The sequence below is a fragment of the Lygodium microphyllum genome, chromosome 28 (assembly GCF_053477565.2).
Source record: "Lygodium microphyllum isolate KBCC chromosome 28, Lygodium_microphyllum_v1.1.10, whole genome shotgun sequence".
Classification (NCBI taxonomy): domain Eukaryota; kingdom Viridiplantae; phylum Streptophyta; class Polypodiopsida; order Schizaeales; family Lygodiaceae; genus Lygodium; species Lygodium microphyllum.
The window spans coordinates 110,277,898-110,404,428 of NC_141162.1; the positions used below are offsets into that span (position 1 = coordinate 110,277,898).

The window sequence follows — 126,531 nt, forward strand, 5'->3', positions numbered from 1 at the left end:
ATTAACTTAACTTTATTTATATTTAATCATACAAGGTATTATTAATGTATACATCTTAACATGAGTTAATATATTAGCTTAGGGTAATACTTTAATAATATTAATAGCTTGTTAGAAATCTAATTGTATATCACTTCTATCATTGTTGATTCTAACTTATGTTATTGTCAATATGAATATTTTATTAAAATCAATGTGGTAATGTTATTATCATGGAAAAAAGACTTTACTTATCATTTTGTGAGTTTTCTAAATAGGTTATAAGGCTAAGGATGTGATAGTAATCAGCTTATATCGTGGGATCATAAAATGGATATTATGAAAATACTATAATTAAGAGAGTTTTAGATTTATTTATTTGCAGATTCTCATTGTCTATTTGCCACATAATCATGACTTGTTATACATAAGTATTGCATGTGACACTAGTTGCATTGTGCTTGGTATATAGATGGTAGGGAACTAATATGTTTAATGTTACAATGAGTAAATTACTAGGCCAAAATTAGATAAATTAATATTCTTAAAGAATTATTGAGTTAAATAATCTTAAGGTGAATCTACGTAGTAAGCATAATATATAGTAATAAGTATTTACATGATATTATTATTAGTTTAGTTGTGAACTACAAGTTTAAACATCTTTAGTGATAATTTTAACTAAATCGTTAGGATTCCATACTATTAATTTATTTAATTTAATCTATTTAATATAAATAATATTAAAGTATAATATTTAAGATATACTATTTTTAAAATAAGCTTTTTTAATGGAATGCTTTGCTATTTTCTTTATATAATTCAAGCTTTTCTAGTTTTCTTAACAAAAGCGGAAGGATTGTGCACAAAAAGGGAGAACATTGGAAAAACTTAGTTTCATTGTTTCTTTCTTATCCGAAGTCGAAATTCAAAGCTTTCAGAGTCATTTTAAGGGTTTTGGCTCATGATGAATATGATGGTGATGTCAATATGTCATGATTTGGTAGACAATTGTTTTGCATCAACTATAGCAAGCTATAAGAAAAATGTTCATATCTAAAACTCTATGACTTGATTGTTATTTGTATTTTATTTACAATTAAATGTATGATATGAATGTAAATAGCTATGTAATTAATATTTTATGATAGAGGATGGCAAATAATGACTTTTGTTATAGGGAGATTGGGCCCTATTGTGTGTCTTTCTCTTACTCTTTGTGAATTTCGTAACTTATTCAATTCTTTTGTATTTCATAATGTTATTTATATTTAACATTTGAGGGGTTGGATTTACCACATTGTTTGCTTCACAATAGTTATCACAAATTAATGTTATTATATTTCTATTAATACACAACATTATTAATGCATATCAACGAGAAGTAACATATACATTAATATTAATACTCATAAATATTTATAAGTATGCATTAATAATAAAAACTATAATTAAAAAAGTAATATTAAGACATGGCCAATCAAGTAATTTGTTAAAAATGATTGTGTGTTGTGAGAGCTTGTGTATCACCTCAATTTAAATAGTTTCCATTTTGAATATCATGCTTTGATCATTCAAAATATTCATTCACAATGCACAACATGAGTTACTGCATGCTTCCAAAGGGTAGGTCAAAATTAGTTCCACCTCTCAAAGTGGAGGATGCACCCTTATATTTACTCCTTAATTCTCTCCACATTCTTTAAACGCAAACTATAGTTTTGTTCCAATGGAACTTCATGATTAATTATATTGCTACTTGCTTTTTTTGCTTGGCAATCTACCATGCTAAGGTCCTAATAAACCCTAAATAGATTTAGTAAAGTCTAACATGCCCTTGCATTATCAATAAGAAATGGACCAAACAATGCAAATATGACATGCATTTTCTCCTCAAAAGACAATAGCCCAAGCACATTAACTCTTTGTAAGTTGTCACTTCATCACATGCACACTTTTCCTTTTGCAACTAAACATTGGGTGAGGTTCAAGTGATATTAGGCACTCTATATTCAAAAACAAGAAAGTCACTTAAGATCCCTACAACACACACACGCGCGCACGCATGCATGCACGCACACACACACACATAAACACACATACATATCCCCCCATTCAGATACTCTTTAATCCTAATTTAGGCCTTATTATAACTTTCAAGGTTTATAGCAAAAAGGATATGACATGAAAAGCTCCCCCATCAATTGTAAAAGGTTACTCAACTTCATTTATATAGAACTAAGATTTTCCCGTTAAATGACCATAACCCAACTCACATCCATGTATTACACTTGTAACTTACATATATATAAACAAGATGTTGTGCAAAGTAAACTTATTCACAAGTCCAAAAGAAATAATTGGAGTTAAATAGGAACGAAAATTTCAAAGATATCATCATGTTTGCATAAGAATTGTAAGGACACCCCCTTGAATAAAAATCGAATCAAGCATGAATAATACCATAATCACATTTGAATAAGAATTGAACTAAGTTGATGAAAAAATAGTTAAGATATAAGAGGACTTGAATACATCAAAAACTTTTGTCTTGCAAAATCTTCATGACACCCAATCTCATTGTCCAAACATCTTGGCATAGAAACTTTCTTTTTCTTTATTGGAATCAGGAAGTCATGTATATTGGATGAATGTAGTTGTCACCTAGTAGTTGAAAGCATATTTTCAACAAAGGGATTTGAACACTTCAAGGGATTAGAAACCCATCATTTATTGGCACCCAGTCATTACATGGATGTGGCCATGTCTCTTGCAAGCTTCCTTTGATTTATTTCAAGGTTGCAAGTAATGGAGGTTGCAATCATTCAAGATGAGGTTTTAAAGTAGGTCTCCCTCTACACAAGTTGCAAAAAATCTTCTTAGTTTGAAATAATGAACATATATGCCAAGTATTCACACTTGCATGTGAGATGTACTTGCCAATAGCACAACCTCTTGAAATCTCTCATGTATAACTTACATAGTATTTCCTAAAATCAAATGAGCACATGATGGATCATTAGAAAAAGTAAAAACCATGTGCTCATTTCAAACGTTGTTCAATATTTGTGTGGGTATATTATTCAAAGCTTACAGGCAATAAAGTGTCACCATTTGATTGTGGGGCATCAACATTATGGCCTGCAAGAGGTGAATGTCCTCCTCTTCTATGATGTCATTCTCCATAGATGCCACATGTAGGAGAGGGATGAAGGTGGAAGTATGACCATGATGCAATGTGCAAGTTGCCTAGAGGGAGACACCATGGTATGCTTCAATATAGCCATTGGCATCTTGATTTGCATGGTGCACTGTGTGAGTTTCATAGATCCACATACCTATGTGCAAGCAATTTGATATCACAAAACATAAACTAAATAACCCACTTTATCTTTATTTAATTGTAAAGGAGTTACAAAGTAGAATGTGAAAGTACCTAGTTTGGTAAGGTAATTATCTTTGAAGTATGACTTGAAGGTTTTTTTAGCATATATGCCTCTTTCAATCTTCTTAACTTAGTGTGGATAAACCTTGACAATGCATGTTTATGAGATGACCCAACCCCCTAAACATATCAGCTCTTATTTGGGGATCTACAACTTTATTTATCCAATGCTTTAACCAACATCTTAGTACATGCCATATACAAAAATATATTGGGAGATCAAAGGTTTCCCTAGAGTATGAAAAGTTATAATATTAACGATTATATAATTTGTAATCCATGGAAGTATGTATAGAAATATAAGCAAATGAGAGAGAAACTTACTATAGTGCATTAATTTCCATTTGTGCATCATCTATCATCCATGCATTTGCATACCAAGAATGATTGAAATCTAGAATGTGATTTTTGAAGGCAATAAGCTAAGCTTTTGTGCAAGTAGAATTCAGACAAGAAGTGATTATCCAAGCAATGGGTAATCCATTTCAATGGCCATCAAGTACTACAATGGAGTATAGTGTGAACTGCATTATTGCGTTGATCAATTATATTACTAGATATAGTCCTATTCGATTTATGTATAAAGTAGGTAACCTATGAAGGTGCAAAGGAAATAACTATACCTTGTATATGTTAGCTTTGAAGGTTGCATCCATCGTTAAGATGCTATTATTTCCATACTTGTTAAGCATTTTCAATCACCACTATGTTTGGATTCCCAAAATGGAGGATTGAGATGAAGATTCTCCCTTTCATTCATATATAAAAGCCTAATCTCCATTTTCTAGAACCCAATTAGGACACTAGTAGCATCATTTGTGTTAGTTTGATATGTGGCATACTTCGACTTGGAAGCTATATTGAAGATATCCCTCATGGTCATAAAACCATCCCTTGCAAGCTTTTGCTTGGGGTTTGACATTAGCTAACTCTCTACAAATGCTACGTGCTAATGAAACACATGTTGAGGTGTGAACCCTTTATGGAGAAGATTGGCTATCCATGTCCTTACAACATTTGACAACCAAGATGTGATGGTCAACCTTCAATTCAATAGCCCCTCGCCCATGAAAAATATGCCCATCCAAATCTATGTGTTTATGCTCAATGTAGTTTAAGCATGCAATTGTGGGCCATAAATATAGCGTACAAATGTAGAAATGATAACTACAACCCATAAAGTTCTTGCAACGTCTTACATTGGGATGTTTAGCATGAAGGGGTTGGCATGCTTCGAACTTGTTGCACATGTCTTTAGGACCATAGGTGCACCAATAACTAAAAGGTGAAAAGAACTAAACTAGTTGACTTTATGACTAGTATCTATCAATGAAAAATGGATTTACAACACAATAATAAATCATTGCTTCGCAAAGATTAGGTAAATAAACTAAGTACCAAGTTTCCTTCACTGAAGATTGCTCAATTGGATTAGAAATGTGGCCATATTGGTTTTGGTTGCTAAATTGAATCTTGAAATTTGTAGGAGTGGTTGAGATCTTACTCTCGCTAGAAATGAAATCAAGCACACGTTCCCATGGTATGTATGCATATGTAAGGAGTGTGGTATAATCGACAAAGGATCAACCTTTACTATTCATATGAAAATTGAAGCATCAAATGGACCTACATTTGGGCATTGTCCTTGGAAGCTTGAATCCATATGAGATAATTTTTATTCACAAAAGAAAAGAAAAATGTTGATATAGCAAGCATAACATATGACCCAATCACTTTGTACATTTTTGTGTTAAAGTCATACAAAGATACAACATTCTATTCTATCCATCATAGGTTGAAGCTAAGTGACATCTCATCTTTGAAATAGAGAAATGTTTTTATGTTAAAGTCATGAAAAGTTACAACATTCTATTATATCCATCATAGGTTAAGCTAAATTCCATTTTATCTTTGGAACAGAGGCAGCTTCAAGCTCATATGACTCAACAAGCCATGGATATTTAATATCCATACTGGACCATATCTATAATAGAAGCATACCTATAGTAGCATCAAGAGTCTCTTGACTATTCACTTCTCTATTTTATCGAAAATCACAATTCTTTTTATCACATTTTGCAATACTATATTGTTTGTGTATTCTACTTCTATAAGTTTTTTAACCCTAGTGCACTTACATTATGATACTCTCAACCTTTTGCAAGAAGATATATGTTTATCGTCAGCATATGCTTAACATCTACCATGCTATTATACACTCTATAACATTGCTGAGTCTTTTTCTCAAGCAGGATAGATTCCATGTCTATCCTTCACTAACTCTAAATATGTTTTCATTATAGTTCTTTTGTTTAATTTGTTATATACATATCATACATTAGTATGTTTGCCTCTTCTACATAATTTTTTGTCAAAGTGTTTACATATTGGTACATACTTTTTCATATTGTAAACTACTTGTATGAGTATATCTCATACAATAGCCTCATTAAATCATGTATTGAAGTTGGTGGATGAAATCCTTGTATGAAGACCAGTGCTGCTCTTCAAGCCTAGTTTTGCTACTCATACCCAGCCAAGTGCTATTCAGATGGGAGTGGAAGCTGCAAAATGTGAAGGGCATCAACTGCAACAACTCCTCCTAAGAGTCATGATCAGGTAGAGGCCACAATAGATGTGACCATCATTGCCATAATTGCCCGAACGGTCAGAGCATCATTAGCTACGCCTGGGGGGGTCCACTAGGTATTACCGTATGGTACCACGTGAGTGTAAGGGAGGGGGTTATTCAAGGGAAGGAAGGTACATTTTTGGCAAGGAAAACTGGGGGATCCATATGTATATCTATCCCCAGTCATAGTTTCGTGGTGCCATGTACATATGGTATAGTGAAATTGATCTCTTCGAATAGTCTTATGGATCTTAGGACGAGTACCAGTTACATCTCAAATTGGACTTACATGCATTGTTTTTCATTCACTTCCACCATTAGTTTGGAATCCAAATTGCACCAATCAATACATCTCACATCAAATCCAAGGAATGATTGTACTGCAACCCACAATGTATACATTATTATGACCATTGTACTATGGCTACTATTCATGCTACATACTAGGTGTGTGAAAGTAGACCAAGACTAGAGCCATAATTGCGATAGTTTGTGTAGATAACACAAGATCATAACATGTTGTAACGAAGATCATAACCATGACCATAATATGATGGTAGATGATGAGCATTATCAAATAGTGATTGACAATGAATTAGAAGGCATTAGAAGGCAAAGTTAAATTGCTCAGTCATTGTGACTATCCTAGCACCAATAGCAACTATGTCTATATGCACAATGATGGCTAAGCATTATCCTTCGACACCACAAAGTGTAGTTAAGTTACTCAAACAAGCATGGTACAAGAGTGTAATACACGACACAGAGTACCTTAGTGTATCGTCAAGGCTACCCTTCGTTGTTCTAATGTTCAACGCTCATACATATTGCTTGTCACATATGGACCCGATTTCATGTTGCTATGCTATTAGAAATTTCTTTTTCTTTTTAATAATCAAATATGATTTCACATTTCTATTCTATTGCTTTGAAGTCGCTAGTTTAAGAGGGTATAATATGATAGTCATTCCATGCTCAAAGAAGTCATTGAAGAAGCACAAACCTTCATAGGAGCTCACTACTAGTGAATGTGACCATGAGGTTGCGTTTTATTGGTAGGAAACATTCATGAAACTAGAGATATTCCTACCATACCACCTTCAATTTGATAAGCTAGATATCTCTATATTCTTGAAGCAGTGCTATCCTTGAAAGCATGAAATTTTCCTATATTTGCTCTTATAAGACCACAACTATATTAAGTAGTAGTTCCAAAGCGGGCCTAGATTAGGTGGTGTATGCAACCATGATATTTACAAGAGAGCTTGTGTATATGTTCTTATAAAAAAGAAGGTGCCCTATGGATGTTTATATCTTAGCCTTAGTATTTATCTCTTTAAAGATACCCAGTCTCGAAGATGCATATTTGTGTGTAAGGTATAGTAATGCCTACATGGAGGTCTCCATTGCATGAGAAAGGTTTTAAAAAACGAAAGAAATTATATGTATAGTCTGCATAGAAAATGAGTAAGAGATGGAAACAAAGAAAGAAAGAGAGGAGTACATTCGTGTGTGTGTGTGTGTGTGTGTGTGTGTGTGTGTGTGTGTGTGTGTGTGTGTGTGTGTGTGTGTGTGTGTGTGTGTGTGTGTGTGTGTGTGTGTGTGTGTGTGTGTGTGTGTGTGTGTGTGTGTGTGTGTGTGTGTGTGTGTGTGTGTGTGTGTGTGTGTGTGTGTGTGTGTGTGTGTGTGTGTGTGTGTGTGTGTGTGTGTGTGTGTGTGTGTGTGTGTGTGCACGCGCGTGTGCGTGTGTGCATGTGTGCTTGCACTCACGCATGTGCACACATACAAATCATGGACCCAGACTCTACAATCATGTATACATAGATTTATGTGTTGTCTTGTTTGAACATGAGCAAATGTCTAGACCTTATAAAGATAAAGCATTAAGACATCAAGCTTTCAATGCATACATAGCTATATTTTTTTCTTGCCCCCATCTTGCCTCTAAGCATGGATGAAGTAGGTTTTCAGACCTCAATACATATAGGAGGAGCAAGGAGAAGTTGTGTATGTGTGTGTGCACGTGCACATCTCAATCATGTAGTATGTAAGTGCGTATAAAAGAGGCAATGATTTGTGTATGCGTGTGTGTCCCATCCCATACCCAATGGTAGGATCCACATGGTGGGGAGCAAGGTCCACCAACTGGAAACTTATCCCCCACTAGAAAATGCTACATAACCTTGTTAGGATTTGTGCAATGTGTTGATAAGTACAAGGTATGTTTGAATGAGATATGTAAATGTGTGTCCATGTGTTTGATCAATTGTATAGAGATTGAAAGGGCGAAAAGATGTGCCTTTTGTCATGCCATAATAATTTGCTTTGATGAAAAAATTTATGGCATGCTTTCTTTGCTTGGTAAAATCACTTCATATGTCAAAGATTGCTATTGCGATATGCCTATCAAATATGACAAGGGGACCATTGTTAAATAAAAATGCTATTCTTAGAGTTTTATCATAAATATTTCAATGAAAAAACATTTTTTATGCTTAAAACAAGTTGCATGAGTTTTAACCAGAAATACTAGGAAAATTTTAACAAGTAATGACCCTTCAAAACATTAGGATTCAAAGATCCATAGCACCATATTAAGAACCACTTGGTTAATGTGGAGCTAGAATGTAGGGCTACTTATGTAAACATAATAGTAAGCCTCACAAAAACTTAGATCTAGAGGATTCATAGCTTTTGAAAAGACCACTTAGTTAATGTAAAAGCTAGATTAGGAGTTACAAGTGTTGATATAATTTTTCAATTTTCAATTATCTATATGACACTAACCTCACCAAGGGTTAGTAGGCATAGAGGGAGCATGTGTGTTTAGGTAATATTTTCCTTCAACAATATTTGAGTAATATAAACTATTTTAAATTCATAGATTATCTTAAATTTGATCAATAAATGAATTTAAAAATTCCATGATTGCTTCAAAGGAAGCCATATGATAAACAAAACATCTTAAATTCTTATGGAAAAATATCCTAACAAAAAGAATCTAAAACTTACAATCAAGCTAACCATGAAAATTTTAATAATTAGATATCGATGTATAATTCTAGAGTTTGAACACAAAAACCCCCAAAAAATCTTGGAGATAAAATAAATAAATCAAAATAGCAAATAAAAAGCACATCTTATTTTACTAAGTAGTCCCTAGGAGTAGTCTTTTAAGGCTTGAGTAAGCAAATGTTCCACCTATTATGTACATCCATATAAAATATGAAGGTAAGAACCTTACCACCTAATGCATATTGCAAGTGTCATCACATGACCCAATTGTTATCCTAATCTCAACTACAAAGAGGCTAGACATAATGAAACCCTAGTAATGACTTATTCCAATTTTATCATTTTAAAATAGTTGGTTATATAATTGAGATAGAAAATATATACTTGATTATTTTAGAAAAAAATGTTAAATGTCTTTCAAGAAGAACTAAGATATTGAGTATTCTTGATAGGCAGCACATATAAACTTCATGAAATTGCATTCTATATTCCAAAAACATCATCCAACTATGTATTTTAAGTTACCACCAAACCTTTACACCATTTTTAATAAAGAGGTATAAGCAAATTAAACATTGGTGCTATTACAAACCCAAATTAATTCTTCAAAGTATGTATTTAAACATGTACTAATCATAATAAGTGCTACAAAATCATCATATAAAATCAATTGTTCTTAGAAAGGCACTAATCATATCATAAAACAAATATATGTTATTAGGTAAAGAATTAACTCCTTTGTAAATAAATTCTCCACAAAGGAAATGACTTAGAAAAGAAGGCTACATTAAGCAATAACCATGTATGTATGGTACTTGTTGGGGGTAAAGGCGCCTCTGCCTAGTCACCCATATATTACTAGACTGACAGTACCCGCCACTGCACACTGCAAGTGGCGGGCGCCCGTCTCACAGTCACTTATTCTTTATTCTTTTAGTGACAGTTTGAATAAAGGAAGGCCCGGCCACACATTGTGGTTGTTGGAGTTCCCACTTTTAACTCTCTCTCTCTCTCTCTCTCTTGGCTCTTGCTCTCCATCCGCCATCGCTCTCATCGCCAAGCTTCTTCCTCCTGGGTTCCACTTCCCTTTCAATTGGTATCAGAGCAAAGGCATTGGAGCTTCCTCGGCATTCTCTTCAGCCTAGATTTGAAGAGCTTCCACCCAAGCTTCAATGGCAACCGTGGCACCTTCATTTGCAAGTGTGTTTTGATCTCCCGTCTCCTCCTCGAGCTTCCAGACATTCATCGGCTTCTTCTCGGGCTGTGTAGGAGCCCCCTTGACATTGCCAAGTGGCCCCGAGAGTTGTTAAAGACCCCCCAGCCCCCTGCTCCTCCTTGGCTTCTCGGCACTCTTGGCAACCTTCCTCAGCATTGCTTGACTCCCCGGCATTAGTACTTCACTCCCGGTGATCGATTCGAGTGCTTCCTCCTTCAGCATTTTGCTGTATACACAATCCTAAGATTGTCAAAACAAGGCAGCACTTGACATTTACTGTTTGATGCTTCTTGGCATTGTCTGTTTGATGCTTGTTGATGCCCAGATGTTATGGAATGCTATGTCTATGTTTTTGGATTGATTTGGAGCAAATTTGAGCACCGTTTAGCTTCATTTAATAGTAAATTATGTGATGTAACACAATGGCCTGAAACTCATTTACTTGGTGTATGCATTAGTTCATGGATACAGGGTGCTTCCTAGAGGTTTGAATGATCATACCAATGTATTTGGAGGTTGTCAAATGCTTCTTCTTGGTTCTGGAATGCTGTTGAGCTTGGATTAGGCTCCGACTTGGTCGTTCTTCACTGGCATTTGGCTTCAGTTGGCATGCTTTGGATCGGTCTATGCCTATTGTCATTACTTGACATTTAGGCTTCTTGCATTTATTCCTTGGTCAGATATGGATGCCACTTGGTTTGCCCATGTTTGACAGTTACTTGGAGCTTCATCTTCATATATATTTGAGCATTTTGGATCCACAAGGCATTACATTTGGTTGTTCGTTACATGCTCTTTGAATGCTTTCAGGCTTATGTTTTACGAGTCTGAGATAGCTTGGGATTTATGCTCCAAATGTACCCTACTGGGATTTGGCATGTTTGATGCTATGTACTTGATGTATTAGAGTGTTTCTTGCTCTTTTTGCATCTAACTTCACTTCCAATGGGAGCCTCCTGGTATATTCGGATGTACACAGAGTCTTATTTACAGATGAGCTCTAGCTTGTGTGACAGTTACATGCATTTCCTCTCTTGAGAGCTTTATGTCTGCAGTTTGTCTGTAGTGGGCTGATTTGATACACCTATTGGGGCAGGCCCCTCTCTCTGTCACAAGTTTGTCAGTTTTGTATGTATCTTGGATGGTTATGTATTGAGCTTCTTGCTCTATCAGTTGTGCTTGTGCTTGGTCTCTTCTCTTAGCCCGAGACCCATTACATACATGACTTCTAGACCTATGAGATATCTCTTGCCTGACGGGTTATTGGTTTGGCAGTTCTTGGTATCTTCTTGCCCTTGGGAACTCACTATTGGATGTATCTTGCTACCTGGCAATTGTAGTGCCATATGTATTAGTGATTGCTTCATTTTGGGACAGTTTTACATACTGATGTCATTTATTACAGCAACCTAAAATCTGCAGATTTTAAGCACTTCTATGAGGCTAATGCTTACTATTTGATGTTATCTTGGTCATATTCCGTGGACAGATTCTTCTCTTGTTGAAATCCACCCTTTCAGCCAGTTTTAGTAGTGGTTTTAGTGCATTTTTTGCTAATTACAGCAACCTGCAATTTTTATTTTTTGCTTTGATTTGGGACAATATGGCTAGTCATCTGAAAGATACAGCTCTCTTTAACATTGCCAAGTTGGATGGTACCAACTATGGGTATTGGAAGTCCCAAATATGGTAGGTTTTGGTGCAGAAGTTGCAGATTAAACCCTTGCATTTCAAGGGTGTTAAACCTGAGGATATGGATAATGATGTTTGGATGGAAGTTGATGACCTATGCAAGTCTACTATTATTTTGTCACTCTCAGAAGAAGTCCATCATAATGTTGTTGAAAATGAAAATCAGAGTGCATGGGATTTATGGGAGAAGATTCAGGAGCTCCACATAGCAGAGTCCCGCGTCACAGATGTATTGGCTGAAGCAGTTACTGGACCTTCGCATGAAGGAGGGGACCTCCCTTTCATCTCATTTCAGTCAGTTTCATGCTATCATGAAGAGTTTGTTGTCACAGGGTATTGAGTTCAAAGACAACTTACACACGTTGTTTCTGCTTGGCACCTTGCCTAAATCATGGGATGTATTCCGTACTGCCATATGCACGAACAAGCTTGATGGGCTGAAAATCAAAGATGTTGAGAGTGCTTTATTGATTGAGGAAATCAACATGAGAAACAATTATGCTTCCTGCTCTTCACATGCATTCACAGTTACAAATGTCAGAAATGGCAGGCATGATAATTATCATCAGGACAGGGACTCTCACAAATTCCAAGTCTAAGTCAAGTGGTCGCAGTAAGCCCCATGGTGGACGAAAGTCTGAACTTACCTGTCATTATTGTGGAAAAGTAGGACATATTAGGCCGCAGTGCCATAAAATGTGTGATGATAAGCACAAGGAAAAGGGAAAAGAAAAAGTGCAGGAAAAGTCTTCTGAGCGCAGTCTTGTACTTGCAAAGTCCAGTGTGAATATAGAAGAGGTTAATGTCATGCAAGCCACTGATTTAGATGATGATTACATACTTGTAGCTTCTTCATGTGATGTCTTACAGACTTCTGAGATACATTCTATGTATGCGCAGTGCTAGCTCTTGGATTCGGGTGTGTCCTTTCATGTGACACCCTGTAGAGATTGGTTTCATACCTATCATACCATGTCTGGTTCTATGCATCTTGGTGATGATAGGTCTCTTGACATTGTGGGCATCGGAGATGTTAGGTTGGAGTTTCCATCTGGCAACTCTTTTGTTTTGCATGATGTACGCCATGTATCTGGGTTGACTCGCAGCCTTATGTCAACTCGACAACTTGATGATACAGGGTATTTTGTGTCTTTTGGAGACTCTACATGGAAGATTACTCGTGGTAGCTTGTACTTGCAAGAGGTGCCAATTCTGGCAACCTCTATCCCTTACTTGTATCTAGAGCTACATTGGATCATGTTTTGTCTATGGGTTCTATTCACCATGTATCCCTTTGGCATGCTCGTTTGGGGCATATGTCTCTTAAAGGAATGAAAATGCTCCGTGCTTTGCAGTATCTTCCCCATTTTGACTCTTCGCATTTTGATTCTTATGATCATTGTTTTATGGCGGGCAGACTAGAAATATGCATAAAAATTCTGGTAAGCAATGCATGGGTGGGTCCTTGGCTCTTGTGCACTCAGATGTATGTGGGCCCATGCCCTGTCAGTCACTTGGTGGGCCCATGCCCTGTCAGTCACTTGGTGGGGCAAAGTACTTTTTTACTTTCATAGATGATTACTCACATAAGGTTTGGGCTTCTCCCATAAAGAGAAAATCCGATGTCTTAGACACATTTCAGTGTTGGCTTGCATTGGAAGAGAACCAGTCTGGGAAAATGCGCAAATGCCTAAGGTCAGATAATGGGAGTGAGTATGTATCACGTGCTTTTGAGCAGTTTTGTGATGAGTGGGGTATTAAGCGTCAGTTTACCACCCCTCACACCCCACCCCAGAATCGTATGACCTAACGCATGAATAGGACCATTCAGGAAAGGGTCCGTAGCATGCTTAGCCAGACTGAGTTACCGCAGCACTTTTGGGCTGAGGCAGTTACTACTGTAGTGCATCTCATTAACAAGTCGCCTAACAGTGGCATTAACTTTCAAGTTACAGAGGAGGTATGGGCAAGCAAGTCCCCCCTCTTATGATCATTTGCATGTCTTTGGATGTGAGGCATTCTGCCATGTGCCCACGGACAAATGCAATAAGCTCAATCCTAAAAGTGTCAAATGCATTTTCATTGGCTATGAAGATGCAAGGGAGATGGGTTACTATCTATGGGATCCGCAGGCGTGGAGAGTTCTCCACAGCCATGATGTTATCTTTCATGAGGACAAAATGCATATGCAGCCTGAAAAAGTAGTTACAGTACGCAAAGTTATCTTTCAAGAGGAGCCACTTGCTCTCATTCAGCCTACTCCACCGCCAACTAGACAGCAGCGACATCACCTGATGATCATGGCCCAAATGCTAGACATGTTGATGTTAGACAGGATGTCGGTCATGCAACAGAGCCTTTGGCTTGAGACGTTCTACTAGAGATAGATGACCTCTTGATCGTTTTGCACCCTCTATGGATTATGTACTAGTTACAGATGTAGGAGAGTCTCTTATTTATGATGAGGCTATGCGCAGGGGTGATTGTCACTCTTGGGAGAGGGCTATGCAATCTGAGCTTGACTCATTGCATAAGAATTGGACTTGGGATTTGGTTTCCTTGCCTCAGGGTAAGAAGGCTTGGCCATGCAAGTGGGTGTACAAGCTATAAAGTACCCTTGGACACCCCAAGCTGGCATACAAGGCTCGATTGGTTGCTAAGGGTTTTAAGCAAAAGCATGGTGTTGACTGGAGAGGATGATGATGGTGAAGAAGATGATGATGATGATGATGATGATGATGATGATGATGATGATGTTGATGATGATGGTGATGATGATGAAGCCAAGATGGCTTCTTTACATGGGGACTTGCATGATGAGATTTACATAGAGCAACCTAAGGGCTTTGTAGACCTTGGCAGGGAACACCTAGTGTGCAAGCTAAAGAAGAGTCTATATGGCTTGAAGTAGACACATAGGGAATGGTACCATAAGTTTGATGCATTCATGCAGTCACAGGGCTATAGCTGCAATGCTATGGATCCATGCTTGTACACGAAGAAAGTCCATTACAGTTCTTTACTGACTTTGGTACTCTATGTGGATGACATGCTTTTAGCAGGGACAGCTCATGAGGAGCTAGATGCTCTTAAGGCTCAGGTCAAGAAGAGCTTTGAGATGAAAGATCTGGGATAGGTCTCTCATATACTTGGTATGTGCATTATGCGCGATCAATCTCAAGGACTACTCTATCTATCTAAGAGGGAGTACATTCATAAAGTCCTTGAGCGCTTCCACATGCAGGATGTTAAGCCTATTGGTTGTCCATTGCCTTCTCATGTGAAGGTTTCACAAGTCGATTGTCCACAGATGGATGAGCAAAGGGCCGAGATGGCTAAGATTCCCTATGCATCAGCCGTGGGCAATCTTATGTATGCCATGATAGCCACCCGTCTAGATATAGCTTTTGCAATTGGGATTGTGGCACGTTATATGGCTACACCTGGCAAGAAACATTGGGATGCAATAAAGGGTATCATGAGGTACCTGAAGGGCACAACAGATATGTGCCTTTGCTAGGGCATCCAGGATACAAGAGTCGTGGGTTACACTGACTCTGATTATGCAGGACATGCATATAGTAGGAAGTCCACTTCTCGCTATGTGTTCACTTATGCTAGAGGGGCTATCTCTTGGATGTCCAGGGTGCAGAAGTGTATGGCTCTTTCTACTATAGAGGCCGAGTATATTGAAGTCACAGAGACTTGCAAGGAGGCTATCTAGTTAGGACGTTCAATTACAGACCCTGGTATGACAGATGCTATGCCTACACTGCATTTGAATTTGATGAGTGCCATTCAGTTGGCCAAGAATCTGGTCTTCTATGTGAAGACGAAACATATTGAGGTGAGGTATCACTTCATTCATGAGGTTGTCGAGGACAGGTTTGTTGACCTTGTCAAGATTCCGACTGAGTAGAATCCTACAGACTTGCTCACGAAAAGCCTCACTACCGAGTGCTTTGCCTTCCTCAGGAGATTGATGGGCATTGGATGAAATGACGTCTTTTTCCTCATCCTATTGTACATGTGTACATGTTGTACTATCTTTTCTTTTTTCTCTCTCTTACTGGGCAGATTCGCCTTTAAGTGGGAGGTTGTTGGGGGTAAAGGCACCTTCGCCTAGCCACCCATGTATTACGACATTGACAGTACATGCCACTGCACACTACAGGTGGTGGGCGCCCGTCACAATCACTTATTCTTTATTCTTTGTGACAGTTTGAATAAAGGAAGGCCCAGCCACACATTGTCGTATGCAAACTTGGCCAAATGGAGCCACATATCCCAATTGTGTTGTACATCATAACAAAAGTCCCTCAAATAGGTCTCAAGCCATTTATCGGCCCTCTCGATCTAACCATTAGTTTAGGGGTAATATGCTATGGATGGAGTAAGCTTGGTATTCATAGATGTGAAAATCACTTGTCAAAAGTTGCTCATAAACTTAATTTCCATGTCATGCACTATGACATGTGGTAACACATGCAATTTGAACACGTGCTCCATAAACTAAGTGGCCACCTAAGACACAATATATTGAGTCTTAGAGGGAATAAAGTGGGTAGCTTTAGTGAGCCTATCTACTACCACATATATAATGTTCCATCCTTTCTTAGTTATGGATAGCCCTATAATAAATAGTGATATTTGTTCGTTTTCCTTCAGGAATAGGCAAGGGTTGTAATAAACTAGCTAGTCTAAGGGTGCTCTAATTGTTCTGTTGGCATAGAACATGCCTGGACACAAAATCATTGACATCCCTCCATAGACTCTTCTAGTGAAATTTCTTGGCAATCCTATCATATGTTTTGAAGACACCCAAGTGACCAACAATGGGGCAAGAATGCATCTCTTCAATGATCTTCTGTGTGAAGGGAGAAGTGTGGGGAATGACAATCTTGCCATGGGACCATATGAGTCCATTCTTAAGCTCATATTGGGAGTTTTCTTCCATTACCCCATGTTGTAATTTTTTAAATATGTGGCTGAGTTCATCATCCGGCAAGTAGGCTTCTCGAAGCCCCTCAACCCAATCACTATGCAACTTCAATATGGATGATACTTTACATGCCCACATCTGTGAAAATGAATTAACTACTACATTGTCTTTGCCCCTAGTGTGAGAGATGTCAAATCATAATTCTACAAAGTTGCCACCCATCTCCTCTACTTAGGAGTCAAAGTAGACTGAGTCATGAAGTATTACAAGACTTCATGGTCACTCTTCACTCTAAACCAACTTCCATAGAGAAAATGGCACTATTTCTTAATATCATGAAGGATGGCTAACATCAATTGTTTTGAGAAGTCAAGGTATACAAGGATAAGGACTGAAGTAAGAATTTCCTTTAGTTGATTAAAGTTATGATTAGCTATAGTATCCCAAGAAAATGACTCCTTCTTTGGTCGATATGTCAAGGGTACTACAATTGTGGCATAATCCTTGACGAGTCTCCTATAAAATGAGGACGAACTAAGAAACCACATAAGGAAGTGGCATTGGAGGGTGTGATCCAATCCTTTACACATTGCACCTTTTTGGGGTCATCATGTATGCCATTTTCACTCATGATGCGCCCGAAGTACTCCATTGATATCTGCATGAATGTGCACTTTCTTTAGCAAATCACCAATGCTCTCTCAAGGTATCAAACACCCTTTGGACATGTGCCAAGTGCTCAACCCACGATCTAATGTAAATAAGAATTTCATTAGAAAATATAAGCACAAACTTGAAAAGGACGGAGTATAAGATTTTATTCATGAAGCTCTAGAATGTGGCAGTGGCATTCGTCAAACCAAAATGCATCATTAGGAAATGGTAAAGCCCATGATCAGTTTCAAAAGCCGTTTTTACCTCGTCACCCTTTCTCATACATATCTGGTAATAGCCAGATCCCTTATCAATCTTAGTCAAGTACCATGCCCCTTTCAACTCATCAAGTAAGTCATCAATCTTGGGGATAGAATATCAATTCTTTACGGTAATTTTCTTCAAGTCTTTGTAGTCAATTCACATGTGGAAAGAGCCATTTTTCTTCTTGACTAACAAGATTGGGGATGCATAAGGGGAATAACTCAGCTCAATAAGCCCCATCTCAATTAACTTCTTGACTTGCTTTACAACTTCTTCGTGCTCACAGTCGAAGAGTCTGTATGGTGGCTTGTTTACTGGCCTAGAATGGGGCTCTAGATCAATCGAGTGATCCACCTACCTCTTAAGGGGGAGGGATGTAGGCATCTAAAATAAATCCTCATACTCTTCTAGTAGTAAGGCTTTCAATGTTGAATTCTTAGCCACTTTTGAGGACTAATCTATGTTCTTCTCATTCAAGTGCAAAACAAATATATATGATCATTTCTTAAATTCTCAATTGAGTTGCTTTGCTGTAATTAGCCAAAAATCAATACTATCTTAAACTCCCTCTAAACGAATGAGCTATCCGTGCATAACAAACTCTATGTAAAGATGAGAGAAGTCCATAGCAATTTGGCCCAGTATTTCAACTAGTCACAGCACAAGATAACATCAATGAGACCCATCTCTAGTGCAATTAGATCAATTGATGCCACGTAGTTTTCAGCTAAGCAACATAGCAAAACCTTTAATCATACAGGTGTGCTAATTTATTCATTACCATTTTTCATTTGAACTTTGAGGGGGTATTGTTATTCTGTAGGAGAACATTGCAACTTATCAATGACTGATTTATTGACACAACTATGTGTGCTACCACTTTCCACCAGAATGAATACATGCTTTCCGTTAATTTTTCCTTGAATGCATAGTGTGCTAAGACTCCTAGAGTTTGTCCATGTGTCCATGGAAATGGATCAAATGAAAATGGCAACCTGGGGGGGTTCAGCTTTTTTAAAAAAGTATTATATTTAGTAAAATTTACAAGAATATATTTACAAAAGGGATTTTTAATTACAATTTTTAAAAAAAATCCGTAAGTTAAGTAAAAGGGGCCACTTTAAGGCCTTATAGCATGTAAAGAAAGGATATTTCTTAATATCTTTTGAACGCACGTTATAGATGGTTTCTTATAGGTGGACCCCCCGAGAGTGGCAGCAGAAGGGGGTGTAGTAGGAGCAATTAAACCAATGTCATTAGGCAAGTAACCTGATCATAGAACTATTCTTGGTCTGAGTCCTCTTCATAGTCCTCATTTGTAACATATGCTAAGTTCTTTGCAATGCTTAAAGCATTTGATTTCACATCTACATTTTACAAATTCTCCATAACATATATATTATGAACTTTAATATGGATTTCCTTTATAAACACCACCATATCATACCTTGCCTCGTTGGAGTTCTTACCTACCATTAACATGGGAGGGCTCATCAACCTCATAAGTGCTAGATGGGATATCCTTAGCTCCAAGGATGCCTTGTGGCCCATGTATTAGCTCCAACAGTGGAGACCATCGTGTGCCACGCATGGACTCATTTGCCTTTTCTTGCACCAAAGTAGTGGCTAACTAGGCAACAAGAGTGATGAGCTGCTCCAATGTTTGCTAAGTCCTAAAGTTTGAGAGGGCTATTTTTTCAATTGCTAGGTCAATCTTAGAGAACATTTGATGATGCTTGGAAACCATGTCATTGTGTGTCTCCATATAATGAAGATCATGGTGACATAAAGTGTGATTGAGCATGTTGTAGTAGGGATCCTTATCTAGTACTTCTTCTTGCATTTCACTATTATAATCTTGATTGAGCTAGTTTCATCATTCATTGATGCTCAAGAGTCTCTAATCTCCCTTTGGACTTCATCCTAGACCTTTTATTTGCCTCTATGCCCTGCCATTTTAGTGCATTTCACAAGACCCACTATCAGTAAAATGAGCATAACTTTTGATAGGTGACTCTGATTGGAGTACTCTTTGGTTCAAATCAAAGAGAGGAATTCCCTCTACAAAAGTATGTTAAAATTTTTATGTCACAAAATATTCAAATTTTTCGTAGCTCACTTTTTATGACTATATAACAGATGTCTACACCCTATCCCATTAGACCACTATATGGCATGATTTGTATGAAAAAGCCTTTCTATTGATGTCTGCTTATTTGGTCACAAACATAAAAATAATGTTGAATTTAGGAATTGATCCTTCTTTTAAGAGAGAACCTATATTTGACGAAAATGGTTTATGGATAGATATCTTACCAAAAAAGATTGTAAAACTATAATATCTTTTTATCCATAGCTCCGATCAGGGAGATTTTTTGTTTCAAATGAGGGAAATTTTACCCTCTTTGAAAGAAGCTATAAGGTTTTATCTCAATTATAATACTCGTTTTTTTGTAAATAGATTACTATAGCAATTCTAAAATTCCTGCACCTAGTGTATAGCCTGTCTTGACCCAAATTTGCATTGTTTGTGCAATCTTAGCAAAGATTCTGGGTGACACACGCCTCCATTCACTACATACATCCCATAAGCATAGCATATGTGACTTGCTAATGCATTCCACACTTAAGCACATTTCCCTTTAAGTGGGAGGTTTTCGGGGTTAAAGGTCACTTATGCCTAGCCACCTACATTTACTTATACATACTGCCCGCACACATGTACATTGCAAGTGTAGCTGCCTCTCACTATCACTTTATTCTTGATTCTTTACATGACAGTAAAATAAGGTAGGTCACACATTGTGATTGTTGGAGCTCCCGCATATCGTCTTGCTCTCTCTTTCTTGAACCTCCATAGCTCTCGCTTCTCTCTTACTTTTGCTTGTGGTTTCACTCCTGATCCACCTTTCATTATAATGATGATCTACCTTATGTCCATATACTTGTTTATGCAAAGAATCCCTTATAGTTGGTGAAGTGTCAAAATCCAACACTTTGTACTCTTTGCATGTATGTAATGTAAAAGACCACATTGTAGTTATCACTAGACAACCATCTATATCACTTTAACATCACTAATTATGCCACATGTCTATAACTAGAATCAAAGTTCCTTCATGTTTGTATAATACTTTTCATCTTTCAACTTTTTTTATATTGGAATATACGAGTGTTACACATATCACAAACAAACTAATGTCACATAAAAAGGGTGTTGATAATACAAGATCACAACCTTTGAAATTGGTACATAGTAATATATGCGAACCCATGCCTACAATTTCTTTCAACCATGCATCTTAGTTTGTTACTTTCATTGACGATGCCAATAGGATAGCATGGAAATTTATTGTTCATAAGAAGAGTAATGTCTTTAAGGCATTCAAGCCTATGTAGAAAATCAACAACAAAAGAAACTAAAATAATTGAAGATTGATAATGGTCAAGAGTAAACCACTCGTGCATTTCAGAGATTTTGTTACATGCATGGCATCAAAAGAGACTAAATTGCTTCAAAAAACCAAGATCAAAAATGGTGTGCTAAAACGATAATTGAAACCATCTAAGAAAAGATTCATGGGGTATGATCTAATGTGAGTTTTGCTTATAGTTTTTGAGCTGAAGCTATTAAGATCATTGTTCATTTGATTAATCAATCACCTCACAAGCCATTGGATGGCAAGATATTAGAGGAGGTGAGGTTTGGTTTTAAAAAACCTTCTTAAGATTACCTAGAGGTGTTTGCTATGAGGCTTACACGCATATATCTAAGAATAATCAAAACAAGCTTGATCCTAAATCCAACAAGTTCATTTTCCTCGTACATGCCATGAAGACAATTGAGATACTATGATGGAATTTCAAGAGAATGAACAACCACCATATGAGAAAAGTGTATGAGCTATCACACATAATGTAGGGCTTAGACAACCAAGAGCTTAAGTTGAGCTAGTGTTGAGATGCTCTACAAGAGTCTCTTATCCACTAGAGTGGCACATTGTCTCTTGACTATATCTAGCTATAGATTGTAGTGAGCCTTCATGTTATGTTAATACTATGACTAGGGATTATAGTTATATATGGAAGCTTTGGTCAAAAATGATACTTGAAGTTGGTCCCTTTGCCTAAGTGCAAGCATGCCTTACCATGCAAATGGATTTACAAGCTAAGAATAAATCCACCTTATGCATTGCCTCAATAAAATGCAAGATTAGTAAGCGAAAGGCTTCAAGCAAGACAAGGATAGAGTTTGATAAGATCTCACCACCAGTAGTTAAGAGGGCAACCCTTTGTGTGGTAATTGAATTGCTTACCTAAAAAGATATGAACCTTATGTAGATGGATATAAAAATAACTTTCTTGCATGGGGAATTGCATTAGGGTATTTATATGCAATGACAAAAGGATTTGTTGTGGAAGGCAAGAAAAAGGTTGTGTATAAACTTCCCAATTGCCTATACAGATTGAAGCAAGGTCTCGAGAAATGGTATTATAAGTTCTACGCATGCCGCGTTGTCAAGCTCACCATGCCTGACATACAAAATATGTGACGTGTAGTACACGTGGAAAGTCATGAGATCTCTAGGATACACTAGAAGTGAGATTGATTACTACTTATACACACAAAGTGAGTCTAATTTATGTTAATGACATACATTGCTAGAAAGTCACTTATGTATATGCATGCATTGAAGAAGGGGTACACGAAACCCCAATAACATTGCATTGCAAGTCAATGTGCTAGGTTCAAGAGATATCTTTATATGTCTTGCAAGCCTATTGGTTTGAATAGTCTATAAAATAGTTGTACCACTAGACAAAGCTTTAAGTCAAATTGCAATAGTGGTCTATGTGCCCCTAACATCAATCGTTAAGAGTAATTGTGATCAAGCCATTGATTTCCCCTCTAGTTTTTTTTGTTCGTATGGTGTCTGTGTTTAGTAAAGCTTGCTAAGTACGAAAAATCACATAAGCCCTTCCTATGTAGTTTTTGTAATTAGCAATGGGACCAATATATCATGGACCCAAGATAATTAACCAAACATAAAAGGGTCATTGGTTTGCCCAATTTGCAAGTTTAAATCCAAGTTCTTTTGTTGTCCTTATCAAGGGATTGAATTCTAAACAACCATGGGGATACTCATGAGACATTAGATTACTTCAAAGCTTACCAAAGTTGGTAATATTTGACTGCACAAATTTAACCCTATTGTCAGTAAATAGTGACTTGTCTCTAAGTTGAAGTCACACCATTAGCGATGTGGATGGAAAATGATTCTAAAATAGTAAGATTGCAATCAAAAAGAGAAGAAACAACTCCTCTTTAACTCAAGTCACCTAAATTTAAAGGGTTGCTTTCAATAATTGCTCCAAATGCTTTGTTTAACCTAGGCTTTCATGACAATCATATACCAAAGATATACAATGATGGAATGATATATGAAACTCTAAAACCTTCGAAATCAAAGATGATAACTCCCTTAAAGATACCTTTTGTTTATTAGCCAAGAGCTTGATTGCCTGCATGTTATCATAGAAAAAGAAAAGGAAAACTAGCCATCCTCTTTTGTCCTTGCCATTCATCAACTCGAAGATTGGTGCAACTCTCAAGCTAAAACTCTAGGGCAAATAGGCTAATGTACAAGCTTTGCACACTAGAAGGATGCCCAAATTGACAAGCATAGCCTGAAGTAGACAACAATGCCCTCCCATGGATTATGTTGAAAAATCCTTCCTAGCTTTGCAATCAAAGATAGAGGATAAGAAGCATGGATTCCTGGGGCACGTAAATTGCCATGAAACATAAACATCTAGTCATTGCAGATGGCTATTTTCAAGCTTGGTGAAAGTAGGTCAAAGAAGCATTACATTGTAGTTTGTTAATTGAAGATACGGAGACAAATGGAATTGCTAAAGAATGATCTATGTTGTAGGGTTGTTAGCCTTGTGAATCTAAGTGTGTTGCAAGGAGGTAATTCGGTTCGATAGATAAAGAGTTGGCGTGGTTATAGTCTCTTTACAATCAAACCAGCTTTCTCAAAGCAAAAACACGATGAGCTAAAATTCAGCTCCACACTGTCATTCCTTTACGCCTGTCACCTCACATGCGGGAGAGGTCTTCCATCCACATCACAAGGTTGTGATCATACTCAAATGCCCAAGTCTCTCTTCGCTTCTTATATACTCACATATTCATGCATTACACTTTGATTATGGGATTTCTCTACACTCATGCTTGCATCTCATGAACCCATCTCTGATCCACCTCAAAACGTTATGGTCACTTGGATGCTTATGGCCTCTCTCCAATCATTGTGTACTCATATATTTATGCATTACACTCGCAGGATTTCTCCACTCTCCTGCTTGCACCTCATTCACTCTTCATGAATGTACATTTCAACAGGCCTTGTAGTCTACTGATCATCAAGCTGAAGAAGTGGCAAAGAGCTCTAGTGGAGCCTCAAGAAAAGTAATGGTAAACATTGCTGAAGACCACCCCATGCTTGGCATATTCACATAACCTTATAATGCCAAGTTTTTTACACCCATAAAAAGGTTTTTTTCTTGCATGTTGAGATATATCTTTGCTTTCAAGATACAGCAGGGGGGTTAAAGATGAGAACAGGGCTGGAAGTCATTCATAAGCTGGTTGTGTTCCATATGATGCTCATGCATGCACAATTTGGATCTTGATGAAGGATGCCAAAAATGTCCCTCTCACTAAAAGTTGGGCGTAGAAAGAGGCAGGCTGATTCTGAAGCCCCCTTCACAAATGAATTCCCCAAAAAATCACATTCCACTTATCATGCCAATACCCTCTGCCATATAGGTTTTATTCCCCTTCAATAAGGGTCCCAGTCTTGCCAATTTCTCACTGCATCATTTTTATAAACCATCTGCCACAAGCTAATGTGGAAAATCAACAAATGGTTACTGCCATTTACGTGTGTGAAGCACTACTAATCTTCTCCATTTCATTGGATATTTCGGTAAATAAACTATCAGCATCATATTCTCGTCCAAAAACTTTAACAAAGTTGCCATTTGGATCTAGAAGATATCTGTCAAAACAAGTGCGTTCAGACCAATTCAGAAGGATGTCACACTAAAGTCAGCCTTGCAAAACAGTACAAATATCAAGCCAAAATAGCTTCTGTATGTGTTTGCCAACTATTTCTACACCTGCCTTGACTAAAAAGATTCCCTGAACTTTTAAATTTCCCTGATGCTGAGAGTTAAAAAAATTCTGCTTGACTCCTCACTTGTGATTGACGCATTGTTAGCACCCTAAACTTTCCCTTTATAAGGTACGCAGAGCTCTAATTAGAATGACAGAGACAGCATAACTAGGTTGATAGTCAACCAATTAGCAGACTTACATAAAATTTGAGTGGTCTATAAGGTAGTCAGTTCCTTCGTCTTCAACCTTTCTAAAGAACACCCTGTATTCACGGGCAACTCTACGAATTTCGTCAACGGACCCAGTCAGACCTACCATTTTTGGATGGAACTCTGCAAATAAAGCAAATATAAGCAGCAACAATGGAATGTGGAACAATACATACTTGCATCTTAATCCAAGAATGCAACCACAGCAGAAAGAATGAATTGTTGAACAGAAGACACTTGCATTTTAACTTGGTTCTCAATCCAGAAAGGCAGCTGCAAAGTTTGCTTGCTGTTGCGAATGACTGTTTGTTGCAAGATCAACTGCCTACTGTACATCAAAGGATAGAACGTGTTCGAGGCATAGAAGAGGATAAAGAGGAGTAAGGACTCTCTCTCAAAACTGAAGCCTCTAGACGGGGATCCAGTACAAAAAATGATAGGCCTTTTATGTTTCCAGATCGGAGCACCGTAAGCAGATGAGTGGACACGATGGAAGGCTATGGAAGGATAGCTGACTGAGTAAAACAAAGATGCACTCAAAGAGCTCTCAGCAAGATACAAGACAGTGAGGGTCTGCTTTTGTGCTGGGCCCAAATAATGTACAAACAAGGAGTCTAATAGCAAAGATAAATACCCTAACTATTTGTTTGTGTTTTTGCAGTAAGTCTAGAATTATTGGGTCTGTCTTGAGGTTGTAAAAGTAAATCTTTTAGTATATATGATCTAGTAGAATATCTGCAAGCCAATAGAAATCCCATGGCACACAAACATTGTCGAAATTATTATATGTATTTTAAATTTAGTACAAGAAAGGTCACTCTGGAATCATTGTTTGCCTCATTCTCCGCATGGATCTGTTGCCTGTACAAGTTTACCCAGACCATGGAGTCTTCAAGTCTGCCAGAAAGTCATCACCATGCCTTGTGGAGTGAGAACTCGTACATCTGGCCATGTGAAGACGCTAATATTGCTTTCTTTTCAGCACACTGCACAGGACAAGAAGCCACACTGAACTCTGCTCCCTGTTGCAATCTAAGCCCCTAGTCTTCCCAGCCATTTGCCTGTACTTCCCCCCTGCCGCCTTCAGCTCTCCCCCACCTCTCTGTCCCCACCCCACACAGGGCCATCCTCCAGCTCATCCCTTTTGTCATTCCGCAGCCTGCCTCCGCTTGTCCCACCATCCTTCAGCTCCCCCTGCCTTCCTGCAATTAACCTTCCATTGTTCTGCTCCACACAGCCTTCCCAAAGCTCACCCCTGCCTTCACCCTCCCTTTTTTGAGCCTTCTCTCCCTAGATGGCAACACAAGTTCCATAGGTAAATTTGGACACTCCTACAACAAGTACACTAGTGAGAGTGCTTCCACTAGCTTCCCTTAGGAGCAGCTGGAAATCGAGAGCCTCATACTGCCTATGCATCTGGTTCCCAATCAACTAAAGAAGGATTCAGAGTAGCCTCCACCTGGACTCCAGCTAGACATCCCCACATGTGAGATTGTTCTCCAAGACAACTACTTCTTACGGACATGGATTCCTGTCTGAAAGAGTCCTTAACTTGCATGGTAGGTGGATACTCAGTAAGAATTCTATCAGCCATATCCCCCCTCCCAATGTCTACCCACCCAAGGAAAGCTGGTTTCCAGAGTTCAATTTCATGATGGTGTCCAATAGCCTCGAGATCCTGAGGCGCCACCCCAGACAATTCAATGGCTTATGTACCTATAAAGAGGGCACAAGCATTCATCACTCTATGCTTACTCTCTCATTCATCCATCATCATTCCCCCCTACAACTTCAGCCTAAGCCCTCTTACCACTGCTGTCCACACCCCTTACCCTGGTGGATATCTTGGTTCGTGGTGCTGTCCAGCTGATCGTGACACCTTCCTAGTAGGCAATGGCTCTAGACACTCTAGATTGCTGCATTTTGAGTCCACATAGCCTAGCCACCTGTTATTCATCATTTCCATTGCTGCGTTTACTGCTTTTACTCCTCCCTGGACTGGTGCAGCAGATTATCTTCATCATTATTGTGTATTTCCGACTCCTGCTACCATCCCAGCACCTAGGTGACACTATCCAGCAATTAGCCATTTTATGGAGGCTGCGTTTGCAGCTGATTCAAAGCATCTATAGCAGGTTACACCCTCTTTATAATCCCTACATCAGATACCTGCGTTTTTGTGCTTTCTCCACTACTGAAAGGCTGCCCAGTAGTTGCCTGTTTGCACCCACTTACCAGGAGAGATCTTCACCGACATACTTGTGTTTTCTTCTCTACTTGGTTGCCCAGCAGTCGTCTTGATAGAAGCCATCATTATGGAGAGATTTCAGTATATCCTTCATCTCTGACAGCTCCAAGGATTGTGTTTCACTCCCTTCACTGCTGTCCATCTCTTGGTGCATACTTCAACATTCCACTGTCCGGAGGACTGTGTTTCACTCCCTCCATAGAGGAGCTTCTTTTCTCATCATCAACACCTCTGACCGAAGGATTGCATTTTACTCCCTTGAGAGTGCCAATTCCTTCTAGGTGGTGCTCTTTCATCAGCCAGGATAGTGCAATTACCTCCGAGCTCTGTTGCATTGTATTAGCATGATTCAATGTTCATCATTCTTGATTCATCTTCTTCTTCAGTGTTTCTAAGTTTATTTATCTCAGTGTTTACCATACACTCTGTGCTTCTCCCCGCAAACCCTACTATTTCTTGACACCCTTAGCATAGTGACATGGAACAGGGCAAACAGGGACCAGGAATGCCAAAATGTTGTTTCAAAACAAGCAGGAACATGGAACTGTGAACATACCCATTGTAAGGAGTTAGTGGCACCTTATTCTCTATTCATCATGATTGTATTTGTATACCATGGTAGATGGGGACTAGATATGGGAAGCATTTGACTAGTTTCATTTCTTTTCAGATTCTAAATGATACTCTAGACATGAACTTCTACCATAGCCCGATTTGCCCCCTAATAGATGTTAATATATATTTCTTGTAGCAAGGAATCTCCGCCTCCTTCAACCTAGCTACAGAAGCCCTTCCCCTAAACCTTCAAAAATCCAGGATTCACAGCTCCAAAAGATCCAGCAACCAAGGGCTAGCAAATTATACCATGAGAGACAGAGAGAGTAGAGCAAATACCCAATCAGCCAAATAGACTGGGAGAGTTTAGAGTTCCCGTTCCCTTTTTTTTCTTGGTTGGAGAGGTAGACAAGAAAGAAAGAAAAAGGTATATTAAAATCTACCAGAAGACAAATGAACCTATGAGATAGATCAATATACAACAACAATCCTTGCCCTCTAGCATCATGTAAAACTGAAAAGACTCTGATTCTAGCTGAATGCATCCTAGCATGTTAGACAAAACAATCATGATGAGAAGTTAGAAACCTATTACTAGCTCCATCCAATGGGTATGACGGGATGTAATATATTATAATCGAGCAAGGGGCAAGGATGGCTCCCATAACTATTCCACCTTGTAGTAGTCTCTACCATATCTCCTCCACGGTTCTACAATATCGTGCCATGATTTTATTAGTTTGAGCCTAAGAAGGCCATGGTCACTTGTATCGAAGTAGTTTGGGGCTTCTAGCTGCCTTGATATCCAAGGCTCTAATTGTAAGCCCCTTTTCATGATATGGGTTGGAGTGTATTTATATGGTATGTTGGTGGGCCTTAAAAGTGCTGGTAATCTTTGGCTTTGTATTTAGAAGACCCTCTGGATGTCTTTGTAGCTCCAGAAGGAAAAGAGCTAGACATCTTAGGTCAAGGTAGTCTACCACTAGACCAAGTGGGCCAATATTGTAACAAAACATGGATTTTGAGCATGGCTCTAGCTATGGAGGTTGAAATGTAGTAACTAGAACCATGACAATATGGGCAAATGATACTAATTGTTACTCGGTTGAATTAGGTTCCAAGATAGAATGCTTCGACTCATAAACACAATCCCCAATAGGACATGACAGAGACTCACATTGACGTACAAAGTACAATAGTATATCATTGAAAAGTGAAACAAGTACATACATGTCTTTATAGCTTTCCAGCTTCTCCACTCTCCTCACTATGCTTATGGGATACAAGTCTCCTCATCCTGCAGCATACATCATTTGACCTATTTTCCAACACCCCTCCCCTCAAATGATGAATTCCTACACTTGCTCGCATTTGCCCCCCTACATGATGACATGGCCCGAGAGACTAGCTCATGGGCAACTTAGTCAAGTCAAGCTTGAAATTTTACATTTTTGGCAAGGGTTTTTTTTTTAATACAAATCCACTATGGGAAAAACATGATTCATTATGGAAAAGATGCAATGAAAATTTCTTTAGAATGATCTGTCAGAGTTTTTGATGGTAGCAAAAGCATCTTCTTCTTCTTCTTCATTCATAAACTGACCTTGATGGTGATCATCTTGCACCTATTGTACTTTCTTCTTGTGGAAACATTCACTGGCTACATGGCCAGTCTTGCCATAGTAATGGCAAATAATTCAGTCCTTGTTGCTATTGGTGGTGAATCCTCGACCACGTCCTTTTGCTGCATAAGTACCCTTGGTTTACAAGAGGTTATCCCTTGAGCTGGTTTCTTTTATATCCTTGCTTTTAAATTTACTTTCTCCATCAAGTAATGAGTGTTCAATGTCTTTGAGTGAGAGACTGGGAACATTACTTAGTGTTGAAACAAGGTTCTCATATGGTTCATGATTAACACTGGCAAGTAGTACTACTATTGCCTTATCCTCATCAATGTTCTTTTTAAGAGTTGCTAGCTAAGTAAGGCTCTTGAACTTATTGATATGTACAGTCATAGATGAACTGTCTTTTACATCCAACTTGTAAAACTGCATAAGTAATTTTACCTTGGAGTTATTTGTTTGTGTATCAAAGATCTTGTCAAGTTCTTCCCATGCTTTCTTTGCATCCCTGATGCCAAAGATGTGGTGTAATACATCATTTGATAGACCCCAGGCAATAATACCTAGAGCTTTGTTATTCATCTTCTTCCATGCCTTTGTTTTAGGCTGGTCTTCCACAGCATCTTCTTTCTTATCATCTGCATCATCTTCTTCAAAGAGATCCCAGAGATCTTTCCTCATGAGATGGTGCATGGTTTTCTCCTTCCAGGCGTGAAAGTCTTCACTATTAAACTTTGCTATCTACTCCAATTCAACCATCTTAGAAGAAGGCCTTACCACGAGAACACTCTGACAGTGTCTATCCTTTTACAGAGAAAGATGGAGTGAATCACAGGCTAGGCTAGCCAGCAGAGACTTACAAATGGATTTGATCAATAGTTCTTTAAATCATTACAAGCGCTCAAAATGAGCTTTTGAGCAGTTGAGGTAAAATCAGTGAATAGCTTATTTATGAGTGAGCTAAATACACAATTGCCAAGAGACACTGATTGAGTATCAATAGATACTATGTCTTGAAAAACTTGATATTGGGCTTGATGTTGCTCGGTAATTTTTTAGCTTCCTTGGGCACTTCCAGATCTACAATAGACTTCAGAGGTAATTTTTGAGCTTCCTTGGGCACTTCCAGATCTGCAATAGACTTCAGAGGTAATGTCAGAGCGATCAAAATCACTATTGATGATAGCAATGAGAAAAGAACAAGGATGCCAAGCTTTCAAGTTTCTGGCTATGGCTTCCTCTGCTAGGGTTCCAGACAGCCCTGGTTTTTTCGTCACCACAAGAGATAGGTGCAACCATTCGGGCCAAGACTTGGGTGGAAGATAGCCTATATCAAGGCCTTTGACAGCCCTATAGGCGCAAGCTAAATGATGCAACATACTGGTGGATCCGGCTAAACGACCATCACAGGGCACAACAGAGACAGCAAGTCACTTTTTTTATAATGTCGCCCTGCATACTCCACAATATTGAGATCTCAAGTAGTAGGATGTTGTGCTCTGAGTTGCTGAGCAACTTTCCTGAAGAAACCTCAATGAGACATGCCTTGTATGAATAGATCCAAAGGCTCCAAGGTAAGTGGGTGCATGTTGGCTATGGTGGCTAAGAAGAGATGTGTGAGAATGAAGTAGGTGATGAACTCAAATGCTTGCACTGAGTTGACCAAAGAGTGTGAGGGGCTCAAGGAGTAGTGAGGAAAGCTAGACCACGCCCACCATGGCTTTGATACCATGTAACAAAACATGGATCTTGAGCATGGCTATAGCTATGGAGGTTGGAATGTAGTAACTAGAACCATGACAACATAGGCAAATGATACTAACTGCTACTCGGTTGAATTAGGTTCCAAGATAGAATGCTTGGACTCATAAACACAATCTCGAGTAGGACATGACAGAGACTCACAGTGAAGTACAAAATACGATAGTATATCATTGAAAAGTGAACCAAGTACATGTCTTTATAGCTTTCCAGCTTCTCCACTCTCCTCACTGTGCTTATGGGATACACAAGTCTTCTCATCCTGCAGCATACATCATTTGACCTATTTCCCAACAAATATCTCTATAAACAAACATCTCCCCTAATCTCATAGTATAGTAAGCATCTAAAGTTGTGATGTTCCTCTGACTATACCTCTCCATGGCAAAGCTGGTATAGGGTAAGGAGGCAATTAGAGTGATAGAAAAACTTATCCTTGTCGAAAATGCAACAAGGCCACCAATTCCATAATCTTGCGTGAAAATAAAACTTTTCCATACATAAGGATGCTCAGAAATTCCTATCAGTACAAATCATGGTCATTTGCAAGAGGAGATGTTTCGTAAAAAATTTAAGCAACATTCAAGGATGGAAAGAGGGACAAAATATAGACACAAATAAACCGACTAGAATCCAAATTTTAAATTTTCAACCAATTGTATTTGCAAGAAGTCTAGAGATAGTGTGACTCTAGGGGGCCACCTATACCATCAAGGGGGGCCATCACCTTATCAGTCCCCCTTACCCTATCCTGTTTTCCTTGGCCACCAATACTGGTCTACATTCAAGTTGTTGCCATTCTGATCTGAGTTCAAGCTCAGTCCACAATACTCCGAGTCAATAAGGGGAGGAGATCATTGAGCAACATCTAGCTAAACAAGGAGATTCAACATCAATAGTATCTCTTGATACTCAATCAGTGTCTCTTAACACTTGTGTATTTAGCTCACTCATGAACAAGACAGACATTGATTTTACCTCAGCTACTCAAAAGCCTATTCTCAGCACTTGTAATGATTTCAAGCCCCGTTGATCAAATCCATTTGTAAGTCTCGATTTATGTGTAAAAGGATAGACACCACCCGAGTGTTCTCGTAGTAAGACCTCCTTTTAAGATGACTGAATTGGAGCAGAGAGCAAAGTTTAATGGTAAAGGCTTTCACGCCTGGAAAGAGAAAACCATATATCATCTCATGAGGAAAGACCTGTGGGATCTCTTTGAAGAAGATGATGCAGAAGATGCTAAAGAGGAAGATGCTGCAAAAGACCAGCCTAAAACAAAGACATGGAAAAAGATGAACAACAAAGCTCTGGGTATTATTGCCTAGGGTCTATCAGATGATGTATTACACCATATCTCTAGTATCAGAGGTGCAAAGAAGGCATGGGAAGAACTTGACAAAATCTTTGGTACACAAGCAAAGAACTCAAAGGCAAAATTACTTATGCAGTTTTATAAGTTGAATGTAAAAGACAACTCATCTATGACTATACACATCAATAAGTTCAAGAGCCTTAAAACTCAACTAGCAACACTTAAAAAGACCATTGATGAGGATGAGGCAATAGCAGTGCTACTTGCCAGTGTTAATCATGAACCATATGAGAACCTTGTTTCAATACTAAGCAATGTTCCCAGTGTCTTACTTAAAGATATTGAGCACTCTCTTCTTGATGAAGAGAACAAACAAAATAACAAGAATGTAAGAGATGGTATTCCATCATCTAAGAAAAATCTCTTATACACCAAAGGAGCTGTTGGACCCAAAGGAAGAGGTCGAGGATTCAACACCGATAACAAAAGTCGGATGACATGTCATTATTGTGGTAAGACGCATTATTGCCAGTGAATGTTTCCACAAGACAATAGCACAGCAAATGCACTATGACCACCACCAAAGTCAATTCATGAATGAAGAAGAAGAAGAAGATGCTTCCGCTACCATCAACAACTCTGACAGATTGTTCTAAGGAATTTGTTCCCATAGTGGATCTCTATGTTTCCCTTAGTGGATTTGCTTTGTAAAAATCCTTGCCAAAGATGTAAAGTCTCAAGCTTTAACTTGACTAGGCTGCCTATGAGCTAATCTCCTGGGCTATGTTATCATGTAGGGGGAACAAATGCCGGCAAGTGTAGGGACTCATCATTTGAGGAGGGTGTTTGAGAAATAACAAATGATGTATGCTCCAAGAAGAGATGTCCCGAATCCCATATGCACAATGAGAAGAGTGGAGAAGCTGAAAAGCTATAAAGACATGTACTTGGTTCACTTTTCAATATATGCTATTTTGTACTAGTACTTCATTCTGTGTCTCTGTCATGGTCAGCTCAAGATTGTGTTTATGAGTCCAAGCCTATATCTTGGAACCTAATTCACTTGAGTAATAGTTTGTCTTCTTGTCTGTGTCACTATGAGTCTTGTTACCGACTTCCATCCTCCATAGTCAGTGCTTTGCTCTAGATCCATGTTTTCTCACATGAGTGCCATAAAATGCCTTGAAGGGAGTCTTTCTAGGGACTGCTACAGTGGGGCTACTGTTCAGAATGTACCCCATAAGAAAAGATGCAGACAAAGGCAAACTTAGGATGACTTGCTGTGCTAGAGGGGAAGATTAGAGAGTTGCTACCTTGTCAAGTTACCTTGTCAATTGCACAAGAGTTAAATCAAAACATTCCAATAAGCAGCAACGTGGTCATCTGCGGACACCACGTACCACATCTTGTGGATATTAAGCACACTGTAACACAACTTGGACAGACTCCAAGGCCCATCTCCCTGTGCTAATCTTAGGTAACTCCTCATTTCTCCTCTACCTAGAGATCTGTGCCCATCTCCCTGTGCTTTAGTTAGGTGTGTCCTCATTCCTCCTCCTCTACCTAGAAATCTGGGCCCTTTTTCATTCAGCATGCCTCCCACATACAGTGCAAATATCCTCCCACTAAGTAGTTTCCCCGATCTCCACTTATAAATTTTTTTCATTCCTTCTACCTAGAGACCTGGGCCCTCTTTCATTCAGCATGCCTCCCACATACCAGGAATACCCCCGCGGCCAAGTGGTGGCTTACACTACCTCCACTTATCCTGCCATTTTTGTTCCTATAGAGCAGTCAATCTCTTTACTTCCATCCCATGTTGCTTATGCAGTGTTTTTATCAAGCAATGGGAGAAATTTTCTCAGGTGAAAGAAAGACATAAAAAATGCATGTAGCCTTTTGCAGGGAATGTCCATTCACATGACATACACACTGATACCACTTCCCACAGCTCTTCCCACCTAAAAGGGATACATAGCATAACACTTGGTTGTTCACACAAGCATAAATGTAATGCTACATTTAAACCTAATCATATTCCAATATACACACGCATACTCCTTTTACATCGATACAACCCAAGAGATTTATGCTGTAACTCTGGTGTAAACCACTTCATATAAACAAAAGGTGACCACTTCATGCAAATATAATATAAACCCCCTTAAAATATTCCCTGCATGTCCCTTATTTAATTTTAATTGAGGCTGCTGCTGTTCTAAAGTGAATTTAAGAAATTTTCAGTGTCTATGGCATTGAGGGAAACTACGATGTTGAGAACCAGACAAACAATGCATCCAATGTATACCGCTTGTACATATTATTATAGCGGTACAAATGCAACCTCTATGTCAACATCTTAGCACACAAATAAATCCTAATCACAAACTATATTATGAACAAAGTTAATCACAACACCTATCATGAACAAAAATCAAAACAAGTAGATATAAGCAGCATCCCATTCTGTGAAAAAACTGTACTGATGAAGGGTTAATACATAACCAAAACTCCTCACTTTTGCTCCTGCAGTCATCAAGGCCTTCCAAGCAGTAAACATGATTTCATGCTACAATCGAACAATTCATATATTAACAACCACTATATACAGGATAAACTCAGAACCTGAAATGTAGGCTGCAAGCTGTGCCACAGAGTCACGTTCAGGGTCAAGGGTGATAAAAACTGGCACCACTTCCTGTTTCTTTTTCTTTTCTGCATATTGCAAAATACTCAATGAAAAAGTAAGTTGTACCAATGTTCCTACCACCTTACCAGCTGTTAAAAAGAAGTATAAGTGGTAAGCTACAAATTGCACATGGCTGACAAATGCCCACATTTGGTGCGAAAATGACTTCAGGTTTCCTGCATGTGGCTCCGTCGCATTAGGAACACTATTGACTACTTGATGTGTGCATCAGAGACTTCAGTGAAATCACATACACCTGTCTTAAGTGGCCTAGCAGGTTGAAGAACTAGGTTTTGGTGCTGAAAAGAATAGAGTCTCTTGCAGTTCAGCAGTGTGTTTAGCCTCCCTCCAATCTAGCTATGATCAGAGGTCGACGCAAAATTTACTCAGCTTGGGCCAACCAATTAAAGATTAGGTCAGTCAGATCCATCTCCTCTGAAGCAACTACAATATTCAGTAAGAACATGAACTTACAGATGAATTTCAAGCTATCTGTCCTAATATGACACAACCTGCATGGTTAAACAGTAATGTCAATTAACACACCATACTCATCTGCAAGAAAGAATGAAGACTCAAGAACAAACATAAAGACTTGGGTCATGGCGTCACCAGATCTGAGAATGGGAGTGATGGTGTACATACTCCATCTATAGTGAAAGCCATCTACTTGAAGAGGGGTGGTAGAAATGGAGCCGTAATAGTAGAGGCTAAGAACAGTTCTACCCTCCGAATCCGGATGCCTGAAGTAGTGGTCTGAACAGCTGCAGGGTGCTTTTTTTTTGGACAGGAGGACATGGTAGAGGAACTCTACATATGATGGTGCCAAGATGGGTGTAAATGATCTTGGCTCGCAAATCTGCCTCCAAGTCTCCTCAAATTCATGTGCAGGAATAGTTGGCACAAATCCTAGTATTGCTAGATCTCATGTTGTTGTCTTTCTTATCCAGATAAAGCAGGCCGCTAGGTCCTGACTCCTTGCTCACAATACTGACACTCAGTTGAAGCTCTATCATCGATAGAATGGCCATCCCGCCCTCAGGAGATCATCTAGCCCTGCTTGTTCTCTGTATCCTTACCATAAGACCCTGCTATGCGTGGTAGTCTCCTATCTAGACTCAAGTTTGTTTTTGAAAGAACGATCATGAACCTGCATCTAATTGCCACCTCCATCCATCCAAGATTTGACCAAAGTGCTCTACTGCAGTTCCAAACTACAAGCTGTATCTGTCTCATTGACCACATGTCCATATGCAACCACGTTGCATCAATGATGACATGGCCATATCTATGAACTCCTTCCTGCCCCATATCCTCATCTAAGTAAATGGATCTGCCTCCAGCCCCCACAAGCTAATTCTCTTCTCGAGGACATTAACTCTTCTTTGCTTGTCATCCAAAAACTGTAATATAAGGGCTCTGTGAGAGTGCGCAACAAAAGGGGAACTGAACACGTAGTAAATAGAAAAGAAGGAGACGAGAAACGCAATGGAATTAAGGAATAAAACTCACAAAAGACTGAATGCTACAAGGTTGCAATAGTCAGCCCCAATATCCCATCATGAGGCTACTCATCAGCAATGGAGAGCAAACTACTCATAGCATCCAAAGCCAATGAATCAAGATACTTGAGATGATGAGCATTGCTTCTACCAAAGTTTCTTGCCACATCTATTGACCTTCGTATTTTCTTATCCCAACATTCAATCGAGCTGTCTGAACAAGAAGTATCAATCCAAGCATCTAAAATCTGGTATCTAAATTACACGCTCTTTCCCACAGATCTACTACCATGCCTATGTTTTAACACAATGGTGTAACGTGTTTGGGCGTCCATAGGCTTACAGCTCTCAAATGCAACAAGTCAGCCATCAAATTAAAGGATAGCACCATAGCATAATTACTCGCATCCATTTGAACCTCGAAAGGTTTATTCAGATCAATAATCTACAACATTGGTGCAGTAGTAACCAGCCATTTCAATGTTTAAGAACACTGATCGAGCTCACTAGCCCAAACAACTAACAAACTAACACGTTTTTTCTTGCTTCTGATAACCTTAGGCAAAAGTGTTAAGGTTTCAACAATATGAGCATAGTCATTACTGAACTTCCAAAAGAAACCAATAAAACCCAAGAAAGATTTCACTTGCCTTATAGTCCTTGGAATGGGTCAATCGAGCAGAACCTTTTTGGGATCAATATAGATGCCATCAATTGAGATAACATGTCTGAGATATAAAAGATTTGTGCAAAAAAATTCACACTTGGATAGTTCTGCAAATAATTGCTCTCATCTTAAGAGATAACGATACACAAGTGATTCATATGCTCCTCCAATGAGTTACTATAAATAAGTATGTCATCAGGGAAAATGACTTGTGACTTTCCAACATATGGACAAAATTACTCGTTCATCATTTGCTTGAAAGTTGCAGGAGCATTAGTTAATCCAAAAGATAGGACCAAAAATTGAGTGTCCATACCGTGTTTGAAACACAATTTTCAAGACATTCTCCAAAGCTATCCGTATCTGATAGTAGCCAAACCTAAGATCAATATTAGTGAAATAGCGTGTACCACAGAGTATAAGATCATCCATCCTAGACAACGCATATTTGTTTTTAACAGTCACATTATTGAGACTTTTGTAATCTACACCCAAGCACATCATGTCATCCTTCTTTCTGGCGAGAAGGACAAGGACACCCCATGGAGACTTACTAGGTTCAATAAACCCTTAGCTAGGTAATCGTGAAGTTGCCTAGTTATCTTGTTCTCCTCTTTCACAACTAGTACAATTGCCAAGAGAGGAGTCACGAGATGGCTACCAAGCCACAATATCTCGATCCTATGATCTAATGTACCATGAGACAACAAAAGTCCATCAAGTAATTCAAATGGAAAAACATCAATATATTCATGTAGAATAGGATCCAAACTCATCCAACTTGCACACAAGATATAACACATGCAATATCCACGAATATAAAGAGACTAGACATCAGACTCACCTCCCAGCCATAGAGCCAAACAAACTCACCCACACACCTAGAAGCTAGTAACACTCCAAGTCACAACCACGTCCCAAGGACTAGTGTCCCATACCACCAATCCATATCATTCCAGTGTATGGACACGTCGGCCTATGGACAAAGAGTCTAAGAGTAGTAATCACACAAAATGATATGCACAATAGGGCCTTGAGTTCTATAAATAAAAGTGAGCTGCCCTAACCCCAAAGTGTTCTTAGTGCATTCACACTAAGTTACTTCATAACCACTATGACCAATGCTACTAGTCCCCATCCAAATGTCCAAGGATGTAACAATCACGGCTTATTATTTGCAATCATGGCAGTTTTTTCAAACGTGAGCACTTTTAGGGGGGCCTTGATCAACTTGGGAGGTCTTTTTAGCTTTTAGTAACAAACATTAAATTTGTAAATCATCTCCTAAATCCCCAAGGTCTTTTTGCTCTAAGATGAGATATTTCAACTTGTTGGTTTGATTTGTAAATTAGGATTCTAGCAACTGAAGAGAGAAGAAAAGAGATAGAAAAGTATGTGTAAGTTGCACGATTCATCTCCCTCTCAACACGACCTTCATTTATTAATTAATGATCTTAATCCTAGTAAGTATATGCATGGCTACCACATCATCCGCTCCGCTCTAGTACTCATGCCCACACCTTAATTGGCCAAAGACCTATATTTTAAATGGACTAAGCCCATGGTCACACGTGTCCTCTATATGTGCTATTAGTTATATACCCATACTACATGCACTATCACAACTTCTTAAGATGTTCTCCATAGATGTCACATAAATTAATTAACACTTTAATTTACATGACAGTGCTAAATGGGTTTGTTTCATCTTTAGACATCTAGATGGACGCTAGCTACATTGGGTACAATGGTCATAAAGTAACCTAGTGCAAATGCACGAGGGTTAGGGAAGTCTAGTGCTATTTATAGGACTCAAGGCCCCATTGTACACGTGATTTTGTGATCACCACTCTTGGACTTTAGGCCCATTGACCGATAGGTCCTCGCACCAAGAGAGTGTGGGTTGGTGTTATGGAATGCCAACTCTTGGACTTCGCGACCCGATACATGGCTAGTTCCCAAGCTCGAGGTGAGCCTATTTGGCTCTATGGTTCAATCTAATGTCTATTTCCCTCACGTTTTATGTCACACCACGTAGATATGGCTTGTGTCATGTCTTATATACAGGTTGGATATGAGGGGACGTGTTATTGGAATGGATCCTAGAGGCATTGGTCACAATCATCATGAAGTGTCCCTAATATAAACAAGTGTCGTGCCCCAAATGCACTAGCATTAGGGACACTTTATTGCCACTGTGACCAATGCTGCTAGCGCTCGTCCGAATGTCCAATGATGTAACAAGGTTACCTTTATATAGGTTATAAGTAAAATGAGACTCACAAGAGTCATATGGACAACCACAAAGTGGGCTTACCATGAGAGCCTCATAAGAGGAATCCCAATAGCAAATTATCCAATAGTATGCATATGCCTTACAATCAATCGTTTCCAAGACTACTACCCTAGTATCATAGAAGCTTTACTACACATCATTTTTCTTTTGGTTATATCTTGTATTCTATGTGTAGACCCTTGTCCAAGAGTTTATTAAGCAGCAATATTGTTCAGGGTAGCACCTACAATGTCACAGTTGTCATTGTCCAAGATCACCTAGCCATCAAAATAAATACATGATCACCATTTTTCCAAGATAGAGAGAGGCTAAAAACAATATCTTTAATGGTTCATTCTATGATGATGAAATCATTTAATTCACCACAATGCACACATTCATATATATTTTTCTTGTGAAACCATTGTTCATTAGCTCTTTATACACACACAAATATGCATATGGCTTATCGAGTAATAAGATGTGACACCTCTACAAGTTAACACTTGAATCCAAACAAAAAGTAGAGAGTCGGCCAAAAACAACTCTAGAAAATCAATCAGGAACTTTAAATCCATACTACAAAACAAACTTTGCACAATAGTCCTTCACACCCCTTTGCTCAAACATAGTCCTACTTACATGTACCTATGCAGCATTTACATATGAGAGAGAGAGAGAGAGAGAACTAACTCATTTGATTGCCTCTTGGAAAGAGATTCTTCACTTTAGAGTTTGGTGTCCTCTTTATCTCCAAAGGGAGGCGAATTCATTACAAGCAGAAGTGTTGGCCACATCAAGGCTGCTCCATTGGCTAGGCAAAGAATCGCAGTGAGACAAATTTAATCAAATGGCTTGATTGGGGCTCCAAGCAGTACATGATACTGTCATTCTTGGGTAGTCCCATCTTTATTCTTTGTGTCACATACTACAACACTTTCAAGTACCTAGAGGCTATAGCCAGATCTAGTCAACCCTGCAAGAGCAACTTTTCAGCCTGCTTCACCTAGGCAAGTTTGGATGTTTGTGAAACCTAATGATTTTCAGAAAAGGTCAGCTAATTAGATCTATCATAAGATGGTAGAAGACAAGCAATGGATCACTGAGAACGCAAATAAAGTCTAGCGTGCCTAAGATAGCCAAGAGAAGTGGTGGGATAGATTTCTTCAATTGTGGAGGCCCAAGATTCCTTATCATGAGAAAGTTTTTGTGTGGAGATTGCTTATCGGTGGTCTTTCTACTGGGGATATCCTACGTGCTCAATTGGGGTTGTGCAAGGATACATGATGCTGTCATTTTTGGGTAGTCCCATCTTTATTCTTTGTGTCACATACAACAACACTTTCAGGTGCCTAGAGGCTATAGCCAAATTTGGTCGACCCTGCAAGAGCAGCTTCTGCAGTATAATCCATTGCCTCCTTTTCAACCTTATTCACCTTGGCAAGGTTGGATGTCTGTGAAACCTGATGATTTTTAGAAAAGGTCGGCTAATTAGATCTACCACAAGATGGTAGAGGACAAGCAATGGGTTACTGAGAAAGAAAATAAAGTCCAACATACCCAAGATAGCACAGAGAAGTGGCAGGATAGATTTCTTCAATTGTGGAGGTCCAAGATTCCTTATCAAGGAAAAGTTTGTGTGGAGGCTGCTTATCGGTGGTCTTCCTACTTGGGATGTCCTACGTGCCTACAAGATCTGGTGGGGCCGTTGTATCTTTTGCACTACTTGTGATGAGACACCAATTCATCTCTTCATATCTTGCCTTCTCGCAAGACAAATTTGAATCTTTGTTTTCCGTGTGCAACTTGGTGACTCGGTAGTAGACGCCCATGGGTCCCGGGCAAGATACCTTCTTTGTCCTCTTTGCACCCAAATCACCCCTGGCCTTTCCACTTTCTCAGATGGACAGCTCTCTAGCACATTTGGCGTACCCGTAATGCCTTTATTTTTTATTCTGCCTTGGGTATTCATGGTCATGAGGCCCGTGTTCGAGGATTACTCTTATGGTAAATATTTTCCATGATTTCAGCAAACCTGGTCCTCCCTAATGTGGCTTGTCCTTGGCCAGATATTGTTTACTCTACTCTAATTGTACTACCTGCATGATATTTCTGTGTTATGTTTTAATAGCCTTTTGGCTTTAACTTCTCCTTGACTGGATTTTCAAGGCTGGCCAAAAGGCCAGATATGAGAGTTATCATTCTGTTTGGTTGGCCTGAAGGCCTGATGTAAATATTTGCATACATTAATTAATATACACCTATTCATGAGAGAGAGAGAGAGAGAGAGTTCATCTTTATGAAAAAAAGGAAAAAGAGAGAGAACATCTTCAAACTGAGTAAATAACAATAATGTTCATAGCATACCATCAAGGAGAACAAACCAACAAATAAAATAAAAACATGAAGCACAACCCTACCGATCTTATTTACAAGCTCTGCAATTTTTTGAAGTTCCTCTGGACAGTTATCAGGACATGATGTAAAGCCAAAATACAACAGTGTCCACTTGCCAACAAAATCACGATCTGTAACCACCTCGCCTTTGTGATTTATTAGTTTGAAAGGTCCTCCAATTGTTGATTTATGATGGGCAGAAGCTATTCCAACTGGCTCATGCTTTCTGGCTGTTTGTTAAAATATTCCCAAATGAATTAGTATCTGGCTTTATAACCACAAACAGGAACTCATCAAACTTCTACACTAAGTTGTAGAACATCATAGAAGCATCATAAGTTCATATTTTATGAAAGTCCTTTACATTGACCAGTTCAATGCATTCTAGATTATTCAACCATTACTCTCTAATCTAAGGCAACACCCATCAGCCAAGTATAGTCTGAATCTTAGAAATTCTTCTGTCTGGATCTTCTACTCCTCTTCTGGCAAGGGCCTTTTTTGAGCAAGTTCAAAAGGCTAAAAACCTATTCATAAGTGGAAAGAACTGTTGTAATGAATTCTCAAAACACCCATGTGTAGAGCCAGATCTATTTCGTCTGCCCTCACATACTTGCAAATACTCTCATGAGACAGGTAAAGGTACAAACCACATGTGATGATAACTTTGGGCATCAATTTCCAAATGGAATCGTTGGTATGTCATCCAACTTCTGGGCTGGGAACATCACGACATGGATGGCTTGTGCCTGAAGAGGTAGGCAGGAACACCTTTCCTCTCAAGAAAAGGAGACTAGGAGGCAGATGTAGGAGGAAAACAGAACATGCACTATACTTTCTAGGATGTTGCAGCTACCTCGTCCCTGAAAAAGATTATGTTGGCTGCTCCTCTGGATGCAAAGGCAAGGGTTTCACTGCACACCAGAGAATTAGCAATGCCAGGAGTGAAATGCAACTTTTGGGACAGCAGCAGATGGAACCTTCTTTGAAATACAAGACAAGGTTAATTATAGTGAAGGCACAGATGAGGCTCACCTTACAAACCACAATCATGGCATTTTTGTTGTTAGTCCTTTACAGGTTTTATGTCTTGCAAGTATAAATAGAAATTTTGATCCTAACTAATAGGAGGATATTTGAAGAGAATGCTCTGTTGACAGGAAAGCTGCAGAGCAAAAGGAGAAAGCCAAAATGGACGAGGGACACAATGAAATACATGTATACATGTATCTAGACACAAGTGCAGTCAGTCACTTAGTTGGAAGATTGAATGACTAGAGATAACAACTTGAACAGCTACATAATTCAAATCAAGTAAAAGGACTAATGCGCATGAGTAAACCAACCTGCTATTGGAGCTTTTCTTTCACTGCCATGATACAGAAGGTAACCACCCACTGTCATCACCACAACTCCAATTCCAAAAGTTGCAAGCTGCACAGTAAATGTAGGTTTGATTCAAAATTTCTAGATCTTACAACACATATATTGCACATGTGACATGCTTTAAAAAATGCAAAATCTAAGTTATGTGAGCAGACATGTTTTCATGTGTCTTTCTCCAAGTTCATCTCCTACTTGTGAGCCTTCGTTTGTGTTAGACAAGGTTTTTGATGGGGGTAAAAGCGCCTCCGCCTAGCCGCCCGTGTATTACTACACATACAGTACCCACCACTGCACACTGCAGGTGGCAAGCACCCGTCACAGTCACTTATTCTTTATTCTTTTAGTGATAGTTTGAATAAAGGAAGGCCCGGCCACACATTGTGGTTGTTGGAGTTCCCACTTTTGAGTCTCTCTCTCTCTTGGCTCTTGCTCTCCATCCGCCATAGCTCTCACCGCCAAGCTTCTTCCTCCTGGGTTCCACTTCCCTTTCAACTGGTATCAAAGCAAAGGCATTGGAGCTTGCCCGGCATTCTCTTCAGCCCGAATTTGAAGAGCTTCAACCCGAGCTTCAATGGCAGCCATGGCACCTTCATTTCCAGGTACGTTTTGATCTCCCGCCTCCTCCCCGAGCTTCCGAACCTTCATCGGCTTCTTCTTGGGCTGCATAGGAGCCCCCCTGACCTTGCCAAGTGCCCCCGAGGGCTGTTGTAGATTCCCCAGCCCCCAGGAACAGCCAGTGCAATTTTCGGCGCATTTTTAGGGGGCTGGGCTGATCTGCTCCAGGGCATTTTCCAGCTCCTCCTCGGCTTCCTGGCACTCTTGGCAACCTTCCCAAGCATTGCTTGACTCCCCGACATTGGTGCTTGACTCCCGGTGATCGATTCGCGTGCTTTCCCCTTCAGCCCTTAGCTACATACACAGTCCCAAGACTGTCAAAACAGAGCAGCAGTTGACATTTACTGTTTAACGCTTCTTGGCATTATCCATTTCATGCCTATTGATGCCCGGTGATGCCCGAATGTTACGGGATGCTATGTCTATGCTTAGGGACTGATTTGGAGCAAATTTGAGCACCGTTTATGCTTCATATAACAGTAAATTGCTTGCCATAATACAATGGGCTGAAGCTCATTTACTTGGTGTATGCATTGGTTCATGGATACGGGGTGCTTCCTGGAGGTTTGAATGATCACACCGATGTATCTAGAGGTTGTCAAATGCTTCTTCTTAGTTCCGAAATGCTTTTGAGCTTGTATTAAGCTCCGACTTGGTTGTTCTTCACTGGCATTTGGCTTCAGTTGGCATGCTTTGGACCGATCTATGCCTAGTGTCACTGCTTGACATTTAGGCTTCTTGCATTTACGCTTTGGTCAGATATGGATGCCACTTGGTTTGCCCATGCTTGACAGTTACTTGGAGCTTCATCTTCAAATGTATTTGAGCATTTTGGATCTACTCAGCATTACATTTGGTTATCAGTTACATGCTCTTTGAATGCTTTCAAGCTTATGCTTTACGGATCTGAGATAGCTTGGGATTTATGCTCCGGATGTACCCTACTGGGATTTGGCATGTTTGATGCTATGTATTCGATGTATTAGAGCATTGCTTGCTCTCTCTACATCTAACTTTCACTTCTAGTGGAAAACTCTTGGTATATTCAGATATACACAGTCTTATTTAAAAATGAGCTTGAGCTTGTGTGACAGTTACATGCATTTGCTCTCTTGAGAGCTTTATGTCTGCAATTTGTCTGTAGTGGGTTGATTTGATATGCCTATTGGGACAGGCACCTATCTCTATCACAGGTTTGTCAGTTTTGTATGCATCTTGGATGGTTATGCATTGAGCTTCTTGCTCTATCAATTGTGCTTGTGCTTGGTCTCTTCTCTTAGCTCGAGACCCATTACATGCATGACTTCTAGACCTATGAGATGTCTCTTGCCTGACACGTTATTAATTTGATAGTTCTTGGTACCTTCTTGCCCCTGGATCTCACTGTTGGAGGCATCTTGTTACCTAGCAGTTGGAGTGACATATGTATCAGTGATTGCTTCATTTTGGGACAGTTTTACATACTGCTGTCATTTATTACAGCAAGCTGAAATCTGCAGATTTTGAGCACTTCTATGAGGGTAATGCTTACTATTTGATGTTATCTTGGTCATATTTGGTGGACAAGTGCTTCTCTTGGTGAAATCCACCCTTTCAGCCAGTTTTAGCAGTGGTTTTAATGTATTTTCTGCTAATTACAGCAACCTGCAATCTTGCTTTTTTGCTTTGACTTGGGACATTATGGCTGGTCATCTGAAAGATACAACCCTCTTTAACATTGCCAAGTTGGATGGTACCAACTATGGGTATTGGAAGTCCCAAATATGGCAGGTTTTGGTGCAGAAGTTGCAGATTAAACCCTTGCATTTCAAGGGTGTTAAACCTGAGGATATGGATGATGATGTTTGGATGGAAGTTGATGAGCTATGCAAGTCTACCATTAGTTTGTCACTCTCAGAAGAAGTCCGTCATAACGTTGTTGAAGATGAAAATCAGAGTGCATGGGATTTATGGGAGAAGATTTAAGAGCTTTGCGCAGCAGAGTCCCGCGTCACAGATGTATTGGCTGAAGCAGTTAATGGACCTTTGCATAAAGGAGGGGACTTCCCTTTCATCTCATTTCAGTCAGTTTCATGCTATCATGAAAAGTCTATTGTCACAGGGTATTGAGTTCAAAGACAACTTGCACCCGTTGTTTCTGCTTGGCACCTTGCCTGAATCATGGGATATATTCCTCCGTACTGCCATGTGCACGAACAAGCTTGATGGGCTGAAAATCAAAGATGTTGAGAGTGCTTTATTGACTGAGGAAATTAACAGGAGAAACAATGATGCTTTCCGCTCTTCACATGCATTGACTGTTAGAGGTGGCAGAAATGGCAGGCATGATAATGATCATAAGGGCAGGGACTCTCAGAAGTCCAGGTCCAAGTCACGTGGTCGCAGTAAGTCCCGTGGACGGAAGTCTGATCTTACATGTCATTATTGTGGAAAAGCACGACATATTAGGCCGCAGTGCCATAAAATGTGCGATGATAAGCGCAACGAAAAGGGAAAAGAAAAAGTGCAAGAAAAGTCTTCTAAGCAGAGTCTTGTATCTGCAAAGTCCTGTGTGAAGATAGAAGAGGTTAATGTCATGCAAGCCACTGATTTAGATGATAATTACATACTTGCAGCTTCTTCATGCGATGCCTTACAGACTTCTGAGATACACTATATATGCGCAATGCTGGCTCTTGGATTCGGGTGCGTCCTTTCATGTGACACCTTGTAAAGATTGGTTTCATACCTATCGTACCATGTCTGGTTCTGTGCGTCTTGGTGATGACAGGTCTCTTGGCATTGTGGGCATTGGAGATCTTAGGCTACAATTTTCTTCTGGCAGTTCTTTTGTTTTGCATGATGTACGCCATGTACCTGTGTTGACTCGCAACCTTATGTCAGTTGGACAGCTTGATGATGCAGGGTATTTTGTGTCTCTTGGAAACTCTACATGGAAGATTACTCGTGGCAGGCTGGTACTTGCAAGAGGTGCCAAGTCTCGCTGCCTCTATCCCTTACTTGTATCTGGAGCTACATTAGATCATGTTTTGTATGTGGGTTCTATTCCCCATGTATCCCTTTGGCATACTTATTTGGGGCATATGTCTCTTAAAGGAATGAAAATGCTTCGTGCTTTGCAATATCATCTGCCTTCCGACTCTTCGCATTTTGATTCTTGTGATCATTGTTTGTATGGCAAACAGACTAGAAATACGCATAAAAAATCTGGTTAGAAACGCATAGGTGAGCCCTTTGCTCTTGTGCACTCAAATGTATGTGGACCCATGCCCTGTCAGTCACTTGGTGGGGCAAAGTACTTTGTTACTTTCTTAGATGATTACTCACGTAAGGTTTGGGCTTATCCCATAAAGAGAAAGTCTGATGTCTTAGACACATTTCAGCGTTGGCTTGTATTGGCAGAGAACCACTCTGGAAAAATGCTAAAATGCCTAAGGTCAGATAATGGGGGGTGAGTATGTATCACATACTTTTGAGCAAATTTGTGATCAGCGGGGTATTAAGCGTCAATTGACCGCTCCTTACACCCCTTCCCAAAATGGTATGGCTAAATGCATAAATAGGACCATTCAGGAAAGGGTCCGTAGCATGCTTAGCCAAGCTGGCTTACTGCAACACTTTTGGGTTGAGGCAGTTACTACTGCAGTGCATCTCATTAACAAGTCGCCTAGCAGTAATATTGACTTTCAGGTTGCAGAGGAGGTATGGGCAGGCAAGCCCCCCTCTTATGATCAGTTACATGTCTTTGGATGTGAGACATTCTGCCATGTGCTCAAGTATAAACGCAATAAGCTGGATCCTAAAAGTATCAAATGCATTTTCATTGGCTATGGAGATGCAGGAGAGATAGGTTAACGTCTATGGGATCCGCAGGTGCGGAAAGTGATCTGTAGCCATGATGTTATCTCTCATGAGGACAAAATGCATATGCAGCGTGAGAAAGTGGTTGAGATATGCAAAGTTATCTTTCAGAAGGAGCCACCTGCTTCCGTTTAGCCCGCTCTACGGCCAGCTAGACAGCGTGCAGCATCACCTGATGCTCATGGCCCAGATGTTAGACATGCTTATGTTAGACAGGATGTCAGTCAGGCAGTAGAGCCTGGCTTGAGGCATTCTACTAGAGATAGACGACCTCCTAACTGTTTTGCACCCTCTATGGATTATGTACTGGTTACAGATGCAGGAGAGCCTTTCACTTATGATGAGGCTATGCGCAGGGGTGATTGTCACTCTTGGAAGAGGGCTATGCAGTCTGAGCTTGACTCATTGCATAATAATCAAACTTGGAATTTGGTTTCCTTGCCTCAGGGCAAGAGGGCTTTGCTATGCAAGTGGGTGTACAAGCTAAAAAGTATCCCTGGACACCCCAAGCCGGCATACAAGGCTCGATTGGTTGCTAAGGGTTTTAAGTAGGAGCATGGTGTTGACTTTGATGAAGTCTTTTCTCCTGTGGTCAAGATGACCACCCTGCGCTTAGTCTTGGCCTTGGTTGCATAGCTTGACCTGGACTTGTACCAGATGGATGTCAAGATGACTTTTTTACATAGGGACTTGTATGATGAGATTTACATAGAGCAACCTAAGGGCTTTACAAACCCTAGCAGGGAACTCCTAGTGTGCAAGCTAAAGAAGAGTCTATATGGCTTGAAGCAGGCACATAGGGAATGGTACCATAAGTTTGATGCATTCATCAAGTCACATGGCTACAGCCGCAGTGCTATGGATCCGTGCTTGTACACAAAGAAAGCCCGTGACAATTCTTTACTAATTTTGGTACTCTATATGGATGGCATGCTTTTAGCGGGGACAGCTCATAAGGAGCTAGATGCTCTTAAGGCTCAGCTCAAAAAGAGCTTTGAGATGAAAGATCTAGGACAAGCCTCTCATATACTTGGTATGCGCATTACGTGTGATAGATCTTAGGGACTCCTCTATCTATCATAGAGGGAGTACATTTATAAAGTCCTTGAGCGCTTCCGCATGCAAGATGTTAAGCCTATTGGTTGTCCATTACCTTCTCATGTGAAGGTTTCACAAGCCGATTATCCGCAGACAAATGAGCATAGGGCCGAGATGGCCAAGATTCCCTATGCATCCGCTGTGGGTGGGGTTGTGACACGTTATATGGCTACACCTGGCAAGAAACATTGGGATGCCGTAAAGGGTATCATGAGGTACTTGAAGGGCACAGCAGATATGTGAATTAACTATGGCAGCCAGGATACAGGAGTCGTGGGGTACACTGACTCTGATTATGTAGGATATGCAGATAGTAGGAAGTCCACTTCTGGCTATGTGTTCACTTATGCTAGAGGGGCTATCTCATGGATGTCTAGGGCGCAGAAGTGTACGGCTCTTTCTACTACAGAGGCCGAGTATATTGCAGCCAAAGAGGCTTGCAAGGAGGCTATCTGGTTAGGCCGTTTGATTGCAGACCTTGGTATGACAAACGCTATGCCTACACTGCATTCGGATTCTATGAGTGCCATTCACTTGGCCAAAAATTCGGTCTTCCATGCGAAGACGAAACGTATTGAGGTGAGGTATCACTTCATTTGCGAGGTTGTTGAGGATAGGTCTATTGACCTTGTCAAGATTCTAACTGAGCACAATCCTACAAACTTCCTCATGAAAAGCCTCACTACCAAGCGCTTTGCCTTCCTCAAGAGATTGATGGACATTGGATGAGATGACATCTTTTTCCTCATCCTGTTGTACATGTGTACATGTTGTACTATCTTTTCTTTTTTCTATCTCACTGGGCCAGATTCGCCTTTAAGTGAGAGATTGTTGGGAGTAAAGGCACCTCCACCTAGCCGCCTGTGTATTACTACACTGATAGTACCCGCCACTGCATACTGCAGGTGGCGGACGCCCGTCACAGTCACTTATTCTTTATTCTTTTAGTGACAATTTGAATAAAGGAAGGCCCGGCCACACATTGTGGTTGTTGGAGTTCCCACTTTTAAGTCTCTCTCTCTCTCTCTTGGCTCTTGCTCTCTATCCGCCATACCTCTCACCGCCAAGCTTATTCCTCCTGGGTTCCACTTCCCTTTCAGTTTCTCATGTGACAGTAGCTTTCATCACATGCACATCAGGCGGTCAGGCAAACAATTTCTGGCCTCTCTTCATAGTCTACAGTAGGCAACATGTCTCTACTATTGTTCATGGCCATTTCTAGGCTAGGCAGACATCCCTGCATGTTGGGCCACACTTTACTTGCTAGACATGTTGTGCTAAGAAATGCACTTAGCCACTTAATCAGTCCCAAAACATGCTTATTTTAGGCTTATTTTAGCCAAAACCCTAAAACGGGGAGCAGATTGAGAAAGTTAAGTGGGAGAGGATCTAGAACCCTAATTTTCTATAAATTGGCAGCCAGCCCTCCACTCTTTCACAATCTCATTTTTGTAGGTTTCATGTGTTGCTAGCTTGCTGCCCACACCCCGGCCACGAAGGACATCTCAGCCCTTGCTGTTCATCACTGTTCCCTATAGTCTAGCGCCTGTTTCCAGCCCTCCACAAGCTGATTGTTGTTGTTTCTGCCTGGCGACTGATTGCTGTTCATCTACACTGCTGTCGTACAACCTGCCACGCCAGCAAACTACTGCGTTTGCATGCTCCAGCTGCCGCCCTAACAGTTTTCTCTCTCCTGTCTGCAATCGTTGCAGTCTTTCTCTCTCCTATAGGCTGTCCTACCTGCGTTTTCAGTCTTTCTCTCTCCTGCAGGCTCCATTTTTAGTCTCTCTCTCCTCACTGCTGTCTGCATCAGATCCAACTTCTCACTGCTGCATTTGCTGGTGTTCGACATCCGGAGGCTGTCTTGCTGCAATTTGGGATCCGTTCGGAGTACCACACACTCTCCAGCTCATTACACCTGCCCTGATCCTAGAGATACAGGAGTTTGAGGTTCAATATTCATTCACTGCATAGTGTGTTTGCTGCATAAGCATCGTATTATTAGTAGTCATATCATTTCATTTATTCATTGTGTTCATTGTCTCTGAGTTACTCTAATCCTAACCCTAACTGTGTTCTTTTTATCAGTCTGTGCTTTGTCGTATGGTTTCTATTAATGTTTCTGTGTTAGGGTATACATAAGCACATCCTTTAGGACCTCATCCTTCCCTCAACTGGGTGGTGTTCCACCCACCTCATACACACTTTCGGGATCATTGCAGCCTGGCTATCCCACTCAGTCTCTCCCAAGTGTGGATCAGTTGCCTCCATAGTTTGCCTCCATAGCATTGCCTAGTGGACCTTCTGGTCATAATGCTGTGTCCAAGTCTTACTTTGAACGAGGCTACTGTGTCCCAGTGCCTCCACCTACATCGGCACCTTATGGAAACATTCGTGTTCCAGTGCTTCCGCATCAATCGGCACTCATTGGACACTCACAACCTACTTCTGCCTACCCACCTCTTCCCTCTCCTTCTTACTCTTATCAGATACTCTCACCTCCACAATCTTTCCCACCATCATCTTACTCCACCCACCCGACACCTCATGGTTCTAGCTCATCTTCTGCCAAGAATGCATTTAATGACAAGACTCGTTTTAACGGATCAAACTTTACTACTTGGTCGAATTGGATGAGACATGTCCTTGATTCACAGAACCTATGGGATCTAGTGCAAGGGTTGAAACCCCAACCCGATCCCTCGTTTGTTACATACAAGGTCGTCCGCTTGTGGAAGGCTAGGAATGCCTCCGCTATTGTCAAGCTGATGTAGGGCTTATTGCCAGAGTTTCATTCTCAGCTTCAGCATTTTGACTTGTGTCAAAGCGATGGGCAAACTTGGTTGACCGCTATGCGGCTCGAGATAGGACCCATTGTATTAATCTTGACCGTGAGCTCCAACTTTTCAAAATCACTAACTAGGATGACTTGAAAGTCAAGTTGGCTAAGTATCGGCGTCTCCTCGCTGAATTCTCCACTACGGAGACTCCCAAGTCCTCTGACAATCAGGTCACATTGTTCCTAAATAAACTCCCCAAGGAATACTTCAATTTTGTGGAAGGAATAGTTTCAAAGCCTACCATGCCTACATTCTATGAATTTGAGTGTCGGTTGTTGCGTTACGCACGGTTGTTCGATCAATTTCATATGAATTCCTCTTCAGAGGGGGCTCTTCTTGCTCATTCTCAGAAAGGGCAACAAGGGAAGGGCAAACCAAACCAAACCTCCACTTAAAATCAAAATCAAACTCAAAAGCTAAATCAATCTAGGGATTCTCAAGGAAACTCCCAATCACAACTCAAACCTGGGTAGTAGAATGTACCTAAAAAAATAGGTATTATCAACATTGTCAAAAAGCCGGCCATTTTGACGACGAGTGTCGATCAAAGGCACGAGGCACAGCACCAAAACCTAAGTCTCAGACCCCAGCCCCTCAGTCGAGCAACCCCCAATAGGGGAGGCAAGGTGATGGCAAGGGACAGTTTAAAGATCAGACTCACACTGCCACCGCACAATCATCTCAGTCGACAACGTTCTCAACTCCAGAGGGCTTGTCTGACTGGTCTGCAGAGGCCATATCGTCTCCATAGAGACATCAGATATGAGTCTCGTCCACATCTGTGAGTTTCCTCCCGACGAGGTTACTGCAGAGACCCACTCGTCACAGCCGAGCACTTCAGCTCCAGCTTGGATTGTGGACAATGGAGCTACACATCACATGACTCCTATAGAGGACATTTTCCGTACCCGAGCCCCTGCGGCCGGGTGGGTCCGTGTAGGAAACAACTCCTCGGTCAAGATTTAGGCTCAAGGTTGCGTCAATTTTATCAATGACAAGGGTCCAGATATATCATGTCCCTCAGCTTGGGGTGAACTTGTTATTTGTTCAGTAGCTTTGCCGGTTGGGACGAGCAGTTTTCTTTACAGCGACCACAGTCGAGGTCCTTGACTATCTGATTGGTTTAGTGATTGCTCATGATGAGGCACAGCCTAATGGCCTATACCATATGACACAATTTCTGATTGAGCCGACTGCCGAAGGCTCCGTGTTCCATAGCTTCCAGGCCTTAGCCACATCTCAGGAGTCTACGCACAATGAGCGTCTTTGGCATTTTCGCTTAGGGCATCTTGGTTATGACTCACTTTATGAGTTGTCACGCCGTGAGCTGGTTGAGGGCCTTCAATGCCTGAAGCTAGCTCGAGATGTCTGTAAAGCCTGTCAGCTCGGGAAGCAGCACCATACCCCATTTCCTCAGCAGTCTACACATAGAGCTGAGGAACCTCTTAGATTGATTCACGTTGATCTTTGTGGGCCGACATCCACTGCCGCTTTGAACAACGCGTTGTACTTCTTTTTTATAGTGGATGATCATTCTCGATACATGTGGATATACTTCCTCAAGGATAAGTCAAATGCTTTCACATATTTTTCTGCTTGGGTGCTGTTGGTTCATAACCAGATTGGTCGTCATGTTGGGTGCATGAGGAGTGATAATGGTAGTGAGTTTATCTCCCACGAGTTTTCCGAGTTTCTACAGAAGCATGGCATTTCTCGCCAGCTACCCTCTACCAACTCCCCCTTTCAAAATGGAGTCGTAGAGCATAGAAACTGCACAGTCATGAAAATGGCATACTCTATGCTGTTCGCAACAGAGCTTCCTGAGCGCCTTTGGGTCGAGGCTGTTAACACTTCGGTGTACATCCTCAACCGGTGCCCGACTGCAGCTCTTCCTCAGAAGACCCCGTATGAGGTATTTTTTGGCTCTCGGCCTCTTATTTCCCATTTCAGAGTCTTCAGGTGTCGTGCGTACACACACACGCCTGATGACAAGATAGGAAAGCTTACTCCCCGAGCTGATCTTCTTATTTTTATGGGATATTCCTTTGAAGCGAAAGCCTATGGTTCTGTTGTAGGAAAACTCCTTTGGTTAATTCACACTAGGCCAGATTTAGCTTACTTAGTTAGCATACTCGATCAGTATTTCACAGCACCTAGGATGTCACATTGGATTGCATGTCTTCGTATGTTGCATTATTTGCGGTGTACTTTTTCTTATGGCTTGATATATGGTTCTGGTTTTTTATATTTGCAGGGGTACATTGATTCTAATTGGGCAAGAGAACCTGACACCCAGTGTTCCCATGGCGGCTACCTCTTTACCTTGGGCATGGCTCCCATTTCTTGGTCCAGCCGTAAGCAAGAGACGATGGCGGCTTCCACAGCCGAGGCTGAGTACCGAGCTCTCTTCGATGGCACCACCGAGGCCATCTATCTGAGGAGTTTACTGGCGGCACTTCATTTTCCATGTGACTCTCCCACAGTTGTCTACTGCAACAACCAGAGTACCATTGCCCTTGCGGGCAATCCGATCATCACACCACAGACATAGCATGTGGGAGTCCCCTTCCACTTCTCCAGAGAGCAGGTTGAGCCAGGCACTATTCGCCTAGAGTTTGTACCTTCATCGGAGAATTTTGCAGATATCTTAACCAAAGCAGTCAACGGGCCGGTTCTTCAGTACCTACTACCCAGGATCGGCTTGGGTACACCCTCCCCTACTTCTTCAGCTTGACAGGGAGAGGGTGTTTTCCTCTTGCTTTCCCTTCCAGTTTGAGAGGGGGCGGCTCCTACTCTTGATCGTGACAGTGATGATGCTTACAATTTTTTAGACATTACATTCACTTATTCTTTTGTATTGTATTATGGGCATTTGTAACTTCATCCGCACTATCAGGATGACCTGATTGTAAAAGGGCACTTGGACAAGTGAACACTTTCCCTGCAAGGACACTATCCCAGAGACACCATTGCATAGCATATTGCATGAGCATGACATCTTGCATCTCCCTTTGCATTACCCTATGCATTGGCATTCTGTTCATATCAACATGCATCTGTGCGCATTTATCCCTTTTCGGTTTTTTGGAGTAGTCGACTCTAGGATCCACCATATTCGTAGCATAATACATGGTAGTTCTCCTAAAGGCAATTTCCCTACCCTTGCTTGGTTGCTTGCTTTGCTTGTCTTGCTAAGCCCACCGTTTTTTTTGCCTCTCACATATTCAACACATGATTAGCACATACACTCACTTTTATCATCCTTAGGCACTTATCCTCGTCAATGCGAGGGATTGGCTTGCTAGTTTTGTGAATAACTTGGGTTTAAAACTCTCTTTATCTTTTCCTATCTGTCACATAATCGACCGCTGCCCCTATATTACTTATGTATTTTCAAAACACTTTTCGGAAAAAAAAAAACAAAACAAAACAAACAAGTCCATTGTTGATTCCATCCGCCTTTGTAAGCCTTGGTAGGCCCTTAGGCAACCGACGAGCACCCTTGGTCCGATGCCTTGACCTCTCTAGGATCATCACTTGGGTTCCCTTGGTAAGATATCCATCGCCTCTGTAGTCTTGGTAGGCCACTGGGCAGCCGACATGCACCTTTTGTCCGATGCCCTGGCTGCTTTGGGATGGGACACCTTGGGGTAAATCAAAATTTAGGCTGGCCTACTTTTCTCGCCCTATTTTGGGCTTGAGAGGGGGTGTTGTGCTAAGAAATGCACTTAGCCACTTAAACAACCGCAAAACATGCTTATTTTAGGCTTATTTTAGCCAAAACCCTAAAACGGGGAGCGGATCGAGAAAGTTAAGTGGGAGAGGATCTAGAACCCTAATTTTCTATAAATTGGTAGCCAGCCCTCCACTCTTTCACAATCTCGTTTTTGTAGGTTTCAAGTGTTACTAGTTTGCTGCCCACACCCCGGTCACCGAGGACATCTCAGCCCTTGCTGTCCATCATTGTTCCCTACAGTCTGGCACCTATTTCCAGCCCTCCACACGCTGATTGCTGCTACTTCTGCCTTGCGACTGATTGTTGTTCATCTGCACTGCTGTCGTACAACCTGCCATGCCAGCAAACTGCTGCGTTTGTAGGCTCCAGCTGCCGCCCTAACAGTTTTCCCTCTCTTGTCTACAGTCGCTACAGTCTTTCTCTCTCCTGCAGGCTGTCCTGCCTACGTTTTCAGTCTTTCTCTCTCCTACAGGCTCCGTTTTTAGTATTTCTCTCTACTCATTGCTGTCTACATCAAATCCAGCTTCTCACTGCTGCGTTTGCTGGTGTTTGACATCCGGAGGCTGCCTTGCTGCGATTCGGGATCCGTTTGGAGTACGACACACTCTCCAACTCATTAACCCTGCCCTGATCCTAGAGATACAGGAGTTCGAGGTTCAGTATTCATTCACTGCATAGTGTGTTTACTGCATGAGCATCGTATTATTAGTAGTCATATCATTTCATTTATTCACTGTGTTCATTGTCTCTAAGTTACTCTAACCCTAACCCTAACTATGTTCTTTTTATCAATCTGAGCTTTGTCGTACGGTTTCTGTTTATGTTTCTATGTTAGGGTATTTTTCTTTACAGGACAGACAATTTTTGGCCTCTCTTCATGGACAGCAGGATCTCGTAATGGTCACTTGGCCAGTCAGCCAGTTTATGTTGCTTTTGTGCAAGTCAAAAGCATTTCATGAACAGTCGGCATCTTTTTTAGCCACTTGGCTATCCCCAATTTTAGGGGCACATCATCACCCCCCTCCTCATTGCATTCAGGTGATTCCCTCTTTCACATGTTGTCACAGTCATCATCACCAGCCATCATCTTCTGTGGTCTTCCTCTTGTCAGATTTCTCCTCATCCCTTTCATTCCAGCACCCTCACTGACATGCCTTGCCATTCATGCAGGGGCTGCTTGTACTAAGCTAATCATTGCGTACAGTTTACTCTTGATTCTTTCATAAATCCTGTATTCTTCTCTCTCTCTCTCTCTCTCTCTCTCTCTCTCTCTCTCTCTCCAACCCCATGTTGATTGCTTCCGTATGACACACTCATGGCACCATCACCGAGTTGTACACAAAAAGACCTTAGTCCTAAAAGCTGTGTTTTCAAACCCAACTCCTGCATTTTCTCCTCTCTCAGATAGGCAACATCAAATAGGTGGTGTTGCCTTTTTCATCAAAGCAACAGCTGTTGTCACCAAAATGCAGGCTGATGTCATTATTGCAGGCTCTTATTATCAAATCGCAAGTCATGACTCATCATCATCAACAGCAGGTTGTCAACCCCAAAATGCAGCCTTGCAGCAGTCATCAATAGTCAAAGAAGTGTTATTTGAAGGTTTTCAGGGGTCTAGATGGCAATCAATATGATTGGGAAGATCAAGTAGACCGGGAGTTGGATTTAGACCACGAGGACTGTCGCGAAGACCAAGAAGACTGAGAGGATCATCATAAAGACCGCCAAGATTGGGAGGATCATTGCAAAGACCAGCATAATCATGAGGATCCCAAGAATCCATGCAAAGATTGTGTGATTGTGCAGATCAAGATGAGAACTGTGACCAACCTCCCTATCATCCACCCCCTATTCATGTTCCCCTTCCCCCTTCTATTAACCAACAAAGGGTTAATTACTTTAATCCCCCTTTTTAAATCATTGAACAACCCCAAAACTCAAATATTAAATGTATCTAAAGTGTCCAAGCACTCACAATTCACCGAAAGTGTCCAGGTGCCACCCAAGACAACCCGGGCACCACCCTAGACAGTTGGTTGGCTCAGGTATCTATAAATCTGGATCTCTCCAGCCACTTTCCACTCCACATCCTTTATCCCTCATTCTATGGCTACTACCCATTACCCTTGCTGCTGCCCACCTGCTGGCAACTGCACCACCTGTTGCCACATCATCCACAACCTGTAGACAGCTTCATTTGTTGCATAGCAGGCCATCTTGCGATCAACCAGCTGCCACATCATCTTCCAACTACAAGCGAACTGTTTCTAGCCTCCTATCCAGCATTTCCAGCACTTTTTTCAGCTGTGTTTACTGATCAGGCCACCCTGGTTGATGCAATGATCTGGACAGTTTGCAGGCTGCATTTTCATCAAATCTGCTGCTGCTTGGTTCCCAAAGTTCCCAGACCATGTTTTCTCCTCCAAAGGCTGCATTTGTTGCCAATCACTTGTCCAAGACTACTACAGCTATGTTTTCTTCACTCCCGCTCAGCCTGCTCCTAGAGAGAGTGGTTTGAGTTTTTCTCCACTCTTTGGACATATATTATAGTTCATTGAGTTATTCCTTCACTCTACACTTTTGTGTTTTGTGTTCTTTGAGTTTGTCGGAGTTACAATTGCTTAGTCGAGTTCACACACATTTTTTGTTTTCTCTAGAAGCCCTAAAGCATTCTCTTTACATGGTATCACAACACTTGTGAGACTAGGGTTGCATGAGCGAACTTCACTAACTTCTAATGTCTCAATCTAATACTCCAAAACTCTCCTCAGAGCCCTCTCTTCTACGTTCATCAATTCAAGCTCTAAAGGATTTCTATTCATCTTCAAGAATGAACTCACGATTTTTGAGCTTCGACTTGAACAAGCCAATCTAGAAGTAGCACACAGTTGGACAAGGCAGTTGAAGAAAATCCAAAGTCTTCTTTCACAAGAGAATGGACCAAGAGGGATATGCTATGGCTACTCCAATTCCAATCAAGTTCAAATGTTTCTTTTATGAGAACATCTCTTTCATCTTTGATTTAGCTGTGATGTTTATCCAAACATAAGTTACCATGAAAATTTTGAGGCACAAAACTTGTGAGCTACGATAGGGGAGGTGCCCGTCATGAGTAGGTGTTTCTCTTGATTCGCAAGTTACTACTTCCAATGATTCTTGTTGATTGATGCATCTCATTTAGCACTGACCTATGCTGTCGCGCAAACACACTAGGCTTCCTATCCCTATTAGCAAATTAGTCAACTCATGTGAATCTAGAATCTGCAGTTTAGTAGCCTAGGCACAAGCATAGTTTATGCATTTTTATAGTGCCTATTTTTGTCATTTTGTGTCATTATTTTATGGCTGACCAACATTAATGATTATTATATTGTTGGCTGACCTCATCCAAAATTTAGACATATTTTCGCCTATTTATTGTCAGGCTCAGTGCAAACCCTATTGGGGAGAGGGAGCTGGTGCCATTGCCCACACATGGCCGTCTCATGTTTGGTATATGGATTCCATTTCCCAAACATCTTTGGGTTCTCTCTTTGCAATGTTCCTCTATTCTTGTGTTTTCTCTTCCGTCTTGTGTTGTGCAATCTATTACAGTAGTCTTCTACGCTTCCATTGGTACACCCACTTCTGACAATCCCTCCCTCCCATCCCGTTACCTTAGGATACCCCAGCAAGACTATTGATCGCACACACACAGGGACTTCAATTCCATTTAAAAATCTAGGGATAAAAAAATCAAAAGAAAAGGGAGAGAAAAGCCTACCAAAATAAAGTACTTGGGCTTGCAAGGTAAAAAACCCATTGCCTATGTCATCTTGGTAGATTCTTGGGTAACCGATGTGCACCCATTGACCCATGCCCTAGGTGCATTAGGGTGGAACCTCTCAAGGTAAAATAGAGGTACTTCCTTATTGCCTCTATAGTTTTGATAAGACATTGGGTAGCTTCCAATGCCCTTGATGCTTTGGGGTGAGACCTCTTAAACAAGCTACGCTTCACAGTCCCTCCTAGCTCGAGCCTTTGGGCTTAGAGGGGTGTTTAGAAACAAAGGGCTAATTAGCTTCAATCCCCTTTTCAGGTCATTAAACATCCCCAATACTCAAATATAGATGGATCTAAAGCTTCCAACAACTCACACTAAATGCACGCAAAGTGTCTGAGTGCCACCTGAGATAGCCTGAGAGCCACCCTAGATAGTTGGTTGTGTCTATACATAGAGTCTCTCCAACCACTTTACATCCCACATCTCTCATTCTACAATTGTTGCCCATCATCCTTATTGCTGTCCACCTGCTATCCACTTGCTGCCACATCATCCACGACCTGTAGAAGTTGTCTACTACACAGCAGGCCACCCTATTGCCACCCAACTACCATGTCATCTTCCAATTGCATGCAACTTGTTTCCAACCCCCTAACCAACGTTTCCAGCACCTTTTTCAGCTCTATTTGCTGCTGATCAGGCTGCTCTAGCTGACGCCATCATCGAAACAAATGTGCAAGCTGCATTTTCATTAGATTTGCTGCTGCCTGCTTTTGAAGTTCCTAGACAGCTATGTTTTCTCCTCCGAGACTCTACATTTATTGGTGATCACTCATCCAAGATTGCTACAGCTGTGTTTAAAAGGATCTCCACCTACGTGGCATCCTCCGACACTCGAGCTTTGCTAATGTGCTGCTTTAGGATCATCTAGAGACCATCTCGATCAATTCCCTCTACTCAACCTACTCTTAGAGAGAGATGTTGAGCTAACATAAGCATTACATGCTGAATTAGCCACTTAAACAGCCTCAAAAAAACCCTTAAATGGTACACAATTCGAGAGAGTTTTAAAAAGATGCGTGGTACAAGGTCCCAAAAGTTTCTACAAATAGGCACGCTGCCCTCCATTCAGCCCAATCCCATTTTGCAGGTTTCAGGCCCTCTAGCTTTGCTACCCACACCCCGTTTGCAAAGGACATCTTAGCCGAGGCTGCCCAACATTGTCTCCATCCATTAAGAGCCTATTTCCAACCTCCATCCAACAGTCTACATCAATTTCTATTGTGTTTGCCGATCAGCCACATCATCTACAGCTGGAGACCTACTAAACTACTACATTTGTGATCTGCGGCTGCTATTTGGATTGCAATGTCATCATGCTTGCATTTTTGCTGCCATCAACCTGCCACATCATCATACTTGCGTTTTTTATGCAATCAGCCTACCACATCATCATCAGCCTGCTGCGTTTGCAGTTTTCTCTCTCCTCTGCCTATCCAACACCACACATTGCTGCATTTGCGATTATCTGACATCTAGAGACTGCCTTGCTGCGTTTCGGGATCGATTAGGAGTACGACACTCTCTCGCTCAGCACCTCTGCCTTGGTCCATGAGACACAAGAGTTTAAGGTATAGTTTTCATTCATGTACAATTTGTTTGCTGCATAAGCATTGTATATTCAGTATTAAGTCATTCATACCGATTCCACTTTGTTCATTGTCTCCGAGTTACCCTAACCCTAACTGTGTTCTTTTTCAGTTTATGCTTTGTTGTATGCTTTCAATTATGTTTTTGCATTAGAATATTTCTTCACATGATGTAATAGCAAGGTTCTCTTCCACGATACCTTGGCCTTTGATCTAAAAACCCTTCACAAGAAGCAGCAACAATAGGAGGGGCAAGATGACATCTAACATACCTTCACCACATCATCATGATGCTCCCAAGCCTAGCATATCGAGACACAAGATGGAGTGGGCTTCACACCCTACTCCTCCTTCCGAATAAGGCCAGAGAGTCTTTAGACTACCATGGAGTCCATAGACCATACAAGCTCTCACAAGCCAAATATGATCTCATTGTTAACCCTTAGACGAACAAGATGGAAAATCTGAAAAATCTAAAGCAGAAGACAAAGGCCAAGGCAAAAGTTAAACGAAAGACGAAGATGCGCCAAGAAAAATATGGAAACACAAAAAGTGCGAAAAAGTCTCAAATCAAAGAGAAAGGCGCACAAGGAAAAGCGCAATACTTTTGTAAAAGAGCACAAGGCGAATCACAATTTGTTTTAAGAGCGCCGGGCTCTCACCCGTGCAATTTGTTAAGGTAGATGGGCGGTAGGAAGGAAGCTAGGAAGATAGGAGGACAATGGGAAAAAGGGCCAAGCCCACGATCGGCCATGTAAAAAAGAGGATAAGGGGATAACTGCCCAAAAGCGATTTAGGGTTTTGTATATAAAGTTAAAAAGTGAATGAGAAGCTCATTCTTGTGTGTGGCCAAAAGCGGCTCTCCTCTTCTTCTTCTTGCTTGCTTGAGCTTGTGCTTGAGAGAGGGAGTGTGAGAGTGTACGGGAGTGAGTGTGTGAGGGTAAGGGACCGTGGTGGAGAAGCTCTCCATCTTCTCCTCTCTTCTTCTCTTCTCTTCTCTTCTCGCGTCTTGCTCGCAGCGATGGAGCTTGGAGCGTGAAAATTGCTTGAAGCTTGCACTTGGATTGTGGAGCTACCGGAGTGCTCTGGAGAGGAGGTAACTCGATCGGGCATGGAGGTAATGAAACCGGCCTGTTCACTGGAAAGGGCGGTTGTGTACAACCAAAATACATAAATGCTTTCACCCAATTTACAGTCGTTCACTTTAGCTGAACTTAAAGACACAGAGTTAAGAAGAAATACAGGAAGCTACAATGCTCCTGTTGCGACACCGACACCCTGTTGGCCCCTAAGTTAGGCGCCCCTTGCGGTATTTCTTTATTTTTAAAAAGAGGAAAAGTACAATGGGCTGTCTTTCACCAATTCTGGGTGAAATTTGACAGCATAACAGTACAATTACTGACCCAAAACAAATTGACCAGGAGGGGAAACTCTGCCCAAGTCTGAAACTTCTGGTTGGAGTACAGAATTGACCATTTCAGCCTGCTGTAACTACTGGTTCAGACCTGCTCTGAAACCTATTTACAACTCATACAGTTCCCTGTATTGTTCAGCCCACTGTAATTACTGGTTCAGACCTGTTCTGACACCTGTTTTCAGCTCATATCGTTCCCTGCACTGTCCTGCATCATATGGGCCAAGTGCCCCTTGACTCGGACATCAATCGGGCTCTGAATTAACCTCTCAACAGTCCAAAATCTGTACTGATTTAGTGCTGTTTCAGACACCTGCTTGGTGAGATTGCCACCCTCACCTATTCCTGCTTGTGAGCAGCAAACAACTGCTCCTGTTCCTCGAGAAAAGAGGCTCTTGCCTCATGCAAAAACAGCATATTCCACACAACTGTACCTGAATCAGCAGAAAGGCCCTTGATTCTGAAGCATAACCAAACTGTCAGGGAGAGAGAGAGAGTAGGAAGCAAGCTCAGCCCTCTGTGCATCATTGACAAGGAAGACCAGCTCTCAAAAGCTCTCCATCTGCAGCAATCCCTCTCAAATGAGCCCCTTTTTGCCCAAAAACTGCACGCCAGCCCTCTTTAAGAGGTAAGTGCACCAATTTGTGCCAAATGGCAGCACTGGAAGATATTTCCCATTCCAGCCTTCCGGTCTAAAATTCTCCATGCTCGGTGCAGAATTTGATCTCAGCACAGACCAGAGGATTGATCCTCGTGCAAAAACGAAGATAATGACGCGAACAGATTCTGGGGTCCAAAAATAGTAACTCCCTAAATTTTAGAAGCTGCTTCCATTGCATCCCACTAGTCTTCTGACCATCTTTGTAGACTATGGCTACATCCAAATTTGTAATGTAGCTCAACTGAAAGTGAATTTCCACTGATGACCCCACATGGACTAATCTCTTGCAAACTTGTCCATCTTCGTTTTGAACTAGTCTCTTCCAAGCTAGTTCTTCAGCACACTTGTCCATATACACTTTCACAAGTCTCTTCCAGACTTGTCAATCTACAGTGCCATCAGTCTCTTCCAGACTTGTACTGGACCTTAACTGTCCAGTCTTAACTCACTGGACATTCCTGTCCGTTTCACATACTGGCCATGCAACTCAGGCGTTTAGATTTCGAGAGGAATCCTTCCAAAAACAAAAGCCCAAATAAAGTAATAATAAAGAAATCAGCAAAAAGATAATAGTTGTTACAGTCTTGTGACATACCTCCCTCTCGAAATCACAAACGTCCTCGTTTGCATGAATGTCATACATGCTCCCAGCTAACCCAGTAAACTTACACTTGGCAGCACATGTACAACACATACATGCTATCGGATAACATTGTGTACTGAACACAATGTTAACACATGTATGTTCTAACTATGAAACATGGCAGACTATCATTATGTGACTCCACATCACTGTTTCCAGATATAGTGGCCGGTACACCACAATGATATCCCCATAGTGGTAGATTCTCATTTAATGAATCCACATCACCCTGACTAGAGATCTAGTGGCCGGTACATCAAAATGATATCCCCACTGAGTCAATTCACAGAATACATGCCCGATCGAGTAACCATTTGTGGTCACATTAAAATGTGACATTAATGTGACATTAAAGTGATATTTAATGTGACATTAAGGTCACAAACATTGAATGTGACATTAAAGTGACATTTAATGTGACATTAAGGTAAATCAAGGGGAACATGCACGAGGATGACCATCCAGGCTCTTGGGCGCCCGAACGGGGTAAGGGGAGCCTAGAACTAAAGAGAGTCCAAGAATAGTAGGACTCACCAAGGTTTGACGGCTAGCAATCGGATCACGATGGTCTGGCCAGCAATATACTAGGCAAGGCTGGGAGGTGAAAGGAATCACTCGTGCTCATTCATCCCGACTGCTTTCTCTGGCTTTTATGGTCTTCTTCTCATGTGCAAGCTCAGGGGGTTCAAATGGAATTTTTAACCCAAACACTCACTGAAATAAAATCTCAATTAACTTTATTGTTAGAAAGAGATAAAAATAAGATAGAAACCTCGGATGTCCCATCTTCATCAAAAGATTTAGATGTGACTATGCGAGATCCTAAGGAACCCCACCATAAGTTGAGGGATAATCCAGTTCTAAAGGATATGAAACCCCCTCAGTTTCACGGGGAGGAAAAAGATAGAAATAAAGATACAATCTTTAATTTCCTCCAAAAATGGGAAGATTTACATAAACTTAAAAATACCCCACCACATCTCCAAGCACTGGAGGCTAGTTTAACTTTGGGGCCCAAAGCATATAAGTGGTGGCGAACTTTAAAGGAGGCAAATAAAATACTTGAAACTTGGGCTCAATTTGAATCCGTCTTTTTGAAAGAATTCCTGCCTGAAAATGAAATGGAAAGAAATTGGGAAGATTGGGATTATGTCAGACAAAAGGGAAGACCCCTGCTGACATATTTGGAGGAATATCGTGAGATAATCCTCAAATTGGAAGGAATAGATGAATTTCAAAAGACAAGAGGATTCATTAGGGGACTAGATAAAGCCTGTAAAAAGGAAGTAAAAAGGAGTTCACCTAAGATGCTGGAAGAGGCAATTAAATTTGCATTGATCAATGAAGATAGTATGCGTCCAGGTACACTCACTAGTCTCACTGATACGGAGCCCAAGTCTAAGGAATTGGAAACCTCAAAATTTATGGGCAAATTTAAAACGAAAATGCCATTTTTAAAGGGTAAAAAACAACCTTTTGAAAAGAAACCATATGTGAGGCCAAAGTTAAGTCTTGATGACTTTGATAAGGCCAAAAAAGAAAAGCTGTGTTTCAACTGCCTATCCCCTAACCATGCTGCTTGGAATTGCCCTCAAAAGAAAAAGAGGGAAGACAAAGGAAGGGATAAGGACAAGGGCAAGGGAAAAGAAAAACAAATCCATGTAGTGCAAACCTTAGAATTAAAGGGGCATGAAAAGTACAAATCTTTAGAGGTCTTGCACATGGATGTACAACACAAGTGTTGTATGTCAACTTCTATGTGGCAGCCTACTTTTGGGCCACATGATTTACTTAGAGTACATGGATTGATAGCTGGAAAGAGGGTTAGAGTCATGATTGATGACTCTACTACACATAATTTTATTAATTATGCACTCGTCAAAAAATTGAAACTTCCCCAACAAAACAGTGGGCATCAATATGTTGTTCGTATGATGCAAGGTCAAGACAATAAAATATGGGATACAATGGTATCCAATTTGGAAATTGAGATTCAAGGATATAAAGATAAACTTGATTTCCAAATTATGAACATGGAAAGAGCTGATATTGCTCTAGGGAGGGAGTGGCTATGGGGATTGGAACTATCCTTAAAACGTAGTTACCATCATAATACACTGGAATTTGAAAGGGATGGTAAGACTTTTGTCATTCAAGGTGAACATGAAGTATCTGATAATCCTTTGCTGTGTTCTACTGAAGTTCAGAAGCTGATAAAGAAGGAAGTTTGTGAGGTATATATGTTATGGTCTCTTCCTGTACAGAACACTTTCACTTTCTGTAATATAAAGCAACAACTTTCTTATGTTTGTGAGTTGAATGTAAATAATGAATTAAGTAGTTTGTTAGATGATTTTAAAGATGTGTTTCCTTCTGATTTACCAAGTGGCCTTCCACCAGATAGGGGTGATATAAATCATCCAATTGACACAAATAAGGATACACACCCTATTTCTAAACCACCGTATAGGTTAAGCGAAACACAACACCAAGAAGTTGAAAGACAAATTAAGGATTACCTTAATAAAGGGTTTATACAATCCAGTAATTCACCTTGGGCTTCACCAATTTTATTAGTAAAGAAAAAAAATGGTTCTATGCGACTTTGTGTTGACTATAGAGCACTTAATAAAATAACGGTGAAGAATAAATTTCCTATGCCCAGAATGGAAGATCTTTTTAATCAATTACACTGGGCAAAATTCTTCACAAAGATAGATTTAAGATCAGGTTATCACCAAGTAAGAATTAAGGCACAAGATGTTCCCAAGACAGCATTTCGTACTAGATACGGGCATTATGATTTTTTGGTGATGCCTTTTGGCCTCACTAATGCACCAGCTACCTTTATGAAGCTGATGAATAGTGTTTTACGGCCCTATCTAGGACATTTTGTAGTAGTCTTCTTGGATGATATCTTGATCTTTAGTAAATCAAGAGAAGAACATTTGGAATACTTACGATTAGTATTCCAACTGTTAAGAACACATTCCCTTTATGCGAAGAAAACTAAATGTGAATTCTTTGCACAAGAGGTCAAATATTTGGGACATATTATCTCGAAAGAGGGAATCAACATGGATCCAGAAAAAGTAAGGGCAATTATTGAATGGCCATCTCCAAGGAACCTGGAAGAGCTGTAGATCTTCCTAGGTTTATCTGGATTTTATCGTAGATTCATTCGAGATTATGCCAAAATAGTTGTTCCAATGACAGACCAACTTAAAGGGAAAGGAAAGAGTTTCAATTGGGGAACAGACCAAAATGAAAGTTTTCAAAAATTTAAGGTAGCTATTGCTACAGCTCCAATATCATTAATAGTGGATCCCAATAAACCATTTGTGGTTGAAGCTGATGCCAGTGATAAGGCGATAGGCGCGGTCTTATTACAAGAAGGTCGACCTATTGCTTTTGAAAGCGAGAAATTAGACCGTGCAAAACAGAATTATTCTATTTATGAGAGGGAGCTGTATGCAATAGTACATGCAATGAAGAAATGGAGGCACTATCTGTATGGTGCCAAACTTCTAATTTTATCGGATCATGAAAGCATTAAGTGGCTTAATGATCAACCAGATTTACACGGGCGTAAAGCCAAATGGGCCGAACTCCTCCAAGAGTTCGACTATGAGATAAGATATAGAAAAGGAAAGTATAATATAGTAGCTGATGCACTCAACAGAATGCCCATCATTAATGAATTGAGTTTTACTTAGTTCACTTCCAACTTGCTTAAATCTTTAAAAGGGAAATGCCAGGTTGATCCGGCATATTCCAACATATGGAAAGCAATAAAAAATGGGGATCCAAATGAAAGTGCTTCTACTGAGGAAGGAATATCTGAGGATGTTTAACAAGGAAATGGAGCATCAGGGGTTGCTCAAACTGGATTCAAGTGGAAGAATTTTACCATTCATAATGGTTATTTACTCTACAAGGGTAGAATATGTGTCCCGAAAGATACAGAAATAAGGCGCCAAATACTCTTTGAGTGTCATAATACCCCTAGCACGGGACATCCAGGAGTTAATAGGACTTATAGTCTTATTAAAAGGGAGTTCTATTGGCCTGGAATGAATAAGGACGTCCTTGACTATGTGGTCAAATGTAATAAATAAGAAGGTTAATAAAGCTTAAAGATTGAAGATGGGAGAACTTCTCCATTCACTAGAGATTCCTTCGGGAAAATGGGAGAGTATCTCCATGGACTTTATTGTTACTTTACCCAGAACACAGAGGGGGCACTCTGTGTGGGTGATTGTGGATAGGTTAACCAAAATGGCTAGGTTCATTCCAACTTCAACTAATGTTAAAACACCAGAATTGGCTAGATTGTTCGTAGAGAACATATACCGATTGTATGGCCTTCCGGCAAATATAGTTTCTGATCGGGATAGAAAATTTGATAGTCAATTTTGGCGTACGGTATTTAGGAAGTTGGATACTAAACTTAGCATGAGTACGGCGGATCATCCGCAAACTGATGGGCAAACTGAAAGGGTTAACCAAATCCTTGAAGATATACTTAGGGCATATGTAAGTAAAAGGCAAACTAATTGGAAAGAGTATTTACCGATAGCAGAGTTTGCATATAATAGTGCCAAGCACTCTTCCACTGGATATAGTCCATTTATGTTAATGTATGGGTTTCAGCCCAGAGCTCCTTTTGCAGTAGGACTGCATAAGGAAAAGGTTCAGGCAGCTAAAGACTTTTTAGAGGATATGAATAGTATGTTAAAATTTGCTCAAGAAAATATTAAAAAGGCTCAAAATCGAGCTAGAGCATATGCAAATCCTCACCGAAGAGACATCTCCTTTGAAGAAGGAGAATTGGTCTATCTTAAGGTGCCTGAACAAACTAAAACTATGAAAAAGGGACAATGTCCAAAGCTTTCACCAAGGTATTGTGGTCCTTTCATAATACTTTAAAAGGTGGGAGAATTGGCTTACAAGCTCCAACTACCTGCAGGTAGTAAAATACATCCAGTTTTTCATGTAAGTAAATTAAGGAAGAAGCTGGGTGATTTGGATAATCTAATCTTAAATGATGACATTGAGGAGCTATTAAATGACCAATCTAATCCATATGAACCAGAAAGAATATTAAATGTTCGTAATAGGCGAACAAGGAATACTATTTATCAAGAATGTTTGGTTAAGTGGAAAGATTATTCAGAAGAAAGCTCAACATGGGAGCGAGTAAGTACTTGAAAGAAAAAGTTTCCCAATTTACAGTTAGACCTTCCAAGTATCGTTTTCGAGGACGAAACCGATTCTTAAGCAGAAGGAAATGTGACATTAATGTGACATTAAAGTGATATTTAATGTGACATTAAGGTCACAAACATTGAATGTGACATTAAAGTGACATTTAATGTGACATTAAGGTAAATCAAGGGGAACACGCACGAGGATGACCGTCCGGGCTCTTGGGCGCCCGAACGGGGTTAAGGGGAGCCTAGAACTAAAGAGAGTCCAAGAATAGTAGGACTTACCAAGGTTTGACGGCTGGCAATCGGATCACGATGGTCTGGCCAGCAATATACTAGGCAAGGCTGGGAGGTGAAAGGAATCACTCGTGCTCATTCATCCCGACTGCTTTCTCTGGCTTTTATGGTCTTCTTCAGAGTCATCTGTCACCATTGTTACAACATGTATTCAATTCAATAGAAGTAAAAACTATATTCTTGCAAGTAATACTTACTTCTTTAGCACTGAGAAAACCATATGGACACAATAAGTGTTTACCTGTACAAAATCTGTTTCTGTACATAATTTCTTTCTTAAGCAATTGTCACTTTGACAATCTATTTCAGCTTAGAGATACAAGGGGTCAAGGTAGGTTGCAAACGAAATGCTTCAAGGTAAAGTTCCAACACATTAGGTGACTCTACAAGTTCACCTTCATCCATCCACTTAGCATCTATAGCTGGATAGTTCTTGAACTTAACCAAATACCTTCTAGCAACTTTGCCTTTCACTTTCCTTTCCTTGTGTGCCACTACTTGTTCTGGAACAAGAATTTCATGAAGTTCCTCAACTTCAGGCTGTTCCTCAGCTGGCATATCTTCTGGCACATCACCCACATAGGGTCTAAGAAGACTTTACATGGAAAGCATTATGAATCTTCCAATTGTCAAGCAATTTCAACCTATAGCTGACATCACTAATCTTCTCTGTTACTTGAAAAGGCCCATAGTATCGCATACTAAGCTTAGTGAAAAGACTTTCCTTACCTTTCCGCTTCTTTAAGCGTGCCTTTTCAAACCGCAACAGTACCCAATCACCAAGTGAAAATATCAATTCACGACGGTGATGATCAGCAGCTTTCTTTTGCTTAGCCTGAGTCCTTTCAAGGGCATGCTTAACTTTCTGATACATTTCCCCCATATTCTGCACATACTAATCTACCTGAAAGATCTTATCCTTTGTATGCAAAATGGGAGGAACTTTTTTACCACCTTCAACAATTTCAAAAGGGGCTTTGCCTGTTGACGAATGCACAGTATTATTGTATGCATACTCAACCAAAGGCAAATACTGCTCCCACTTTGACTTGTGCTCTGACACATAACATTTAAGCAGATCCAAGACAGTAGAATTTGCCTCTTCTAACTGTCCATCAATATGTGGATGAAATGACGATGAGAACTTAAGCGTTGTGCACTGACAATAGACTGTGGCATTCCATGATACTTAAAGACATTGCACATAAACAAACGTGCCATCTGATCTGGTTTTATCTTCTTCCTGACAGGAATGAAATGAGCCTGCTTGCTAAACTTGCAAATAATAGTCCATATCCCATCATTTCCTGTCTGTGCCCTTGGAAGATCAAAGATAAAATCCATAGCTATGCTTTCCCATGGTTTATCTGGAATAGGCAATGGCTGTAAAAGCCCTGGTGCTTTTTGCCTGTCAAACTTGACCTTATGGCAAATCAAACACTGCCGCACAAAAGCATCTACGTCTCTTCTCAAAGTAGACCAATAAAAGAATGTCTCTACTGCTTTGACTGTTGCATCAATACCACGATGCCCTACATATGGTGGAGAGTGACTCTCTATCATAACTTTCCGTCTCAATGGCGTAGTCACACATAGTCTACCATGCATCAACATGAAACCATCCTTGAGAAGATAATGCTCATGATGTTGTCCATTGACAAGCTGATCAAAGATCCTTGCAAAATCTTCATCATCAGCATATTGTTCCTTCATATCATCAAGCTCATGATGATAAGGAATTGACACAACTGAAATTTGTGGCTTCCTTAACAAGGCATCAGCCACAACATTCTTTTTGCCTTCCACATGCACAATCTGAAAATGGAACATTGACAAAAAGTTTGCCCAATGCATATGCTTTTCTAACAGCTTAGTCTGAGTTAAGAAATAACGCAATGTCTGATGATCTATCTGGACAACAAAATCTGCCCCAAGTAGGTAGTGTTTCCAACAAGAAAGTGCATGAATCACAGCCAACAATTCTTTCTCATAAACCTGCATAATCTTCTCTGGCCCTCGCAAGATTCTGCTTTCATAAGCTACTACCCGGCCATCTTGCATTAACACTGCACCAATGCTATTGCCACAGGCATCACACTAGACAACAAATGACTTCCTAAGATCTAGTAGAATGATCACTGGACTAGAAGTCATCTTTTCTTTAAGAAGATTAAAAGCTGAAATCTCTTTCTGGGTCCACTGGAAAGAGACTCCTTTCTTCTGTAAAGCATGTAAAGGTGAAGCAATCTCTGCAAAATTGCAAATGAACCTCCTGTAGTAAGAACACAAACCCAAGAAGCTTCTAACATCATGGACAGTCTTCAAATCTGGCCATGTTCTAATTGCTTCAACCTTAGCAAGATCCATTCGGACACCATCCTTTGACACTATGTGCCCCAGAAACTAGATTTCTTCCAAGAAGAACTCACTCTTCTTACCATTGATAAGCAACCTATTACTGCAAAGCTCATCAAAGACTGCTTTCAAGTGTTCTCTATGCTCCTGTTCATTCTTTGAAAAGACAATCATGTCATCAAAGAATGTTCCAACAAACTGCCTGTATGGATGAAAAATCCTATCCATCATTCGATTAAACGTAGCAAGAGCATTAGTAAGTCCAAATGGCATTACCAAGAACTCATAGAGACCAAACGTGGTCCTAAATGCAATCTTATGCACATCCTCTTGCTTAATCCTGATCTGATGGTATCCACTCTTCAAATCTATCCTGCTAAAAATTGACGCTCCTTCCAAACGGTCAAGGATGTCGTCAATCCTTGGAATCGGGAACTTGTTCTTGATGGTACTCTTGTTCAACGCTCGATAATCTATGCACATGCGCCAAGAGCCATCCTTCTTCTGCACTAAGAGCACTGGTGAGCAAAAGGGAGATGAACTTGGCTGAATCAGCCCTTTTTCTAAGAGCTCATTCACCTGGCTCAATATCTCTTTCTGTTGGGCTGCACTAACCCTATACGGAGGTCTATTTGGTGGGCTATTGCCTCGCACCAAATCTATCGCATGATCCTCAGACCTCTCTGGTGGCAACTGTGATGGTAATGAGTCAGAAAAACAATCACTGAACTAAGACAAGAAAGCAGACCTGTCTCTATTTAACATAGAAAAATTTGACTCATCATTATCCTTGACATCACGTGCAAAAATCAAGTACACAGAAAGATGATTCTTTATTACAGATGTAATGGTAGAAGCCGATACAACAGGTTCAGACTCTCCTTTAAGCTTCACATCAAGCACATGAGTCTTTCCCCTATGTTCCAAAGTCAGTGTCTTGTTAAAGGCATCCAACACACCATGCTTTCTGAACATCCATGGCATTCCCAACAAGACATCACAGCCTTCAAGTGGCATGATATAAAATTCTTCTGCATCAACATAAGACTATACATGAAGACGCAGCTTTCCAAGAATGGGTGTCACAGACTCTGAGTGGCCAGGACATGCCAACCCTGCCTCTGTTGTGTAGCCCATCTCATCTGCTCTGATGCCCAAAGTAGAAGCCAATTCTGGTGAGATAAAGTTTACCTTAGCTCCAGGATCAAAGAAAATGAGTACATGTTGATCCCTAACTTTACCCCAAGCTCTACAAAGCTCATTAGCATCCGAGTGTGGCTTGTCTCCCAGCATATCTGGCACTAGACCTGCTGAAGGTTTGGGCTTCTTTCCTTTCCTGTCCTCTTTATCATCATCAGCTGATCTCTTATTCTTGTCCGGACAATTAGACGCAATATGACCAGTCTGCTCACAGATAAAGCACTTCCTCTCAGCCATTAAAGCCTTTCTCTCTTCAAGAGACTTGTACACAAAAGGTTTCTTCTAGTCCTTTGACTGCTGTCCAAAGAACTTGGCTGGCTTCTTCTTGAACTGCCAAGATTTACTTGTGATTTGAGAAATCTGAGAAACCTGTTTACCAAATGGCTTCTTTGCTGAAAATTTTTCAGATTTGTCCTGTGTAATGTTGCCGCCAAAACCACTTGACTGTCCCAACAATAATGCATTTCCTGTGGTAGCATTCTTAATTAATTGAGTCAAAGTGGTGACCTTTGTCTTTGTACAATAATTCTGAAGTTCCTTGGGCAGCCCACAACAATATTTCTCTATCTGCTCGGTCAATGGCACAACCCTGTAAGAAGTGACTGGAAGCAAAGCCTCCCAAAACTTCTTGTTATAGTCTTCCAGATCCTTGCATTTAGATGCATCCAAATTGTACCAAGCTGACATAACATCAATCTCACAGAAGCAAATACTTGCTTAAAGTAAGTCCAAGTGGCACGAGCCTGTCCTTGCATCAACAATGTACTCCACCACTGACTAGCATTGTCCTTTAGAAAAGTGGCAGCTTTCCGAACCTTAGAAGGCTCTGTAAAGTTCCCTCCTGCAAACGCAGCATCAAACTGCTGTAGGAAAGAGAGTGGCTTAGTCCTATCTTCAAATCCTCGAAAGATATCAAACTGTACGGCTGCACCACCTTCCTTGTATGGCTTTGGCTTCTCATGAGCCATCAAAGGGTCCGTAGGATATGCCTGTAACATAGGAACACTAACAGGTGGCATAGAAGTTGCCGGACCACTAACTACAAGGCTTGTAGACGCAATACTTGCTTGCTGATTTTGATAACCAGACATACCAAAAGTGCCCTGTGGCATGCCAAAACTGCCCTGAACTCCCTGAAATCCAGGCTGCATGCCTATATTACCGTACATGGGATTTGGCATAAAACCCTGTGCACCCCCAAACACTGTTCCTGGTACATAAATCTGGTGTCCAGACGCATAACCAGCCATACTCTGAAATACAGATCCACCTCCAAAGTACCCAGGATGTACAGAGGTCGGTGGGAAAACCTGTGGGAAAGCCTGAAAACTGTTTCCCTGTCCATTTAAACCAACATTTGGCTGCTGTAAAGTGGCGAGCTGAACTGGCAATGCCTGTGTAACTAGCGTTTCCGCCATCTGTTCTTGGACAGTCGGAACCAATCTCAGAGTCTCCATTGACTCCACAAGCTGCCTTGGTGTTTCCACTGAATCTGCAACATGCTTACCCTTATCCTGGACCTCTACTGGATACGAAATCTTTGCAGATTGCCCAACTTGCTATAAAGGAAGGGAGGGCTGCAAAAATGCCAAAAACCTTGAATTCTGCATCACTTGAGTAAACATACTCACAGCACCAACTAACTAAGTCTTGAAAACGTCTTCATCCATAGAAGAAACCGTAAGAACTTGTGGCTCAACCATAACAGGAGGAGTAACAAACTGTGGAGGTCTAGAAGACTCTCCCACCTCATGAACAACACGGATCTCCTGTGATGAAGACGCTCCTCTCTGCTGTCTTCCTTTCTATCAGCCATAATGCACAATTCTGTGTCTTACACCCAAACAAACCCTAGCTCACTCTTTAGGGAAAAAGTGATTCGATCCCGGCGAGGGAACCATGAAACCGGCCTGTTCACTGGAAAGGGCGGTAGTGTACAACCAAAATACATAAATGCTTTCACCCAATTTACAGTCATCGACTTTACCTGAACTTAAAGACACAGAGTTAAGAAGAAATACAGGAAGCTAGAATGCTCCTGTTGCTGAAACCTGTTTACAACTCATACAGTTCCCTGTACTGTTCAGCCCACTGTAATTACTGGTTCAGACCTGTTCTGACACCTGTTTTCAGCTCATATTGTTCCCTGCACTGTCCTGCATCATCTGGGCCAAGTGCCCCTTGACTCTGACATCAATTGGGCTCTGAATTAACCTCTCAACAGTCCAAAATCTGTACTGATTTAGTGCTGTTTCAGACACCTGCTTAGTGAGATTGCCACCCTCACCTATTCCTGCTTGTGGGCAGCAAACAACTGCTCCTGTTCCTCGAGAAAAGAGGCTCTTGCCTCATGCAAAAACAGCATATTCCACACAACTGTACCTGAATCAGCAGAAAGGCCCTTGATTCTGAAGCATAACCAAACTGTCAGGGAGAGAGAGAGAGAGAGTAGGAAGCAAGTTCAGCCCTCTGTGCATCATTGACAAGGAAGACCAGCTCTCAAGAGCTCTCCATCTGCAGCAATCCCTCTCAAATGAGCCCCTTTTTGCCCAAAAACTGCACGCCAGCCCTCTTTAAGATGTAAGTGCACCAATTTGTGCCAAATGGCAGCACTGGAAGATATTTCCCGTTCCAGCCTTCTGGTCTAAAATTCTCCATGCTCGATGCAAAATTTGATCTCGGCACAGCCAGAGAATTGATCCTCGTGCAAAAATGAAGATAATGACACGAACAGATTCTGGGGTCCAAAAATAATAACTCCCTAAATTTTAGGAGTTGCTTCCATTGCATCCCACTAGTCTTCTGACCATCTTTGCAGACTATGGCTACATCCAAATTTGTAATGTAGCTCAACTGAAAGTGAATTTCCACTGATGACCCCACATGGACTAATCTCTTGCAGATTTGTCCATCTTCGTTTTGAACTAGTCTCTTCCAAGCTAGTTCTTCAGCACAGCTTGTCAATCTACAATGCCATCAGTCTCTTCCAGACTTGTACTGGACCTTAACTGTCTAGTCTTGACTCACTGAACATTCCTGTCCGTTTCACATATTGGCCATGCAACTCAGGCGTTTAGATTTCGAGAGGGATCCTTCCAAAAAGAAAAACACAAATAAAGTAGTAATAAAGAAATCAGCAAAAAGATAATAGTTGTCACAGTCTTGTGACAGGTAAGCTCACTACATCCATAGAGATGGATAGCGCGTCGGCTATGAGAGAGGTAACCATTAGTGCACGGCTTGGAACGCTTAAAACAATAAGCGGTCCATGGGTCTTGGCGGTTAAGCGTGAGCTTCCTCCACACTCATCCTCATGTATCTAGCTCAACAGCAGATTAGAGGTAAATTTGAGTTTTCCCCTTTAGATTTGGTGCACTGGTCTAATGATTTTGCAAGGATGGAAGCTCCACAAAGAACTAGACATCCTAAGGAGGAAACTAGCATGAAGTAAAAAACCATTTTCCTCTCTACCATCATCATCTATATCTTTACCTCTTTCATATTTTCCGCACACTTCTCCACCTTCATTCACTCCTATGTCAAGTACACATGTTACTACTTCTCAATCCTTTGAGTTTACTTCCTCTTTTCTGCAAGATATTGGAGATGCTCATGATAAAGCAACTCTTCAAACTAAGTAATGGTTCATTTGTCCCAAAGAGGACAAGTTTTTCCAATTGCACTCAAGAAAAAGTAAACAAAAACTAGAAGAATCTATGGTGAGTGCTCCTTCATCATTTCCTTCAACTTTTACATCTCATGGTCAATTTGATTTTGGTGATTCATCTCTTTTATCATTTGCATTTAATGGACAAAAGGAACCTAGCACATTTCCTGCATCTACATAAATGACAAATCCATTTAATCTCCCACCCATCCCACCTACTAGTTCTGTTGCACCTTCCTTTCAGCCTCCATTAAGTGCACCTTTGCATGTCTTCACACATCACAATCCTCGGTTATGATTCAAACTCACAATCACGTCAGTTTTGCCAATGACCAAGGCTCGAATCGCACTGCGCTGGATGATGTATACTATGTTCCCCAGCTAGGGGTGACCTTATTATCTGTTCAACAACTTTGCTCGGATGGATCGAGCAATCTTCTTCATAACGACCACAATTGAGGTTCTTGACTGTTAGACTAGTTTAGTGATTGCTTGTGATGAGGCACAACGTAGTGGCCTGTACCACCGGACACAAATCTTTTCGAGCCAACAATTGAGGGCTCTGAATTCCACTACTTCCAAGCTTTAGCCGCTACATGGAAGCCTACGAGCATTAAGTATCTTTGGCATTTTCGCTTGGGACATCTCGGATATGACTCTCTTTATAAGTTGTCGTGTCATCAAATGGTTAATGGTCTTCCACGCCTAAAGCTATTGCAAGATGTCTGTAAAGCTTGTCAACTCGGAAAGCAACACCGTACCCCATTCCCTTGGCAGTCGACACATAGAGTTGAGGTGCCTCTTAGATTGATTCATGTTGACCTTTGTGAATTGACATCCACTGCCGCCTTGAATGGTACATTGTTCTTCTTTTTTATTGTGGATGATTATTCTAGATACATGTGGGTGTACTTTCTCAAGCATAAGTCCGATGCCTTCACATACTTTTCTCCTTGGGTGTTGTTGATACATAATCAAATTGGTCATCATATAGGATGCACAAGGAGTGACAATGGGGGCAAGTTCAGCTCCCATAAGTTTTTTGAGTTTCTACAAAAGCATGGTATTTCACCCTAGCTCACCAATGGGGTCGTAGAGCGTAGAAATTAGACTATCATGAACATGGCATGCTCTGTGTTATTCACACCAAAGCTCCCTAAGCACATTTAGATCAAGGCTTTCAACACATCGGTAAACATCCTCAACTAGTGTCGACTACGACTATCCCTCAGAGGCCTCTGTGTATGAGACATTCTTTGGTGCTCAGTTGTAGTTTTTCACTTTAGAGTCTTTGGGAGTTATGCTTACACCCTAATGATAAAATAGGTAAGCTTACTCTCTGAGCTGACCTCCTGATTCATGTCGGATACTCCTCCGAAGTGAAAACCTATCATCTATTCAATCCTCAAACAAACAAGGTGATTGTTTGGAGACATGTAGTATTTGATGAGAGGGATACTGTGCAATCTTCTATACCAAATTCCAAGCCCTTTCCTCACATTTGTCCTTTAGAGATAGTGCCTTCTTAACCGAGTCTACTTCCCACTCCTAACCCACCCACAAATTCTTCAGAACCATGGATACCCAAGCAGTGGGTGATCAAGCCACCACCAAGGTGCCTCGGAGAGAACCTGATGTCAATGACGATCGTACCAGCTCCTGAAGATAGAGAAGATTATAGTAGCTCTCAATGTCTGTCAACAATGCCTCTGATATAGCATACGTGACCATCCTATCACCAATGCCGTAGCACATAAATGACCATGAATTCCCCCCCTTTGGCCAAACCGCCAAAGTGTCCCCTCATATGAGCTTCAGACAAAAGCCACCCGCTCTCTGTCAAGTACCCAGCCCATCATGAACCTGGATGTCAATCTAGCTCTAGGATTTGTATCCATCAGACTTCGATTAATGCGTTAGGGATGTCCCTCTCTGGATCCTATGCATCTGTATAGAAATATAGATGAGGCACAGCTGCCCCATCTCACCATCCTCTCACTCTCTCTCTAGCACTGGAGAGTCGTGAGGGATGACATCATCACCACCACTAGAAAGCAGCTAAGGAAGGGGCCACCAAGCCCTTTCCATGATCCGAAGAAGAGAATCCCTTTCCCGCCTTGGACTTCACCTTGGCCGGAGGATTTGAGTAAGAATCTGAGGCAGATGATGACTCGTCGGAGGAGTCTACATCTCGCTTCGTCTTCTACTCCTTTTTCTTCCTGAAAGCCGCTAACTCTTTGCAATCCTTCTATAAATGGCCCTTCTTGCCACAGTGGTAACACTGGGCCTTGAACTTCTTCGTCTTTGAACCCCTCTCCGAAGCTGTAAAAGCCTCACCTGAACCTCCATAATGTGAGGAAGCTGCCCCTATAGTCGCAAAGTCCCCTCATGCTCGAGCAACATCAAGGACATATGAAGAAAACTGACATGAGTCGTAGATGTGTGCGCCCGTAAAGCATTCGCCACTCCATCAAACTCCCGAGAAAGCTTGTAGAGTACCATACCAACAAGATGTGCCTTTGATAGGGCAGACTGCATAATGCGAAGATGGTCCTGGATTTGGATAACTCGAAGTAGGAATGATTGGATCGTATCTTTGGTTTCAAACTTCAGTTGCTGGAGCTGGCCATAGAGAGTAACGGCCCTCATGGTGAAAGCATGGTTGTCACGTCTTATGCTATCGGATTAGTAAAGTCCGATGCTCGCACGGTACTAATCGGACTAATAAATCTTGAACCTACGTCTGATGTTATGTCCGATAAAAGAAAAAATACATATAATTTTAAGTCTATGCTTAATTTTAGGACTTAAAAGTTAAAACATAAACTTAGAGATTCAAGTCAAAAGTGCAAAAGAGAGTTGAAACAAGACTCAAGAGTGTACTATGTAGCATGAATAATGAAACCAACAACTTTATTATGAGCCAGATGTGCAATCTCATACAAAAAGTGTACAAAAATGGCTTGAGATAAAAGCCATCATCCATGGCTCAATTCAAATCAAGATACATGATTACTCTAGGTGCTCATATCACTCTCGGCATTGAAGGTGGAAGCATCCTCGTCACCGCTTAAGGAGCCATCACCCTCCTCAACAAAATCACCCTCACTAATGATATTGCCCTCGTCATCATACTCGGGCTCTCTAAGCTCTAGGTGGGAGACAGTGATAGGTATGTTCTCTTGGGCCGAACTAGGAGTACTTCTCGAGCCACTCCCACGCCTCATGTAGCATCTAAGGGCCCCACAAGCATCACGGGCAACCGATGTGGATACCGAAGTAAAAGTTCCATTGCTACCGGCGCGAGAGTGAATAACAACACGGGCACGCCATGCATGAGTGCGAGAGACCCGTCAGTCTATCTCCTCGAGCTCCAAGTAAAGCTCCCTAAAGATCTGCTCATCCTCCAAGTCTCTCTCGCGAGTCACACTTTTAAGTGTACTAGCGGAGAGCTTGAATGAATCCACATTTATCTATACAATTAAAAAATGAAGACCTTAGATTAAACAAATGAAACTTCTTTAAATATATTTCATAATCTATGAATAAAGTTATAAACTAAAAAGTATAAAAATTAGATATACGATACCTGCCTTGCTATAGACAACAGAAGACTTCCCCAAATCCAACTCAAGCCTCACAAAGTTCAATTCAAGGTGTGCGCTGCAATGCGGGGAAGGATTCTAGACGCGAGTGAAATGGATCTCGCGCGAAGGGCCAAACGGCATGCTGCTTCCCAGCAGGTCGGGTGGTTTTCTTCAAAAAGAGCTTCATGCCAGATTCGTGCATCTCATGCATATTACGTAGCATGTGTAAATTGGAGCGACAATAAATTAGTTACTCCAATTGTTATGTGCTAAGCTTATTATGAAATTTGGTGTGCACGAGGCAATAGGCGGACCAATTCTTCTCACATGCACTCGACGAACAATCCTAAACCATGTGAAGAAAAAACAAGTTTAAACTTTAAACTTACAAGTTGTAAGTTATAACTAGAATTAAATGAAAAAATAGAAGAGATTTTTCAAACCTGTGCAAGAATGCGTAAGGCCACTCTTCGGAGGTGAGGCAATTGATAGCCAAATGACTCCCACAAAAAAGGGGCTTCACCAACGATTCCCGCTTCCAACAAATGGTAGATGTGAAAGCGGTACCTCTTTGATCGCTATAATTAATGAGCTCTTGGAGGAAGGCACCTTGGTGCTCTTCCACCAAAGCCTTTGAAAGAAAGGCATCACGATCAGCAAGCACATTGGCATCCATGAAGAGGAAGGGTTTTTTTAAGGCGAGATGCAAGAGTGCCACAAACCCATGTATGTATGGGTCGCTTCATCCACTCCCATGTTTTCTTTGTCAAAAAGAGAATGTCATCTCTTTTAGGGGTGGTATCCAAGATATCACTACAGTAGGTGTAAAAAGATAAAGATTTAGAGGGAGATTTGTGAGACAATATAAAATATAGATTCTAAAACTAAAAATAAGCATGAATCTTTTTTTTTTAATAAACAATACCATGAAGAAGAGGCCTCCCCATCCAAGATGGTCGATGATTGTATCTCCTCCATCGCATCTGCCATAAGATGATAAAGGAGATCAATAGTGGTCCCCTCCATGTTCGTCATACGAAGCACCTTGTAGATGGGAGTGATGGCAATGATAATGCCCCACATCCATCCAAAATTTTCCCTTTAAGCAAAGCCTTTGAACGACCTTTGCTTCCACTTGGCTTGATGTGGACTCCCCTTCAAGCCATTCCTTAAACTCATCTAACACAACCATTTTTTGTAGCTTGTTGCAAACGTCATAGAGACGCTCGAGGAGAAGCCACATGGACACAAACCGAGTCTTCGAGGGCTTCTTCAACTGCAAGTTCGAGTATAAGCGATAAATCGCAAGAACTCGAAGCTTGGAGTTGACAAAGCCAACGATTGTGCAGGCATTGTTGACAATCCCCGCCACCCACTTCAACTTGCCTATATCTTCCATAAGAATATCTAAACAATGTGTAGCGCATGGTGTCCATACTATGGACAGAAACTCAGCCTCAAGTTTCCGCCCCATAGATGCACAATTCGAGGCATTGTCTGTAACAACTTGCACCACATTTTGCAGTCCAACCTACAAGATTATACATGATGAAATTAGAATAAATTTGGAATGTTAAAAGAAAAAATTACAAAATAATGGATTTAGAAGCATTACCTCAATGATGGCTTGTGGTATGTGCTGATACATGAACGAGCCCGTGGTTCTCCTTCCCCTTGTGCCCGCATCCACCGCTCGTAGGAAGTATGTCAAGTGAGCAAGAGACGAGGATATTGATGATGCCCCTTTTTTAACGGTCACTCCATCCATCGGATAGGATAGAGCATTCATACTTCGCCCTACCCGCATGCATGGGCTCAAGAGACTTGTCAATCCTCTCTCTCTCCTCATCGAGTTTCTTGGTACGTATGTCATTGTACGTGACACCATACCATCTCTCGCATGGACCAACGGCAGCAATGGCTTTCACCATCTGCTTCCATGGATCCATTTTGAGAATATGGAAAGAGAGATTGCACTCAATTATGGTGTGTGCAATCTCTATTTTCGCTTGTCTTTGCCTCTCCTTGAGAGAAAAGAGAGAGAACCGGAAACTTGCCCCGTTGCTTGGGCAAGAGTGGCTTGTCACTTAGACATAGGTGCACCACTCGAATAGCTTTTTCTAGATGGAATAAAAGAGGCCCCTCCAACGGAGGAAACTCAGACAGTTCGTCTTCCGCATCCGCCGAGACCTCATGATCGAGAGAGATGACCTCTTCACTTGCCCTTGAAAGGCCTTTGCATCGCTTCAATGGCAAGTATTTCCGACGACAATCTTCATAGACATCGTCAAGAATACCGGGGCATGGTATGGCTTCCCCTCCTAATTTGCAAAGGTGGACGAGAAAGCAAGTGACGAATGAGATTTGGAGCTTTGGACAATACTTGCATTGCCACTTACAAGTGTTGGATTTCTCCTTCACTCGTTCGAAGTAGGCACAATACAAGCAAAAGTCTTGCGAGATCATTATTTCTATGCATTGAATCCAAAGGAGATAACTCACACTTACCTTCAACCTCTTGCCGAGCCCTATGCATAAGGATGAGATCATACTCAGCAGAGCAGCAAAAATCTGATATGGTCTATGGACTCCATGGTGATCCGATGATTCTCCAGCCATGTCACATCAGGCAGTAGAAAGCTAAGAGGCCTACTCCTGATTGTTTGTCCATGTTTGGCTATGGAGACTGGAGTAGTAGTATGAATGCATGCAAAGTCATCTGACCCTTTTGTCGTTTCTGCTTTTATGGATGAGCTTTCTGATTAGAAGCCAAGGTTTCTCAAATAGTACCTAGCTCTGATACCATGTAAAGAAATACTCTAGATGCTAAAAACACAAAACCAATCATATAACAAAGCACTAAATGACTGATCAGAGAAAGTGAACACAATGAATAATAAAGTGAATGATTATTGATTCTTGAGTATACAATGCTCATGTAGCAAACACACTATGCAATGAATATTGAACCTCCAACTATCGTATCTCGGGATCAAGGCAGAGATTATGAGCTAGAGAGTATGTCGTACTCTAAACGGATCTTGAAATGCAACAAGGCAACCTCCGCATGTCGAACAATAGCAAATACGACTAGAGAGACTGGATCTAACATGCAGACAAGCAGAGGAGAGAAAAATAAAAACACAAAAACTTAAGAAGAGAGAACAACTAGGCAACATCTCGGGAAACAGTAGACAATTGTGCAACAAATGTAGGCGACAACTAGAGCAAAGAGAATCTCAAGAATTACGAATTTTGAATGATAGCGACAATGTCTAACTAATGGTGACAAGTCCAGCTAATGACATCAATAGCAAATGCAAGCATCAAGCAGTAAGCAACAACTCCTAGATATAGGCGACAGCTCGAAGATGCAGACAACAACTCACAGGTGGATATAAAGGCTAGAATCAAGCGCCAAATGATAGCGGAGAGTGATGGGAAGCTCTGACAGCAATGTCCTCCACAAATGGCGTATGGGCGTTAGAGATACAACCCCTAAAACCTACAAAAACGAGATTGGGAGAGAATGGTGAACTGCATGCCTATTTATAGAAAGTTTATAACACCCAAATTAGGGTTTGGCATGTGGGACACAGTAACTCTCTAAAATCACATTTCTTTTTAAAATAATAAGGTTTCTTCATTAATTAAGCGTGGTTTGGGGTTGTTTAAGTCAGACCAATGCAATTTTAGCTCAACACCCCCTCCCCCTAAAACTAACTTGAAGTCCATACATGCTTAATGTTGTGTGTTGGGACTAATTGTTGCACCCTTGTATCTTTCACCATTGTAAACAATTTGTTCATTCTCCTATGTTCATTCAATCACCTTCTTCTCTCCATGTTTGCTTTTCTTTCCTTTCCATTGCACACTCTCATGAGGTATTTCTTCCAACACTCCTCTTCAAGATGGGTATCCTTCACACAACGTGGACATTTAGGCTTCTCTAAATTGGTGATATAGCCCAAAGAAGACTTCTTATCCTGCTTTTTCTTCTTGTTCTTAGCCTTCTTATCTTTCTAGTTACCCCCTTCAATCCTACAATAAAGATTCAATAAAGTTGGATTCACTAGTACCAAACTCCTTGAGTCGCTCTTCGTGCTCCACAACAAGCAAAGCCAGCGCTTCCCATAGAAGAGTCTCTTGAACCCTGAAGGTAAGCAAGTTGGTGTAGAAGATGTCGTACTTGGGAGATGGCAACTAAGAAGAATCACCACCATATCCTTCAATGAGATCATCTTGCCAAGGGATGCAAGTTCATCTCACATGTCCTCTATCTTATTGATGTGATCCAGCATAGAAGAGGAATCATCAACAGAAAGCATCCAGAGTTTCTTCTCATAGTGATATGGTGGGCAAAGGTCTTCTAATGACATTCGCTCCCACTCAAATTTCCACCGTTCAAATGGTCTTATCCCTTGCAGTCCATCATCATTACTCAATGTACTAGATGGATGTTTGAATCCACCTTCCTTAATTACACCCTTGAGGAGGACATATATTTTGATTGGTCTCTAGGTTTTGTTGTGCCCAATAAGCCGAATCATGTCTACAGTCTACCTCAAGCTCCCTATGGCCTGAAGCGCGCACCTAGGACCTAGTATCAATGGATTGATCGCTTCTTCTTCGCCATGGCTTTTGTAAATCAAATCACAACCCCAACCTTTGCTTTCAGTTGGAGGCCTTCCAGTATGTGCTCACCATTCGGTATATTGACAATTTGATTTTGACAAGTAGCTTTTCAACAAAGATTCTGCGGATGTGAGGGATCCTCAACACTAAGCTCGATATGACAAAACTTGATATCCTCTTTTCTTAGTCTTGAGATATATTAGCTACCTCATGTGAAGAAAACTACTAGGGTTTGCACTAAGGACACACAGAGTTTACGACCACGATAGAAACACAAAGAGATAGACAGACATAGGGGGCAAAACTCAAACCCTAAAGGCAAAACTCAAAACTTAAACCCTAAATGCAAAACTCAAACCCTAAACGCAAAACTTAAAACTCAAACACAAACAAAAGAAGGGAGAGAGAGAACACAACTCTGAAGTAAATGAACGCTGTAAATGAATATAAGAGTGTACAGTGTGCTCAAGGACAGAGCAATGTCAGAGTGTGACGTCCACTGGAGACAGATCCCAAGTCTGTGATGACTGAGGCTGGAAATTGGTAAACACAACAGTGTACCACCAATCAGAGGCTGGAAACTGTGCACAGTCTGCTGTAAATAGCAAGCTGAAACAGTGTCTGATGTGACTGGCGATGACCGGATGATCAGATCGCAGTAAATGATGATGTCGCTAGCAACTGACGTCACCATGGATGAAGGCACCAGCAGCAAGAGCAAACACAGATGAAGTGGCAGCAGTCTTGAGGGGCTGAACAGCCTGGGAGGAAACTGATGACTGAAATCTGCACGTGGAGTGAGAAACCTACACAGACGGAATAAGGCTGAATGGGGGCAGCTTGTCTATTTATAGATATGGAAGGGCGCCCTAAAAATTAGGGTTTCCACTAAACTCTCTCGAACCGCTCCCTTTTTTAGGGTTTTTACTCTAAAAGAGCATTTTTTAGTACGTTTTGGGGTTGTTTAAGAGACTAATCAACAAGTTATGCATATTTTAGCTCAACACCCCCTCTCAAGCCCAAAACTGAGCCAAAAGGTTAGGCCAGCCATTGTGATGTTTACTTACCCCAAGGCATCTCACCCCACAACAGCCAAGGCATCGAACAAAGGGTACATGTCGGCTACCTAGTAGCCTACCAAGACTAAAGAGGCGATGGTTATCTTACCGAGGGAATCCAAGTAGCCACCCCAAATAGGACAGGGCATCGGACAAAAGGTGCACGTCGGCTGCCCAATGGCCTACCAAGCCCTACAAAGGCAGATGGAACTACGTGGAACTTTTTTTTTAAAACAAGTGAGGTAAAGTTTATGGGATGCAGCCGATTGAGTAATAGTGACCCAGAAGACGGGAGTAGGGAGGAAACACATCACAAATCAGAACAAGCTAACCATCCACTCGGGGTGTTGATGACGAGGAAAAATAGGTGATAAGGTATCCATGTGATGAAGAAGGATGGTGGTGGGGTAACAACAACCACCAATGGAAACAGCTTAGGATCTGCTCAAGTGGGGCTCTGCACAATGAGATGCAAAGTATACTACATATTGAAGAATGCTCATGCAACAGGTACCACTTGGACAATGTCCCTCATGGGAAAATTGTTCACTTGCCCAAGCGCCCTAGTACAAAGATGATGAAATCATGCAATGCAAAGGGTAAGGTACAACAAGGGGAAGAAGCTGATGTCAAAGACAAAGTGTTGAAGCCTGAAGAATACCCAGAAGGGTAGGAATCCCCTCTCAACCTAGATGTAGATGTCGAAGAAGGAAGAAGAGTCTGATGTCAATCTTCTATGGTGCCGAGAACCGTAAGGAATGAAAGAAGAGGAAGTGGATGAAGTGGATGAAGCCCCCCGCTAGAAAAGCAAGATAGAAGTCGCCACCATGATAGCATCGAGAGAGATGATGCACAATCCGCCTCAGGAGGGAAAACTGCCATGCTGAAAGAAAAGCAAACACTCCTAGGATGATAAAACCATGAAAGGAACGGTGCACATCCCCACGTCTCTAGCCCAGGTAAGACCAAAGCAATCTGCAAGTTAGCCCTACACTAAAAGACAAAACCCTACAAAAGAGATGAGAATCTACAAACACAGAGGTTAGTGGTGAGATGCTCCAAAGCAAAACATAACAGAAAGGAAATCTAACTCAAAATAAATGCAATGAATGTGTATGTATGTAAGTAAATGTAGCAGAAGTCCAAAATGAAAAAGCTAAGGACAATGAATCCTATGGGCCCGACTCTAAGAGCGCGAAAAATGAATGCTAGACTGACCTGGGGTATCCGAAAGGACCTAGAGACATGCTAGTCTAAGAAGATGGCCACCATCGCGTAGGTCCAGTAGCAAGGCTCTGCCAAGGGAACGCTTGACGAGGTAGGGAGGAAGGTGAGATAAATGCATAAAGTGCAGCGGAATCGGAATTGATAGAGCAATCAATCAGTCCCTTAGGGGTAGTGAAAGAGAAGGGCTACTGAGGCTGTACTCGAGCCACATAACCAGCAGCAACAACAGGTGCTGAAGGAGCAAATGAAGCAGGAGTGGAAGGCGTAGCCCCACTGGACTGTGCAGTCGCAGCGGTCTGCTAAGGCTTTTTAGGTGGAAGACCTTGGGCCTTGGAGCGACACTCCTCGTCCACATGGCCTGCTCTCTAGTAGGGTGTGCAAAATCCGTTTTTCTTAGGGAGTTGCTGCCAGATAGGTCTAGATTCTTTGGTTCCATCTGAGGAAGAGGAGCCACCCTTTGACTGGCTTGCCTTCGCATCTTGCGAGTTCTTGCCATTGGTGGTTTTCCCTCCCGAAGAAGAGGCAGCCAACCCCCTCTGCTCTGAATAAGGCTATGATGAGGAATTCTTGTGGACTTGATTATGCAGCCTCGCGTAACGCAAGAATTGGTACTCAAACACGTAGAAGGTTGGCAATAGAGATTGGGAGATGATGTGTTGAATGAAATTAAAGTAATTTTCGGGCAACTTATTCAAGAAGAATGTAACATGATCATCATCTAACTTTGGAGAGCCACTAGTGGCGAACCCAACAAGTAACCGCCTATATTCTGTGAGAGTGCGCAGCGGAAGAAGAACACGAACACGGAGGAGAGGAAATACGAACACGGAGGGAGAGAGAGAGAGAAAGCAGAAAATAAGGAAGAGAAATCTGCACTGACTGAAATGAATGCTGAATACACTGAAATGGACTGATCAGTCCCTGCACGCAGCCCGAAGCGTCAGTGAGGACACCAGATCAGGCTGATGATGATGGCAGCACCACCACGGGGGAGAAGGAGTGTCGGAATCTGCAAGAAGACAAGTGACCAAGTGGGGAGGGGGGCTGCCAATAAATAGGCAACGGACAAACCCTAAAATGGGTGCAAACCCTAAAATGGGCGCAAACCCTAAAAGTGCCCTAAAATGGGCGCCCCACAACAGTGACCAAAAAGTGGCCGGGCAGCCAGTGGCTGCCCACTAAAAGAGGCCAAAAAGAAATACACAACCTAAGACAGCCAGTTGAGAGTGACTAGCCTCCCCCATCATAACACATGACAGACATGTCAGAGCTCCTAATGTCCTCGTCTGACTCAGACTGAGGCTCACAGGCAGGAGATGACAAGGCATGACAAACATGACTGCTAACACCCCCTCTCAGATCCTGGATGTGGCTGAAGGCCAAGGGAGAAACGGATCCTGGGGTGGCAAGAGGAATGCCAAGGTCGATGAAGTCCGTCGATGTAGACTGCCGCTGAAGGAGCTCCTCACGATCCTGGAAAGCCCCCTCTAAAACACTAGGGGCCAGGTAATCCACAACCGCATCACCGAGATCGTCCCCCTCTGAAAGGGATGGGGGGTACGAGGGAACCACCGGAGAAGAAGGTGGGGGATGAGAAGGAACCTGTGGAATAGAAGGTGCACAAGCGGGAACGGGTGTAGCAATAGACTGCCGTGGAGGACCCTGCATCAAAGAAGGGGAATGGAGCCTATAAAGCCCGCTCTCCTGCCAACCTGTAGATAAGACAGCTCCTGTAGAAGAATCCTCAATAACAACGGCATACTCGGTGAAGATCACTCGTGTGCCAAGCCTCGTAAGGCCATAAACTGAGAGGAGGGGAAGGCCCAAGTCCGGAACATGTAGGGCCTGTGAAAGGAAGCTCGTAGGTCGGTCTGTAAACAAAGGCAATGTGCCAACACCACTAATAGGCACCGATAAAATGTCACCAACAGTGACTAAACCCTCTGATGGACGGAGATCCTGTAACAAATCACCTCGGGGAGTCATATGACTCGAAGCACCACTGTCCACTAACCAAGGCTGTGCAGAAGACATTGCAGCCACGGAAGAAGGATCCTCCTCCAAAGCATGGATATGAAGGAACACTGACTCATGGGTAACAGCTGGTGTAGAGGTAGAAGAAGGCTCCGATGTAGATTCACCCTTCGCTCCCGGACGAAGGTGAGGGTACTTCTTCCAACATTTCTCCTCGGGATGTGTCCCTTTCCCACAGTGTGGGCACTTCGGTCTCTCTGAATCTAAGTCAGAGCCTGAAGAACTGTCCTTCTTCTTAGCCTTTGACTTCGTCTTCTTCTTCGTCTGTCCTCCCGAACCTGCAACAAAGGCTCTAGTGGAGTCGGATCCACTAGCACTGACCTCTCTGAGTCGCTCGTCATGCTCCAAGACAAGCGGGGATAGCTCCTCCCATAGAAGCTTCTCACGGGTCCTCGATGTAAGAAGGCTGGTGTAGAAGACATCAAACAGAGGCGATGGCAGCTGAGTCAACAGAATCATCGCCATATCCTCAGACGATATCATACGACCGAGGGATGCAAGCTCATCCCTCATATCTTGTAATCTGTTGATGTGGTCCTTCATGGAAGGACTATCATCAATAGCGAGCATCCGCAACTTCTTTTCAAGAGATATCCGGTGGGCAAACGTCTTCTGTTGATAGAGAGATGCGAGCTTTCTCTACACGTCCACTGCAGTCTTCAACCTGTGAACATGAACAAGGACAGAATCCTGCAAACTCAGAAAGAGGAAAGATCTGGCTCTAGAATTGAGCCGATCCCATAAGGCTGCACGATCCATAGATGTCCCATCTGCGGGATCCACCATAGGCCGGGGAGTAGGAACAGAAACAAGCTCCCAAAGATCGAAGGAGTCCAAGATACACTCCACCTTGCAGGACCATAAAGAAAAGTTGGAGCCATCCAACCGGTCCTCTCTGGGCAGCTGAGGAAGTACGGGTACCTGTACAGTGGGTACCAAAGGCTGCATCGTCGGCCCACTGGAAGGGGATCGCCGAGATACATGAATAGAAGGGGGACGAGAACGAGGAATAGACTCCGTATGACGATCCTCGCGATAGAAATCACGCCTCCGTTCAGATGAGTGTTGAGACAAAAGTTCGTCATCTAAATCATCAAAACCTGTAGACTGATGATAAGACATCTTCCAATCTGCAAATACCAAACACCAAAGAAAACTGTGCCGATGCCGAAGAATGACCACCAGATGGGTCACCAACCACCAGAAGAACCACCAAACGCCAGGAAATCAGGTCGCCTATCACCAGGAGGTGAAAACGCAGCTGTGTAGGGCACAAAATCCGGAGGGAAAGTTGCCAGGTACCAAAACGCAGCCAAGAAGAGAAGCACCAGCTGGAGATAAGCCGCCGGGAGGGAATACGACCACCTTGGATGCAAAACGCAGCTTGTAGGGGAGTCGCCCAGCTGAAGAGAAGGCCGCCCAGCTGAAAACGCAAGGAAACCGGGGCTGGTTGATGACGTGGCAGCCTCTGGAAGGGGCTGATGCAGCAAACGCAAATAGTCAGACCACCTATGCAGCAAACGCAAATATTCAAACCACCTGGAGGGGCCGCCTGGCTGTTGGAGAGAAGGGGGGCAGCAACAGATGATAGGTGTGGTCTCTCTCCAGTCAATGAAGACCTCCGTGCTCTCAGTTTGGCGATGATACCATGTGAGAGTGCGCAGCGGAAGAACACGAACACGGAGGAGAGGAAATACGAACACGGAGGGAGAGAGAGAGAGAAAGCAGAAAATAAGGAAGAGAAATCTGCACTAACTGAAATGAATGCTGAATACACTGAAATGGACTGATCAGTCCCTGCACGCAGCCCGAAGCGTCAGTGAGGACACCAGATCAGGCTGATGATGATGGCAGCACCACCACGAGGGAGAAGGAGTGTCAGAATCTGCAAGAAGACAAGTGACCAAGTGGGGAGGGGGGCTGCCAATAAATAGGCAACGGACAAACCCTAACCCTAACCCTAAAATGGGCGCAAACCCTAAAAGTGCCCTAAAATAGGCGCCCCACAACAGTGACCAAAAAGTGGCTGGGCAGCCAGTGGCTGCCCACTAAAAGAGGCCAAAAAGAAATACACAACCTAAGACAGCCAGTCGAGAGTGACTAGCCTCCCCCATCATAACACATGACAGACATGTCAGAGCTCCTAATGTCCTCGTCTGACTCAGACTGAGGCTCACAGGCAGGAGATGACAAGGCATGACAAACATGACTGCTAACATATTCAGCCAGCTTGACTTTCAAATCATCCCCTTTCTTCATAGAGAACTCTTGAAACTCAAAGTCGAGATTGATGCGCCGAGTACGATCATGAGCCACATAGCCGTCAAGAAGGTGACTCCAACGCTCTGACGCGAGCAAGAAGTGTTGCAACTGAGAGTGAAACTCAGGAAGCAATCCCTACATCAGCTCAACATTGACTGTGGCATTGCGGGCTCTCCATTGACAGATGTAATCAGGATGAGATCGTTGAGAGTCCAGCATAGGCTCTAGACCAATGATGAGGTCCCAAAGACCCTGAGACTCAAGCACTTGTTGCATGAAATTAGACCAAGTGGTGAAATTTGACCCCTTAAAACGTGTCTTATCCGTGAAGGCATTCTTGGCCGTGGCAACAGGAGTGGTAGTGCTCAGAGATGGATAGTGTGAAAATGTGTAGTGTAGGTAGGATGGGAAAGTGGAGTACACTTGGAAATGGGCCCCAGAGTGCCCACCAGGCATGCGGGTAGTGTGCAAGGTGGATCCATAGGTAGGGATGGGCTGACGAGGCATGGGCATGGTAGCCACATGAGGAACCCAAGGAGGTGGGATGGGGATACGGAAAGCAGGAGATGGGAATCCCTGCGTAGGTGTAAACCAAGGAGAGTGTGAAGACGCACCATAAGCTAAGGATGGAAACCCCTGCGTATAAGTGGTCATGGGAGAGGTGAAGCTGGGGATAGTGAGGGGGATGCCCATCACAATCGACCCAAGAGTTATGGGTGTGCTCATTTACTGAAAGATGAGAGGCACTGTGTTAAAGGGTGGAATTCCCCATAACGAAGTACCATGGTGCAAAGAGGTAGAGAATGGGGTGGAGAAGGAAAATGTCCTAGAAGCAGAGATAGAAGATCCAACCCCTAGGGTGTGTGATGCAGATGTGGAGTGTAATCCAAGGTTTTGGAAAGAGGATGAGAGGTGTAATATAGAAGAGGGTGGGATGGGAGGGAAATGGGAAGTGTGTATGATATGCTCAAATGAAACAAAAGCTGTAGATGTATCTGAATTTCGTTTGCTTCATAAGTCCTCCTCTATTGAAGTTCACATACGAAAAGCCATCCGGATCCTGTACCTCAAAAGAAGAAACATGCAAGGGTTTTGATTCATGCAACACAAAAGAATTATACAAACCTGACATCGGACTTGGTTGAGATGATGAAGATGGATCGCCAGACATTCCGAATGCCGTACGTCCTTCATGATCGAAGAGGTCGCCAGCCTCACCAACTGGTCCGAATATGGTAGCAAAACTGGTAGAAGGGGTGTAAACATCACCGTACTTATTGCGATAGTGCTCCTCAAAGTCCTCCTCTGTCATGTTAGTGAAATCTAGTGAAGGTGGAGCCACCGAGTCCATAATGCCGTCTCAGGGCCTCCAATGATGGAGAAGCCTGAAAAGACATCATACGAACTGGAAAAGAAGGTGTCTGGGACATTGTGATTCAGTTATGAGTTATATTGTGTGCCTCGCACAAAGACTAGCTCTCCACAATATCCGCAGGATACTCTTTACAAGACCATCGGCTCTGATACCATGTGAAGAAAATTGCTAGGGTTTGCACTGAGAACACATAGAGTGTACAACCACGACAAAAACACAAAGAGACAGACACAGACACAAAGAGCAAAACTCAAACCCTAAATGCAAAACTCAAAACTCAAACCCTAAATGCAAAACTCCAAAACTCAAACCCTAAACGCAAAACTCAAAACTCAAACACAAACAGAAAAAGGGAGAGAGTTAACGCAACTCTAAAGTGAATGAATGTAAGAGTGTACAATGTGCTCAAGGACAGAGCAATGTCGGAGTGTGACGTCCACCGGAGACGGATCCCAAGTCTATGACCACCAGTCGGAGTGTAGGAGTGTTGAATAGTAAATGGCAACAGACTGGTCACCAAAACTCAGCAGTCTGGAGGCTGGAAATTGGTAAACGCAGCAATGTACCACCGATCTGAGGTTGGAAACTGTGCATAGTCTGCAATAAATAACAGGCTGAAACAATGTCTGATGTGACTCGCAATAACTAGATGATTAGATCGCAGCACATGATGATGGCGCCAGCAACTAACATCAGCATGGATGAAGGCGCCAGCAACAGGAGCAAACATGTATGGAGTGGTAGCAGTCTGGTCAGCCACATGGGAGGAGGCTGATGGCTCAAATCTGCACGTGGGATGAGAAACCTGCACAAACGGAATAAGGCTGAATTTGGGCAGCCTGTCTATTTATAGATGTGAAAGGGCGCCCCAAAAATTAGGGTTTCCACTAAACTTTCTCGAACCGCTCCTTGTTTTAGGGTTTCCACTGAACTCTCTTAAACCGCTCCCCATTTTAGGGTTTTTATTCTAAAATAGCATTTATTAGTGTGTTTTGGGATTGTTTAAGAGGCTAATCAGCAAGTAATACATATTTTAGCTCAACACCTCAGAGAATCTTCATCTCAGAACAATTGTACATCTTACAATTGCTCATAGAGTTTGGCATGACTACTTGCAAGACTATCTCTTGCACCATGTGACATGGACCCTAATTCCAAGCTATTTTTTGTAGATGGGATTGAACTAGCGAATGCTCCCCCCTACCATACTCTAGTTCAGTCCCTCGTATGGCTCATCCATACTCAAACCACTCATTTCATTTCTAGTGACCCTTTTCTCTTCCTTCATGAAGCAACCTCTCTGTTCTCTTTGGCATGCTGCTCTTCAAGTTTTGTACTACCTCGAAGACATCTGTTCTCATGGGATTATGTATGAAGAGGAAATCACTCTTAGGCTATTTAAATTTAGATTGATCACTACACTTGGATTCTAAACTCTTCCACAAACTAGCATGGTGTGGACTGATGGTATGGGATAAAAACAATTGCAATGGGGGTTTGGCTTGACATGTTGCTAGTCCCGAGCTAGGGGATGAGTCTATTTGTCTCTACAGCTAGAAGGTGAGTCTTATAATCCATGCCTTTACGTTTCTTTCTTCACTCCTATGGATTGTGTCATGTCATGTGTGCAAATTGGAAATCTATGGGTGTGTTTCACCAAACAAAAAACCTATGCAAAGTATATGCAAGTATTTATGTGAGCATACATTTATGTGCGACAAATTGACATCCATTAGTGGAAGCTTCTCATTGGCATTAAAGCTGCCAATTCGTTAGCATCACCTCTATATATTTGTCCCGTCAATGTTTGCCCACGATTCTCTAACAACATTTCCTTCACAAGAATTGTAAGCTTAGCATGTTATCTCACTCTAGTCACAAGATTGCATGGAACATTGCCACAAATCAACTATATTTCTTGAGTGCTTCCAGTCTTTTCACCAAATATGTCTTGATCTGTTTCTTTCAATTTTCTTTCCCCTTTGACAAGCCATATTTAGCTAATCCACAAGAGTGCTAACTTGTCATTTATCTAGGCATTGGCCGTGCTAGGAAGAACATTTTGCTGTGTATTTGGTGCTACCCACTAGGACACACAATGTCACTATGGCCCAAAAGCCAATGTGTCACATGACTTTTGACAGGTCAATCAGAGGTCAAATATGACTCTAACTGCTACCTTGCCACTTACTCTACCCCCATTAATCTCAACAAAATCATGGCACATGGCCATTCCACCTCCAGCAGTAGCTTTGGAAGCTTTAGATAAAGCACAAGGAAAGAATTAGATGCTGCCATTTATGTTTTGTCTTTGCACTGCCTGTCCAAGCAGGTTTCTTTGTTGTTAAATAAGCCCACAGAATTGTGATAGTAGCGAGCCTTCAAATAAATGCAGCCATGGCCCACTCATGTGATGGTCTGCAACGAATCAAAAAAATGCACATCATCACTTCTATACAACAACACAACTCTTTCAGAGGCCATTACTTTATCGGCCACCTTACCAGGAAGTCAGGTGGTAATTGCAACAGCAGCACAAGCAATGTATGGATAATGACATGATGGTGGCTACATTATTCATTCTAATATATCAGACTTGTCTTGTTTCCAAAGAGATCCAAGATGCAAAATCCTGCGAATCTATCATACATTAGCAAAAGCAGCCCAAGCACAGTATGACATGATTGTGGTTACAACATTAATGCTAATGCATTAGACTTGCCTTGTCTACAAATGCAAAATCCTGCGAATCTATCAAGGCAAATGCATCGAGATACTTACAGAAAACTTTGAATATCCCGAGACAACATTAGTGATCTTCAGCAACCTGGTCTCTTCGAACTTGCTTCTTTTAGCATCTCCAGAGCAGAAGCGATTATGAGAAGCGAATCCCTGTTGGAAGCTTTCTCTAATGAGAAATATTGTCAACAACAACCATGGAAGGAAGCCAAAAACGGCTAACAGCGTGTACCTGGGAAGCGATGCATCTCGGAGCTTCACATGAGAGGGCAGTATTCCTTCGCGATGCAAGGTAGCTGACAGCTCTGCGACAAGCCCAGCGATGGCGACAAATGGCTGATGCCATATACCATAAACCTTAGGTGGCTTCACTTATAAGGCAACTCCCACGTTGTCGAAGCCTGGCCCTTTTTAGACAAGTTTTTTTCCATAATTCAATTCAGACCCGTAATCCGCCAGCCAAAAACCTTTGAAATTTTTTTATTTGTAAAGAAACCACATATTGATAATTTCTGGAAGAGCAGCAATGATATGTTGGTACATACTACTAGGCGCTCCGCGCCTAGACTCAGCCCGGCGCTTCGCATCGGGACGGGCGCGATTTTTGCGGGCGGGGGTGGGTGTTGCACGCGTGGCACCCGCCCTCGCGTTCTCTTTTTTTTATTGTGGGGGACGTGGGGGGCTGCCACGTGGCACCCACCCCCTCACCTCTCCTTAACTAATAGTAAAGATGAGGGTAGATCCATCCTATTGGAAGATATCGATTTGTAAATGACTTATATACATTGGTAAATTGTACAAGGGCACATTGTAATAACAGTTGGCAAGATTTACTTTTCTCTAGATAGAAATTTAGTCTTATTTAATTAGGTTGACAAGTGCAACTAGGTTTAGGTAGCAGTATTGTGTTTGTTTTTTATCCAAGTGCTTGTTTTTTAATAGTTTGGAGGACTGTGCTTCGCTTTTTGTTGTTTGAAAGTCAAAGTTGAACATAAGATGCTTTGGGTGGGGGGGGGGGATATTCTAGAAAATAACTAAAATCAAATAAAGGTAAAATAATTAGTTCGTGGATGTCTAAAACTAACAATTTTGTTGAAGGTTATTGAATATTTCTCTAGAGTTTAAGAAATGAATAGATCGTGTACAAGTTATTCCTATGCTAAACTAAGTTTCTTCTCTTTAAAAAATAATATCCGTTACATCTCGTTGAGTGTCCGTGTAGGTTGTTGTAGCTTACAGCAACTGTTGCATTCTTTTTCACAATTGTATCCTACTCTAAGCTCATATCCTTATCTATATTATCAACTAAACTATTGGCTCTATTTCGACCTTAAAATTATCCTAGAATGGTTGGTAGGTTTCAATGTTTTTCTTTATTTTTTGAGGCAAGTTTTCTTTTTGTGTTGTTGAACTCTTTTTTTAGCATTTATCATGTGGCCTATGTATACCTTACCGTTCTATGTGTCTTATGTTGTAAATGAAGTGCTTGGTCTTGTTTCTCTATATTTCCACTTTTGAACTATCTTATGGGTGTTGCTTAGAATTGGCATTGGAGGGTTTGCTTGCGCTTGAGCTAGTGGTAGCATTTTGGCAACTGAGATTGATATCTAGTGCCGATAGAAGTTTGGTTTCTTATTTATTTGCTTATCCTTTCACTTATGTAGGGGAATGTTGCTATTATTAGAGAGTTTTTTTTTTTTTTGGCTAGATGTATTGGAGGTTTTTTAAAAAGGCACATTTGAGAACTTGCTTGTTACATATATGATAGAACTGAATGGATTGGACTAGTTGTCATGGATTTGTTGTGAACCTCTTTGTGAGTAAGTATGTGACCTTTTTTCATGATCACATCAAGCTTTTGTGACTATGGATGTAGTGGTTCACTTCCATGTACTTTTTGTTGCATCATTAACTTCTTTTATTACTTTTGCCAAGGCCTCAAGCGTGATATTGAACTTATAATGTAGGATCTCGATTGTGTACATGGATATGTTGTTTATTTTAGTATCTAATAAGACTTGGCCAACACTTGTCCATAATGGATTCTTAAGCATGTCTTCATACTTGAGTCCAAATCCATCAAGTATCTCTTTTAGGAGTCTTATATATGAAATGTAGTTAGCTTAGATTATAAGCAAATCAAGGTTTTGAAGGTTATAACAAGGTTTGAACTATCTATGATTCTATTATATTCTCTAGGTGGATTATTGTTGAGTATATGCTTGGATGTATCCATACAATTTTGGAGGTCATTGTAGTTTGCGAAGTTGTCGATGTATATCGATGGTCTTTGCCCAACAACATTTTCCATTCTCATATAGTTTGTGAAGGGAGCACTCTTGCTCAATCCTTGAGACCTACAGACCGCTTATTGGTCAAGCATTTCAAGTTGAGCGGCCATGGCTACCTCTCACATAGATGACGTGCTCTCCCTACCTATGGGGTGTAGTGATCTTACCTTGATGCCCGATTGAGTACCCTCCTCTCCCATGCACACTAGTAGCTCCACGATCCTCAATGCAAGCTCGAGCAACCTCAATCCCTCTCCCTCAAGCTCCATCCTCTATAGCCGCATGAGACAAGAGAAGAGAAGAGAAGAGAAGAAGATGAAGAGAGGAGATGGGGAGCTTCTTCTCCTCAATCTCTCACTCAAGCACACACAAGAAGGCAAGAAGAAGAGAATAAGAGAATAAGAAAAAGAAGCTTTTTGCCACACACCAAGAATGAGAGTTTCCATTAACTTTGTGGCTTATATACATGCCCTCTTTCCCTTGGGAAGTTATCCCCTTTTTACATGGCCGGCCTAGGCCCTTTTTCCATTTGCCCTAACTTCCTAGCTTAGTCCTACTGCCCGTTCATGGTTACAAATTACATAGGAGGGAGCCTGGCGCTCTTTTACAAAGATTTTGGCTGCACCTTTATATTTAAAGGTGAGTCTTCTTGCTTTTGCCTTTTTTGCAGTTTCCATGGTTGCGCCTTGGACTCCTGGTGGTTGTCCCCATACTTTTAGATTTTTTTCAGACATGCTCTCTTGTGAGGTGCCTTTTCCTTTTTTCTACCTTGCGCTTTTCCTCTTGATGCCTCTTTTTCCACTTTCTTTGCAATGCAGTAAACATTACCCCCTCCTAGCCAAGTGCTAGCCCCATGGCACTACCGGGTGGTGAGTTGGACGGTGGTGATGGGATAGCCAGTTGGGTTTTTGAGTTTGTATACAAGTTGTGGTTGAGGATGTGTTGGAGGGATTTATGCTTGGAATTAAAGATGGTGTTGGAGTGAGTCCCTCCGAGGAGTTGGTTGTGGGGGAAGTCTGCCTTTAAAATTGAAAATGGTGTTGGGGCAAACCCCCGTCTTAAGGTTGGCCAGGGGTGGATCTACCTTTGAAATTGAAAATGGTGTTGGGCGGATCCTTCTTGGAGAAGCCGAAGATGGTGGACCTATCCTCAAGGTTGTGGATGCCATTGGACAGGTTTCCTTCATTGTGCCCTCTTCTTGATGCGACACGATCTTAACCTGCAAGGCAAAGGTGTGCACTTCCTAAGGGGTGTGTCAGCCTTACCGTGTAGTGCACGTGCTTGTGGAACTGGAAGATGGGTCTACACCACCTTGGGCAAGCCATTGGTGGTGTCCTAAACTTGAGGACCCAGTTCGTGCATCATTGTATGTGCAGTGGGTCACTTAGGGAGACAGGTCTGGGAGAATATCCTGCCCTTGATGTGCCCTAAGCATGTGCAGTGGAGGATGGGGCTAGGTATAAAAACCTAGGTGTAGTGATTGTGGCATTCAAGATGTTTTTGGAGAATGTCTTGCCCTTGATGTGCCCTAACCATGTTCAGTGGAAGATGGGGCCAGGTATAAAACCCTAGGTGCAGTGATTGTGGCATTCAATATGTTTTTGAAGGATCAAGTGTTTCCACTTTTTCTTTCTTTGCCTTTTTCTTTTTCTTTTTTTTTATTTTCTCTCTCCTTTTTTTTGTGGGATTAGATGATTACAACCGACATTCTAACATAGGGGTGTGCTCATATTGTGCCCTAATCTTCCTCGAATCATTCACGAGGTGGTCTTAGGAACTTAGTCAAAAAGGCACAGCTCTACAGGTATTCCTTGATACTAGCCTTTGCATTAAGAGGTGTGGTTGACAAGAAAGGATGATTGCATCCCTCGTAAAGTGGCTATCGCTCATGTCCTCAAGGATCTTCGTACAAAAAGAGGGAATCAGGGTCACCCTCATCATGAGCCTAGCCATAACATAGTTATCTATTCCTAAGTTAATGTCAAAAAAGAGTGGGGGAAGGTGGGCTTCCTCAGTTGTTGGCTTTTGCTTAAGCAAAAACCTAATGTTCCTGAGGTAATTACAAGTAGTTATGAAGACTAAGTCCGGGTAGGAAGAGAAATCCTCGAGGAAGCGGTTGATGGATGGGCACAAGTCCCTTGCTTTAAAGGTCATGCATTCCTCGGGAGTTGCTACATTGACGTTGTAGATCTTTGGGAAGTCATATCTACCATGCACTGCCCTATCTTAATCCACTCCATGTCTACGAGGGTAGGGCATGTAGATAGGATCATTCATTTCTTCCGATAGCATACTGCAGAAGGCCATCCATGCATCAAAATTGGTGTCCCGAATCCTCCTCCGCCACTTTGGCCGCACCTCATCACCTCGGATGATTTTGGGAATCTGATAGACCTTATCTTGCCAATAGTCTGTGGGTTCCCACCTCCATTGTGTGATTACGATGCTCCGCTCCTCGACCCATCGATTCGCTAAAGTATTGCCCAAACGAATAATCCTTTCTACTACCTCCAAGGGTAAGACTTGGTCCAAGGCTTGTGGGTAGAGGAAGGAGAACTCAAAGGGTCAGCGGGATTGGAGCTCCTACTGTTGCCAGATAGTAACCTCCTACGGCCAGTTTGACGAGATGGTGATTCTCGCGTAGTGGCATGGGCTCGTTAAGAAGCTGCTGTGGCCATGCTTGCACTCTTTGTCAAGCTTGCTCCACGAGTTCCTGTCTTCTTCTTCTTCTAGCAATAATGCGCTTGGGAACTTGGGCACCCTCTGGCTCTTCTGGGGGTAGATCAGGCAAGGGCGGATTGGGTTGTATATGATGTTGTTCTTCTTCTAGTTCTTGCTCAAATTCGGCCCTTCCTTGATGTCACGTTCCATCGTGGGTTGAACTGGGGGTGGTCGGGGCTGCTCCTGCTCTTCTAATCCAAGTTCATTGAGCTCATCAGTGGAGAGACCGGCTTGTCGTAAGTAGCTACATTTTTGCTCCTTGGTTATGCGTGTGCTGGTTGGGAGTGTGCACTCCTGCAAGCCATACTTTAAGGCTCTTGTTGTCAACTCTAGCTTCCTTTTCATTCTCTCCACCGAATCCTTGCCTTCAACTTGTGTGACATGAAGCACTGTGCTAAAAAGGGCTTGCCTTTGCATGTCAGAGCACACTTCAGTGGCCTCAGCTCTGGATTTTGCGAGTACCCTCTTGCACTTTGCCACTACCAGGTGCTTTGTCAATCCTCACACTCTTTCAAAATTTTGCATCTCCCACTGCTATGCCTTCTCTTCCAAAACTTCCTTACCCCTTTCCATCTCCTAAGACAGCATCATTACCACCTATTGCTACTCATTCAACACTTCCAGCATTTGGGTCTTCTCTATATCTTGGTGGTTCAACTGCTCTTCGACTATTCTTCTACCTTGATCAACCACTGAGAACTACTGATGGGCTTTTGTAAGCCTTTCTGATAGATCTTCATTGACTTGCGCTTGGCTTTGCAGTTCTGCTCAGTGTAGCCTTCTTTCGGTCATGGCCATGGCCATCGGTCCCTCCACATCATGCTAGGCGTTCCATAGGTTGTTCTGCAGGCTCCTAGTGGCTTCTTTTATGGCCTTTTCCTTCTCCTTAGACACGACTTCTCTCTCTCTCTCTAGCCTTCCTTGCTCCTCCATTGCTAACCCAGCTTGAATATCATGGCATCCTCCTGTTCTTGTTGTTGTTCTTCTAATGCCCAGTCCCCTTCCCATTGGCTCTCCCATAGTTCTGCATTCATCTCTTCCACCTATGCCATTCATTATTGGAGCTCAGTGTATTGTTGGATGAGCAACTTGTGGCCCCACTACTCCACCACTAGGTCTTGGGCTTCATTCTCTAGCCTTTGCCTCAGGTGATCTTCATTCTCTTGTGCCTCCTTTTCTTTGGCACTGAGATGTTCTTTCAAGTTTTGAATTTCTTTTTGATGTTCTGTGGCTTGTCGTGTTATCTTTAGCCTTAGCGTCATAGAAACTTCTCTTCCTTAGCCTTCTCTAGTTGGGCTAGGAGGTCAACTACATAAGCATCATAGTCTTTACCCGTGGGCATTGTTGGTGGTGTTGTGGTGGTGGATGCTTCCAACCTTTGCTGCTTTGGGTCTTGCCTTGACTCAACGTCTACTGTAGTCGGCCTTTTAGTTCTTGCCCCTAGCACCATCTCTTGTACTTTCATGACCAGGAACTGCAAGTATCCATCAACTCCTTTGCAACCTTGGGGAACTTTATTGTCATGAACTCATATTCTTCCCAAGTGCAGGATAAAGAATGAACATCAGAGTCAAGGGGTTCATCAAGCAAGCTGAGGTCAATCTTTCATAGCTCCTAGCAAACATGGTGAAATAGATCTTGATGCAAGTCACCAAGTCATCTCCAGTATTCTCAGCAAGGTTCTTTTGGTGACCGATAGGAACAAACCTCGCTTATAGGAAGGCCTAAGACCTGTGGGTGGTTGCGGTGGAATTGGACTAAACATTGATAGTTCTAGGGGCATAAAGCTAGACAATGGTGTTTCTAAGGGGAGCTCTGCAGTATGATCCATGTGTCCAGTGCTGCTTTGGGGTACTAAGGGTGGCTCCAGTGACATAGATGGTACATTGCCTTCCTCTTGCGCAGCCACTAGGGTGCTAAGCTCTCTGTACTTAAATGATTCTAGGGTATCAAGTTATTGTTTCGATCGATATATTGGTTGGGGTTTGATGACTGCAACCATTGTGGGTTCTGTGGGTCTTGCAACTTAGGTTTTGTGGGTTATCACTGCCTTAGATGGAGTGTGGTTGCTTGGGGGCGGGGTGGTAAGTGATAGTCATGGTTAGGCTATGCTTCTAGGATTCCCCTTCTTGGGCACCCATATATGGGTGTTGCCTTTGTAGTATCCTTGGTCTCATAACAAATCTTTGGGAATCCATCGCGGCTTGATTGTGCGCCTACACCGATAGCGTTGGGTCAGTCTCTTAGGTTTCGAATGATAGTTGTTAGCCTTGTGGGGATGTGCTTGCTTGCTACGAGTAGGTCACTTTTGGTACCTTGGCACCCATTTAAGCGTGGGTTTGTGTCTTTGGGGATGGCCTTAGTTGGCAGTGGTTTTGTAGTCTAGGTGGGTTGTGATGACTCAGAAACCCCCTCCCTAGGCTTGGTCCTAGATAGTTCTATCGGTGGCATGGCATGCTTGGGTGGAGCCTTGCTGCCCTTGCTAAAAACTTTCACGATTCGAACGTTGCCAATGGAAAGGTGAATACGCTGCAGATTGTAGTCCACGTTGCAGTGTGCTTGCTTCTTGAAAGTGCATCCTAACAGTGATTCTTGACCTGCATCCTTCGTATTTGGCAATACATAGAAGATGACTGGTAGGCTCTCAGACTCGATAGAGACTATGATCTTACACTTCCCTAGGAGTGCATATGACTTGCCCCCGAATGGACTGAGTTTAGCATTAGTGGGTCACAACTGTGGTTGACCAATGAGGGTCCAATGAGTTAAGACATTGAAGTCAGCTCCCTCGTCAATCAAGTCATCAAAAGTGTGTGTGCATCGGGCAGTGGCTGTGATGCGCAGGTATGCTGGTGCTACTACCTCCTCATCCTCATTCTCTAATTCGGTGATGGTGGCTATGCGGACATTGGCAGGGGCTTCTAGCACAGGGGGCTCATGCAATGGATGTGTGGGAGGGTAGTACTTCTTCATGTGATTTCCATTAAATAAGCCTAAGCCCTCACCATCAAGGGTTTCAAGTTCTATGTTTCCTGTCCTACTAATGGTACACACTCGGAAAGGTCCTAATCCTCGAAATTTCAATTTCTACTTGCGGCCCTTTATCGAGTAGAGCAAAATAAGGTCTCCCTACCCATATTCATGTTGTTTGACGTGCTTGTCAAACCACATCTTCTGTTGTGCATTCTCACAAATTAAGGCATGGGTGGCTAGGAGTCGGGTCTCAGTGAGTCATTCTAATGCCATGAGACGGTCGATCCATGCTTCCTTCCCTTCCCATCCGTCCTATACTGCTATCTGCGGGCTAGGGACAAAGAATTCTAATGGCAAGATGGCAATCCCACATGTCAGCCTAAAGGGCGTCTATCCCATAGTCATTTTATAGGCTGTCCGATAGGCCCATAATGCTACCATAAGTTTGTTGTCCCAATCACTTCACAAGGTAGAAACTACCTTCATAAGGACGTTGACTAAGATCTTGTTCGTGGATTCTCCTTCGCCATTAGCTTGAGGGTAGTAGGGTGAGGATTTCTAGTGGATGATTAAGAAGGTTGAAAGCAGGTGGACAATCATCTCATTGATGAAGTGAGTGCCTTGTTCACTTACTAACTCAATAGGGCAACCAAATTGTGACATAACCTACTCCCATAAGAACTTCACTATGGTCCTATCGTCCTTCTTCTTGGTGGCTCGTGCCTCGGTCCATTTCGTAAGGTAGTTAGTTGCTATGATGATATATCTAGCCTATGAGTATTATGATGCAGGACTGATGGGTCCAATGAAGTTGATTCCCCATTTCTCAAATGGTTGTCTTGCAATGACAGGGATCAACTCCATCTTATCCTTTCATGCAGGAACTTTAGTCCTTTGGCACTCATCGCAATGCTTTACAAACTTAGCAGCATTACGGAATAGGGTGGACCACCATAGCTGAGATTGGAGCACCTTGCGGGTTGTCGTATCCCCACCACTGAAGTGCCCTCCAGCAATCCCACCATGCACTTCGCTCAACACGTCGTGCATCTCATGCTCACACACACATCGTTGTAGCAACCCGTCTTGCCTTAACCTATAAAGTTGATTGACTATCAATTGGTAAGGTTGGATTTTCAGAAGAAGTTTCCTAAGCATGGCTTTCTTGATAGGTCTCTTGGGTAGACCGTGCTCTAGCACTTGGACTATGTCATCCGCCCAATACAACGTTAGATAAGCTCTAAACAAGTCTTTCTTGCTAGACAAGCTGAAAAGATGAGCCTCCGTCGACAAATCGTCAACTATGCCTTGTCCAGCAACTTCTCCTGTGGGTGTTCGAGACATGTGATCAGCCATGTAGTGCTACTTGCCCTTGTGTACCACCACAGAGAAATCAAATTCTAGAAGAAGAAGCAAACATCTAGCAATGCATCTCATAGCGCATGGTTTATTCACAATATATAACAAGGCTTCATGGTCTACAAAAAAGATGAAAGGCGTGGCCATGAGGTAGTGTCAAAACTTCTTTACATCGAATACCATGGCCAACCCCTCCCTTTCTGTGGTGGAGTAATTCATCTCCATGTTAGTGAGTTGTCTACTAACGAAACGCACGGGGTAATCCAAGTTATGTTCGCCAGGCTGGCACAACACAGCTCCAATAGCAAACTTAGACGCGTCTATATGAACATGGAACATGGAACGTGATGCTCCAGTCTGGGGCTTGTAAGATTGGTGTAGTTGTAAGAGCCTTTTTCAATTCCTCATATGCCCATTGGCACTCGTTTGTCCATTCAAATATGATCAGCAGCTTGTACAATGGTCTCACAATCAATGCGTAATTCAGTACGAAGTGCCAATAGTACCCTGTGTGACCTAAGAAACATTGACCTCCCTTCCTTGGGTGGTGGCAAGTCGACAATGACCCTGACTTTCAAAAAGTCGGTGGCTATGCCATTTTTTGGACACCACGTGCCCTAGAATGCATCCGTACTTGACCCAGAACCGGCACTTCAAGGGGTTCAATGACAGGTTGTAAAGTTGACATCATTCAAAGACTGCTTGCATCTTTTCCACCAAGTGTTCTGCCCAGCTAGAGTGCACACATAGGTCATCTACAAACACCTCTAGCTCTCATCTAAGTGTATCTTTGAAGATGGTACACATTAGACGCTGAAAGGTTGTAGGTGCGTTCATTAACCCAAAAGGCATTATGATATAAGCAAAGACACCCAACTTAGTAGCAAATGTGGTCTTGTGCCTATCATCGAGATATACTTGCACTTGGTTGTATCATGAGAAGCCATCCATAAAGCTGTAGGCCTCATTACCTACTACCCTTTCAAGCATGTTCTCCGTGTATGGTAATGAGTAATTATTCATTTTTGTCATAGTGTTAACCTTCTTATATTTCATGCACACTCGGATCTTTCCATTCTTCTTCATGACTATCATGATTGATGATACCCAATCCATGTGCTCTATTTCATACATGAATCCTTTCCTCATTAGCTCATCGATTTCCTCCGTTACGGTTTGGGCATGTTTCAAATTCATAGGGTACAATCATTGTTTTATAGGCACCACATCTGGGGCCATTGGTATGTTATGCGTCACCACTCTACGATCCACTCCTTTGAGCTCATGTAAGGACCAGGCGAACATGTCCATGTACTCTTTTGCAAGAGCGCAATGAGACTAGCCTCTTCCCCCTCGGTCAGGTTGTCAGCTATGAACACAGATCTAGGCTTCTCGCCTTCCCCTTCCAAGTTGACTTCCTTGACCTTGACATGTCCCTCGAGTGGCTCACTTATCTATCCTTGTCTTTTCACCCCCAGTAGGATCACTACCCTGTCACCTTTCTTAAACTTTGTAAAGCGTTTCGATAGGTCCTACAGTTTCTTCTATTGTTTTGCCTCCGACTTCTTCGTATGTCCTCTCCTTTCTTTCTTCAATCGTATGCACCTCAGGTGGATTGGCTGGTCCCCCATGGTGAGTTGGGTCCTAGGAGGTCGGGGTATCTCTGGGTCACTCTCCGTATTGACCTCCGATTCAAAATTAAACCTGCAATCCTCACTAGAGGAAGGAGTTTCTCCGGGGGGTCGTATCTTGGTGGGTGCATCCGTCCTAAGCAAGGATGTTGTGGGTGGTTGGGCTATCCCTACTTGTTCGTAATCTATTGCTCGTATGTGTTCCAAGTAGGAGCGATCGCAATCCATCTGTATGACTCCTCTCTCGATCTTGTAAGCACTCCCTTTTTTAGGCTTGGAGTCCGCTCTTATTCCCTCAGTGTTGTACTCTACGGTGTCTATATCTTCTTCGCTTTCCTCACTAATAGAGAGGCAATCCTCGTACTCATTGTCAAAACCGTCACCTTCTAACTGCTCATCATCTCCTAGACTCTCATCTCTAGCTTCTCCCTCCTTAGTGACTAAGGCCCAATTATACATTTAGTTCAGGTCATGCACCTTAGTCCATTTCCACTTAGGTTTATCTAGGAGGTCTCTGAGGGGCTTGAGATTAGCAGCGGGGTTACCAATCAATTTGCTTGTAAGATACTCGAGGATCCTATGGAGTTATAGCATGTTACTAGGAACATGAAAAGAGATAGGCCTTGGTTGGCTGCTTGAGCTCCTAGCCATCATGCAGAGTGGCATTGTGGGCTCCTTCTTTGACATGCTCATAGTTTGTGCAACCTATTTGTACGTCTCCTCTTCGTCTAAGAATCAAAGATCGATGGTCGCTAGGACGTGCATCCAATCTTGCTCATCCTCGAGGCAAGGGATGTACTTGGTTAATGGCCCATACGATTTCTTTACTGGCACATCACCCTGGAGCATGGTAGAGATGGCATCCAGGTCCAGAGGGGTCGTCTTCCAAGTGTCCATCTTGACCTTTACTGCTTCCATTTGATTTCCTAGGAAGATTAGACCATTGCTCTAGTCTTCAATGACTTGAGCGTTTCCCATCTAGGGTCGGCCTAGCAGAATGTCGTAGTCCACTCCCTTCATGATGATGAAGTTCACAGAGAACTAGGCACCTGTGATCTTCATTGGCCAATTCTTTAAGACTCCAAATGGCCTTACTTTCGTTCCGTTAGCTAGAGTGACATTGAACCTAGTGGTTTCAACAAGTGGGTTTCCCCAATCCTGGAGCATAGCATGGCTCAACACACTCACTCGTGCCCCAATATCTATGATCTCCTTCCGTGTTATGTCTCCTAAGGCTAGGATAGGCAAGACTGCATGCATCTTAGTGACTTCCCCAAAGGCGTTGATGTGTAGTGACTTTGGCACTGAGTGTAGCGTCAAGCTAGGTATCTGCGTGACTACATCATGATCTTGCAAGTTAGTGGTAGTATGCTCCATTGATTCTTCCGCCCAGTGTTTCAACTCCTACCATAGCGCGGGGTGCTCCCTGAGCAGGTCTCCTAAACTCAAAGTTATTGAGGTGGTCACTAACGTCGCGAGGAGGTTGCTAGTTTCTTGCCTCCCTCCTAGGTTTGTCCTTCTTGGCCATTGGTCTTGATTGAGTGGCTAGCCTGTAGCATTTAAGCTTGGCTTAGGTGGCACCACCTGTGGCATGGGTGTGTCTCATGACCTCAATCGTGCAGGTGAGACGGGCATGCTCATGCTAGAGAGATCCTCGATCTCATCCTCTAAGATAGGCTTAGTGTCCTCGAGATGCTCTTGGGCTTCCTTTACCCACTCCTTAACCTTGGCTATTGCCTCGAGTTGGCGCCTAGGATGAGGATACTCCCCCACCTTGGCACTCCCTTTCTCTACCATCTTTGGAGCAGTGGTCTCTGCCTCTGCATCTGTGACCTTCTTGCCAATCACTAGCATTGTTGCATCCTTAGTCTTAAGTGTGACCTTTGCATCAGCCTTTTCCTCCTTCTCCTTCAGCTCTTCTTTCTTATTGAGGCTGCGTGTAAGTTGCTAGGCCCAGGCAATGATATGCCTACTTGCTTCGTCTATGCTCTTGTCATGACATGCAACATGATGGGTGTGTCCTCGCTATCAAATGTCTTGACTCCAAACATTCCCAAGGGCACTAATGGCATGATTGCCGAGCTAGAGGATGGCTTCTGTCTAGGGCAATCGGTGAAGAGATGAGTGATGCCGCACTCAATACATCTGAGGTCCTCTTTTTCCATATTCACTTGTTCTCTCTTTGGACAACATGATGAGATATGGCCTAGGTGATTGCAAGTCCAACACGAGATTGGATCTTGAGTTGGCCTTGCAAATCCTTTGCCCCTACCTCTACCTAACACCATCATCGATACTGGTAGATAGTCCATTAGGATTGGATTGCCCTCATTGTCGTATGAGGAGACGTAAGGGTTTACGTAGGCTTCCTCTTTGTTAGGCTCCTCTACGTAATGGACTAGAGCATCACTTGGTGGATAGGTTACATAGGGTCCTTGTGGCCTGGGTATACCTGTCAGGTTGATCTCCATCCTAGGGATGGCTGGTTTCATGTCGTTTGGTGATGGAAGCGCCAGCTGGGCTCCTCTTCCAAAGAAACTTGGTGGCTTGTTCCCTAGGTACAGCACATTGTATTGCTAGACATAGGGGAATCTCCTAGGCAACCTACAGTGCATGGCATTATGGCCAACCTACCACAATTCGCGCAAGGCCTAGATCTAGGATCTTGGCACTCGGCTGGGAGGTGGTTGCTGCCACGATACACACATTGGACGTGCGGTCACGATAGTTTCCTCACCAATTCCTGCAATTGTGCTCCATTCTCACCTCAGCTAGCTCCTGGCCTTGATCTACACTCTTCCCCTTGTCCTACGTGCTAGGGGTTGATCTCTTGCTAGAGGTTGTGGTCCTCCTTGAGGTCCTCTCATTGGAATTGTCGTGGTTTAAACATCGAGAGCTTCTCTCTCTTAGTTGGTCATCCATCCTAATTGCTTCATCAAAGACCCTAGTTAACACATCTCGATGCAAGCTAGAGTTACTCGCTAAAGCCTTGTACAACTCCTCATTGCGAATTTTTCTTATGAACATGGTGGAGACAGCTCTTTCATTGGGCTGCTCGTTTGTTGGGATTCTCTTAAAGAGACTGCGCACATGAGTGATGTAGTCTCTTATGTCATCCTTATTCTTTTGACAGACATTCATCAGTTAGACTATGAGGTTATCGGAGTACCCTGCCTCCAACAATTTTTTGATAAAAGGTCCTTTAGGTGGGTAAAGTTTGCTTGCTCAATTGCATCTAAGTTGGTGTACCATGTCCTACCTTTATTGCCTAAGTAGAGCTAAAAAGCCCGGGAGCGTTGTGCAAGGTTTATGAGACTGTTGGCCTTGAAAACTTGCTTGAACTGCTCCACAAAGCTATATGTTTCACTACTAGACTGGTACTTGTCCAGTTGCCTAGCTATTGCATGGATTTTTTATTGGCTCTTTGCCCCTTGAGTAATTCCTAGGCCTAAGAGTAGTGAGGTCACTAGCCTTACTGCACTTTGTTCAGCAACTGTGTTATCCATGAGCCACTTGGTCACAAGCTCACTCAATATAAGGTCTGCCTCTAGCACACACATACTCTCTCTCTCTCTCTATGTTTGGTCCTACTTTGCTCCTATCGACTAAGGCTAGCACGCATCGAGCTTCATGCACATCTATATCCTACTACAGTTTCCTAGCTCTCTGCTCGCAGTTGTAGGCAGTTACGCCTTGCAACGCTTTCCTAACTGCTTTCCTCTCTTCCTCTAGGCTTGCCACTACCTCCTCTATTGGCTTATCGTGGATTATTGTTTTGGTCAGCATGTCATACTGCTGAACCATGTCCTGGACCGCGACTGGGAATTCTCCCAAGTCTAGCTAGCCATCTCTCGGGTTTGTGTTCGCTCCTGACATTGTCTCTGCCTCCCGCTCCACAAGGTTATCAATCGGTCCAAGTAGCTATGATAGCATCTTGCCCTCAATCTTGATGTCTTGTTGGTCCCCTTGCTGTCTTCGAGGGTCCTATCAATGGGGCTCTGAGGCATCCGACTATGTTCTGGGGTCTCCTCCTATTGGTGGGTTCCTTTGAGTTATTCCGTTTGAGTGTGTTCCTTGTTATTGAAAACAATCCTCAACTTATGTACACTTAGTGCTGGTGCTTTGTGTGCATGGTGTGAATTTTGGCTTTTTGTTCTTTTGGTGCACTCATGTGAAAGAAATCACTGTTGGATGCACAAGCAAAACAAAACAATCATACATGTATGGCTACCCCCTTAGTTTGTCTACGACTTAGTATGGCTCTAAGTGCGGTCTCTAGTTGCTCCTAAGGATTGTCCGGGGTCTATGCTACTCCCTCTACACTCTATCAAGGCTGGGTTACCATATACATGTCAATTTTTGGCCCTAAGTCAAGTCAGTCTCTTAGCCAACTACTAGAGGTTGCTTCTAGACTGTAAATTTGTGGCTTTCTATGGTTTTTAGCTTCAACGAGCCGGATTGGGCATCTAAGGATGTTTGAGAATGTGTCCCAATTGGTCCTAACCTAGGGAGGTGGTTCTATTCTTAGTTTTTTATCTTTTGCCCAACTGGTCCGATTCTGGGGGGTCTAACTCTCAAAGTCGGGCAGTCTGACTAGGCTGGTCCAACTCTGATAAGTGGTCTAATTCCTAAGTTGGTTTGATTGCTGGTCCGACTGTGTGCGTCTGACTAGAATGGGTATCCGACTCGGGAAGGTTGTCCGATCAGACAATTGGGTGTCCAAGTCCTATGATTGGTCTAACTATCGAGTGGTTCAATTTTTGTGTGCATCTGACTAGACCAAAGAGTATGGTTCAATCTCATAGTTGGATGGTTTGACTAACCGATTTTGGGAGTCGGACCAAGACATTGTGGTTTTGACTACGAGCCCGATGGCGCAACACAATAATTTTTTCCAATTTCTCCTAGTGCTCGTAACGGCCCCTTGTCATACCTTCCAGATCACATCAATGGCAGACAAAGAAGATTCTTACGTACTTAGATCAGCTAAAAACAACAGAATCAAAGTGTGTGATCTCCTTTGTGATTAGCAGGTCTCTCTCTCTCTCTTTCACTCTCAGTGTTGTGTAGAAATGAGCTCTTTTTCCCTAGCCTTAGGGTTTCAAGATCTTGCCTTACTCGGTCCTTACCTCCCAACTCACCCTCCTTAGTCACTAGGCTTGAAAGCCCATCTTTTTCCAACTCTTTTCCTTGTTGTGCCATGTTTATAGCAGCAAAACCCTACTGTTTTCTCACAATCTTTTGGTCCCAACCTACCTTAATGCAAACAAAAATCACAAGACAATACTTGGGTTGAATCAACTTACTCATCTACACATCAAAAAATCCAAAATACTTACTTGTTTTGAAGATTAAATTTCTAAATCTCCTATCTACCTCAAGCATCGGTTCGGGGACGAAACCCTACTTCATGCTCAATTTGAAGTGCGTGGTGCTCAAGGCTCGAATCCGTTGGTCGCAGCGACTAAACCAAAATGAAGGGAGCTCTCTTGCTCAACCCCCGAGACCTACATACCACTTATTGGTCAAGTGTTTCAAGCTGAGCGGCCATGGATACCGCTCAAATAGCCAATGCACTCTCCCTACCTATGGGGTGTAGTGAGCTTACCTTGATTTCCAATCAAGTACCCTCCTCTCCCATGCACACCAGTAGCTCCACGATCCTTGATATAAGCTCGAGTAACCTCAATCCCTCTCCGTCAAGCTCCATCCTCCATAGCCGCACGAGACAAGAGAAGAGAAGAGAAGAGAAGAAGATGAAGAGAGGAGATGGGAAGCTTCTTCTCCTTGATCCCTCAATCTCACACACTCACTCCCTCACTCTCTCACACTCCCTCACTCAAGCACACACAAGAAGGCAAGAAGAAGAGAAGAAGAAGAAGAAGCTTCTTGCCACACACCAAGAATGAGAGTTTCCATTAACTTTTTAGCTTATATACATGCCCTCTTTCCCTTGGGCGGTCATCCTCTTTTTACATGGCCGGTCATGGCCTAGGCCATTTTTCCCTTTGCCCTAACTTCTTAACTTAGTCCTACCACATGTTCATGGTTACAGCTTGCACAAGAGGGAGATTGGCACTCTTTTACAAAGATTTTGGCTATGCCTTTATATTTAAAGGTGTGCCTTCTTGCTTTTGGCTTTTTTGTAGCTTCCATGAGCCTTGGACTTTCGGTGGTTCTTCCTATGCTTTTAGATTTTTTTCGGGTCGGCTCTCTTATGAGGCTCATTTTTCTTTTTTCCGCCTTGCACTTTTCCTCTTGATACCTTCTTCCTCTGCTTTGCAATAAAAAGTTAGTTGTTAGGTACTTGCAATATAGATCGACAAGGCAGTGCTCAATTCGATACTACATGTTCTTGTGCTTTTGAATGTATGGCTTGAACATATATGCATACTTTGATATGGTTCGATGAATTTACTTTGTTGCATATTTATAGATACAAGCTACTATTTATGTTGTGCATACCTCATTCGAAATCATCTTTGCCTTTGCAAGTATTGTTTATTGTAAAGAGGAAGTAAATAAATTGTGTTAATATGTTAATAAGAATTCTAATACAAGTGATAATCTTTGATAGATGAATAAGAAAGTTTGTTTTTCATATTACAATAAGTACATGATGTTATTTTGCCACTCATGATGCTATGATTGGTTTATGTTCAATTGTGCTATAGTGTGCTATTTGTGTGTGCAAGTCATCATGTTGGGTATGGCATCGGTACATATATATGGATGGATCTAAAAGCCTAACTATACACAAGTTCCTTCTTTTGATTACACAAGAGAAAATCACATATACTAGTTGAAGCATGAATGCACTTCTTCTATGCAAAAATGCTTTTTGGGTGACTATAGCTTCTCATGATTTGTGACCGATGATTGTATATGAAAATATCAATGAGAATGTGGATTAGTGGCACCAGTTGTTGTTCAATTTCTTGCATTGGTGCTTGGTATGTCACAATGTGAGCTATCAGTTTGGTAGATCAAATCATAACCTAGATTCCACAGATCATTTTGTTGTTTGTTCTCTCAATATGGTTGGTTTTATATGTTTCATTGTTCATGGCACCTATGGGGAGGTCAATATTCTCTATTATCATTGTGATTACTTCAATAGCTATCTCTTCTATCTTGTGGAAGTTTCTATCGTGTAGCTAGTTTTGCAATGTGTGCTCCTTGGTTGCATTTGTTTGAACTTTGATAATGTGGATCTCTTTGGATGTATAGTATTTGTGCAAAAGCTACTTGTTGTAACTGTCGATGCCTTCATTGTGTGTGCATGTGATTGTTGTTCTTTGATCCATGAAATTTAGGATGTCCTTATCAATGATCCACGAAATTTAGGATGTCCTTGTCAATGATGCACTCAAGTAAGCTTATATATCTTCCTTCGTCGAATATTGGTGCCTGATCACTTATAGGAATTGTAGGGACAGTAGATCATGTGAATGTATGACTAAAGTGTGCAGGGTGTGGTGTTATCCATGTGTCCAATTTACTAATGAGATAATGTAACATTGTTGGCACAACTCGATTTGATGGTTGCAAATCAATGGCAATTGTGCAAGGTCATCAAACAATATCGCAAACCTTTTGTTGAATGGATCAAGAAAAAAACTTTGTTAGACATAAACTATTTGGTACAACATTATATCAAATGTTATCTGTATCAATGTGGACATCTCTTATTGTGATGAAGCACTCATCCATCTCTTGTAATAATATTGGATATTGCTATGTGGGCATTGGTAGTGAACCATGGTGGAGAGGCTGCATGGTCTAGTCGCATTTGCCGTATGCTTGCTATTACCAATATGCTCTTATTCTTAGCAATGTGATTCTAACTATAGTAGCATATGAGGAATCTTATTTTCATTGCCTAGTGTGGCGTTGACAATGTGTAGGTTGGACATTGCATCGATGATTTGGTGGTACACCACTTGTTGTTTTGTTTTGTCAAAGTATTGCCATAAATTATTTTGAACTCTTTTGTGAGCTACAATGCATTGGTTTGCATTGATGAAACATTGTTTTGGCACTCGATTGATGTTGGAGACACTATCAATGTTGCTAGGCTGTCTTTAATGAATGTAATTTTTTGGATACTCATGTTCATCAACTAATTGGTTCAATCTAAGGCTAGTCAATTTCATTGTATATACTTAATGATGTGCATTTTGAGATCTTCCATATTCACCAAAAGGCCATGAGCTAGCATGAGATGGATTATGATTCTGTTGTGTTTTTGTTGCTTATTAGTTTGCTCTTAGATCTAAATGTTACTCACTACAATAATATATTGAAGAATAAACCTTTAGTTTGTGGCCTAGATGGAAACCCATGAATCATGCCAATCTTTTATGTCATTGGATAATGTTTCCATACGCATCCCATAGAGTGGCTTCAATATCAAATCTAAATATGGCTTTTGGCAGAGGTTAGTTTTTACTTACTTGAGTCCAAGTCTTGTAGACCTAGTCTACTGGCATCTCTTATCAAAATGTTTAATTTGCCCATTGGCTTAGCCTTCATTGCATACTTGAGCAAGTGGAATGAGACGGACCATTTTGTTACTCGTTGAATGTTCATGTGGGCTCTCTAGAAAAGTAATAATGTTGAGATAATACAATACATCATTGTGATACTCATCTCTAAGATGGTAGTAGATATGGTTCTGCATAAAATGTGTGGGAAATGGAAATACATACTTGCATTTTCCATGACCACTAGTATTGGTTATGTAGTAGGCGTGTCGATGCCTATAAAGTTACTGACAAGATAAGGGCTCTTAGTTTTTGTATCGAAATTCATTGCTTGTCATTGAACAAAATATATACAAGATCTTATTTCTTGTATTTTTAATGTCTACCTCATGCAACCATAAGATGATATGTGCATGCAACGAGTCTCTATATTGAATCTCGTACTTAATCACACGATGCTAGATATGTCCCATCCAAGTAACTTTTCCAATGATTCATTAATTGAAGAAGAGTACAACATAACATGAAAGAGGATGGCACATTTAATAGAGTAAATGGCTTCCAATGTGCTGATGTTGGCCCACCTTGCACTAGTCATCTCATCTACAGTGTTTGTATGGAAAAGTGAGGCATGCCTCACCTGTTGACCGTTGTAATAAGGTCTTTCAAGTTACCCTTGTGCTAAGATAGGGAGCCTAATATTGATGTGGATACATTGTAGTAGAGTATGTGCCTGACCATCTCCTTGTTGGAGTGTTCTTGTTTGCTTGCCTATAGGTATTGATGTCTCTTCGTGAGCAAGTTATGTTGATGCTATTCATGATTAAAATAGCATTGTAGGTATAAAACTAGGATGTAAGGCTTGTGCATGGCATAGATGGAGATAGGATGGAGAGGAATGGGAGTAGTGCAATCTCTAAGGTGTTATTTGGGCAAGATGAGACTATTATAGGCAAAGTTATTTGTTTTGAATGTTGTCTTTCATTCTAGAAGCTAGGTACTATTTCGTAGGATGGTGGATGCAAGCTCATATTGATGTCTCTTTGTAAATAAGTTATGCTCATGTTGTTCATGATTAAAATAAAATAATAGGTATGGAATTAGAATGTAAGGCTTGTGCATGGCATAGATGGAGACAAGATGGAGAGGAATGGGAGCAGTGCAATCTCTAAGGTGGTATTCGGGCAAGATGAGACTATTATAGGCAAGCTATATGTTTTGAATATTGTCATTCTTTCTAGAAGCCAGGTACTATTTCGTAGGATAGTGGATTGCAAGCTCATGTTGATCAACTCTTTTGGATGCATGTTGTTGATTGGGCTTGACTATGTTATTGAGTAGACTATAACCTACTTCATTTTCTGTTTCGAGCATTGTGTTGAACATGAAGCTTTCATGGTGCTTCTAAAATCTCTTCGAGTGATTACTTACCAATGACATAGTGGCTTGTCTTTGGATGTAGATGTTTTGCTATTGTGTTATTGTCAATAATCAATTGTCAGTCCAACATTCCATTCACCATTGTTATTGTTGTTCTAGACACCAAGGTTGACACAACAATGATTCTCATAAGTTTTAGTTGTACAAATCATCATGGAGAATCCTTATTGTATAGTCTAGCAATAGGACGAATATGTGCTTGTCCTTATCTTTGTTTACAGAACATGGTCCGCATTTTGTTATTATGATATTGTCCTCCCTAGGCTATAAGCATGCAAGGATAAGGATTTTGCTTTGATATAGCTATTGAAACTTGCATTTGTTCTATACATCATCTCACTCCTTTATGAGGCGGTGTTTTGATGCTATATAATTACTCTGCAAGTTACACATATTATTGTTGTGCCATGATGCTTACACATTGGGTTGCTCATCGATTCCAATTTGTATATATCATATCACTTGGAGTACATGGTCTTAATGATGTTATTCTTGAAGCTATAGTTTTCATTTTCCTAGAAGACCTTAATGAGCCTTGCAATTTGGCATCTACATAGAGTGCATTGCCATTCTATATTCTATTAGCATGAAAACGTATGGTTATTCATTATAATAGTGCGATTGTATGATTAAATACTGTTCTATATTCGATTTTTTAGAATGTTTCGATTAAGTTTAGTTATGTACAAGTTTTATGAGCTAACCAAATTTTGCTAGAAATTTGTTGTATAGCGTGAGATGTTGTGTTGATGAAGAGTTCCTTGCAAAGCATAAAACTGGAAAAAAAAAGATGCTCGGTAAAAGTCTAATGTGGTGGTTTTCACATTTCACTAATTTCACTAACTTATAGCTTCGAAAAAGCATAGCAATAACACCAAAAAAAACATAAAATGCTACATAAGCAAGATGTCAAAGAGTTATCACAAGTTTCTTCATTGTTTTATAATTATGGGGAAAGTGTCACCCCCTATTTGTTGATAATATTTGCACGTTCCTTTGCTTTTCTATACTTTTCTTTATTGCTCATTATTAAAAATAAAAAAGGTAGGTTCTAATCCCATGAAAAATTCTATGTAGGGTATGAAGATTACGATTGTCTTTGCTAAAGTGAAGCCTGCAATTATGAGATCGAACTAAATGAGGAAACTAGATTAATTCTAAGTAGAGCAATTGTTAGTTTCACATTTAAGTGTGCGAGCGCACACGTGTGTGAGCACACACACACACACACACACACACACTCTCTCTCTCTCTCTCTCTCTCTCTCTCTCTCTCTCTCTTTCTCTCTCTCTCTCTTTGTGTGTCTCTATCTCTTGATTGCAACACTATAATTAACTTACACTAATTACACACTCTCTCTAACTAATTAATTAATCATAAAACTAGCTATCACTAGCTATTTAACTATCTTAGTTGTACTATGTTAAGACTATATTAGCTATATTATTCTTATTAACCACTAACTACAATTGACTAATCACACACACACACACACACACACACACACACACACACACATATTCATGCGTGGCCTTGAGTCCTCAAAGATGGAGACTCATGTTGTGGTATTTATAGGCTAATGTTTTGTTTGTGCTAAATGGGCTTGGTACCCATTATCATCTTTCTCATACAACTTGGAGGTGCCATCTTATGCACTTAGATGCCATCAGTGGAACCACATGATTGGGCATGACATATCTAATTAGATGCGGTTAGGACTCAGCAAACATCATGATTTTTAGTCACACAAAGATGGCCTTCTACTAGGATCATCTATTCACTCTAACACTCAACAAATTCTGGATACAATTGAGTATATATATGGATATGCATCTATCTTATGGGATGCAGTGTGCGCAATTGGTCAACTCTGCAGATCTTACACTGGCTTCATGTTGAGTAGATACATACCTTTGAAGAGAGTGCACTTTACTAGACATCTTATGTCACCTATTCCAAGAGGAGATAGAGTTTGAGGATCATTGCCACCACCCAACATATTAGGATGGTAGAGATAACTATAATAGCCTCTTCATCAAAGGTGTTCTTACTTCATACTTGATTAGGGTAATGGACTAGAGCTAGCTCTAACTCTAGCTACTCGAGCTTTGTAGACATAGAGATTCTAACTATATTGTAGTGGCACTTGAACCAACACAAGCAACCCATACAAAGAGCCCTCATATACTTCTTTTGTCCCATGAGGCTACTATTTGATACTATCCATATTTAGGGGCCATTGAGTGGAGTTGCTCCTCCTACAAACTAGGGGATGCACACTTACTCTAGGGCATGATCTTAGAGAGATCCATAGTTCCTATCACCATGTCCTAGGAGGCAAGACAAAGATTTCTACCATGGATTTGTGCTTCCAAGGGCACCAAACTCACCATCTCAGTGGACCAATGTCCCCTCACAAGTATTGTTCCCCTTGGTATCATTGTGCTCTCTCAATAAACATATGTACATTTACCTTGCTACACCCTATCATGATTATAGATCTAGAGTAGCCTAGCAAGCTCTTATCAAATTTCACATTTTATCTCTACTTAGATAACTTTTCCTTCTTTTTTTCCATGCAATGTATGTATTGGAATCATGGCATTGTATCTATTGGGTTTCATAGGCTACTTTTGTCTCTTTAGAGCTATCAATATAATCTCTCTCTCTCTCTCTCTCTCTCTCTCTCTCTCTCTCTCTCTCTCTCTCTCTCTCTCTCTCTCTCTCTCTCTCTCTCTCTCTCTCTCTCTCTCTCTCTCTCTCTCTCTCTCTCTCTCTCTCTCTCTCTCTCAATAGATTGAGTGCCATTAGACTGCCTTCGTGTGCTTTCTTCAATGCACAAGCTAGTCCAAACGCATATCAGATATCTCTTCCTATATATGAAAGAGGTTTGGTCAATAACCTTATTTGCCTCATATAGGGTCCTTTAGGTCCCAAAGTGTTGTGGTTTATATTTGAGATGAGCATTAGTGTATTTTAGTGGAAGGATTGTGCAATAGTGCATCATCATTATGTGCGTTTTACATGTTTTATTCCATTAGTTGAAAAGGCATGTGGTTTAAATTTGTGGAGTGTCGGCTTTTCTTATATATATATTTTTATCACAATCAGATTGATAATTGGAAAGGCAATTTACAATGGAAAGCTAGGATGATTCTACTAGGAGAGTAAGATAGCGTACTCTGTAAAGCTCTAACTTAAGATAGTGTCCTCATTAGGTTCATGAGTGGCTAAAGGCCTCTATAGATGTAAAATCACTCCTATCGCAACTTAACAATTTGGAGAGCTCTAGACATTCTCATGCTAGCCCTATGATGATGGGGATAGAATCTCCATGTGCCCAATGTTTGAGGATGTTGGAAAGCTGATTCTAGAAAAATAGGAGTTAGTTTAAAGAGGATTGGAATATAAGCTTGAGAATGATTAAAGTAAATGGTAACTGGATATCTATCCCAAAGGGGACAAACTCTATAAGCTACTTCTTTAAAATGATAGTTTTCAATTTTTTTTGTGTATGTGCCTAAAGGACATTGCATGAGCCTTTGTTAGTGGGGTAATCAAGGAAGTTGCCTTTATATGGGCTCACAATGTGTATTTGCCGTAAAAAGAAACATGCTGCAAGTCAAGTAAGATAAGATACATCATACAAATCAAAAGTTAAGTTAAGAGCACAATGTGTTAGCTGTAATTGGAATGGATTATCCTTTTTCAATTGTGCTACAATAGGTTAAGGACCATTATTTTCCATAAGTAAACAAGCAATTACACTATTATTTTGTAATGTAAATTTGAGAGTTGGGCTCACTCTTGCTGTCATGGGATTTTTGATATAGAGTGTGAAAGCGGGATATGCTTTGTCTTGTGGAAAGTTCATGCTTTGTCTCCTCTTTGTCTATAGAATGGTAAGTGACAGACTTTTTAGTTAGTGGAATTCTCTAACTTGCTCATTATCCTAATAATAGGAGTTAGTCAAGTAGAGTCTTGGGAGTTAATACCATTGGCTTTGAGTAGTGATTAGTAGTCACTTAAGTGACTTGTTTTGTGGGCTTTGTGGTAGAGAACAAAGTGTGAGATCAAGACGACCATTTAATATAGATTGAGGGGTACCAATAGGACTAATTGGGTGGCTGCTATCCAACATGGCCACAAAGATGAAGGTGATGGCATGCTAGCTAGGAGAGAGGACCCAAGGAAAAGGTGGGGGGAAGAGCCAAAAAAGGTAAGTGGGCTAGAGGCTCATGCATTGGAGAGGAGAGTATTAGGTTTGCTTTGAACAAGGAAAAACAAGGAAAGACAGGGAAGCAAGCTATCCTTGAAGATCTTCATCTCTTACAAGGTCTTGGAAGCAATCTCTTACTTAATTCTTCATCATCATGAACATCAAGGGATCCTTTCTTGATCAACAAAGAGGAGTTTTGATGGGTTTATACTCTTCATGTGGACTATTTTTGGCTATGAATAACAGTTCAAGGATAGGGCAACAAGCTGGAAATGTCACTTGATTCTTGATCTCTATGTTTGGTAGAGATAGTATAGACAACAAAGATAGGGTTTCTTCTAAATTTGGAGCAACATATATAGCATGTTTTACTTCTATAATAAAATTGTAATTATAGGTTGAAGTGCTTCTGCAAGCCCATAGAGGATATTTACAGGGATTTATGCATTATGATTCATGTGCCTTGTCTATAATGGTGCCACCTATCATCTTCCATTTGTAGATTGATGTATGCATAAGGCTTTGAGGTGTTATCTATAAATTTTGGATTATGTCTCACAAATATTCTTCATATATTAGTGTGTATATTGAGCCATATTCTCAGTTTGTGTTGGGCTATCATCCCAAGTGTGTGGATGTGCCTTTGTCTTGGGCATATCTATTAGATGTATTACAGATTGATTACTTTGCTAAACCATATGACGAAGTCACTCAATTTCACCTCTATCATTCTCCATTTAATCTTCCAATTTCTTAATTCTCTTTCTTTCATCTTGTTCCGTCTCTCGATCTCCCTACACTCATTTGTCTCTTACCCCTATGGGAGACCTTCAACACTACATGCTTTGACATTGGTGAACTCAATGTGAAGGTCAGTGGAAGCAATGTAAACAATGGAGGATTCATGAGGTATTGGTTTAGGAGATATTATGCAACAAGTGGTCTTGCTATTGCAATCACAACAATAGCAACCCCAACAACAATATAAAAGGCATGATTTTGAAAAACTTGATGATGCAGCTATGCACACTTGCTAGATATAGGAGATGATATGAAGTAGTTTAATGGGTAGAATATATTAGCCTATTTATGGGTATATACAAATAATGTGATTTTTCATGGGATTTCTTAGTATGCATGGAGCCGATTCTTCCCCGTCTTACTATGCATGCATTGCAATAATGATTGGTTGAATTATGTCGAAGAGATGCTGAATGGTTTACCTTTAAGAAAGCTCTCAAATAGGAGTTTTTCCTCGAAGACATAGGATTAATTACACAAAAGACATTTACAGATTGAGCGAACAAACCTAACAAGGGTCTTACTGCTACACCCTTGCTACACGAATTTAAAAGCCACTATGCATGGTTAGATGCGGATGACTAGTAGTCATTGGAAAGTCAAAAGTTGAGTTATTCTTGAAAGTTATTGAACTTGTGTTGCAGGAGAAATCGACCAATCAACTAGAATATGAAACCTCAGAAATTGGGCCACATGCACAAGTCATTGATGATGTAAATATAATTGTAGTGAGAAAGGATGAGACTCAAGTTGGGAACGTGTTCTACACCTACAATTTCTATGAAAAGTTCTAAATTTGCAATAAAGTCATATGTATCTATGGCTAAACAACCCTTTATACCCATTGATCAAATTGAAAAAGGAGATGTTATGGATAAATTGGTGAAAAGCTTGCATGACTTGTACTTGAATATAATAGACCGTCACTCAAAGGTTGTAAAATTGGATCAAAAAGTGGAAGAGAAGGGGCAAACAGCAGTTAGAGAAGGGTTTAAAAGATGATGTATATGAAGCGATAACTTGTAGCATGAAAAGCAAGAGTGTATGGCTTATCATGATGCATAAGTAAAGAACTTAGTGTTTTAGAAATATGGAAAATTTCATGCAATTGAAATAGGGTTGTCTCTTGAGCTAGACTTTGGCAAAGGGGATATGCAGAAGTGGTTGGAAGAATTGGTACTAAGAAATGTGTTTGTAGCCGTACATGCTACTACATATGGATTGGAACTTGAGGAATCATATGGTTCTTTCCATACATGTAAAGTTAATGCAAAATCTGCTATATAGTCATGTGCTTTGGCTTATGCAGAGAAGGAAGAGATGACTAGGGCCGAATTAACAAGTGCTAGTTAAGGTATACATGATAAAATTGATGGGATTCTCGCCTTGATTCATTTACTACCTACACATATTTGTCTAAGGTGCATAATATGGATAATATTGTTGAGGAAAAGAGGAGAAGGGTTGAGGATGTAGGTCTCTCCACTATAGGTCCTTCAAAGCACATGTCATAAAGCAAAAGGGAGCAACAAAAGGATGTCGAAAAAAGCTAGTTTGAAACATGTAATGGAAGATGTCTCGCATGAAAAGAAGCAAGAGTGGAAAAAGAGAGGCAAGCAACCTAGTTACAAGTTGCATTTTGACATAGAAGTAGCAACTGACATAAAGAAAGTGCTTGAGGATTGCATTATTGGAAGCAAGATTAAATTTACGCTTGGTGAGATTCTTGGAATCGCTAAGAAAGTGTAAATTCCATGACTAGATAATAGATATCATTAATAAGCGAAAAAGATAGTTTGTAGGATAACCTGCTCTGGCACTATTGCAGGTTGAAGAAGATATGGGTTCACAAGGTACTCAATTTGAATCTATTGATGATTCCATTGCTGTCATAAAACAGGTTTATGTTGAAAATGGGTTGTATAAGGTTAGAAAGAATGATGTTATGGTTGATAATGTTATGGTGGATAGTACTACACATAAGGGAGTTGTGTAGCAACATGTTTATGAGGAAGAGGATGCTCATTTTATTCCTAATAGCCACTACTCTCAAATGCATTGGACAAGAACTACAACTAAAATTGTTGTGAAGATAGGTGAGTGGGAGATGCCATGTATTGCTCTTTGGGACCAGGGTCCAAAATTTATGTAATGACACGTATTCTATATGAAAATGGTGAATGTCCAGTGGATGTGTATTTGTTGGCATATGCAAGCTATAAACAACTCATCAGGGGAGCTTTATGGTGCATGCCCGAGTGTACTAGTGACTATTGGAGATGTTCAAGATGAATATCACTTATTTTTGTGAAATTCATGCAGTCATCTAGTTATCTTGGGGCGGCCATACCTTGTGGAATCAAGGATGGAGACCAAGGTGATAGATGATGGTTCTTCTTATGCTCGTGGTAAAGATGGCAAAAAAGGGCAATTCAATTTTTAATTGTATGTGTCAATCATCCCCGTAATTGGGATATGCTCGGAGATTATCTGGTCCCGTCTAATACTAGAGAATTCAATGGTTTTTAGAGGGATGAATTTTTTTGATACATTGGCTAAAATTACAATAGTAATTAATGTTAAACACAGGGTTGAAAAGGCTGTCATTCATATATGTACTTCGAAGATGTTTGATATCATAAGTGAATTTACTGAACATGAATATAAAAAGGTTGAAAATAAGGCTTGAAGCATTGGTGGGAACAAAATATAAAACAGTTGACAAAAGGTTAAGCCCATGGCTTTGCCTTTACCCCCTAATAGTGATGGGCTAAATGAGACAGTGTCTAAGCAGCCAAATCTTTGTGATTTGAATGGTGTAGAGTATAAATTTACTACATAAACATTCAAAGAGTTGAAGGTTGGGTATGTGGATTCGACTTTTGCATTTTAGCCTACTAAAATTGGCTATGTGGATCCGACTTTTGTGGCTTCAATGGTGATCTTTATAGTGCCATATGTACCATGGAATCTTAAATTGATTCTTGTACATGTGCATACTTGCCTAAGCTGATGGAGCTCTTAAATGAGAAAATCAGGATGAATATTTTTAAGCCATCTTCAATTTCATACTCTAATTGTTGGTTTACAGTCCTAAAGAAGAATGGGGCATTGTGATTTATATAGGCTATGCAACCAATCAACAAGGTCATGATAACAAATGTAGGTGGAGGGCCTATTGTAGATGAGTTTGCAAAAGCCTTTGCTAGCAAGGCTATCTATTCCATGGGGGATTTATACTCTGGCTATGATCAATTTCATCTCGCATTAGAGAGTCGAGATATCATTATTATGAAAACACCACATGGCTTGGTATGCATGTATATCTTTCCATAGGGGGTGACTAACTCAATTGCCCACATGATGAATGTGATGCCTAAGGTCTTGAGAGGTTGTATCCCACATCTCATGATGCCCTTTCTTGACAATATCCCTATTAAGAGCTGTGAAGTGCAGGAAAAGAATGAGGAGTTGGATGATAGGGGTTGCAAGATGTATGTTATTGACCACATAATTGATTGTAAGAAGATTTTGACTTGATTAGAGGAAGTGCATCTCACTTTGTCGAGTGCAAAATCTATCTTTGGTGTTGAGGAGGTGCTAATTGTAGGGCACATGTGTGGCCCCTATGGTCGAAATTCTTCGCTAGTTAAGATTGATGGGATTAGTAGGATGTAGGAGGTATGCTCCAATGTATCAAAAGTTAGGAGGTTTTTGGGTGCATATGTCTTCTATTTGTTATGGATCCCTCAGTTTGTATGTCATTGAAAGCCTTTATTAGTTATAAGGAAGGGGAGAAAGTTTCATTTGTGGAAGGCAACATAGAAAGGTTATTCAAAAGCTAAAGAAGTTGTTGAATTTGCACCAACCTTGAAGAAGGCGGATTATTCAGACGGAAGGCCTATTATCCTCATTGTCGATACAAGCCCTATTGGTATTGGATCAGGATGATACTGAAGGAAATAGATATGCTATTAGATTGAGAGCAAAGGTGTTGAAGGAGAGGCAACTGAGGTATTTGCAAGTAAAGAGTGAGCTTTGGGGAGTCGTTACATTTGTTAAATGCGATAGAGAGTATTTTATGGGTGCTCATGTAGTGGTGGAGACAAATTGTCTACCATTATTGGGTATGATAACCAATTGTGCTACTCCTGACATTCCCATGTTGCATTGGATAGCTTATATTAAGTCACTCAACCATGATTACAACATACTGCATGGAGGAACAAGCTAGTAGTTGATATCCTATCACGAGCATGCTATGAAGATTAAGTTGGCATGATGGACGAGGATGAAAAGAAGGAGTTTCTTTTTGAAAATGATGAAATGATAGTAGTGGTTGATTATAAAGCTAATGTATATGCAGGTATACGTATTTTAAATGCTAGTATAGCTGTCATATATGTTTGAACAACAATAAATTTGTCAAGTACAACATGTTCACTATCTAGTAATGTTGCTATTGTAAGGAATTCAACAGCAAAGAAGGAGTTTTCAGCCATGGGAAAAGTAGGTACAACGAGAAGAAAACATCATAGGTGTTATGTTTTAGCTAAGGAGATGTTTCTGGAAGAGGAGTGTGAAGAAAAATGGTTTAGAATAGGGCAACATTTTAACACTCTTTCAAAACTTATCCTAAGTAATAGGTCGGCCTAATTAATACCAGCCACATTGACAAACCCATTTAATAACATCCCCATGTATTCTAGACCACCAAAGACTAGCCTACTGAATCTTCTACATAGTTGCTTCACTAGAAAATTGCCATTAGAAAGCCCCTAATGAGCTTCTTCAGGCATCATTTTCCATAGGCAAAACCACTCATTGAAGTACTCTTGCCATAGTGTGGTGATAAAGGCATCCCAAAAGAGTTTCAAATCTTTGATTGTAGAGAGTCAACCTCGTCAGTTGATTCATCATCAAATGATCAAGCATTTTATCTATAGAGAGAAAAATGGGCATCTCCTCATACCACATCCATGGCATATTGAAAAGTGGAGAAATATTGGTTGGAAAGAGAAAAGCCGTAAAAA

At 41.4% G+C, this 126,531-nt stretch overlaps 1 protein-coding gene and 1 pseudogene across 2 annotated transcripts; both read right to left on the reverse strand.

Annotated features, from left to right (window-relative positions):
• Positions 1 to 23,243: 23,243 nt before the first annotated feature.
• LOC148011864 (uncharacterized) lies at positions 23,244 to 95,979 on the reverse strand. Of its 2 annotated transcripts, XM_087670193.1 has the most exons (7): positions 95,810 to 95,976; positions 95,620 to 95,730; positions 43,612 to 43,699; positions 42,289 to 42,495; positions 35,361 to 35,450; positions 25,225 to 25,357; positions 23,248 to 24,906 (listed from the first exon to the last, which is right to left on the reverse strand). In XM_087670193.1, exons 1-7 carry the CDS (start codon positions 95,921 to 95,923, stop codon positions 24,786 to 24,788), a joined length of 864 nt encoding a protein of 287 aa, XP_087526319.1. In that variant the 5' UTR covers positions 95,924 to 95,976; the 3' UTR covers positions 23,248 to 24,785. The 2 variants fall into 2 exon arrangements, with proteins under 2 accessions (XP_087526320.1, XP_087526319.1); XM_087670194.1 differs by lacking the exon at positions 42,289 to 42,495 and having other exon boundaries at positions 23,244 to 24,906; positions 95,810 to 95,979.
• LOC148011865 (uncharacterized) lies at positions 79,678 to 81,721 on the reverse strand (annotated as a pseudogene).
• Positions 95,980 to 126,531: the final 30,552 nt, after the last annotated feature.

Excerpts from the sequence above, each read along its gene's own strand:
- LOC148011864 (XM_087670193.1), bottom strand. The coding sequence starts at position 95,923 with ATGGCATCAGCCATTTGTCGCCATCGCTGGGCTTGTCGCAGAGCTGTC. Across the intron at positions 42,496-43,611 it reads AAGAAAAGCTCCAATAGCAG|CCAGAAAGCATGAGCCAGTT; the intron begins GTTGGTTTACTC and ends TTTAACAAACAG. Across the intron at positions 24,907-25,224 it reads ATAGACCACTCAAATTTTAT|ATATCTTCTAGATCCAAATG; the intron begins GTAAGTCTGCTA and ends TTGTTTTGACAG.